A 127254-nucleotide genomic window follows, 5' to 3' on the forward strand; every position below is an offset into this window, starting at 1 on the left:
GCTTACAAAATTTCACGAGAATCAGCTGAGAAATGCGACCTGCAGAGAAGAACATCCGGACATATGAAAGCATTAATCGCACTTAAACTATTGTGAGCCATATTTCAAAATATTTATTAGTACGGTTTTTGCCCAAGCTGAAATGGAGACCTTCACAAACGCTTGGTCAATAACAAAATCTTATTAATCCTTGTCTATTGGATAACTATATTCTTATTTTAGCAAGTTATTAATTCGTGAAGAACAACTATAATCCATACTAATATTATAAATGCGAAAGTGTGGCTGTTTGTCTGTTACCTCTTCAAGCTTAAACCGCTGAGCCAATTTAGTTGAAATTTGGTATACAGATAGTTTGAGTCCCGGGGAAGGACTTAGGGTAGTTTTTATCCCAGAAATCATCCTTTAAGGGGGTGAAAAGGGGGGTGGAAGTTTGTATAGGAAATCAATGAAAAGCAGATTGGATAAAAAATTTGCTACCCAAATTACTAACTCCACGCAGACGAAGTTGCGGGCAAAAGCTAGTATGTATATAATCACAAACATATAAAAAATACAATCTACCAGAATTCTACATATCAGTCAAAATTGTTATAATCTTATTGAAGTGTATTACAGATAAGTATAATGTTACATATCTGTTATTGAAGTGATATCTGGCTTTTACAAATACTGCCAAAATCGGAAGAAAGCAAGATAAACATTATGTAAGTAAATTATCCTTCCAACATTTTTACCTATTCTACCTATTGATACCATACATAACCCCATGAGGGTTCAGTGTCCTAATACTAGTACAAATGACCTCCAATGAAATTTATAATAAATTATAATAATAATAATAAAATACGTTTATAATATTGTCTTCGGTTACCGCGATAGTTACTCACCGGGTGACCCGTTGACCACGAACGCTGTAAAGAGTTCGAAACGTCGGGATGTATTAAAAATTCAATATACGCGATATAATCCGTTTTCATAGTGTTATTTCAAAAATACGTTTATTTAAAAAGTTTGAACATAGGTACATAATAAAAGCACATGATAATGCTTACAAACTAATTGAAAAGGAAAGTGGCTCAGCTAATGTCTGTGCCAAAAAGGCTTCGGGGCACAGCAGCCCTAAAGACTTCCAGCATGGGACGCTGTTATTCTTCCACCAGTTTTTTTAACCTTGTCGACGCCATGTCATACACAAAAGCTGTCACTCGGACGCCACGTCACCGAAGTGTCAAAACTGAAATTTGCACATAGGCCTATGTTGCTCTGTGGTCTGTGACGGATTAATCGGTATTTGGCGTTCGAGCTGCGGTGCCGATATATTGGCGTCCAAAAGGTTAAATTACTTTGTAAATAACAAATTTTGACGATATCCATAAAATATCTATCTACAAACATTTTACGTGGCAGCTACCCCAATATAAAAATGAACTGTAATGCAATAGGGACCATCGTTCGAATCGAGAGGTCGGTATATTTAGTATTACTATTATATGTCTTTGAGTTTCATAGAATGTTTGTTATTAAAACTTTACATCTTTTCTACTCTAAATTTAATAACTCTGTTACGAATGAGGGACTAAGAGCACTAATTAAAGTGGAGGGCACTCATACAAACCAGGGCATCTGTATACCTTTCACTATCTTATCTCTATTGCTAACTCAATATTGAGACAACTTTATGTGTTTGCAATATAAGTACCAACATATGTAACCAATATATATGACTAGATAATTTGGGTTTATCTGTCTGTAATGTTAGGTACAATTCTACATACATATCGGATGATTAGCAATTAAATATATATATATATATATATATATATGTATATTGTATATATATTAAGAGGAAAGGGGACAAGAGGTACAGAAGATAACAAAACGCGTCTATTACGACATATATGACCGCTAGGTGGCGCAAGCGCGAACAGGCGTCCGTTCCGTAGCGGTGCGCGGCAACTACTATAGCTACGAGTAGACACCAAAATTGGTGTGGGCCGCATGTACTTGTAGCGACGCGACCAAATTGGTGAGTGAGCCACGCCTGATCAAACAAAAAACAATGACCCAGAGTAAAACTAATACGACTTGTTTACAAACAATTTGCTTACATATCTGTTTACTATTGACACTATTACGGTGATAACCTCATTTACCTATAATTTAGGACATTTGCGCATGTAATATAAAGCTTTTTCTTTATTATACGCCAAAATGACTGCTGGCCCTCTAGCATGACTTGCGTTCTCGCGCGCGACTCCATACTAGAAATAGCATTGTTTACATCATTGTAAAAATGAAGCTCCCCGTTTTTACCCTTTGGGCAAGGAACCCTAAAAAAAGAAACACATTTTTTGCCAGTTACTTATCAGTTTAATAGCTATTCAGTCAGTTACACGTAACCGATCATACCTACTAGATAAGCCTATCTCGAGTCGGTAAGGACAAGTTGCTGACTATGACGTCGCATTGGTACGTTATGATGTGAAATTTGATGTCACAGGCAGGGTTCGAAATTATCCAGATAATTATTGATAATTATCGTGATAATTTTCTGATAATTATCCGATAAATATCGGATAATTGTCCCAGGTATGGAATATGGATAGTGCTATACCTATTTATTTTCTTCGAATTCTTTGATAGTAAAAATAATGATTGGGGCGTTTTTAGCTATGTACTTACAAATAAAAACTGACCTAAATATTGATAAGTTTTTTTATTAACCATTGAAATATAAGATAATCATCATATAAGAATCTAATTATATTTCGTAAATTTTAGGTTATTATCAAATCGATAATTATCAGGCATAAAAATAACGATAATTATTGCGAAAATTATCAAGATAACTATTATTGATAATTATCCTTTCAAACCCTAGTCACAGGAGATTAAGTAGTTCATCGAGTAGAAGTTTGTGAGAGTTGCGTTAATGGGTGAATTTTTTCAATTTTATTTTTTAAGTTCGACTAAAGGTTCGACCATACCGCTGCTCTAAAAACGGTGACGCTACAAAATCGCAGTGACGTTCCGTAAGCGTATTTTATTTTTACGTGCCCTCCACACCGAACTTCTACTGCGAACTGCAAACTAAGCGAAAGCAAGGCGGCCAGTTTCTGCGGTTCAAAGATGTGTTGAAGCGGCATATGAAGAGAGCTCATGTAGACATAACATGGGAGACACTAGCTGGTACATGAACGTTCACAGTGAAAGCATATTGTGCAGACGCAGGTGAATTTGAATCCGGGCGACGAACAGGTGCACAGAACTCAACGCTAACGGCCCGGCCACGACATCGGGCGGCGGCGGCGGTGGCCATGGGTGGGAACGAAAGGTCCGATCGCTGTTTCTCGCTCCAACCTATGGCCGTCGCTCGCCGCTGCCGCCGCCGCGCGATGTTCGTGGCCGGGCCGTAAGCGTGACGAGCTAAAGGCTAGACCACCTGTGGCCATAACGTACAATTACATCGGAGGGGTGATGACCTGCTGCGAGTGTAGCCGCACATTCGCTGCAAAGATTGGCTACGTCAGTCACCTGAGAGCACACCAGCGACACTCAGCGGTAGAATGCAGTCGCTGTGGCCGAAAACGGCTAGGAGATGAGTAGGTACATAAACACATTACCACATTACGTGATCTTATAGATTGACTACGTCAGTCACCTGAGAACACACCAGCGACACTCAGCGGTAGAAAGCAGTCGCTGTGGCCGAAAACGGCTAGGAGATGAGTAGGTACATAAACACATTACCACATTACGTGATCTTAAGGTTATTGAGACGTGTTAAATAATTTGTCACGTTTTACACTGACACAGTGGATCTTTAACTAGGTGCCATACGTCATAGCGTCATGTTCTAGATTTTTATTACGTTTACAAACCTTTAATGGAACAATCGGTTGTTTTTATTATTTTAATGTGCGATTCATAACAAGTATGACAACTTATATTGACCGGGATATAGACCGTGATTACCTTTTGGATTGTTTTGTAAGTATGACTAATCAGCAGTTTGAAGAAAGCGGTCTGGCGGAACTAAAGGGGCCCACTCATTACCAGTCCGCCGGACGATATCGGCCTGTCAGTTGTTCGGAACTGTCCAATTTTTGTTCTAACTGACAAGCTGATATCGTCTGGCTGGCGGACTGGTAATGGGTGGGCCCCTTAAGAGTCTCCGGCAAGCTCGGCTGAATTTCACCTTCCCATACAAACGGAGTTCCGTTTTCATTTTAAAACTACGTTTTGGATTGTAATTAAACTTTGCACATACAATGACATGAGGTATATCTAGGTCTGAAATTAGTTTATATATCTCCAGTTTATCAACCAAACGGAATAGAGCAAAAACACGTTTTGTATGAAAAACGTAAATTCGCTGTATTTTTTTAACTATGGTATCTGAAGCTACATAAACTAATTTCAGACATAGATATACCTTATCCTATTGTAAGCACAAAGTTTCAGAGCAATCTCGTTTTAAAATGAGAGCGGAACTACGTTTGTATGGAGAACCGAGCTTGCCGGAGACCCTTAAGTATTGCATTTTGCCATTTAGTCGGTAGGTACTTGATATTAGTTATTACTCTTATTACTTATTAGGTACTTTTACTGTCTATATGTAACGTTACACAGCGTACCACCGCATTAGTATTGGAGATTCATCAATAGCATAAGCGAAGCCATAAGGTACCCTTACACGTGGAAAGTCACATATTATACCTACTCGATGTCTGACAGATACATTTATCTTTGACACAGTCATCTGGAAAGTTCATAAAATATCAAATTTTAAACTTTACCTCAATAAAATAAGGTATTTTTTTTTTATCTGCAACGTCCAACTTTTTTACAACATAATATTGTTTATTACATGATTAAAAGCACATTCAACCGACTAATCGTAACCTTGGATTCGTATCATCGTACATAATATTAAATGACAAATCTTGAACCTTATTTTTAAAGAAATAGGGTCTATCGATAGTCAGATATTATCTTAGATTATTGTTGTCAGTACGTTTGGGTAATTCCCTTTTTTGCAAGTTTGTACACATGTTGTTTAGATGTTTTTCGATGCCACGATAATTATGTAATCAGATTTTTTGTATAGACAAATCAAATCATAAGGCGGATGAATGAATGAATGAACTCCAAAACAACCAACTCAGACTACTCAGAGATAATTCCTAACAACAGATACACTGACACAACTCAGACACATCACATACCTATACAGTCGCCAATGTCGCCATCAGATATATCGGGGCGGCCAAGGTGCTCACAAATATCTAGTATTCGCTCCGATATATCTGATGGCGATTATATAAGACGGTTTGCGGTCAACATAGAGTTTATTTTGACTACACTTTAGTCTGCGCTAACTGAAAGAAAGATATGTAATTTGCGAACACACATAAACAATTACATACAAAAAATTAACGTTTTAAACTAAGTGTACAGCACAAAGGCTAACTTCAAGTAGCTCGGAGGCTGCAGAGCTTTATATATAAAAAACTCCGCTCTATACAGTTATAACTACCTTGTGACTGCGGAAGGACTCCCGAAGAGTCCGAAACATGTCGCCAAAAGCGACTAAAAATAATAGTGAGTGAAACCGTAGTGATCTAAATATTTTGAAATATGTCTCACGATAGTTTAATTTCGTGTGGAATTTCGCCAATTGTCACGGTAGTTTTCCTAGCCCGGCTGGGGCTTTACCCTGAGGAAAACTACGACACATAATTTTACTACTGATTAAGTACATGAAAGTAACACTGCTAGCAAATCATTGGGATACCGCCGTTTAGCCAAAATATTTTTCGCCAAATTTCACTTCCCAACAAACTTATGGCAACAGTTTCATTTCCCAAATGAAATTTTAGCAAGTTTTTTACTTCGCAACCATTTCATTTCCCAACCCCATAATGCGAAATGAAAATGACGTACTAGGTTGGGTTAGGTTAGGTTGGATTATGAAAATTTGCGAAATGAAATTTTGCCAAATGATAATTTTCGTAAAATAGTTTGGGAAGTAATACTTTTGGAAACGATTTTTGGCAATACATTAGTAAACCCAAATCATTCAGTCGAGCATTTCACACCTTGTCCTACAAAATTGTCAATCGGTAGAGCCTGGGTCGTGCTACAAATGGTTCCACGATAATTTACAAGCAGCCCTATCTTAGTTTGTTACTACCTATAATATATCAATTGCCACCACATACTTCTAGTATTACATGTGAAATTCACTAATTTAAATTTAACACCTAACCCTATCCTTTTAGGATGAAAAGAATTTTGTCCACCAACCTCCTGCCAAACTACCTGTAAATTACCTATACAGACATGTAACTTCCATTTACAAGTCCACGTGGTCACGACTTCAAGTTTCATATAGGTCCAACGAGCCCCAAGGCAGTATATGATTCAAGTACCTATAGAATCTATATTCAGCACCTAATAACTTTGGACGCGACGGCCACCTCAATCACATGGGGGGACTCCAAGTCAAGACGAAGTCGTATAATGGGATCCCTATTATTTCAATGTAGCGTAGTGCGTATATATATATTTTATACAGATTTGAACTCAGTACGATTCTACGTACCAAGTTACTGTATTACACTAGTATTTTGTGTGGGATAGATGCTTGAAAATTGATGAGGGAATTTTATTATACCACTCAAGATCCTCAGGAAACCTGACACCCACCTATCCAAAGTGGCCCTGACCTGGAAGATGCCCGGCAAGCGGAAACATGGTCGCCCTAAATCCACTTGGCGTCGTTCTGTGGAGCAAGAGCTGGGTGTATTGGGGATGGGGTGGGAGGAGGTTACCCAAGCTGCCCAAGACCGTAGTCAATGGAAAAACAAGATTCGAGCCCTACACCCCAGCAGGGGGTAACAGGAAAAGAAGAAGAAGAAGACTCAAGATCTTTTGAGTTTCCTGAGAATCTTAAACAATGAGGGCTAACGCGTATGAATTCGCCGCTAGGGGCGCTAGTGTAGATGGTGGTCTTTTCCATAGTTCGAAATGTCAAATGTCACTTGTCACTTCAATGACTGACAGCTGTTCTTTAGTCTTTTGGACCACCATCAACAGAGGCGCCAACTGGTGAGCAAAAAAACGATAGCCCTCATTTAAATGAAAACAACATGTAGCGCAAATACAGTGTGGAAAAAATACTTAATATTCGATTTTATCGATATTTTGTACGATAGGCGAGGGTAAGACCTAATGTTTCTTGGAGAAATTTTAACATTAACATGAACTGTATCGAATAAAATAGCGAGTGTTTATTTTTTGGAATTTTTAATCGGTTCGATTCCCGGGCGAGACAAGCGAATTTAAAAAATCTTTGAAATGAGTTTTGTTTCTGTTTAAAAATAAAAGAATGTTTCCTTTAGGTAAAATGAGCTGACTTAAGGTTTTAAGGCACTTTCCCTCCAGTGCCTATTAATGTTTTCCACACTGTATATCGTAAGTATTGAACAACCAATTTAGCTAGGACCCTAAATGGCTCAACAATGACAAAGCGTGACCGTAGATACAATAAATGTCTAATTGTCTACGCTAGAAATCATAATTATCCTCCGGCAGTAATAATTATAATTAACAGCATAAATTAAAGTTGTCATTGTAAAGACGCCATAAGATATATCGAAGTGGGTTGGGCGAAGGTTCTCGGAAATATTTACAAAGCGTCCATTCCATACAAACGTAGTTACGCTATCATTTTAAAACGACTAGCTAGACTGCTCTGAAACTTTGTACTCACAATAAGATAAGGTATATCTAGGTCTGTAATTAGTTTATGTAATAGCTTTAGATACCATAGTAAAAAAAATACGGCGAATTCAAGTTTTTCGTACAAAACTTGTTTTTGCTCTATTTCGTTTGTTTTAAGAACTGGAGCTATATAGACTAATTACAAACCTAGATACACCTCATGTCATTGTATATGCAAAGTTTCGTTACAATCCAACATGTAGTTTTAAAATGAGAACGGAACTCCGTTTGTATGGTAAGGTGAAATTCGGCCGAGCTTGCCGGGGACTCTTAAAGTGTAAATGTTTAGATAGTTTTGAGCACATTGTCAGCTCCAATATATCTAACGACTGTACTAGGAAGTATGCAGGCATTGACATTGGATTTATTATCAACATTATCATATGCCTAATCTATATAATCTTGTATTCTTATCCGTTTCGCTAAACTACCGTGTGATACCAGTCATGTGTTGTTTATCGTTTCACATTTCTCTATGATAAGGTTTATCAATTATCTGTATTACTTATACTTTTTTTATTTTAAATTTTAAAGTTGGAAATATGATAAGTGTATTTACAGATGTGCACGTTGCGAAAAGTTAACAAAAGCTTGAAAAAGTTATCAGATATTTTCACAAGATACAAAGGAAGTTCCAAGTTTTTGGAAACTTTCCAATTTACGTATATTAGATACTTGGTATATTAGATTTTTGGATGGATGGCTTGCGGATGGATTTATGCTTAATTCTTATAATATCCTTCTAACTCTCCTAAGCCTAAAAGCTCTAGCCATACAGAAGAAAAATCCAAAACGATTTTTTACTTTGGAGCAGCCTGTATGTGTCGACCTTTTTGACTATCTTTTTTATTTATGACACTAATAAGATTCTGACTTTTGACGCATATTTTCGAACAAATTGTCAAAAGCACTGCCAATGATTAATACAGTATGTTTTTTCTGTTGTCGATTATTAGAAATAACTTTTGTTAGAATTTTTTTTTTTATCGTTTGTACTTATTAAAAAAAAATAACGTTAGAGCATTTCTGAGAAGTAACCCTACGTGGGATTTCAGGGTTTGTCCAATGGCTAAGGTCACCTTGTATAAACGTACGTCTAAGTAGCAGTCAAATGCAAATTTTCTTAAGAAGAACTGTAGAAAGATAAGGAAATCGCATTGTGATTGAACGCATGCAATCGTCATTAAATACATCATAAATCTCAAGTCACCGCGAAGTAAAATGCATAACTGATTTTATGATAAGTAGGCAACTAGGCACATAAAACATATCTCCATACGCTTAATAAATCTGAGGTAAAACCGGAATTGACCATCGTGTAAGGAAGTGGGTCAGCATTGAGCGTAGGTAGTTGATTTCAGCGCGGTTTACACGAAGATAGTGAAAATAATGGTTTCCATGTGAATATGATAGAGGCAGATTGTTTCATTTAAGTACAGGAATTCACTGGCTCAGTGACCCAAAAATGATCTTGGCATCTGACACAAGAGAGCCCCACTCTGCCCTATTCTGCGGCACTTTACGCCAGTTGGGTATTCCGAGGGCGGACAGGTCTTTTAGGGCTTCGTTACACCAGCGGTATCTATATAGGACGCCCAGACGGACGTTTTCCGCCCGGGTGTCCCACATACGCTCTTCTCACAGCACGATCCTATCCCATCCTCTCTAGGTGACCAAGCCAGCGGAGTCGTGTGACTCGTAGTTCCACAAATAAATGCAGGGCTCCTAATACACGTACTTTCTCACAGGTTATTCGATCAGTGTAAACCCCGCCTAATATAAGGTTTTGTGTATGATGCTCGCAACCACACGTTGCATAATTATCCTTTTTTGCTCACTGTCCATGTCCAAGTGCAAGGTGAAGTTTACCAAGGTTCGTTTAAATAATTTTGCTAAGCGAGAAAGAAGTAAAAGGTATTATATATTGTTTTGTTTTCTGGGCTATAACCGCGAAAATCAGTTCGTAAATTGCGGGCTTCTTTCTCTGTCACTCTAATTACGCCTTTATTGGAGTAAAAGAGAAAGATCCCCGCAGTTTGCGAGTTTCGGTTTTCGCGGTAGGCCCTCATTCACCAACTCGTCATATACTTATGTTTTTTTCTAACAGCGTTTCTTATCGAAAACTATGAGCTACGAACAAAAACTTGTTTCAAATAGGAAAAAAACCAAACGCGAAATGCAGGTTCTGTCACAAGTCACGAAACAGAGGAAACAGCTATGCATTCTTTGTACCTGCGGACCACTCAAATCATATACTTAGGCGGCACGTATTGCAACCAGGTACAGAGCATTACGGCCGAAATAATCTGGAATTTCCTGGATTCAACGGGCTTAAATAACTTTATAGGGCTGTCACAATTGATCCCTGCTTGTTCGACGTGCTGGCACTCAAAAAGGCCCACAACACCACAATAATAAAAACAAAAAAAAAACCGCGGGGGCAGCGCGGACCCCTATTCCAGAGGGCCCTGTCATCTGGCCCTCGCCTCTGTGCTTGCCTTGACTGGCCGGCCAGAGTGGAGTCGCAAGAGCGGGGCCTATGCTCCAGGTTGGAAGTGTAAAATGTCATAACGCCGGCGGCCTGCTGAACGGATTACCGGGAACAATCATAAATAGAAGTAGGTAACTAATTAAAATTACTTTCTAACTGTAGTTCAGTAAAAAAACCTATCTAATTACGTTCACCGTTAAATAACACAGATAACCTTCGCGCAAAAAATACCTCGTCTAGATTTGTTGGGTTATTCCCACTAGTTACCACCTTACCACCAACCAAGTTGTTACCAGTTGTACACTGGGAAAAAAATACCAGTAGTTACCACCAACTCCGTTTGGTTCGGTTTTTTTCCCATTAGTTACCACTGCTCAAAAGGTGGGATTTTTTTTCCAGTAGTTACCACAAAAATTTTGTTAGAGTTCAATACTAATAATAACAGTATAAATAGTATTGTATAAATATATAGAGTACTTTAATAAATAATTAAAAGTCGAGTAGTGTTTCAGTAAACTGCCTTGAAACTATGTATAACGCCAAAATAACTTAATTTACAGCGGTGAAGGGTAGAATAAGTTTTCTGCCAAGTACCTCTTTTTAATAATAAAAAAAAGTGATTACAATAAAAACAGTTTTACCGGGACAAGTGCAATAACTAAATAAGTCAAGGAGAAATTAACGTTTGGATGAAATTTATCTTATTAATAGTAATTTTAAATAATTATACGAACGAACAAATAAATCAGTCATTTATCAAATCAAAAATTTGACAGTTCCGAACAACTGATGGGCCGATATCGTCCGGCGGACTGATAGTCAGTGGGCCCCTTAAGGCAGTTTACTGAAACGCTAATCTACATATCATTATTTATTAAATCACTGTATATTTATACTGTTTTCATTAATTTCGAACTTTAACAAAATGTTGGTGGTAACTACTGGGAAAAAAAATCCCACCTTTTACCACTGGTATAAAGGAAAAAAATGGAATGGATTGGGTTTTTTTCCCAGTAGTTACCATTGGTTATAACATATTATTGCAGGTGACTGTACCAATCTAAAGTTTATTCTAATTTGAACCTTAACTCGGATTGTTAAAAATGATATTTTATACGTATATATGTGGTCGATAATTCGTACTATGCCTGGAATAAGATTAATTATTCACTCTTTCGAAATTCACCTTATAAATGTCGTAATAGCAACTTTTATTACTGGTGTAGAAAATAACACTCGTGCAGTTTTCCTCAGTAGGTATTAGCTTGCGTTTTCCTCGAGGATATATATATATATCTGATCAAATGATTCAGTAATTATATTCGTTAGCGTGGTTGGACATGGGATTCGGACAAATTAATGCTTAATATTTTTGACAATGTATGCTTAATACTAATAAATGAATATGAATATTATACTAGTGCAAGGTTCCCAATCTTTTTCAGTGCGCGACGCACTTAAGTCGCTCTGTGAGCTGTAGACCTCGCGAGCATAACTTAAAACTGAATAAATGTATGGGTCCGCCATTTATAAAATTTCCAAAATTGAATCGACAAAAAAATCTTTTTAATTATCGAACCTGCTCACAAAATTTCACTAGAATCCGTTGAGAATGCGACCTGTAGAGAAGAGGACCGGAATGTCCGTGAGGTTGACCGCCCCAAATTGAGTGCCCGCATATGGCATATCTATATCGTTAGTTCATCGTTAGTTCACGTTAGTTCAGTATATTAAATCCGACTAAAACACGATAAGACCAATGATCTTTTATTAATAATAGACGCGTGACGTTCATAGTTGACAAAACTTAAATGCAGGCAATATTTAGTAGATGATTGTGACAATCTTGACACATTGGCGTCAGCCGTACGACTTAGTCCATATAGGTTCCGGAACCTATATTTGATGGCTCACGATCGAGCGCCAGGTGCCATATCTACCTCCCTTTACTGACATCCATGGATAAGATACGAAAGACATACATCCGACTAAGATAGGAAAGCATTTTTGCCCAAGCTTTCTCAATCTTAAGTTTTTCTTACATGTATGTATAATTATCTCGTTTGTGTATGAATAAAATATTTCTACGTGTATTTATTTTATTGTTACTGACAAAATCGGTCTGCCATCCTACGTATACTTAAGTCACGTGTGACTTGCTGCATTACTATCGCGAGCGAAGGAGCCGGCATAATGGGCAATTGTCGAGGGGAAGACGGTACACTCGGTACAGTGCTCATTGTATCATACGGTACGGCACGATTTCTGAGGCATTTCCTAGAGTGTTACTTGCTAACGCGTAAATTAAATAACACCACTGGTTGCCCAAGATATAGGCTATGCCTAGTTTGGTATCTAAAAGTATCGCTGTATGCAATTATGCATACAACCTCGACTTCGTGTATGTTCCCACTGTTAAACCCATTTTAATTATTCTTTTTTGTAAGGCGGGGGGCGGGGGACAACTGGGAATACAGCAAGTTTATCTGTGAGGGAAACTTCTCTAGGGAAGACTGCGCTTTGACCATTTCACTGTAAGATACGGCACGATTTCTGGCACTTGCTTATGAACGCTACTCTGAATTCGCCTAATTGGATAGCAATGCAATTTTATACCAGGGGAAGACGGCGCAGTGTATTGTACCGAACAAAACTGCACGATTTCGAACTGGTTAGATTGTCTTCTTTCCGTTTCTAGTCGCCATCTTCATTCATATTATTATATAGACGACACTGACAGACAATGCGCAGCCTAAGGGTTGGAAGATTTTACGACTCCTACGCGGACGAAGTCGCGGGTGGAGACTGTGCTATAATAATAAAATTCATGTACCCGACGACGAAAAGAAATCGTTGGATATGTCATTAAAAATTAACAATGTATGTATTGAGGAAGTGACTGAATTCAACTTGCTAGGAATAAAAATTGACTGCAGTTTGAACTGGAAATCCCACGTGCAAAACATAAAAACAAAATTGTCCCGTTTTATATACGCCCTAAGCATTTTGAAAGTAAATACAAACTTCGAGACTGCCTTGTCAGCATATTATGCGTACGCGAATTCTTGGCTTAGTTACGGTATAATACTCTGGGGTGCTAGTACGGACGCACACCAGCTCTTTGTTAGTCAAAAGGAATGTATACGTATCTTGACCAACACGCAAATACCTAACAGCTGCCGTCCGCATTTTGAACGACATAAAATTCTTACTTTACCAAGTATCTACATAATGGAAGCGGCAATGTTCGTTAGGAATCACCCGAAATTATTCCCATTGCAAAAAATCATATCAAACAGACTTAATCCTAATCAAAATAGAATCCAGTACTTCTTACCAATCTCGAAACTAGCTATGTACAGAAACGGTCCTTACTGTAGATGCGTCATCATAGCAAACAAACTACCCGAAATATTGAAACAGGAAAGTAATGACAAAATATTTAAAAATAAGTTAAAAATGCAGCTCACCGATAAGTCTTACTATTCAATTGACGAATTTTTAAATGATGACACTTTGTTGAAATGGAATCCGTTAAGTTAAATATAGTACATTGCATTGTATAACTTCTTAATTTAATTAATATTGTTTTGACATACCTTTGCTTTGCATGAACTATCTTAGCTTTAAATTACATTAATTATTTTGATTTTCGTTAGAATTGTAAGTACCTATCTGTTAGCATTTTGTGCCCTATCAGGGTGTCATGTACCAACTACCTGTAACTAACATCTTTTGTAATGCACATGACATGTAATGTTGAATAAATATAAATAAATAAATAGACTTCATAACGAATGCACAAGGAAACTCCAATCATTCAGAGACCAAGGCACAACAATTGTTGTGTGACAATGGACACAGTTCCCGCAGACTCACGGCCGCACGCTTCCGCGCGTAACCTGCTCCATATGGACTGATACACATTACACACAAGCATTGTATTCAGTACCTTGACTTAGGTATACCTGCACCTAACACGACATTTGACGTGTAATAATGTACACACAGTTCCCACGGCCGCACGCTTCCGCGCGTAACCTGCTCCATACACAAGCATTATATTCAGTACTTGGCGTAGGTATACCTGGACCTAACACGACATTTAACGTGTAACAATGGACACAGTCCCCGCGGACTCACGGCCGCACGCTTCCGCGCGTAACCTGCTCCATACACAAGCATTATATTCAGTACCTTGGCTTAGGTATACCTGCTAACACGACATTTAACGTGTAACAATGGACACAGTCCCCGCGGACTCACGGCCGCACGCTTCCGCGCGTAACCCGCTCCGTATGGAATGGACTGATACACAAGCATTATATTCAGTAGCTTGACTCATGCATTGGTGACAGTTCATTCCTCAGTTTTAACTGTGCGACGCAGGAAGTTTCTGGAGAATCGCACAGTTCAGGACTGCCAACCATCTAAGAGGGGGAAGATGGAAACGTTGTCGCGTAGGGCGGTGGCGGAAAGCAGCGACAGGGATTAATCAGAATTATATTCAAACGGGTGCATGCGGCAGACATGCCCAGCCCAGTCCCACTTAAGCTTAGCAAGTTTATCTGTGACAGGGTCGAGTGGAGGAAACGTGGGGATGCCTTTGCCCAGCAGTGGGATACTAAATTAGGCTAGTAAAAAAAAAAACAAACGGAAGCTCATGGACATGTGCATACTCCCAGTTTTAACCTAATACGGTGCACATATGTACTTGGTCTTTGGCTAAAGCTCAGTCCAATGAGGGCTAACGCGTATATATTCGCCGCTAGGGGCGCTAGTGTAGATGGTGGTCTTTTCCATAGTTCAAAATGTCAAATGTCACTTGTCACTTCAATGACTGACAGCTGTTCTATAGTCTTTTGGACCACCATCAACAGAGGTGCCAACTGGTGAGCAAAAAAACGATAGCCCTCATTCATTACGATAAGACATTGACCGTCGTTTAGCGAACTTTGCGAAAAATCACCTGATAACTCGTGAGTCGAGATTTGCGCACGCAATTATCAACTGATTAGTGCATGATGTCGATAAATGTAGTGATGGGAACTTTATCGAGAACCGGACCATGCACGAACAGTCAGTGTTAAGGATTGTGTAGGCTTTTGTGGGTTCCGCTACCTAAAGCTTGTCTGGTATGATCGCTTTTATTTGACCCACTTCCCATTATTCGATTAAGCTTAAATTTCTCATATAATGAACGTTTCTGAAAAAATGCCACTCATTAATTATGTATTTTTCGTAAATTTTGTATTATTTTAACTCGGAATCACAAGCTCTTTCGATCCTAATGGGATAAAAAATGTCCCATGGTTTTTTCCTATTTTGTTACAATTTCCCCATACCTATACTTTGTATGGTGGTAACAAAAATCAAAGTTTAAATAATGTATGGAAATTGTGGGACACTTTTTATCTCCTATAAGGATGAAAAGGGCTCGTAATCCTGACTAGAAATAACACAAAAGTGGCAAAAAAGGACACTTAAAAAAATGGCAAAAAAAGAAACGTATTTGCAATACATATTTGCATACAAGTTGGCTAACAATGCAATGTTATAGTACCATCGAGCTGGTCTGATGATGGACATAGAAGGTGGTTTTAAAGAGCATTAAAAAACAAATACTTTCATAAAATAATTCCATTGTTTTTTCGAGCTGTCTAAATAAAACCGGCTAAGTGCGAGTCGGACTCGCGTTCCAAGGGTACCGTACATTACACAATTTAAACAATGTATTATTTATGTGAAACGTGAGTGAAATGTCTTAAAAAACCCGTAGGGGTCGGATCAAAAAGTAAGTAATTAAGTCCGACTCACGCTTGAGTACACATTTCTAATAGGTTTTCCTGTAATCTATAGGTAAAGATCTATTTTGTGTATTTTTTTCAAAATTTTAGACCCAGTAGTTTCGGAGATAAAGGGGGGGGGAATGGTCATTTTTTGCCTATTTTCTTGAGTAACTTCTAAACTGTTTATCATAAAATAAATAAAAAAATATATTTGAGATTCTCACAATGAGCTCTTTCATTTGATATGTAACACGATATAGTTTGAAAAACTTTGTTTTTTAATTTTCTCATTTACCCCCCAAAAGTGGCCCCCATGTTTAAAATTCATTTGTTTACGTTACATGTCCGTCTTTGGGTCACAAACTTACATATGTATACCAAATTTCAACTTAATTGGTCTAGTAGTTTCGGAGAAAATAGGCTGTGACAGACGGACAGACATATAGACAGACGCACGAGTGATCCTATAAGGGTTCCGTTTTTTCCTTTTGAGGTACGGAACCCTAAAAACCTTTTACGTCTCGCTCTTTTCAAACATAGTGTAAGTAACTTTGCCTGATATTGTTTTTTCCGAATGATAAGCGTTAAAAAGTACAAATACATATATATGTAATATTTTCCTTTATCGATATTTTTTTCATTACGATTACTCGATATTTCTAATAAGTTCCCCTTCCCTAGTCATCTGCTCGTTACCGCCAATGGCCATCATCGGAAAATAGAGCTCATTATGATAGTGGTAATGATGATAATATTGATAATTAATGAAACTCAACAGAAAATGTGTTACCAAACCCGTATTATATCGTACATAAGTAGTAGTTGAAATAATGTACTGTAAAGATGTAAGTATATTCACTGCAAAATTTGACCAAAACATATATCTGAGTGGCTACCACCAGTTTGGCACTGACATAAACGCTATCGAGCACGTAACTTAACTTTCTATGCATCTCGCTCGTACTCGCATATTAGTGCGAGCGAGATATATAGAAAGTAAATTACGTAGACAGCCTAATTAGTATATGGGATCTCCTCTGGCCTGCGCTCCTGGATCACTGATTTCCTGAGGGACCGATCTATTCGAGTTGTCCTAGATGGATGCTCGTCTGATCTTTTGGCTATTAATGCCGGGGTACCTCAGGGTTCAGTCCTCTCCGCGACCCTCTTTCTGCTGCACATCAACGATCTGCTCAAGCCCGGTATCTTTGGGTACGCGGATGACAGCACGGTTACGGAGAGATACCTTGGTGACGCGAGATCAGTGAAGCTGACACCAAGATCCTCAGGGAGACCATGGTGGAGCGATTGAATCTGTCCTTGGATGCCGTGTCCGAATGGGGCGAGGCCAACTTGGTTGGATTCAACGCCACTAAAACACAGGCGTGTCTTTTCACCGCAAAACGGAGCCAGTTCACCTTGGCTCCCACTTTCCGAAATGTGTCCCTTTCCGTGACCAACACTTTAGAGCTTCTCGGTCTAAGTTTAAAATCAAACTTAAACTTCGGGTCGACTTGAGTCTGGCTAAAACTGCTGCCAAAAAACTTGGTGTCCTATTTAAGGTGAAGCGGTATTTCACGCTGAATCGGCTTCTCTCCCTATACCAAGCACAGGTACGCTCGTGCATGGAATACCGCTCCCACCTATGGGACGGTTCTGCCAAATATCAGCTGGCGGCCCTGGACTCAATAGAGCGCCGGGCTCATAGACTCCTTGGCGATGACCCATCTGTCAAGTCAAGGATACAGAGTTAGGTTATGGCATATTTTCAGGTTATAAAAAAGTATAATATCCTACTGTAAAAATATAATTAACAATAAACCAATGAGGTATTTAGTTGGAAGAATTTTCGAAAATCGAATTTTTTTAAAGTTTGATTAAACACGTCACGAGAGATTTTGGCATTTTGTGTTCATGTTAACCCATTCAGTTAATTAGGCCTGAATCAGCCGCGAATGCTGAAGATGCCGGTTCGAATCCGGCCTTAGTACCCGTCCCGTACCATGAGCCACTGTGTGTGTCTCGACACGTTGCCGCTCTACCTCTATGAAGCATTTTCGCTACATACGAGGAAACCCATGTTATCAACTACGACGTTGTGCTACGACCGTAGCTTAGGGGAGAATGTCAGGCCAATACAAACGTACACTGACACTAGAATGATATTTGAATCATGTTACTTAGTTATCGTGCGTCTCGCTCGTACTTGTACAATCGCGGACATTCATACATCATGCGTATTGGCGCGGGCGAGATGCACGATAACTAAATGACATGATTCAAATATCATTCTGATGTCAGTGTACGTTCGAATTGGCCTGTGTGTTAACTATTGAGGTATTGAGGCTGATTCGAACTATAATCTTGTTATGAAACGGTTAATATTCATTATGATCTCTCAGCTGTCAAAGCGGCAACTTCGTTTAGCGCAGAGTGCCGGAAGATGGGGTTTTCCGCACGGAGATCAGAAATAGTTATTTTCGATACAAGTGCGGAAAAGAGGAAATTCGAAACGAGTGGCGATAAATTAAAACACGACCGCAGGGAGTGTTTTAAATCGACACGAGTTGCGAATTACCTATTCGCACGTGTATCGAACAACGTTTTACAGTACATATGGCCCTTTAAACTTTCGACATATGCACGAAAAGTGCTATTTGACGCACTAGTGCGAGAAAGTAGCACCATATGTACTGTAAAAATAATTTACCTCATACATAAACATAACACGGGTTTTTTCGCGGACAATTGATAATAAAATCACACCAAATATGTTTATGACATAGCAAACAATAACACATAACAGATAACTATTATGTTGTTACGGTTATAACTGTCAGATAAAGGCTATTAAGACTATTCAATAATAATACATTCTACACTGTCATAGGTAAAAGGTAGTTTTCTATTGTTATAAGCAAGAGCCCGGAATTCTCGTAGCATTTCTCGCGATAAGACTGCATGTTGTTTACTTCTACTCGTAATCATATTTTATATTTAACATATTGTATTCTGTATTTATCGATATACATATTTAAAAAAAAATATTTCAGACATACATGGTCCATATTTTGTTAGTTGTTAATTAAAACTTATAACTACGGTTAACTTAAAAATAAACTTTAATAACTATCTTAGGTGCTAAAGATAAATGCAGAGAGGACCAGTGCCTTATCAGGCCACTGTCCCATCTGTCAGCCATGACGGTTCGGAGACTGTGGCGGCTGTCGCGCACCCTGCGGAGCGTCGCGGCGCAGCGCTTGCGCAGCGTCGCATGGAATCCGTCCACATGAGCGTCCGCGAAAATATGTATAATCGGAAGTCGATAAACGAGAAGTCCCTATGACAGCTCAAAAATGCTATTTCAAAAATTCCGGGCTCTGGTTATATGTTATAAATGATAAATGCTCATTTGATTTGACACAATATTGCTAATAATAAACAACCGACATATTTTATCTGCAAAAAAAAAATGAATTTGTAGATAAACTAGCGACCCGTCCCGGCTTCGCACGGTTCAGCCAATTTACACAAAACTTTAACAAATTATACACCTAAACCTTCCTTAAGAATCATTCTATTGATAGGTTAAAACCGCATGAAAATCCGTTCAGTAGTTTTTGACTTTATCGCGAACATACAGAGAGATACAGTACCGGCCAAAAATATATCACCTCCATGTTTTTACGGTAGAAATTTTTATGTTATAATTGTAAGTGATTTCCACCTCACTACTCTAGGTAATCTAGTATATACAAGTAGTCATTTATGCGAGCGATGAAAAAAAATTGGTCTCATGTAATGGTTTTTTCATAGAGGTTTTTTTTAAATGTATAGTTAACTTAGTTTTTTGTTCATGCTTTTTTAGTAATATGCCATGTCTCCTATTGTCATCATCATTTTCCTCGCGTTGTCCCGGCATTTTGCCTAGGCTCATGGGAGCCTGGGGTCCGCTTGGCAACCAATCCCAAGAATTGACGTGGCCACTAGTTTTTACGAAAGCGACTACCATCTGACCTTCCAACCCAGAGGAGAAACTAGGCCTTATTGGAAATAGTCGGTTTCCTCACGATGTTTTCCTTCACCGAAAAGCGACAGGTAAATATCAAAGATATTCCGTACATAAGTTTCGAAAGACTCATTGGTACGAAGCCGAGGTTTGAACCCGCGACCTACAGATTGCAAGTCGCACACCAGCGCTTTTACCAAGTCTCCTATTGTAATTCACAATATTTCATTGCAGTATTCATCATATATTTGTATAAAATGACTAGTAAAATATGCAATCTATATTGTTTAATCTATACATGTTCATACCAAAAAACACAAAGGTGATATACCTATTATTGACCGGTACGTAGACGCGGCGGGGGATTTTGCTTTATAAGGTGTACCTATTGAAGCATTTGAAGTGTGTATGATAAATTTCGTTTGGAAATATGTACGAGCACCCTCTCGTACATTACTCTATATTTATACATAATTGACCTTTTTAAATTGTAATTATATCTATCGTAAATTTAAGTTAAATCTAAGTCATGCTACAATATGATTAGTGATGATATGATGACTTGTACAGTGTTAATACAGCGCGTGTGACCAAACTGGTACTTTATGTGCTTATGTGGTCTATTATATGGTATAACAAATGTAAAGAAGACTTTCAGGCTGTCACAAATAAAAATTAAACATGTACGTTATTCTCGTGCCCTAATTGTTTTTAAAGACTTGAAAATAAACAACAGTTGTGCGCCGTGCGCGTAACTAAAAGTCGCTCAGGACTTGTAACCCCATGTTCACGCCCTTAGGACTTTGAATTCCCAATAACGCTTTCTGGAACGACATTTGAAGAATATTAAGATAGAGCGGCTTGGAGAGCACTGGTGAAGAGTGTCCACACTCGTCACGTCCCTCAGCCATGAGTATACGAGAAGGAAGAAGAAGTTCTGGGTTTAGTGTCGGTTTTATCTGTCTGTGTGTGTGTATATATATATGACAACAAAAAGGTACCACATTGGCGCTTTTCAATAAGGTTGATTTCAAATTGAAGCCATATGGACGCTCTGTACGAATTATCGACGATCCCAAACTCACAAGCGGTATTGAACCTTTAAGTCTAAGGAGAGACTTTGCCTCCTTGTGTGTGTTCTACCGCCTGTACAATGGGCTGTGCTCTGAAGAATTGTTTGACATGATGCCAACGGCCGCTTTCTATCACCGCACCGCTCGCCATCGGCAAGGCGTTCATCCTCACACCCTAGCACCTAAATGGTCGCGTACTGTGCGGTTTAAGAGGAGTTTCCTCCCGCGTACGCTTCGGCTGTGGAATGAGCTCCCTGCCGAGGTTTTCCCGAGGGGCTACAGTATGGGGTTCTTCAAAAAAGGAGTGTACAGGTTTTTAAAGGGTCGGCAACGCGCATGTAATATCTCTGGCCATAGGCTACGGTGACTGCTTACCATCAGGCGGGCCGTATGCTTGTTTGCCACCGTCGTGGTATAAAAAAAAAAAATAGCTCCTTATTGACAACCGACAATAAGTACCCTTTTGATTGAGAATGGTACATATTTAGATGTTAGATAACTACATTTAACCCTTATATAATATCTATTATAACATTTGTATACATCGAAATGCACAAATATTATACAAAGTCTACTAGACAGACTTATTATACAGAAACTTCTTGTAGACTTACGCTCCTTTTGGCTTGTATAAGAAATATTTAACCAAGATAACGACTGCTAATACTTCAAAAACGTCACAAGTATCAACAACAGAAGTAACATAACTTATACGGCACACACGTAAGACATTTTTACACCAGTTATAGGGTTCCATATTCTCTAAAGCGTAACTCCATTTTGTTTTATAACACTAATATCCAGTAGCGTAAATTCTAAAATTGCGTAACAATATCACAGTTGAGTTCATAAAGTTTGACCGTGTGTACGCAGCCTTATTTTCAGCTTCATGCGCAAGAGCAGATATTAGTGCAGTTTACCTGGACCGGCCGGCGGGTACTAACCACCGACTTAGTTCTTTTTATTCAACAATAAAAAAAACTGACTTAAGGATAATTGTAAAAATGTGATAATTTTAAGCTTTAAATTTAAGACTAATTAAGTTTGCTACACTTTTTCAATTTTTTAAAAAGTGAGTGTTGTGTAACTATGAGGTTTAAAAAGCAGACCCTGGTGTCGGAAGATACTTCAGAGGATGAGATCGGGCACAACTACTTAGGGACTTTGGTAAGTATTCAAAATACTAACCTTATTTATATGGGATCTTTGTGTTTCTAGTTGCTACACTCACGGACAAATTTAGAGGAACTAAAAAAAAAAGGTTTAATTACTAATTTTGAAATTACTTTAGGTGCTGGCCAGTAATTAAACCTTTTTTTTTGCGTTCCTCTAAATTTGTCCATGAGTATATTAAGGGAAAACAACCCTTAATATAGTACTCATTACAAATGCGCAATCTTGAATCTTGAGACGAAAAAAATCAAGAAATATTTTTCGGGGTTTAGGAAGACCCATGCAATTCAATAGTTACTTATGTTAATATCCAGGGAGGAAAATGAGGAATACGTTTGTATGAAAAGGCGATTTCGCGCGGGTCCTTCACTTTCGTCTTAAAGCTATATCTTCCAGACAACCTTTGTGTAGGTAGCAGGAGACTAAGAACTTAAAACAATGAACAGGTAAAGCTAAACAAAAACCTAAGTAATTTTTGAAAATAAGTACAGTTTAAAAATATGAATAACTCACCACTATTTTTATGCAGGTATTCGATGACGCAAAAATCATGCAAATATTTATGACAAATGAGAATAACATGACATTTAAGAGTATAACTCTTTCGGCCTTACAGTTGATCCCAAAACGCTCACAAGACAGATAACGTGCTTACATATAAAATATTTTCTATATATGTATATTCTACCGTGAGTGTTTAATTCTTTAAACACTCATGGAACAAATTTTGGTCCTACAAGGAAGTATTAAAATCAGACCTCCCTCTAAAAATTAAAAAGAAAGTAATGGACTCATGTCTTCTACCCTGCCTCACCTACGCAAGTTAAACGTGGGTATACAACAAAGAAACAAAAAATAAAATTCAAATTTGTCAACGAGCTAGGAGAGGAGGAGGATATCCTAAACATCAAACTAAGAGACAGAAAAAGAAACACCGATATTAGAAAAAAAAACGAATATTATAGACGCTCTACAATACGCTAAACGCCTAAAAAGGAAATGGGCAGGCCACATAGCCCGCTACACAGACAATAGGTGGACACTAAAAGCTACAACTTGGAAGGGCCCAGTAGGCAAAAGGGAAGCAGGAAGACCAAAAGAACGGTGGGCAGACGAAATATCGAAAGTGGCCAGTAAAAGCTGGATGGAGACAGCCAAAGACCGAAGTTGCTGGATAAAGTTGGAGGAGACCTTTACCCGAAAGGGGCCTTAAATAAAATAAAAAACAACTATTATCTTTAACAAACTTTAATAACAACTGTTTATGAAAGTATTATAAAAAAATATTTCTACCGTTTAACTGGGGCGTGTTCATACCAACCACCACATAAATTCTTACTTCGTTATTATGCTCAGCTACATACTGAAGGCTCTGCTGCATGAAACTGTTAAGTCCGCAGCAAGCTCGGCCGAATTTCACCTTCCCATAAAAACGGAGTTTCGTTCTCATTTTAAAACTACGTGTTGGATTGTAATGAAACTTTGCACATAAAATGACATGAGATATATCTATGCCTGTAATTAGTTTATATAGCTCCAGCTTATAGAACAAACGAAATAGAGCAAAGACAAGTTTTGTACGAAAAAACTTAAAATTCGCTGTATTTTTTTAACTATGGAATCTGAAGCTACATAAACTAATTACAGCCATAGATATACCTTATCCTAATGTAAGTACAAAATTTCAGAGCAAACTAGCTAGTCGTTTTATAATGAGAGCTTAACTACGTTTGTATGGAGAACCGAGCTTGCTGCATGGGACGCTAAAGGGGCCCACTGATTACCAGTCCGCCGGACGATATCGGCCTGTCAGTTAGAACAAAAATTTGACAGGCCGATATCGTCCGGCGGACTGGTAATCAGTGGGCCCCTTTAAGTAAGTAAAAATGCTATCTAAATGACACCTTTAACACATTCACTACAATTACTGCATGTGCGAGCGTGGCCGTTAACACGGGAAATACCGTATGCAGCGAAAAGCGTCTACAGAGAACCCGCCTAGCGGGTCGCTGGCAGTGAATTTGTTGAGAAAAAAATCAACATGCTACTTCTTCACCAATATATGTGCCATTCTCAATCAAAAGGGTACTTATTGTCGGTTGTCAATAAGGCGCTATTTCCATATAACATTAATTTGAAATCAACCTTATCGACAAGCGACAATACCTTTGGTTACCTTTGGGTACCTTTTGGTTGAAAACGTCACATATACCGCCTGAGATAAGAGGTAGAAATATAATATATGGAACGACTTAAGGGGCCCACTGATGATTACCAGTCTGCCAGACGGTATCGGCCTGTCAGTTGTTCGAAACTGTCAAATTTTTGTTCTAACTTCTAACTGACAGGCTAGTATTGTCCGGCGGACTGATAATCATTGAGCTCCTTTACAAGCCAATCCAAACTGACATCAGAATGATATCTGCAATAATCTGCATTCATGTCAATTAGTTATCGTGCGTCTCGCTCGCGCCATTACATGCACGGACAAGTACGAGCGAAATGAAAGATATCAGAATGACGTCATTTAGATATCATTCTGATATCTGTGTACGTTCGAATTGGCCTGTTAGGTCCCGGCCTGGACTAGGACCTAAATAGATAACCTAAAATATTTGCGAGGAACGTCGTTTCGATAACCCTTAACTAAATTAGGTTTTCGATTTCGATCCGCATCATATTAAGTCAGTAAGGGCACTAAGGGCCACTTGCACCATTCACTAACCCGGGGTTAACCGGTTAAACCTGGCGTTACCATGGTTACCAGTATGAGTACAATTTGACTTAGGGTTAACGGTTTAACGGGTTAACCCCGCGTTATTGGGATGGTGCAAGCGGCACTAAGGCATATCAGTGCACGGGTAAGCAATTCAAAGGGAAATCCAATTGTTGTTCAATCCTTAGCTTAGACGAACTCGATACAGTTTCTTGGCGGAAGTTTTTTAAAATTAAAACCCAGTAAGAGTTTTGAATGATTCACGGTTAGTTTCACTAGACTTATATTGACCGGGATATAGACCGTGATTACCTTTTGTATTATTTGTGAGCTCCCGATATTTCGACGCAGTTACATGCATCATGTTCACGGGTGACTGAAGATAGCGGGTGGGTGTCAAATAATACAAAAGGTAATCACGGTCTATATCCCGGTCAATATAAGTCTAGTAAAACCCAGTAATATATTACTTACTGTTTCCCGATGAAGGTTACAAGCGAACCAAGGTTCGTTGACTTTATCTGTTATTTCCAACAACAAACGTAGTTAAATAGCATTTAGATAACTTAGCCTTATTACAAAATAAACAAACAAAAATATCTGCAACAGCGTCATAAGTTGTATAACTGGGTGGATCAATTATTTCTTATTGTTACATATGAAAGTTCATCAAGAACGCAACGGCTACTTCAATTTTAACCCTTTGATCGCCTGTCCTGTCACGCTTTACCTGATTTCGACCAGGCTTGCACTGACTTAGCAGTAATAAGGACTTTTACTCATATTTGAGGGCTTCCGATCCTAGTAGGTAGTGACCCTGCCTAATACGTAGCCGGACGTCCCGGGATCGAATCCTGGTAAGTAATAGCATTTAGTTGTGTATTTGTTCATGAGTTATCGATGTTTTCTACGTATTTAAGTATTTTGTATATCTTTTATATATATTATAACGTCGTCTCGTAGGTACCCACAACATAAAGCCTTATTATACTTACTGTGGGGCTAGGTCGATTTTGTGTAAGATTGTCCCATCATATTTATTTATATTATACCTGACCTAGCACTTGACTTAAAAGCTTAAGAGTCGGTTGCACCAAACCGTCTGTCACCGCTAAAGCGTTCGCTAAATTTTATTGTATGGGAAATTTCATAGATCTCTGCTGCGTGACGTTGATCAGTCTGTTAATTGTGGCTGGTGCAACTCGCCCTAAGCGTGTTCGAACTGAGTCGAAAGTTCGCAAAGCGCTTGTAAGTAACACGCTAAACATATCAAATTCGAAACCAATGACGTGGTCTTTTACCTAAATTCGACGAATCATTGCCAATTAGAGGGTAGTTTGTAACAGTTAGAGTTCTTGATCATGCGCCTCGGTAATTTGATTAGCGGCCCTCGTGAGCTACGAACGCGAACGGAGGTAATTGGCCAAATGGGTGAGAAGTGTTTTAAATTCTTTAACAATAGTTTTACAATGCCATCATTTGTGCCATTTTCAACCAAAAGGGTACTTATTGTCGCTTGTCAGTAAGGCGCTATTTCCATATAGCTTCAATTAGAAATCAACCTTATCGACAACCGACAATGCGGTACCTTTTGATTGAAAACGTCACATTTTTTGGTTTTCAACAGCAATTCCACTTCACCAAATGGTGCTTTCAGAGATCAAATGCATGAGTAAATAAATCCCCAAATGAACATCGTGGAACATACCTATGTATACCTACAAAAAATAATTAAAAAACTAATATCTAAAGGCGCCCACTGATTACCAGTCCGCCAGACGATATCGGCCATTCAGTTGTTCGGAACTGCCAAATTTTTGTTCTAACTGACAGGCAAATGGTAAAGTGACAGATGGGGACAAACAAGGATCTCTGAAGTCGAACGGTTTATCCTAGTCGACAGTGATCCTGCCTACGAAACTGGTTCGAATCCCGGTAAGGGCGTTGTATCCCGGTAATTTTGTGACGAGCACGGATAATTGTTTAAAACAATGCTTACTGTCTGTCTGTCTGTTACCTCTTCACGCTTAAACCGCTGAATCGGTTTATTTTAAATTGGTATGCAGATAGTTTGAGGACTTAGGAAAGACATAGGATAGGTTTTATCAATCATCATCATTGTCCTTTTATGCAGACAAACCCGCAGGCTGAAGGTAATAGTTATTATAATAACACCATGCAGATCTCATTATTTTTACTTTTAATAAAAAAAAATGTGGTATTTTCTATAAAAAGGGATCTTATTGTCGATGGCACTTACGCCATTATTAACGATGCTCCGATACAAATACAATGCCGCGCGACGCTGTGTAAGCGCCATCGACAATAAGGTCCCTTTTCACAGAAAATGCCCTATTTTATACCAAATCAAAATTGTTACCTAAATATGTATATTCCACCCTATTTCCACGTAAATATTGACAATTAACAAACATAATGTGTCAATAAATTAATAAAAAATAAACAAGTCCTAAATCTAACCCCGATAACCCCGATTAACCTCGCAAGTCTTGTGACTCACATTAAACATTATTTACATACAAATTTACATACATACATACAAATTATCGCTACGTCAACCACCGACCAGTCATGTGACTGATAACAGTTGTTTACATAATAATAATATGTTTTATTCTAATTTACATTTATATTGGTGTCATCTGAAGCGCTGGTGGCCTAGCAGTAAAGGGGCCCACTTACTATCAGTTCGCCGGACGATATCAGCGTGTCAGTTACAACAAAAATTTGACAGTTTCTAACAACTGACAGGCTGATATCGTCCGGCGGACTGATAGTCAGTGGGCGCCTTAAGAGCGTGCGACTTTCAATCTGGAGGTCGCTGGTTCAAACCCCGGCTCGTACCGATGAGTTTTTCGGAACTTATGTACGAAATATCATTAAAAAAAAGAAGTCATTTATTGTCGCAGTAAAAAAAAAACAGTAGTAGGTACAGTCGCCATCAGATATATCGGAGCGACCAAAGTGATCACAAATATCTGAACACGCCTCTATTATCAAGGCGTTAGAGTGCGGGTTCAGATATTTTTGAGCACCTCGGCCGCTCCGATATATCTGATGACGACTGTACAAGCTTAAATTACAGCAGTATTTGATATTTACCATATTTTAAATCACATTTACAATCGGGTCTATCGCGAATTTATTTTTATTTATTTTGATATTTACCGGTCGCTTTTCGGTGAAGGAAAACGTGAGGAAACCGGACTAATCCTAACAAGGCCTAGTTCCCCCTCTGGATTGGAAGGTCAGATGGCAGTCGCTTTCGTAAAAAGTAGTGCCTACGTCAATTCTTAGGATAAGTTGTCAAGCGGACCCCAGGCTCTCATGAGCCGTGGCAAAATGTCGGGATAACGCGAGGAAGATAGATTGGTGTCCTCTGATTATGATTGGATATTATACTAATGCAACTAGAATTTTTGACAACTAAACTGTAGAACCTTATCATAGTGACAATTGCTCACATACTCGTTACTCGTTGAGTATCTTCAATCACTGTAATAGTGGAGTATTTTTAATAATTTGATAAATATTAATATAATTCAAATCTTGTAAGGTCTATGTAGAGTAGACCGTCTATAAAGGGGCCCACTGACTATCAGTCCGCCGGACGATATCGGCCTGCCAGTTGTTCGCAACTGTCAAACTTTTGTGCTAACTGACAGGCCGATATCGTCCGGCGGACTGATAGTCAGTGGGCCCCTTTAGGGTGAAGCTCTGTTGTTGCTTTAATTTTGCGTGTGTATACGTTACGGGTAATGTTAGAAGGTTGATTAAACCTAAGTTTACCCGGGTATAACTAGTATTACCCAAGCATTTTGGGTAAAGCCCGAAAATTCAATCAACTTTTATACCATAACCCAGCCAGTGAGGGTATAGAATGAGATGCAAACTCTTTCAATATTAGGAAATTAAATACTGGCCGGTAAAGCTAATCTATCTAGCTGATTGCTATGAAAAAAAACGAACTCTTTTGTTAAAAAAAAAATTACGGTCATTTCTTTGCAATGCTATTGAGTACGTTAGCTAAAATGGAGAAAATTGAACTGCGCGCCGTTATCAAATACTTGTTTGAAATTTTTTTCTACGGATCAAGTCTTTAGGGTCTAATGCTCCTCCGTATTCGACAGTCGCACGTTGGTGCGCCGAATTTTGACGTGAAAGAACATGTCACCAGGCTATATCTCACGAACCGTGGTTGCCGCTATAACAATAACAAATACTAAACACAGAATAAAATAATATTTAAATTTCCCATACAAGAAACGTGATTTTTTTGACGTTTTTTGCGTAATGGTACGGAACCCTTTGTGCGCGAGTCCGACTCGCACTTGGCCGGTTTTTTGTCGATTCAACCATACATTTATTCAGTTTTAAGCTATGCTCGACTAGTAACTTCTTTTAACCGCCTCAGTTAAACATTAGACCTTTGGTGTATCCGATTAAGCGCCACATGCACCATACCACTAACCCGGGGTTAACCGGTTAAACCGTTAACCCAATGTCAAATTTTACTGGTAACCATGGTAACTCCAGATTTAACCGGTTAACTTTAGTGGGATGGTGCAAGTGGCGCTAAGGCGGTCACGTCAGACGCTCAGTAGACGGCGCGTGCGCCGATGGCGTGTCAAGTTCATGCGTTTTCGCTAATGACAATGTCGGTAATGACACAATTGCCCTTCCGTCTTCGCAATGGCTCAAGTATGCATTAGCACATGCCCATTACACTTACACAATAATGCTTGTGCTTATCGGACGAGCGGAGCGAGGTCTTAATGTTGACTAGGGGTGCACTTTTCACGGCATATTTCATTTATCATTTATCATTTATTTATTGTATTGTCATGTACATAATAGGTGTTTCATAATAGTTATGGATTTATTAAGACTTTTACTGCCTTCCATCTGTCGAACTATTAAAACAGTTTTTCAGCGCATGTGTCCAAAATGTATTTTTTGTTAAGTTTTGATACTTACATCATTTAAGATAATTTTTGAGAATTTTGAGCCATCCTATACAGGATGGCTACAAAATAAGTGCATTCCCGTTGCCAGGGAGGTTATAGGATTATACTGAGCAACTTTTACTATGGGACCAACCCCGAAATCGCGAAAAAAAATTTGACTGTTTCATAATTTTTTTATGGGAGGGTATTTTTTTTTCGCGATTTAGTGGTTGGTCCCATAGTAAAAGTTGCTCAGTATAACCCCAAAACCTCCCTGGTATAACAGGAATGCACTTATTTTTTAGCCAGCCTGTATAACATTTAATCTAAAAAAAAAAAACTTCGTCTCATGTTGCTTTTACGTAATGATGGATATTGTATCCTTCAAGGTGGTAATATAATAACTGTAACTGGATCCTTAAGCAATTATGTAAAATAACAATAGTTCACACCTTAACAATGACTAGTCGTGGACAGAGAACACGACATGGGACGTAATTACTTACATACATACATACACACGTATACTCCATAAGAGCGGCATTGGAATTAAGGTCCCGTGACTCCCGTGGCTTCAGGTTTTCCTATCACTAAGCGTAAGCGTGAGCGAAATGGCTTTGCGTGCTTGGGCTCGCGGTTATCATGTATTTGTTTTTTTTTTTGAGTTTTAACAAAAAAAAAACGATCAAAGATAAAATTTTCATATTTTTAGATTTTTGTGCAAATTTGTTACTAACAAATTTTTAGGTTGCGTTTTAGACCTATGTTCGTGATTTTTTTCTATCAAGCGTAAGTCAAGAAATCAGGTTTCGCAATATTTCGCATTCATAAAATTACTACAGAATTCACTTCTTAGATACATGGCACTCCAAGAATAAGCGGGCATCTCGCTCGTTTCTTCCTAGAACGTGCAGAATGTGGAATGAGTTGCCTCCTGCGGTATCTCCTTTGCGCTACAACATGGGATTCTTCAAGAAGCAGATATTTAGGGTTTTCAAGGGTCCGCAACGCTTAAGTGGCTCCTGTGATGTTGCTTAGGCCCATGGGCGACGATGACCGCTTCCCATCAGGCGGCTTGTCTGCTCGTTAAATAAAAAGAAAGGTCTCAAAATTACTAAATAATCTTTTGCAACCGTATTGTGATCTAAAAGAGCGCTACAATTTTTCATAAACTCAGCTGCATGGCTGAACCTACTACTGCACCTTAATATTTCGATCTCGTTTTGACATCACTTACATCAGTTGCAGCCCGTCTCGCTTGCGCCAATTTATATATGGTAATTTTATAACTTATAAACCGGCAAAACATAGTGTTCAATTGTATATGTATATCTAAGACTCATTTCTACCTAATATGCTTTACAAATAATGCTTTTCAAAAAAAGTAAACGGAATGCAGCTTCGGATTGGGTACCCATCAGACCACGCATTATGCAGCGTTTACAAAAGAGACACATATAAATTGTGTTCAGACCAAGGGCCTGACACTCTTTGATAGAGAAAGATAGTCTTATTGCGATTCCTATAAGAGAAAAGCGAATATAGTGCCATGCTTTGTCCTTATCACCGACCGGGTGGCATCATAGGTAGGAGGCGATGGCGAAATACCGAAATTTATAAGAGTGAAAGAGAAAAAATCCTATGCTGCCCAAATTTTATATGAATATTCTTTCTTTTACCCCCGGTCGCTCGGTGGCGCGTCTATAACTACTTGTACATACTATGTCTATGGTTCAGACCGATATTCATAATTGGTCCCATTCGCCTCCTATATTGCGAGATCTAGATATACGATACTCTTATGGTGACTTTTGAACACCGCAGCAGCATAACTGTTGCTGCAGCTGCCAGCCGAATATCACCTTTAGGCAATCTATCTACTCATCGCGACAAATCGGTGCGAGAAACATGAACACAGACATCTTATTTTCTGCACAGAGTTTAGATAACTTCCGGTATTTACTCAGATAAAAATCGCATCAGTCATGAAGATACAATCTCGATGGGAATGTTATTTTTAGCATAGCCACCCGACAATAAAGTAAATAAATAAAAAAGAAGAAGAAATTAGCCGCTTCTTCCTTTTCTTTTAAATTAGGCCTTTAACATGATTTATGTAGCATCTGTATGCGAGGAACAACGTCTCTTGTGGCTGTATAAGCCAATGCGGGACCGGCATTTGCGATATTATTACTTCTGCATAAGTTCCGAAAAACTCATTGATATGAGCCCGCCGGGGTTTGACCCTCCGGATTGAAAGTCGCACTCTCTTATCGCTCGGCTCCCAGAGCTTTTACCAACGAGCGAAAAATGTCCCGTTCGCAAAATTCATAATGTTGTGCAAACTAGATGGCATTGCATGATAAGCTGATTCTGTCGGAAGGTGCGTGGGTCTATCCTGTAGGAAGCACGCGACGTAGACCTTGAATTTGAACCAGTTTTTTTGACCTCATCCCGATCTGCTGAAGGTTTCTAATTATGAGGATTACTTGAGTCATTGTCACTGTCATTTTCTCGCCTTTACTCGACTGCCGAAGTTAGATTAGGTGGAGGGTTATGTTACACCGTTTGACGGATTACGATATATAACAAGTCTAATGACAAAGGTTATTAGATTCGTCTCAGTTACAGGAGTGACATACAGAACACCGAAAGAAATGTTTGCATAAATATTTTGTTACTATTTACACAAAAAATTGAACTTGTGAACTATCATATCATTATATTAATCAATAATCATATTGTCATTGATTACGCAAGATTAATTTCATTCCTCTTAAGTAGGTATTTGCGGAATATCATTTGATATTTACCACTAGCTTTTCGGTGAAGGAAAACATCGTGAGGAAACCTGCATACATCCGCGAAGAAATTAAAAGGTGTATGTGAAGTCCCCAACCCGCATTGGGCCAGCGTGGGGACTATAGCCCAATCCCTCTCGCGCATGAGAGGAGGCCTGTGCCCAGCAGTGGGACGTTTATAGGCTGAATTATTATGATTATTATTTAGGTATGTAGTCAATCAATCAATATCTTTATTGCTTACTTTTACATAGGAGTATAACTTAGGTAAGTACATATACATAAAGCGGTATCGGTATGGTACATTGCTATACATATAGATATAGTTAGTTATATGGATGTGCAAGGTATAGCCAAAGCAAGCTACCCTCCGTACTAGTTTCCACTGTATTTCTGTATGTCACTGTATTAGTGGTGGTCACAGAGTGAACAAATTAAAATATCGTCCTCACAAGTCTACTTAAATGGGAATGTCCTTTTTAAAATCATTTATACCCCATTAACGGCATATAAATACCTGTAATCGAACACCAGTAACACTAAGTGGGCAAACACCGTCCAAACAATCCACGCAACTCGACACCTGCTAATGCCCACAATTGGCCAGGTTGGGCGTGGGCTGAGGAAGCCGGTGATTGGACAAATTTCCCATTTAGCTGCAATGGACACGGTATAAATGTAAGGAACGGGGGTAATGAGGTATGAGATATATTACGGATTAGGTAGGTAAGTGGTTAGGACGCGGTCTGAACAAATCAAGGCCGATACGTAGACAGGCCAATTCGAGACACTGACTTCGTTTTTTTAGCATTAGAAGAAGGCTAAACAATCTTGACTGTCTTTTTATTGATTTATTGCATAGACATAGTATAGTAGTTATAGACATTTCATTTCATTTCATTTATTTATTTGCGTCAAACACATAAAAATGCATGCAAATACAATTAAAAAAAAAAACAGATCACAACAATACATATTAGAAATAATAATACACACACACATCTTAAAATTAGACAGGTAAGTTTAAAGAATAAAACATTAATACATGAAACCGAGCGACCATCAGGGGTAAGAGAAAGACATATTCATGCATTGACAGGTTAATGTATGGCAGCATAATCCTTTTTCTCTTTCACTCTTATAAATTTCGGTATTTCGCCATCGCCTCCTACCTATGCTGCCATAACCCGACCATGAAAAAAAACCCGGTCGGTGATAAGGAAAAAGCATGGCACTATCTTCTATTTCCTCTTATAGGAATCGCAATAAGACTATCTTTCTCTATCAAAGAGTGTCAGGCCCTTGATTTATTGAAAAACACTTAAAAAATAAGCCACTACAAATATTATGCAAGGAAACTTTATTACCTAATAAAGACTAACTAAACTTTTAAGGGGCCCACTGACTATCAGTCCGCCGGACGATATCGGCCTGTCAGTTGGAACAAAAATTTGACAGTTCCGAACAACTGACAGGCCGATATCGTCCGGCGGACTGATAGGTAAGTATAAGTCCTGTTCTTATCACTATAGTAATCATAACGTAGTCACATAATATTAATGAAGATCAATTATAAGGTTATTGTCTATAAATAGAATGTGGCGTTACAAGCTGTGCGAGATGATCTCACGTGTGAACTTTATAATAACTAGCGACCCGCCCCGGCTTCGCACGGGTTACACAAAACCATAACAAATTATACACCTTAACCTTCCTCGAGAATCACTCTTTTGATAGGTGAAAACTGCATGGAAATCCGTTCAGTAGTTTTTAGGTTTCCGTACCCAGAAGGTAAAAAAACGGGACCCTATTACTAAGACTCCACTGTCCGTCTGTCTGTCACCAGGCTGTATCTCATGAACCGTGATAGTAAGACAGTTGAAAGTTTAATACTTTAATCTCTCGCGTTTTGAACACATATATAACTACACGAACGGGTCTACCGCAATTTAATTTCAACCCCCCAACCGGGGTAGACCCGTTCGTGTAATTAAATGTCACTTTAACTTATTTAAATTATTTTCTTCGCTGTACAGTTAAATAACAACTTTTTGAAACGATAATCGTTTTTATTCGTTTTATTTACTTTCCTAATCAGTTTTGGGTTATAAAATTACTAATATCATAGAGTAACTTATACTATTAGAGCGGTACTGTCATAGTAAATTTTGTAACCCCAGTAAATTCACTGCCATCTGTCGACACACTTTAAAACTAAAAATGAAGATTTATAAAAATACGATAAAATGTATTTAAATATGGATAAATGTTTTATTTTATTTGCATTAATTACTTTTATGATTTTGACCCATGTTCTTTCACTGATATGCGTTAAAATTGTGAAATAACAAACGAAACCGTCAACGCCATCTATACGACAGTAGGCCAAAGCTAGTAGCGCCCTCTGAACGAGAATGATATTTTCTTGATTTTCGAGGCACGTTTTTTCCTTTAAATAATATTAATAATTCAATTTGCCGATTTCGTTAAAAAAATGTGACGGTCACACCGGGGGGGTTGCCAGATGTGACAAAGGGGGAGGGGTCAAACCTAGAAATTCGTGTGACGTAATTAATGGATGAACCCTTATTTTAGCTATTTTTGTTGACCACTTAAGTATGGGATCACTTCGGTGTTGTAAATCGGTTTTATGTGTTTTTCTATTGTTTCCGGAATTGCCATGACCAGGCCATTACCTATGTAATTTATTGCACGACATGATATCTAGAGTTCAGGTAATAGTGTCATCGCGTTACGAGACGATAATGTTGGTTGTTACAGTCTAGAGTCTAGACTAATGATAATATTCCTGTTTAAGAGGCCGGTGTCGATTTTAGGCGCAAAAATGTAAAAGTGATAGATTTAGTCGGTGAAATTGTACACCTTTTGTTACCTAATTGAAATAACAAGTACTGGTTTCTATTAGCACGTCTTCTTATCTTGCCTTTTATCACAAATTTTTTTTTGAAAACAGACACTAAATTAGTGATGATTTTTTTTCTGATGGACGTTTAGATAAACGCGCGTAAAGCACTGATTTTGTCGCTCTTATTTGTAAATTTCGTAAAGTTTGGACTGCTAAACATGGTAAATTTGTATTACACATATTCTGTACTTGAGCTTTATCAGAATGCATTTTTGTTTTTTGTTCGAGGAAATGAAAGTTAATCGAATTCAATTTTCTCCAGAAATTACTTCAAAAAATGTTTAGTTATTAAGTTACAGATATAAGGTTAAGGTTATAGATTATAGATATAATGTTTATAGGTTAAGTAACTTTTTGATATTGTGTTTTCTGTATTCGCTGTTGTGGCAATAAATACATATTCATTCATTCATTCATTCAAAACAAGTGACAATTTCTCTGAAAATCGACCTGATTTCAACGTAATTTTGATACTTAAACAATCTACAACATTTGCTGATATATTCTTATACATCAATTTGTATAATTTACCACCATAATTTTTTGATGAATTTTAAAAACTTCCCCTTCTCTTCATATATTACCGGTGACGCACGCTCGCGACCTCATTATTAAAAGGCAAGATGAGAAGTCACGCTAATAGAAACCAATACTTGTTATTTAGATAATACGTAACCAAACGTGTATAATTTCAACGACTAAATCTATCAATTTTAAATTTTTGCTCCAAAATCGACACCGGCCTCATAAGTCATAAGGTCTAGATTATAATGCTTGTTGCATCCTGATGAAGATTGTTTTTGTTTAATTTAAGGTAAGGTTAATGCGGGTAAATCCGTCTGCGGGGATTTTTGTACACGAGCATTTTTTTTGCCGTAGGTAATAGAGCCCTTTTGGCTGCTGAAAGTACGGTTAGCAACAAAAGCTTGTATCATTTTTTTTTTTTTACTTTGGTATTCATCTTCAAAACAAATAAGTGCATTAGTGCAACAGAGCACATGATAGATCCACTCAGGCGCATATGCATTCGAAACACGTGGATCCTCGTGATTATACTTGCTTGTGGCATTGGATTCGATTATGGCCTATGTAGAAAAGGTCGCTGCCAATATCATACACAAGTGTTTAGAATAGAATTAGTAAAATTAATAGAATTACTTTTATAAAACATCAAAATTTTGCTTGTTACTTTAGATTAGAGTAAGCTGAAAAAATGTGACGTTTTCAACCAAATGGTACCACATTGTCGCTTGTCGATAAGGTTGATTTCTAGTTGAAGCTATATGGAAATAGCGCCTTACTGACAAGCGACAATAAGTTTATTTTGGTTGAAAATGGCACAAATGTATATTAGATGAGTAACTACTGTGACAATGCAATGTATGCCGTATAATATATGGATGGTATCCAGCTGGCCTGGATGGGAATATAACTGCCAAATGGCTCATTAAGAAGGCGTAAGTCTGGAAATTAGAAAAAATAATAATTTCGCGCCATATATACTGGATTAGTACTTAACTAAATCTACATAAATATTAAAGGGATCGTCAAATCAGCAGCTCGAAAGCCTACCTATAATATCTACCTATAATATCTACCTATAATACCTATAATAACAGGCAGCCATTTTGTCTCACTCAACTTTTCTTCACAATCTCATATAGATATTTTACGTATTTGGATAGCTGCCGTTTCTCAACCCACCAACGGAGCGGCAGCTGACGTCCACAAGGATTTACACATCGCATTTAACCACTTTACGAGCTATCGGGATGATATTGGGTAAAGAAATATGTTCCTGGCCCGCTGCCTATTATAAATATAAGAATATTTAACAAAATCGCCTCCGGACAAAAAATATGGTAGAGTTACTCCTCTTAAGGGGCCCACTGACTATCAGTTCGCCGGACGATATCGGCCTGTCAGTTGTTCGGAATTGTCAAATTTTTGTTCTAACTGACAGGCTGATATCATCCGGCGGACTGATAGTCAGTGGGCCCCTTTATATGTAAAATATACATATCTAGTTCGTATCGCTCTAATTAAGTCATCATTAACTTTGTAAAACATTATTATAAATAATTGTATTTAATGCATCGAACTAATCGTATACACGCGCGGAAACGATTATCGATTAATCGATGCAATGAATAAACATCTCACATCGATAATTGTAACCATTAGGTAATATGCGGTGTGCAATAAAATTGTATAGAGCTATTTGCCTGTCACCATTGCGACAAGATCGTTGCTGTTAGAGCCAACTACACGGGGACGATACGACAAAATTTTGACGACAAATTAAAAAAGAGTGTGCGTGTAATATTTACGCGCGATTGAAGTAAAACTTCTTTGACGTTTATCGCTGTGTTGGCACTTTGAGGTGTGTCCTATTGTGTGTGTGTCACTGAGCTTTACTTCCGTCAGAAAAAAAACTGAGTTACCCTTTAGTCGCGCCTAAAGAAGTTTTACTTCAAAAAATCCTTTTTACAGGAGCTGAGAACGCAGCGTTGTCAGCTCCTGTGATGCAATAAGCTATGTAATTGTTGTTTTCGATATAAATTGGATAGTAGTTGCGCTATCCAATTCCATACTTATTGTTTGTATATTTACTTTGCTTTTATCACTTCATAATTTTGCCTTGCCATAATTCTCCTCTTTATTATCCTATTATGGCATATCTTCAAAAATATGCATTATGCAAGTTTTCAATTAAATTCTTAAATAAAGAATAATTTGTTAGCATGAAGCATACGTTATAGTCGTACCGGCTATCGACTTGGAGGATATAACCAAACGGAGTCGCCTTGTCTGTAATTTTCTGTACAAAACAGTCTGCCGATTTTTGCGTGTGAGGGGCACGTCAAATGTATACGTAACGTAAAAATAACTATGTCAGATAAACGTCAGTATTAACAGCCATTAGCGCCTGTTAATGGCTACTCCGTTTGGTTATATCTTATATCCTCTAAGGTTATAGTCGTTCCGGCTATCGACATATTCATTTTATATTCAGACCTATTTCGCTCTTTGAAAGTTTGCTAACAGCAGCAATTTCTGTATTTTTTTTTTAAAGGTTCTAAACGCAAGTAAGAATTTATAATAATGTCTACTCTATACAAACAAGTTTACGATTCAAATTTTAACAATACAGAATGAGCAAAGTAATACCATGCAAAATAAAAATCCGCACATTAGGCAAAATAAATCCGCACATTAGGCAAAATAAATCGTCACTCAGAACGAGGAAGCGCTTAGCAATATCAACTCTATGTAAACATGTTTAAAGTTCAAATTTAATCGCAATATTGACAAAGTAAAGTGCTCGCACATTAGCTAGATGTATAATGATGGTCGTCTATTATAAGTGAGTAAATAACTCAGTATAATCGCTACTATTATGTCTTTATGGGCCCATAAGTTGTTATTTCGCTTATTTACGCTCGTTGCGTTGTTATGCATATTGTAAAGCATAAAACTTCTGAATCACTGGGCGTAAGTTCGAATCCGGCACTAGCCGACTTTCAACTCTTAAGTCTTATCAATGTCGTTAGATATTTTACAGTACCTATATCTCTGGTGCTAAAATACGACACCAGGTGCTATAATAAGCACATTACGTAACTACGTCTTAAATTTAAATTACCAGTTGCTCTTCGATTAAGGAAAACATCATGAAGAAATCTGTAAATAACGATTTGCGAATAAATGTAGATATAGGTGTGTGTTATTATTATATGTCTTTCCCATCACGGAACAATGGTGTTCCGGACCTTTGGGAGGCGTGCGCGGAGCCGAAGCCAACACGTAGATGCCCTTTTGACACATTAATGAAATGTTAGGAGTACACCGAGCGGATGCTGCCCTTGCCCGTGTCATGGGACGCACGCAGAGGTAGCAGCACAGTCAGTGCTCACTGCGTTTAAGAGTGTCATGCCTCAGGATATCCAGGATGCTATCAGGATGTCAAGACATGTCAGTATCTTTGGATTCTTTGGTCCTTTGTCAGGATTGCGGGGGGACGTTCGTTGTTGGCAACAACTTGTTGCGTGAGTTAATACTATAATTTTAATGGGTAGGTACAATTTTTTATGTATTTGACGGGACCAATTATATGCGTGATCCAGTGTGCACTTGCCTTTATAACGTAAAGTCCGCGTGACCACTTATTATTACATACATTATGTAATATGTAAATATTATGTGAATACTTCCCAAGGTCGTTAGGAATTATCAGCTGATATTGTTTTCAAAACGGTTTAGTTGCTTATTACTCTATAAATTCACCCTGTATACTATTAAATTGGAGACGTGAACAAATTATCTTCTATGACTCTCTAGAAATATATGACAAAATTTAATGCAATAAGAAATATTTTTTTTACAGTAAAAATAAATAAATAAATGTTTTGGAATTTACAACTCAATCTTTTTCAAATGATACCCGACATCACACATGCTCTACATATTAGTGAGTATAGACTTTTTCACAGATGATGTATTTCTGTTGCCAAATAAACACTAAAAACAGAATAAAATAAATACTTAAGTGAGGCTGCCATACAACAAACGTGATTTTTTTTTGCCGTTTTTTGCGTAATGGTACGGAACCCTTCGTGCGCGAGACCGACTCGCACTTGGCCGCTTTTTAATTAATAATAAAAGTGTCAATAACTTTTCCTTTTCCATTTTCTTTAGCTTTTTAAAACCTGCTTTTACTTTCTCTTCTTCATCATACTTTTTCTCGAATATTATCTGAATATGCAAAGAAATCCGAAGCAAGTAGTAACCTCAGTTGCGTGATGCAACTAGACTCATTAAAGAGTTAAAGACTGGCTCTTATTCAACATTCATCAACCATATCACCTCGGGTAAACTAGTATAGATGTGACCCCCCCCCCCAATACGTACTGCACAGTAAGGACGGCCTTCCACGAGACAGGAGGAGCAGACGAGATCAATAATAGCATTAGGTTGTAATTGTAATCAATGACTTAACTACAGTCACAAAAAACGTGCCTCTAAAATCAAGAAAATTTGATTCTCGAACAGATGGCGCCACCACGTTTTACCACCTTTGGCATATTCTCGAATAGATGGCGTTGACTGTTTCGTTTGTTATTTAACAATTTTAACGCGTATCAGTGAAAGAACATGGGTCAAAATCATAAAAAAATAATAAATGCAAATAAAATAAAATATTTATCCATATATGTATAAATACAAAAAATGAAAGATGATGTTATGAAAGTGAAGGAAGCGAAAGAGGTATGTCAGGATCGTAACAAGTGGAAATCCGTGGTCTCTGCCTACCCCTCCGGGAAATAGGCGTGATTATATGTTATGTTATGTTATGTTATGTATAAATACATTTTATGGTATTTTTATACTTCTTCATTTTTAGTTTTAATCGTGTGTCGATAGATGGCAGTGAATTTACTGTGGCTACAAAATTTACTATGACAGTACTCCTCTATCCTATCCTCTTTGGTTGTAATTTAGCGGAGCGGAGAAGACATGTGGATTAATAAATAAATAAAATTCAATAGAATCAATCGATAGATTGATTCCTCTAATTTCCGCTCTTCTCCGTCTACTCTCTTTTCTCCTACTTCCACTGAGGCGGAAACGAGTGGAAATGAGATTAATCAACCAATGTTGCTTATGTCCATGGGTGAAGATCCGACGACCGTTTCTTATTAGGCGGTCTGCTCGTTTGCTGACTTCTTCTTCTACCTAACGGTATCCCGGCCTTTGCCAGGGTTCACTTTCCTACTTGCCTTTCTCCACTTTGCGCGATCCTGGGCGTCCTCTCGTGTAAGCCTCTTTGCTCATATCTGCTTTCATGATATCGAGCCATTGCATTTTTGGTCTGCCGTGGGGTCGGGAGCCGTCAAGGGCTGGGCTCGTTTGCTGACTATCAAATAAAAATCAAGAAAATGCTGTATCGATACTGTACCTATTAGTGCTGGTACCTACACTTTGGATGGTAAATTACTTCGTCAGGACAGGGCCTTATTGCCAGTCTCTTTTCAATAAACCAATGAGGTGTAAAGGATCCTATACTTCATCATCAGCATATCGGCCAGAGGACGCCCACTGCTGGACATAGGCCTATCCTAACGTACTCGTATATATATATATCCTTGTCCCGTATCTGAAGTACCAAGTTATAGCGAGTCGATGCTTCTTCTGCTGTTTTGTGAATTAGTTGGCCTGAATAGTGGGCGGGGCTATTCTTAGCGGTGCATTCCCTAGGGCTTAATATAGGCTAATTAGAACTAGACTCCGGTCTAGACTGGTGGTGGGAGTATTAACCGGAATGAGGAAGTTTTGTGTGGAATAGGAACAAACTCATGTCTGGAATGAGGGTAGACAATGGCAGTGATTTGATTGATTGAACGTAGGTCTTTTTAATCAGATAGATATAAGGAACATCACAAAATGTCATACACAGCAATTAGGTTCTCGTCCTTCCTGATGATATTTTGATAACCTGTGTGATAAAATCATCTTTGGTCGTTGTTTAGGCAGGTACTTTAAAAACTAGTACATTTTGGTTGCTGAATGGTTGCAGACATTTCAGATTGAAATAAAAATCATATAAATGTATTTTCTTTCTTTCTTTCTTTCTTTCTTTCTTTCTTTCTTTCTTTCTTTTTCTAAATGTTTAAATCTAGCCTACATTAATATCAGTTATTCGGTGTAGTTGAGAGTTACAATTTTAACCTAACCTACTGGTAGCCGTTTGGGTACGAGGGTCAAGGTTTTAACTTTACTGGCATTTGTGTGGGCTGCAACCCTTAGGTTGCAGCTCTAAACTAATTCAACTATTCAACCTTTCAAAAGTGGTTAGAGTTGCACAGAGAGTTGAATTTTTAAACTAAACGAACCTACGTAAATGCCTTATCGATTTCGTCGAGCAACGAATCGCGGCGCAAGAGTTCCATGCTCTTTATTAAAACACTACAATTAAGACATGATTAAGACCAATGCAAATTGGTCATTTCTACATGATGTTATTATCCAGGGCCGTCTTAAACTATGCTGAGGCCCTTGGGCCCTCAAGAATTTGGGGCCCTTTTGGAATGTAAAGAAAGCGAATTAAACTAACAACCGACCCGACCCTGCCGACTCGGTTGCTCACTGTTACTGTCTCCCCTTCGCGTCCCCCTAAGGAGGGGGCCCTGGGCACGGGCCCCGTGTGCCCTTATAGTAAAGACGAGACCGAAGCTACTCAATTTCATCTCTTTTAGGTGTATTAGGCGTTTTAGTGACGCACGCAACCGCGTGACGTCCAAGGCTCAAAGATTAAGAGCTCATCTGTGTAAACGGTTAAATATCGCTTTATTTGAGGAAACCTGTCCATGGAGATAGAGGTAATCCTTGGTTGACCGAAGACAGCGCTTTATATCTAGTATGTAAATATTGAAATATATGGTTGAATTTTAGTATTGGGTCAGTGGCGGATTAGCCACGTGGCGAAAGTAGCAAATGCCACGGGTCCCGCGCGTTTGGGGGCCTCGCGCACCTACGCATTGGGGCCTTAAAAACGTAAGTTTCACTTTGTTCCATAGGCCCCATTATAAAATTTGCTACAGGCCCCGCGCTGGCTTAATCCGGCACTGTATTAGGTATACCTTAGTACGAGTATTTTGAAACGTAAATACTCAACGGGAATTTTAAGCGTAAGTTAATTATAGTATAGTGAAGGTTAGTACACTAGTGGGACTGTTAGCTGTAGATCTCTTGAACCCCAAATAAACAGATTATCTATTTATCTAACTACCATAGCTCCGCCGTTTTGAAACATTTCACTTACTAAATCGAATAAGCTTATTTCTTATTTTAACCAAATTTGATGAGAATTAGTTGAAAAATGCGTCCTAAAGACGGACAGATACTAATGCATTTTTTGCCCAATTTGAAACGGAGACCTTCCCTCTCGGTCATTAAAAGTTAAGTACAGCACTAAAAACAGTCTTACTTATGGATAATACTTTTATCTAAGGTGCCAAAGCTAGTTAGGTAAATGTGTATGTGTACCTATGTATACGTACCAATAGCAGTGTGTATCCGTAAACTCGATTCGCACCAGCTTGCCTATTCTGTGACATGTATAGTTTGTCAAAGGACTGTCTCATTTCAAACATAGACAGAGAAAATCATACTATCTTTGTCTTACATTAGTTGTAGCACCCAAAAGAAAAGGATAAGTATAGTTTTTTTTTGTTCTTATTTACTGATAATTTGTTTTGACTATATTACATTCTACAGACCTGAAATAAAATCTATTATTTACCTTAGTATATTCAGACTCTCTAACCGACTTATTTAGCACCTCACCGAATACCTTGACATTGATAACACGTCAACATACAATGCTCCCTTTGATCTTGTGTTTCAATATTTTTACTACACAGAGCCAGAGATGTGTAACGAACGTTTGTTATTGTCAATTATGTTGTTGCAAATTTTTGAATAGAGGTTATAATGAAGGAGACACGAATATTGAAGGTCCCGAAAATAATTCTGGTTTAACTGTTTTTTCGTACCGTACGAGAATATGAAAATGGTTTACACGCAATATCAATAACTCAATAAATAATTATAGGACTTTCCTACACAAATTGACCAAGCCCCACAGTTTATATTCCATACTGATATTATAAATACGAAAGTGTGTCTGTCTGTCTGTCTTTCTGCTGTCTGTTACCTCTTTACGCTTAAACCGCTGAACCGATTTAGTTGAAATTTGGCATAGAGATAGTTTGAGTCCCGAGGAAGGACAAAGGATAGTTTTTATTATGTCAGAAATCATCCTTTAAGAGGGTGAAACGGGCCCCATTGAGATAATTAATGAATTGCCTGTTAATTGATGTAAGAAATTAAGGATATGTAACATGTTATTACTGTATTTGCATGGCTTATGTCGATATTTGCAAATAAAGACGATTACTGATTACTGATAGGCTCAAATTGAATGATTGCCATTAGACTTTATCCAGCCGGGCTAGCACATGATTGTCGCGACAGTATGTCGCCGCGAGATAGACTACCCGTCCCTCTTTAATTAATACAGTTAGAAAATGACGGGTAGCCTATCTCGCGGCGACATACTGTCGCGAGTGTCGCGACAATCATGTGCTAAGGCGTACAGGCGCTACACTTACTATAGCTGCTGTCACTAATTCCACGCAGACGAAGTCGCTGGAAAAAGCTATTAGTAAATAAATAGGTTACGTAGATGTTAACGATTATATATACCTATGTCAGTTTGACACTGCTAAGGCAGTCGTGGAAAGGCTACAAAATCCTTCCGCAGAAGTATTTGGACGCATTTACCACTTTACTGGTGACATCGATCATAAGGCTACGCCATTTAAATGGAAAGATTAGTTAAAAGTATAATTATACGAGTATGTCGCAGACATAAGGTTAAAAAGACCGCAGTCCCAATTCAGCGCTTTTCTATAAAAAACCTAGGGCGGATTTTCAGTCTCTACTAAAAACCGCGCTGTGATGGTATTTACTTGTCTAGGGCTCTCCCTAAGGGTCTCCCCAGATATATCGACGCGTAATCGGCAAAAGCCGATAGGAAAAAGCGATATGTCTGCGCAATAAGAGCGAAAAAGTCGTCGTTCGGCTCGACTCGCATCGGCCGACGCCTGCCAGCTTTTTCGCTCTTATTGCGCAGACATAAAGGTTTTTCCTATCGGGTTTTGCCGATTCCGCGTCGATATATCTGGGGAGACCTACAGTGACGATTTGGTACGTTTCAAAGTTGTGGGTCCTCCGTAGACCTACTAAATAAATAAATAGAAAGTCCTATTTCTGTACAATTGTTTCTCATTGTTTGTTGTTCCAAGTAGTTTAAAGCGGATACTTTTTATGCATCAGCATTTTGATTGGATGGGCCGTTTTGCTAATTGGCAGACATGCTACAATCCTCTGATGGCATATATTGTATCTCAGACCTGAAGGTACTGCGAATGTATCGATATCTTCCTAAAGTATTCACTTTTTCTATAGTTTAGTGTGATATTTATAGATTAATTAGTGCCAATAAAATAATTATTAAAATCATATTTTTAGAACAAGTAATACGAAACATCTTTAGTTTTGGTTTTTGCGTTTGAAGTGAGAACTGTGTTGTGATTTTAGTATGTGTGATATTTTTAGTTAGAGAAGTGTTAGTGAATTTGTGTATCGGTATTTAAGGACTGCTTTAAGGATGACGCTTAAATATATTGCCTGTTTTATGGTAAGTATTTTTTCATCACACTCGCTCAGTAAATGTGGAATTAACTGTGGAATTTAAATGTTGAATTGACGCATTTTCTACATAAGAGGATGATCTACCTTATTAGCTATTGCTACACCCGCGCACCCTGTCAAGCAGCGAGGCAGTTTTCTTGCGCCAGGCGGCATCGAAGCCGTCAGTGTCTTGAAGGAATTAGGTCTGTGCGCACCTCCGAAAAAATGGATGACGCGCTGCAGAAACGCATGACTCTCAACAGTATCAGCATCCTAATCGCGTTATAATGCTTTATAAACGATCCAGATTTGCTGGATATTTTTTTAAAGCTGGAGTAATGGAGAAATCTAGCCGGCGCAAAGTAAACAGCAGATCCAAAGGCTTGGCCACGGCACTCGCCTTAAAAAAAATCGGCTTCTAAAGGTGTATCCAAATGTAAATTCAATACTGAGCTATGCTCTTGACAGCTATGGACTCACAACTAAGACCAATATCGATAAATTAGAAAATATGCAGATCAGATTTTTAAAATTACTTGTTAACCATAAAACTAAACTCAAATGTAAAGGTAACTACAGACTTCTATTCAAAATTTGCAACATCTTACCTGTCAGTTTAAAACATAAATACCTACTTGCGATCAATAACCATGGCCGGCGGGAGCTTAGCTCAGAGGATGCATTAACACCAGTTAATCACACTTACATCACAAAGGCTGTGACTTCAGGCAAACTATGCGTTCCTAGAATTAATAACTACTACGGGGATAGAACCCTTAGGAAAAGAATACCATATTTGCTTAATAGTTTGCCCGAAGCCATAAGATGTGAAAATAAGAAGTCTAAATTTAAATCTATGTTAAAAATACACTACCTCAATATTTTGTAGTAATTGCACTACTATAAAATTAAGTTAAGTACAAATGTAACTAGAGACTGATGACCCCACAGTCAAACTCATTATTGAGTTTTGCGGGGCTATGATTATTGTATGAATACTCTGTATTTTATTAAATAAATAATAATAATAATAATAAATCGTTTACCAGATCAAGTCACAGCTTTTAAAAATCAAAAATTATCCTAAAATGAGACAAGTCACCTGTTCCTCCGTTGCCTTATTGAAGTTGTTGACACAGCAATGTTTGGTTGCTATAAATAATTGCTTAGGCATTTTCCAATTATCTATGTTTACCCGGAGATAATCCGATAGCTATAGCAAACGGCAGATTCAAGGTTAGAGATTATTAAGATTCATCTTCAGTAGCAATTAGACTTTCTTACTCTTTACGTAGTAGCAGTTTAGGTTATATTATTCGAAAAAGTGTTAGTTTATTTTTATGGACGTTACAAGTGATTTTCATAGTACCAGAGATAGTAAAAACTAAACTACCCAATGAAAGAATAAGCGATAGCAAATAAAAATCAGAACGAGAAAAAGTGTGACAACAACAAAAGTGTTTAAACTGATAATCGACAAAATAACCTAATCGGCGAATTTACCATAAACATATTCAAGGACCCAGCCACAGTCCTAAAGAACCTACGGTTTCCTTACTTACAAAAGTATGCCAAGAAGATGAAGATAAAATAAACTACTACTAAAGTACTAAACAATAGGAAAATATACACAAAGTAACAAAACATAACAAAACCCTGAACGGAAACGATCATTTGAAAATTGGAGTACAATTTTCTTTATGGATTTGAGAACTCAAAAAGGCCTTAGCCTTAATTTACCTTAGCTTTAATCGAAAAGTGCAAGAAGAAGCGAATTACACCATCTTGCCTCTTTGGGTTGAGATTCTTGCAAAAACTAGAATGGAACAGGATGAAATGGTTGAAAGGGGGAATAGAGTACTGGTATGTGTTCGTTATATTTAGCCTGTTGTATATATATTGTGATCAAAACAATACATTTTATAGTGTATAAGTAAAACATTTTTTGATCACAATAGATCAGAGATGGTCGCAGTGATACATAGGCTCTGGAGCCTTACATAGCCCCTAGAAAGAAAAGAAGTAAAACGTGGGTAAAACACAACTGCATGAAAAGTCATTAAATCATGTAAAACACGAATCACACTTTTATGCTAAATCTCATATGGAGCATTTTCTATGAAGAGGGACCTTATTGTCGATGGCGCTTATTACGCCGCACAGCGTCGCACGGCATTGTATTTATATCGGAGCATCGTTTATAATGGTGTAAGGTCCCTTTTTATAAGAAACACCACATATTTGATATATTATAGATAGGTATTTATAGCGTCCGTATTTTGACCTGATTAAAATGATTGCTAATATAATAAACGTCTGTCATCAGACTATTTATAGTGTGTGCTGAGATCATAAACTCTTACAATGGGTATAAATTTTCGGGGCAGCTTTATTAAGCCTCATTAATATAATTATGTTAGAACTGTTAGGTTCATTGTAACATGTACTATATTAAAACAGCGATAGGATGTGAACCAGGAACCACAAAGCCTAAGTAACTCATATGATGTAAATTTTAACATTACTGGATGCGAGAGAAGAAGGACTGGGCAAGGTATAATAAAATCTTGTCAGGATAAGCCCTGACATTTTATTTGACCTTCGCCATGTTGCGTATTTTAAGTGGTACTAATTTCCTTAACTAGCAAGGAGACTCTTTTGACAACATTAGCCCTTACCACGACTGCCTTAGCAGTGTGAAACTGACATATTCGCTAAAGTTTGCGTAGCTTAGGTACTTTCTATACATCTCGCTGGCACTAATATGCGAGTACGAGCGAGATGCATAGAAAGTAAGTTACGCACACGCTAGCGAATATGTAATCGAATATTACCGACAACAAGGAAAAAAGATATCGCAATAATAAACGGTTTTAACACAAAAATGCCGAAAATGATTGTCAATCTCAGGGACAAATACATTATTATAAGGATTGTATGGTCTTTCAAAGATCTCTCGAACTAGAGCATTGCGTCTCGTTTTGATTACGGAATTAACGACATCATTAACAAAAATACCAACGTGACAAATAAAAGCAATATATCAATTTGGTAACTTGTGTACGAGTACCTAATTGAGACACAGCCCTCTAGTTTGATGCTAGCTTTCGGACTTTTTTTGGTCTCTTTAAATTTCCTGTCTTACTTAGTGATAAGGTTTAATTTAGTTTATCAAAGAAGTATCCATGATGCATTGTACAAGTAGCTCATAAATGTATATTTTCCAGATGTATGGCCGCTACCAACGCGACCTAAGTGAAGCGGCGCGCGAGGAAGCCCGCCGGCTGCGACGCCTGCGCAAGAGACGGCGGAAAGACGATAAACTGCGACAGAAGGAGTTAGAGGCGACGGGAAAAGGCCGGCCGAGGGGGAAGTTCGTCAAGGTGCTAGGTGAGTTAGATTCTAGACTGAAGAATAAAGTTGTATCGACTTAAGTGAAGCGGCGCGTGAAGAAACCCGCCGGCTGTGACGCCTGCGCAAGCGACAGAATCAGTTAGAGGCGACGGATAATGGCCGGCCGAAGGTGAAGTTCGTAAAGGTGCTAGGTGAGATCACTTCTCCATCATTGATAATTTTTTAAACGAGAGACGGAGCCTTTCTGCATACTCTTCAGGTAAAACTCCCGCAGGTGCCTTATGATAGCATATCTAGTACCTATACGTATGCAAATTAATAAGACCCCCTGTTGCTACCTTTATTTACATTGTAAATTTCTTTTCTTTATGGTGAAATTAAGAAAATTTACTTACTTACTGAGTGGGCGCTCGAGCGGGTTTTTTCAGCGGGGGTATAATTCTGTGCTAACGTGTATACGTTTGCAAGCGGCCTCTAAGCACGCTGCTCAAATCCCTTAGACGCCAACGCCACGCCACGCTGCACCCCCGTCTTACTTGCCGCAGGATGCGCGTCACGTAGTTCGCTTACTAAAAGAGATACTTCCTGGAAGCAAAGTTTTCCAAAATATACTTTTGTTTCAGGTTACATATGGCGGCACACGTTCGCCCGGTTAGGGGAAGATTGGGTATTCTTAGCAGCACTGGGTATCATCATGGCCGTTCTCAACTTCGCTATGGACAGAGGCATTGCCATCTGCAATAATGGTAAACTTAATACTCCAAGACACATTATTTTCATCGTGTTACCCTCTTATGTAAATAGATAGCGTTTATTCGTGGCAAAAAAAGAAGAAAACAACACGTAGGTAACACAACTTAACATAATATAAGCCACGAAATGGTCCCGACTCAGCATGGTGCTAGCCTAGCTGAGCTAGCGCTGGTCTTCCGTCGGGGCCATGATCTTGTGCAGCACGATGTCTAACGCAATATATAAAACAAATAATAAAATACACGTCATGATTATAACAATCAAGATGCAATGTGGGGCTTGAATCATAATAATTCCACTGGTGCTGGGCAGTGCGGGTTACGTCTTCTCACCTTATCCGTAATACAGCCATCTCTTGTTCCACAGGAAGGCGCTAGGTAAATTTAGCGCGGCCCTTCTCCCGTTTCCCAGACATTTTTCAGGTTAGGGTGTGTGTGTGGGTTCCTCAGGATATGCCCAATCCATTGTATGCCATTTCCGCGAGTGGATCACCTTATGCATTGATGTTTGTCCGGTAATTCTCCACAGGAGGGCGTTATAACACATTTCTTACTTTTCCGGACTTTAAAAATTAACAAGACAAGACTTTATACTAATGTTATTGATCGCGATTACCTTTTGTTACATGCTATCTTTGCTGTTCATAGGATACCAGGTATTTACAAGTCAATTATAGATAATTGTGAACTTGAATAAGTGAACACATATACCTATATATAGGTACATGTATTTGTTGCAAATCGAAATAGATTATTTGCAAACCGCACAATACTTGATTCTAAATTGCGTAAAAGCAATAAAATAGATTTATGCGAATGTTACGGTTTAATGTGACAATTGTCAGGGTGGCGCCACAGTTATATAAAGATATTTTATAAATATTTTACCCTTGTTCCAGATCACATACATTTTGCAGGAGACTAATAATCATTGATATATTTTTAGCTCGCATGTGGATGTACAACGACCTAGCTACGTCCACATTCAGCCAATACGTCGCCTGGGTATCTCTGCCAGTGTGTCTGATCCTCTTCGCGGCTGGATTTGTACACATAGTCGCGGCACAAAGTATAGGTAACATATGTAATAAAAAACAGTAAAGAATACTATCTAGCAGAAATTAAGCTTGATTTTTTCACAGGTTCCTAAAATATGGTGTAATTTTGCATTTATTGCAGGATCTGGTATACCTGAAATGAAAACGATACTCCGAGGAGTCCAACTAAAAGAGTACCTAACGTACCGAGCGCTCATATCCAAAGTCATTGGTCTCACTGCCACGCTTGGCTCCGGATTGCCTCTAGGAAAAGAGGTAATTATTAATGAATCAGAGAAGTAAGTGGTTCATTATCACCACCATTGTACTACAGGAAGATCAGGACCGATATTGGGCAATTCTTCAAGTTTCCGCTACCGAACCAAGTAGTATGATCCTCCCAGTTTTTCTAGAATGATGGGCATGTAGATCTTCATCTCTTTTTATTTATTTTAAACTTTATTGCACAAGAACAAGTACAAAAGGCGGACTTAATGCCTTGAGGCATTCTCTACCAGTCAACCACCAGTCAGTCTTTTTCTGTCTTTACTCTCCTTTTCAATGCCTTAACAGTTTTATAAACGCCAATTAGGGCTGCAGGGTGAGTTACTCAATGATTGGCATTTAAAATTCCCTCTTCCTTTAATCTATTGGCCCCTAAGTATTTTTTATAATATATTTAGGAAAGTCACCACTGTTGCCTTTAAATGCCTGCGTGGCATAAGTATAATCTCTACGTCCCACGCACTGCTAATTTAGTCTTCTCCAGGGTCCATCAGTCCACATCGCCTCAATGGTAGCCCAGCTGCTCTCCAAACTAGTGACGACCTTCCAAGGAATCTACACCAATGAGTCCCGCACTACAGAAATGTTGGCCGCCGCCTGCGCAGTGGGTGTGGCTTCCTGCTTCGCTGCTCCAGTTGGAGGTGACACAATACTTGCTAGTTACTTTCCTATCTCTATACTTTTGTGACCTCGATAACTCTAGAAAGTAAGACTCTCAGTGCTCTTTCTCATGTTTATTTTTCTTTCAGGCGTCCTATTTTCGATTGAAGTAACGACCACGTATTTTGCTGTGCGCAACTACTGGCGCGGATTCTTCGCTGCATGTTGCAGTGCCATTGTAAGTTGACATTATATGTATCCTATTCCTAATGGAAACTTAGTTGAGACTGAAGTGGCGATTATGCAGACAGAAGCGCAGATTAGATCACTGGAACTGAGTTTTTTCTCGTCAGGGGATTGGTTAAAAGGACTGATTCAGCTTATCTGAGACAAAAATGTAAGCAGCTATATATTCTCATGTGAAACTTACCTATCTTGCCTTTCATGGTAACTGAAACAGCCCTGTAGTGTATGTGTAGTATCCACATCCCCGATGACTGTAAAGCCAACTTTTCACTCACAGACTCAAGTCCTGAGGCGGAGGTTTGGCAATTCCGACTATGTAACTTACTTCAGCTTGTCACCAATAAGCATTAACCATAACGATACGAACGGTGCACGGACGGTTTCCGTTTCCGTGCACCGTGAGAGGAACAGGAAGTGACGATCCTAACTTTGACTACCTAATTTTTATTAATTTTAGGTATTTTTATTTTTAATTGTATTTTATTTTTGTATTTTTACACTGTACTTATTTTTACACTGTACATGTATTTAAATTGGGTGTTTACCTGTAAATAAAGAACTATTATTATTATTATTATTCTCTTTATTTATCTTTCATCTTAGGCTAGGTTTTTATAATATGGATATAAAAGTAAAATACAAAAACACTTATAAAACATTACAAAAAATATATAAACACATTATAAAAAACCTAACCTAGGGTACCGCCGGCAGCGGGGCAAGGCCCAAGCTGCCGGTGGTCAGGGCCGCAGAGAGAGGAACCGGCGGACTATCCGCGCCGTGTCCAAGATAACCGCCTTCTGCATCTGACCCTTGATCCAACCACCTAGCGAGAGTCTCTCAAGGTGTTGGTCGAGACTCTTCGCTATGAGACCGTTCGCTGAAACGACTATCGGGACAATGATCGTCGAATCAACATCCCACATGGCGGTTATCTCGTGAGCCAAGTCTAGGTACTTACTGGACTTGTCCTTCTCGGCTTTCACGAGATTCTCATCATGGGGGATGGTGATGTCGACGAGCACGGCCCGGCGCTGCGATCGATCTATTATCACAATGTCAGGCTTATTGGCTACAATAGTCCTGTCAGTGATGATAGATCGATCCCAATAGAGCGTGGCACGACCATTCTCGAGAACTGGCACAGGTAAATACTTGTAGTACGGTACTTCGCAGTCCACAAGGCCGTATAGAAGAGCAAGCTGCTGGTGAATAATCCTGGCTACGAGATTATGTCTGTGCAAGTACTCGCCGTTAGCAAGATGAGAACAACCGGAAATGATATGCCTGAGTGACTCTCCGGGACGGCGGCATGCCCGACAAATGTCGACCGTACCGTCCTTCAGGATATATTTCCGATAGTTGTTCGTCATCATAACTTCGTCCGCAATTGCACAGGCAAAACCCTCGGTTTCTCCGAAGAGGTCCCCGAATCGTAACCAGTTCACCGACGCGAGCAGGTCTACATCGGGTCCCGTGAGGGCCTTGTAGAACCGCCCGTGTAGCACCTTACTCTCCCATACCGCCTTGCGGCCCGCAGCACTTTGTACCACAGGTTTGTGCCAGTTCTCGTTTGCCAAGGAGAGCGGCATGAAGTGCCTGTCCACTGCCACCACATCACGATGCATCCCACACTCGTTGTTAAGGAAATAATTCCTGAGATTGCACACCTCGCGGTTGTGGAGATCTTTGGCGTTAAGGAAGCCTCGACCTCCACACTTCCGTGAGATGTACAATCTCATAACTGACGAGCGTGGGTGTAGCATACGGTGTGTGGTGAGTAGTAGACGGACCCTCCGATCCAGGGCGTCCAGCTCGGTCTGAGTCCACCTTAGTATGCCAAAGGAGTATATGAGTATGGGCATTACCCAGGCGTTGAAGGCGCGCACTTTATTGCCTCCTGACAAAAGACTGTTAAGGACTTTTGTGAGCCGACTGAAAAAGCGCTCCTTCACCGACCGTCTAATACCCTCGCCCTCAATACCCAACGACTGTGACATACCAAGGTATTTATAGGTTTCTGATTCAGAGATAGATCTGAAAGACATTGTCTCAGAAAGTTGTAAATTTGTTGAATTTACAACCTCCCCCAGCTGTACATGCATAACCGCACACTTATCGACACCAAACTCCATTCTGATGGCGGTACTGAAAACTTCTGTGGTTTTCAATAGCACCATCAAGTCTTGGTTATTTGGCGCAAATAGCTTGAGGTCATCCATGTACAGAAGGTGAGAAATGACTTCACCCTCTCTCCGAAGCTGGCAACCTAACCCTGAATCCTTCAGCAGGGTGCTGAGGGGATTCAGAGCTAGGCAGAACCACAGGGGACTCAGACTGTCACCCTGAAATATTCCTCGCTCGATCCTTATAAAGTCCTGCGGGCCAGGGCGGTCATCTCCACCTCCTGGTTGACGAAGGACTGTGATCCACTGCCTCATACACGCACTTAGGAAGGATATTAAAGCTGCATCAAGTTTATACAGCTCCAATACCCTTCTCAGCCATGAGTGAGGCACCGAATCATAGGCCTTCTTATAGTCAATCCAGGCGGCCGAGAGGCCCCCCCTGTTCCGCCGAACTTGCTGGCATATGGTCATGTCTATGAGGAGGAGCTCTTTAGTACCACGGGACCCAACCCTACATCCATTTTGAGCGGACGCCAAAATGTTGTTAGCGACAATGTGCGCGTTGATTTTTGCTCTCAAAATGGATGTAAGGAGCTTGTAGAGTGTAGGCAAGCACGTGATGGGTCTGTAGTTCTTCGCTTCCGTGGTACTACCGGACTTGTAGAGCAGGAAGGTCACACCAGTTGTTAGGGAAGGTGGGAGGGAACCGAGCTCTAGGGCTTGTTGGAACTGCGTTGCCAACCGTTCGTGCGAGCATCGAAACCATTTTAGCCAGAAGTTGTGCAATCCGTCCGGTCCAGGACTTTTCCAGTTCTGGGCCGTACGGATGGCACAACTTACATCGTCGGGGCTGATGGTAATAGCACCCATAGGTTCGATGTTCTCGCACTCACGTTCGACAACGTCTATCCAACGGCCCTCCGTGTGTTCAACAGGCACTGACCAGATGCTACGCCAGAAATCAGTCATGGCAGTAGCATCCGGCAACCGCATGTCGGACACACGAGGATCGGCTTCCTCCCACCTTCGGTATACCTTCCTTTGGTCACTTTGAAAGAGACGATTCTGCTGGAATCGATCCACACGCTCTCTGTAGCGGCGAATACGGTTTGCCCATGCATAGACTTTCTGCTTTAGAAAGTCGATGCGCTCTGTGACATTGGCCATGTAGTCGCGGGGCCTGACATCCGTCCCCGCGAACGCCTGGTTCACAAAGCGCATTACTCGGGGGCGATTGTTGCCCCCCCTAAAGCAGATCAACTTTGCAATGAGAGTCCTAAACGAGCTGATACGTCGCTCGATCCGCGCTTGCCATGCATGGACACCTCCGGCGGTCCTAGGTGCACGTTCAGCGTCCGGTAACTTGACTCGAGCAACACGGCACGCCGCGATGGCTCCGCAGTACATGATCGAGTGCGTATCTTCTAAATCTTTACTAGTCCGTAAATGTGGCTCTAGTAAAGCGTTTAGGGCTCCCACTAGCGCTAGATTGCGTCTATTCATAGGCAGACGTGGTAGTCGTGGCCTAGAGATGGTTGTGGCGCGATACTGCGTAATCGCCTCTTCCAAAGTCCTCCTCACTTGCTCATTAGCAGAAGTACTCACACTCGCACAGTCCCCATCGTCGGTATTAAAATCAACCCGCGGCGCCCCCGGTGCCAGGTCGGGTGCGGGCACCGGATCCGGCGATGTGGCGGGCAGATCTCGTACCGAGGTGGAGTCCGCGCGAGCAGAGAGAGCCTCCTGGCGAAGCTGATCAAGTGTCGCGTCATCCAACCGCTTTAACCGTTGAATGACACGCACCTGGTCCGATAGTCGCTGCTCCGATACGGTGATGGTAGGTTCAAGTGCCTGAAACAGAGGCAGCATCCTTGAACGATACGCGGACAGTCGGGTTCCCCCCTCTGTAACCCCATAGTAGGCGCGCATGACGTTCTCATTCATCGATTGAGTCCATCGCATGCGACGCACTACACCACCGGCAGCGGGAGCCGTGGGCGGGGCAGGATGTCCCGCAGGCCCCAAGCGTGCCGGCAGCGGTGGCCGCCCTCGTCGCGCAGGTGGTCGTGGCGGCGGCGGCGGCGGCGGCCCGCACTCGTCGCTCGACTCGCTGGTGTCGGGCGCGGTGGCGAATTCATCGCCCGACGACAATTGCGAGGAGACGGACGAGGCGGGCGAGGGTGGTGGACGTGCGTTGGTTGTGGTAGACGCTTGTGGACGCGTTTTACTCCGTGTGATCATTTTCTCTCTTTATCATTCGACCATTGTTTGTCGGCTAGTTTTGTACATATGTAGTTACATTTTTGCGGTCACGTATCCTTTGCGAGTGTCGCAAATGTGAAGAGGTAACTTTTCCACAAGAATGTACAAGGAAAATGTAGAAAAAGCCAGTAAAAACATATTTGATTAAAAAGAAAAGGAAAATTTTGTAAAAAACGCGTCTGACGTTGACAGCGTCATTTTTTTTTTTTTTTTTTTTTTTTTTTTAATATAATATAAAAATATAATATTTTTATTATTATTATTATTATAACATCTGTGTTCCTGCTGTTTAATTCAAAAACCTCTTCCAGATGTTCCGTCTCCTCTCCGTCTGGTCCGGAGCCTTGCCGACGGTCAAACCGCTGTTCCCTACTAACTTGCCCCAGGACTTCCCCTTCGACCCACAGGAGTTTGCCGTGTTCGTCCTTTTGGGGTGAGTTTTGCCTGGTTATATATCAGGTGAGGAGGAGGTGAGGAGGATGTTGTTCCCTTAGATTAGACGAATAAAAAACAGCTTAACACTTTAGACCCATGTTTGGGCAGCAAAAGACACTTGAAGATGATATTTTCCCCAACATCTACTGCGCTTTTTGCCTTGTTCTAAAGTACAATGTTTTATTGCAGAATCGTGTGTGGACTGTTGGCAGCGCTTTGGGTGTGGTTACATCGACAATATGTACTGTTCATGAGGAAAAAGCCTATCAGCAGCTTCCTACAAAAGAAGTGAGTTGAGTACTTCAACAAAGAAACTTAAATATCAATTGGTAGGCTCTATGCCTTTGCGAATGGACAGGTAACGGTCTACCAGGGTACATATTAATCTCTAGAGATAACAAGGATAAAATTGGTATTTATGCTCAATCTTTACACTTCACAATTTATTATTGAATTAAACACCTTGCGGAGAAAAGCAAATGCCTGACCAGTAGTAGTAGATTGTGTCATAACCTATCTATGAGGAAAGGGGTCCCTTTGTTTGACATAATTAAGTACATAACCAAGTACTTGTAATTTTAGTAATTTAAGTCTAGGTAAGTGAAAAGTATAAGTCTTTTCTCTTTTTTATACATTTATATGCTATTGTTATTAGTAGGTATACTATTGTTTTGATTATGTACAACTACTAGGTACTACAAGTTTGCACCATTTATCATTACTTTTTAATTTTTACTACATAATACTTTTTAATTGTACCTCGATATGTGAATTAGGAAACTATAGGTCTATAAAAAATCAATTTGTAGCTATTAGCTAAGTTGCTGATGTTTATTTTAAGACTGTTTGTTTCTCAATAAATAAAAATAATAATAATTATTATTATTATTGAAAGTCATAATGAAATGATTGTCATATTATCATTAGTCATAATTCTGAAACCGTTAACTTTTGAGGATTTTCCTCAGGTTATCCTATAGATAGGTTAGGTTAGATTTGTTCTATGGCAATCCTGAAAAGTTACGCGTTTCTGAGAAAACCAAATTATGACTAACGAAAATGTGGACAAACAATACATTATGACTTAAAACTACATATGTGCCATTCTCAATCAAAAGGGTACTTATTGTCGGTTGTCAATAAGGCGCTATTTCCATATAGCATTAATTTGAAATCAACCTTATCGACAAGCGACAATGTGGTACCTTTTGGTTGAAAACGTCACATATATGGGAAACAATAGAGACCCATGAGGAAATCATTTTCAATTTAATTTTTATTTTCATTATGCTAAGAAAATAGTATCCTAACTAGAACAGAAAAGTGGCACTGACTAGGAGGGATCCTAGCAGGGAAGGAAAGTGCCTCTTAGATCCCTCCTAGCAGGGAAGAACAGTGCCATTTTGATCCCTCTTAGCAGGGAAGAAAAAGCCCTTTTTCGAATAGGTGATGTGAAAACAACTTTTACCAATAAAATAAGGGTTTTTATACCAATGATTTATTTCTTCCAGCCGCTTTATCTACCCGGGATTCATGACTTTGGCCGTGATGTCGATTCTATTCCCGCCTGGTATTGGCAAGTACATGGCGGCTGATTTGGGCAACCAGGAGCAGGTGAGAATACTAAGAATATCAGGTAAAATCCCGAAGTCACAAATCTGTGATTTCATACGCCGATTTCTCTGAATTGCTTTGATTTTATTACACCTTAAAGCTGCGTTTCCACCAGAAATGTGTTTGTTATTTTTAAGAAGCTGTAGAATATTGTCCACTAGAGCTGCGCTGAGCTAGGATAGTTAAATGTAGTGATTTTATTGGTTCCTAACAAACACATCCCTCGTTACGCATCCTCGCACATATCTGGTGGAAACGCAGCCTGATTTCGTTATAGGTAAACATTTACCATAATTCCTAGATCTCAAAACGGAATAGTGTCAAAATGCCTGAATCCAAAATGCCACATTTCTTCCATATTCATTTTGTTTTCAAAATATTCTTAAATCACTAGTCCAAGACGCAATAGATCTTTTGGGACATGAAAAGGACAGGTGCAAAAGAAACATGTATATATCCCAATTCGAGTTTTGAATGATTCACGGTTAGTTTCACTAGACTTATATTGACCGGGATATAGACCAGCCACCCGTGAACATGATGCATGTAACTGCGTCGAAATATCGGGAGCTCAAAAATAATACAAAAGGTAATCACGGTCTATATCCCGGTCAAAATAAGTCTAATGTACCTATATACCTATATCCCACTTTGATCTTCAATGATAACTATCACCTATCACTATGGAGTTGGGCGGGACATGTTGCTAGGCAGAGTGATGGCAGGTGGACTAAAATGTTAGCGGAACGGTGGCCGCTTTCGAATGAAAGAAGCCCCTGGCGTCCGTTGGCTCGTGGACGACATCCGGAAGATTGCGGGTCACTCCTGGATGAGATTAGCTCAGGACCGGGACAAGTGGCGTACTGGAAGAGAGGCCTATGCTCAGCAGTGGGCGACAAAGGGCTCATATGATGATGATGAATAAGTAATTATTTTCCAGGTGTTATCCCTCTTCGCCAACTTCACCTGGTCGGACAACCTAACAGCGGAGCAGGCCTCAATGGTTGCCCACTGGGAAACCCCTGAAGTCAACCTCTACGGCTGTCTCTGGATCTACTTCCTGTCTATTGTAAGTGCTATTTATTTTTGACATTATAACACAAACATTTGGTTTGTAAATAGTCGGTAACGAGCATGTGACACCTCCGGTATCACTATATATACCATAATATACTATATATCCATACTAATATTATAAATGCGAAAGTGTGTCTGGCTGTCTGTCTGTCTGTTACCTCTTCACGCTTAAACCGCTGAACCGATTTACATGAAATTTGGTATAGATATAGTTTGAGTCCCGGGAAAGGACATAGGGTAGTTTTTATCCCAGAAGTCATCCTTTAAGGGGGTGAAAATGGGAAGTTTGTATGGGAAATCGATAAAAATCAGATTGGATAAAAATAAGCTACCCAAATTACTAACTCCACGCAGACGAAGTCGCGAGCAAAAGCTAGTAGTAGTCTGACAAACGACCGGCGTCGTCTGACCAATTTTGTTAGTAACAAATGTAACAATAGAATAAAGGACTATACTTACTCAATTACTCATCCCTCTTGGGATTGTTTGTTTTTGTTTGTCGCCTTCTGTTTTTGTTCCACTAACACTTAGTTTATAATCTTAATTGTAACTAACCATTATGGGCCAATGTTATCTTTTAAATAAATAAATTGAAATACCCTCCCCTATTCCCTTTGCCTATGCTTCACTGACTAAAAATACGATTACAAATCATAGAAAATATTAAATATAGTTTAAGTTACCTACACCATAATGTTTCTATGTTTCTGTGGTTTTTTTCCATCGCTGTACTATTTTAAATTGTGTCTTTTTTTAACGTATTTTTTCCAGTAACATTTACATTAATGAGCTTGCCGACGTTTTTCCGAGGAGCTTCAGCGAGGAGTTTAAGGTTTAACAGTAAAAAAAATCTATAAAAAGTAATCGACGAGGATGGGATTCGAACCCACGCGTGCAGAGCACATTGGATTAGCAGTCCAACGCCTTAACCACTCGGCCACCTCGTCACGTCACAACACTCCTAATTATGCCTTCTTTAGGCAATAAAACAGCTGTATAAAAAGTTTATAACAGTTTAAACATAAGGTTTATTTTATTACGTCATAATCATGTTGGCAAGTCCAACAGAACATACTTGTTATATAATGTATTAACTCCTTTTTACACTCTGTTATTTTACTTTTTCTGTTTCCATGTAAACGGATAACAAATAGAATCTATCCTTCACATTCACCTTACAGGTGCTTACATTGTGTGTGCTTTAAATACAATAAATTGTGACCATCAAGACGGGCTTTCCTTCCTCGCCTTACTGAACCAGCCATTCCACCTCACCGCTGAACAATCATGAACACGGATTTCTTCTTAATAAGTATAATCAAACGTTGGTAACGTGCGTTCAACTGCCGGCTAGTACTAATGAAAATGTACTAGTACTAATGAATTCTCGGAAATTATATATACAGGGTGTCTTTAGCCATTGGACACAGCCGAAATGTACATATGCATTAGGGTATTTAGAATCAGTATACATAGTATCATAACAACCGGTGTAGCGGTTACGAAGAAATTAACAAATTACGATTTCTTACTTCGGAGCAGCCTGTATGTGTTAATAGCTCCTGAGGTAACAAATAGTATGAAACCTTCTTCGACCTTATTGATTATCTTTTTTATTTATGACATGAATAAGATTCTAACTTTTGACAAATGTCATCATTGCCCTACATTTTCGAACAAATTGTCAAAAACACTGCCAATGATTAATACAGTATGTTTTTTTTTGTCATCGATCATTGGAATTAATTTTTGTTTTGAATTTTTTTTAATATTTAGTTCTAATTAAAAAAATATTAACGTTAGAGCATTCCTGAGAAGTACCCTACATATTTCAGGGTTTGTCCAAAGGCTAAGGTCACCCTATATATAATTAGAAGAAAACATCGTGAGGAAACCGGACTAATCCCAAAAGGGTCTAATATACCTTAATAGAATAGCAGCCGATTTAGTAAAAACTAGCGTCTACACGATCCTAGGCTCCCATTATATATCCACTCATATTTTATTTATTTTATTTTATTTATTTGGAGATCCAACAGCTGTGACATTAACATAAAAATTATAGTTGATACAGGAAGCCAATTATAGGAACTCACAGGTAGATGATACAAACTAATAGGTACTATACTAAGGTTGCGCACTATCGCAGCCACATATGTAAACAGAGCGTAACAAATGATAACTAATAAGGGAGTAACTAAAATACAAATTAACTTAGCAATGAAGACAAAAGGCAAGAAAAAAAAAACAAAAAAAGAGAGAGTAATAAAGTAACTAGTAATAAGCATTCAAGAAGGCGACAACACGCTCACTCCAAAGACTCAAAATATCTCTGCACTAGATTACGTCTCACGCTAGGAATTCTACAGTTGAATATATCTACATCAAATTCTTTAGACAACTCATTTAGGTTACGACTTGTTAACTTGGTTGCTTGTTAGGTATTTGAGGAAAATAAATAATTCGTTTAAATAAAATCTGAGTCTGAACGGCTCCAAATAATTATGTATTCAGTTGTGTAAACATAGTAAACTATAATACCTTGGCAATCATGCAATCAATTTATTAGACCATCTTGTTAATTATTAAATGGCTCAGTTGTTTAAAAGTGAGTCTAAATTAGCAAAATATGTGTTCTGGGTTCAAGACTGAAGGAGTTAATTCTTCGAATATCTTTACTAAAGGATACTCGAAGAATTTTTGACGGTAGTATCAAAATCTCATCACTACATAATATAAAACAAAGTCACTTCCTGCTGTCTGTCTGTATGTCTGTCCCTATGTATGCTTAGATCTTTAAAACTACGCAACGGATTTTGATGCGGTTTTTTTAATAGATAGAGTGATTCAAGAGGAAGGTTTATATATATAATTCATCAGCACTGCGCCCGTGCGAAGCCGGGGCGGGTCGCTAGTTATAGAAATAAGCCAGTTTTCTATACCAATGTGACACACCGTGCCTTTTTCATTTTATTTTATTCGTTTATTTAAGTAATTTGGTGTGACGCTAAATATGAGGAAAATGGAGCTATTACCACAAAATTAATGTTTATACAAGGAAAAATGGTGGGGATCCGTTTGAGGGCATATTCAGTAACGTGTTCTGATTAGGAAAAAAATAAGAAAAATTTTTTTGACGTAAAGTTTTTGGCCTTTGTACAGTCAAGGGCATAAATATATAATACATTCCCAAAGTTTCAAAAATATGTGACACCTTAGACTTTTGAGCCATTTGTCTGTATCGATATTTTTGCCTTCGACTGTACCTATGGTGGGTTGGCCGACTTGGACGACCTGCCTTTTTTCTCTTAAACGGACTCCCATTCACTATTTGTTACACCTTGTAGGTATAATGTACAGAATTTTCTCTGTCCTGTCTGTATAGATTAAGTTTTATTTTCTTTTCAGTACTTCCTAAGCATGGTGTCCTGTACACTGCCTGTTCCGGCCGGTATTTTCGTACCGGCGTTCAAAATGGGGGCCTCACTCGGGCGCCTGACTGGAGAACTCATGCATTACTTCTGTCCCCTTGGAGTGGCCTATGGGGGACATATACAGAAGATTCTGCCAGGTATCATTATACTTAGAATAAATTTAAAAGTGGAAAAATTACTGCCTTGGGTGAGACTTGAACTCACGGCCTCTGGATCGATACTCCAGCGCTCTGCCAACTGAGCCACCAAGACCTCATCCATAGTCAGCAAATCTTCCCACTATATGGGTCTAGGGGACCCTAGCGACATCTACCGTAAGAGTGTTACACTTCTTAAACGGCCACCGGAGTTCCAAGTCATATTGGAAATTCACCAGTTACGATGTGCTACCCATTCTAAATTAATTTTTAACAAGCAGAAACGTCTGCGATCGATGCTATTATGCTTAGAATAAATTTAATAGCATCGATCGCAGACGTTTCTGCTTGTTAAAAATTAATTTAGGTATCATTATAGTTTAGAAATGGGGCCTCACGGGGCCTACGTCAAAATGGAGCCTCACTCGGTCGCCTAACAGGGGAACTTATGCATTACTTTACTTCTGTCCCCTTGGAGTGACCTACGGGGGACATATATAGAAGATTCTGCCAGGTATCATTATAGTTCAGAAATGGGGCCTCACGGGGCCTACGTCAAAATGGAGCCTCACTCGGTCGCCTAACAGGGGAACTTATGCATTACTTTACTTCTGTCCCCTTGGAGTGACCTACGGGGGACATATACAGAAGATTCTGCCAGGTATCATTATAGTTCAGAAATGGGGCCTCACGGGGCCTACGTCAAAATGGAGCCTCACTCGGTCGCCTAACAGGAGAACTAATGCATTACTTTACTTCTGTCCCCTTGGAGTGACATATACAGAAGAACCTGCAACCTGCCATGTATCATTGTTTGTCATAGGTTCAAAATAACTAGCCTAACAGGAGAACTAATGCACTAATTTTGCCCTTTTGGAGTGGCCTACGGAGGACATAATCAGAATATTCTACCACGTATCATTATGGTTCCAAACTGGGGCCTCACAAGGCTCACGTTCAAAATAGGGGCCTCACTCGGTCGCCTTATGGGAGAACTCATGCATTAAATACTCTATCCTCTTACTTGTCGTGGACTACGAGGGATATGTACAGAAGATTTGGATTAATTATTTTTCACTAATCACGCTATCCCGCTTAATGTGTGTTTTTGACGTTGACGTTAGTATTTTAGTTTATTTAGTTTTAATAGAGCAATTATTTTCTGTAATATTGGTATTTGTTTGGCAGGCGGCTACGCTGTGGTCGGTGCAGCGGCGTTTACCGGCGCCGTCACACACACCGTGTCGACCATCGTCATCGTCAGCGAGATGACAGGACAGGTAAGAACTAAGAACTGCGGATTCCCTTGGTTTTAGAAGTAAATAACCTTAATTTTCAAATAAAACAGGATGACTAAGGTATAAAAATTACGACGTGCGTGCGACGTTTCGTAGACATTCTACGGCCGCAGTCATCTGCGCAGAGCGAGGTTAATTTTTTTTTCTTTCTCGGAGCATGAGTTTGACTTACACTTTTCAGGTTTTTTATGTTTATAAACCGAAGCCGAAGGCCGAGAATTTTTTTTTCTTGATCACGTTTTCGAGTAATACAAATCGATCGATCTTGGTAGGAACTTTGATACCTGGGTGCCTAGCCAAGATGTCAATCGTTCGCTACGTAGCGAACGATACGTTAATGTCTCTCTGTCGCACTAATATGGAAGAGTTATAGACACTAACGCTATAGTACAAACAAAGCGCTATTATTAATTGTTTTCAAGTAGTTAATAATATAATTGCGCAGGTGACCCACATCCTTCCAATAATGGCGGCCGTACTAGCAGCCAATGCGGTCGCAGCGCTCCTGCAGCCGTCCTGCTTTGACAGCATCATCCTGATCAAGAAACTGCCTTATCTTCCCGACCTACTGTCTTCAGCTAGCAGTAAGTACATAAACATAAATGCGCAGGTGACCCACAATACTCCCAATAATGGCGGCCGTGCTAGCAGCTAATGCGGTCGCAGCGCTCCTGCAGCCGTCCTGCTTTGACAGCATCATCCTGATCAAGAAACTGCCTTATCTTCCCGACCTACTGTCTTCAGCTAGCAGTAAGTACATGTACATAAATGCGCTGGTGACTTACAATACTCCCAATAATGGCGGCCGTGCTAGCAGCCAATGCGGTCGCAGCGCTCCTGCAGCCGTCCTGCTTTGACAGCATCATCCTGATCAAGAAACTGCCTTATCTTCCCGACCTACTGTCTTCAGCTAGCAGTAAGTACATGTACATAAATGCGCTGGTGACCCACAATACTCCCAATAATGGCGGCCGTTCTAGCAGCCAATGCCGTCGCAGCGCTCCTGCAGCCGTCCTGCTTTGACAGCATCATCCTGATCAAGAAACTGCCTTATCTCCTTGACTTATTATCTTCAGCTAAGTATAACAGGTACAGCTAAGTATAGCAGTGCGTGAGTATAACACATACTTTGAACAAAAGTCCTGACGTTTTAAAGTATATACGTTCTCATGCGAAAGAAACGCACAAAAAAATGCCGTGGCAGCGCTCCTACAGCATTATTCTGATCAAGAAACTGCCTTATCTCCCTGATCTACTATCCTCCGCTAGCCGCGAGTAGAAACACGTATGTATTTTTTTATACGACGACGGTGGCAAACAAGCGTGTGACCCGTCTGATGTTAAGCAGCCACCGCTTACAAGGATTCATCCTTTGGAGCACTGCAAACTTTACTCACCGGTCACCATCAGGAACACAACACTACATACCTACAAACTAAGTGGCAGTGCTATTTTCTAAAATCAATCCTATTGTAAATGAATATAGTTGGCAAAATTGGCAGTTGGTAAAATAGGTGTATGTGTAAAATAATAGTTACCTGCTATTGTATTGTACCCTCACAATAGTATTGTCTACCTTTTGAGTCTGAAATCCCGACCAAACAACCCGAAAGCAATTTAATACGCGGATAAAACGACAATCATCATATAAGAAATGCAATAGCTCGCATTTTTTTCGATTGTAGTAAGTAGTAAGATTTCTTTTTATTTATTACACAATAAAACTATGTACAATTCGCAAGCGTAATGCCTACATTGCCTACTAAAATTACAATACGTATGATTTATTAACTCATCGAAATTAGTCACGTTTTACTAGACAATTATTATTACGGAACAAGTGAACACAACTTAACAGTAACATCAGAACATCTGCTTATTCGTTTAAAAAAAACGTCACTAGGTTGTAACGCGTTATTTCGCCCGGGCCGCACATGACGAGGTGGCCGAGAGGTTAAGGCGTTGGACTGCTAATCCAATGTGCTCTGCACGCGTGGGTTCGAATCCCATCCTCGTCGGGTAATTTTTTTTGTTTAATTTTAATTTTTTGGTCTATTATTTTTATTTTTTAAATTTGTAGTTTTTTTTTTGTTTGGTTATTTTTTACGTTTTTTTTTCCCTGACAGGAATGTATGACATTTGCGTAGAAGATTTCATGGTGCGAGATGTCAAATACATATGGAATAGGATGACATTCCAGCAACTGAAAGATTTATTGAAAGAAAATAAGGTAAAAAATATTACTAGGTACTATTTTCTATGCTATTATTTGTTACTTACCCATATTTCGGAAAATAAACACGGATATACAAACAGCAGCAAAGTTACAAATAAATTGTGAGGTCACGAACATTATTAGGTCAATAAACTTTGTTATCATCGTCTTTGCAAGGTCAATAAACTCGTCTATTAATATTGACCCTGTTGTTTTTTGACCTTTTAATAGTCCTCTTATTATCAAATCAGATCAATTTTTCTTTATGAAACGTTACTATGGAGTCAATAAGAGTAACGAATGTAACGTCACTAGTCACTATACCTACATTGTGATAAATCCACTTCCTTACGTATACCTAATAATATCTAAGTATATATATGACTTTTGCTGATCATTGAAAGCCCAATAATTGAATGAAACAGTTTAAATTATAAATCTGTGTTTAGTGTGTGTAGAATGAATAATATTAGATATTTGTACTGTTTGCTTTTTACAGGCAATAAAAAGTTTCCCACTAGTGGATAGCCCCGCTTCTATGGTTCTTCTAGGCTCAATCCACCGCTGGGAACTAGTCAAGGTCATTGAACAGCAAGTCGGTAGAGAGAGACGGCTGCAGGTGGCAGCGTTATGGCATCGCGAGGCCGAGCTGAGAAGGAGAGAGACGGAACGACGAGCGAGACGACCGTCTCGATTCGAGGTAAGCCCAGAGTATAGTCGTTCGATTTGTAGCTGGCTTGTTAATATTTTTGTTTTTCTATTTTGTATGGTTTACCTTGTATTTGTTCGGCAGGTGACGCCGGCGCCCGACATGCTGGGGCTGCGGCCGCCCGGCATGACGAGGGGATCCTCGCTCACCACCAAAGATCAGGAGGGACTTATACCGGGTAAATAGATATTCACCAAAGACTAAAGAGGCTTTCTTTATTTTTTAACAGAAAGCTAAGTTATCCCCTATATAGAGTGCAAACTTAATTTCATGAAAAATTTTTAATTTAAAATTAATTTCATGAGAAATATTTAATAATATTAAAGTTCTACTTTGTTCGCATTGCTATTCGGAAAATGGATGTTTCACGCTTGAAAAACAAATTTCTATTTGAAACGGCTTCAAACACTTGAGCACACATTGTTGCCAGAATTTCGATTATGGTCATATATTGTCTCTTGTCAATGTAGGTGCAAACTCATAATGTCCCATACATACATCAAATGCCTCATCATTTCATTTCAGCGCCTGGTCAACTATTCCGACCGAAGTCTATCCTGAAGAAAACAAACTCATTCACACTAACCCGAGGACTCGGGTCGCCGCAGCCGCTCACGCCAACCACTCCGTCCGTCTACACCACCGTCACCGGCGCCGAAACGCGGTATGTACCTATATACAAAACGAACTCATTCACACTAACCCGAGGACTCGGGTCGCCACAGCCGCTCACGCCAACCACTCCGTCCGTTTACACCACCGTCACCGGCGCCGAAACGCGGTATGTACCTATATACAAAACGAACTCATTCACACTAACCCGAGGACTCGGGTCGCCACAGCCGCTCACGCCAACCACTCCGTCCGTTTACACCACCGTCACCGGCGCCGAACCGCGGTATGTACCTATATACAAAACGACCTCATTCACACTAACCCGAGGACTCGGGTCGCCGCAGCCGCTCCCGCCAACCACTCCGTCCGTCTACACCACCGTCACCGGCGCCGAAACGCGGTATTTATACAAAATGAACTCATTCACACTAACCCGAGGACTCGGGTCGCCGCAGCCGCTCACGCCAACCACTCCGTCCGTCTACACCACCGTTACCGGCGCCGAAACGCGGTATGTACCTATATACAAAACGAACTCATTCACACTAACCCGAGGACTCGGGTCGCCACAGCCGCTCACGCCAACCACTCCGTCCGTTTACACCACCGTCACCGGCGCCGAAACGCGGTATGTACCTATATACAAAACGAACTCATTCACACTAACCCGAGGACTCGGGTCGCCACAGCCGCTCACGCCAACCACTCCGTCCGTTTACACCACCGTCACCGGCGCCGAACCGCGGTATGTACCTATATACAAAACGACCTCATTCACACTAACCCGAGGACTCGGGTCGCCGCAGCCGCTCCCGCCAACCACTCCGTCCGTCTACACCACCGTCACCGGCGCCGAAACGCGGTATTTATACAAAATGAACTCATTCACACTAACCCGAGGACTCGGGTCGCCGCAGCCGCTCACGCCAACCACTCCGTCCGTCTACACCACCGTTACCGGCGCCGAAACGCGGTATGTACGTATATACAAAACGAACTCATTCACGGTGACCCGAGGACTCGGGTCGCCGCAGCCGCTCACGCCAACCACTCCGTCCGTCTACACCACCGTCACCGGCGCCGAAACGCGGTATGTACATGTACCTATATACAAAACGAAATATTGATATTAATTAAATATTAATTAAAAGTACGGAACCCTCGGTGCGCGAGTCCGACTCGCACTTGGCCGGTTTTTTTTGTGTATCGATGTATCTATTATGTTATAACATTTAAAATTTACAGTAGATTTACATTAAACATAGGAAATCTTTAAAAAGAAGAACTACACTTTTAGTATTTTTTTTTAAATTAAAGTAGTAGTATCCAGGTCCCATTTTACTTCATTGCGGAACGCCTCTCGCTCATAGTTTAATGGTACCCCACAGAATCCGCGCTGCATTTGAAGCTATCTTCAAACGATCTACGTTGCTGCAAGATGTAGAAGGTGGTTTAGAAAGTGGCCAGCTGTCTCCAGGGCTGGCCAGGAGCCCAAGCATTAACAAGAAAGTGCAGCTGGTACGTAATCATCAGAGGGCGGAATTGCTCTTTTTTTTTTTATTACAAAAAGGCAAGCACTTGACCGCAATCTCACCTGATGGTAAGTGCCGATGCAGTCTAGGATGGATCATGCTTACCTAAAAGATGTCTATTCACTCTTGATTTCAAAAGATCCAAGTTATAGTGGACTGGGAATATATTTGCAGGAAGTGAATTCCACTCCTTAGCCGTTCGCATGATAAAGCTGCTCATGGCAAAAATCAAACGTTAATAGAGTTAGAACGTTGAATTTTATCGACTTTTTCAGCTATCGATAAGTTCAGTCACCTGACTTTAACATTAACCTCTTTGATTAGCTAGTTGGCCATTTGACCTCTTTGATTAGATTAAAAGTAAATTGCATGGCAGTTAACTGTCATTTCTGCCACTAGTCTTTTTGCAACTAATTCACGTTTTACAAAAAATGGTAAATCCAAAAAGAAAAACAATTAACAAATGGAGAAAGAAATATCCTTGTCTTACTTACAACGAAAACAACTCAACAATATACTGCTCTAAATGTAAGGTTCACTTAAAGCACCTAAAAAAAATATTGCGTTGAATCTCACATAACGAGTAAAACACATTCACCTGAGTTTAAAGAGGTAAAGAACGATAATAGTTTTTATCTAGATTTGATAATATTTCTCGTTTGTTGCAACATTCCAACACATGGAAAAAAAATATAATCCACATTTCCGGAATTTTTTAAGGTGACTGAACTTATCGATAGCTGAAAAGTCGATAAAATTCAACGTTCCAACTCTATTAACGTTTGATTTTTGCCATGAGCAATTCCGCCCTCTGGTAATCATCATCAGTTCCACTTTGCTGCACGCCGAAGGTCCCAACGGTGACCAGCTATCCCCAGAAGAGTTGTAGAGTCTAACCTCCTAAGGCCCAAGATCCTACCTATAGTACTTCTTCAGTTTGATGAAATTTAAATCATATAATATTGGAACAGAGTCGCTTCTGCTTTGCCTCGTTCAATTTTCAAAATCAACTCTATTTCCTACACTATAGGTTCAAATTTCAGTGGCAAATTTTGGATTTTCCGTTTGTATGGCTGGGCCTTAGGAGGCTAAGGTATCATCATTCCGTGATTTTGACAGCTGGAGTAGGAGGAGAGGAAGCTGGTTTGCAAAACAACTTTTGACAACCAGAGTTAGTATAGATTCTGGAGCCGTAAAGTGCCATCTAGATCAGATCTCAAACTCGAAGCACGATATTTTTTCTTAGACTTTGAAACTCTTCTACCACAGATTTAATATATACGCTAGATGACGCAAATACCACGATTTGTATTGAAACCAAGCGTGTCGACTTTTTCATACAAAATTTACGCATAATATAATTTTAAAATTACTTATCTGTGATAGGAAATATGTTCTTGCCGTTGGGTGCTCGTAATTTTTGGGCCTTTGCAGTTAATTATCATGCAACGAAGCATTTTTTAAGTTTTCACGGACGTTCGGCTGCAACAACTGGCGGCATGGACTGTAAAGAGCGACGGTCAACCTCGACGCTTGGTCGGGGTTCGGACACGCGAAGCAGATGCATTTGCGTCTTCTATGGTATATTTATTTCTGTGTCTTCTACAATAACTCGGATGAAAAAGTGGTAGAACCCACTTTACTTAATGTATGTATGTATTTATGTATGTATAAACTCTTTATTGTACAAAACACAGAACACAAATATTGCACAGAAATAGGCAGTACAAAGGCGAACCCTTAAGGGATAACCCTTTAAGGGATTTCTTCCACGGATTTTATTTAAATGTATTTCGTTTCCTATATTAATTATTTGTCTGAATAATCGTGTCTTCTCAGCCCCGGGAACGAGTTTGCGACATGTCTCCCGAAGACCAGAAGGCGTGGGAACAATTAGAGATGGGCAAAGAAATCGATTTCGACCGCATGCTGCAAATTGCCCGCAAGAGAGATACGGTGAGTGGCTGGTCTTAAATATTCAGGCAACTGAACGTATTTTATAATTACTGGCACACCGATGAGTCTTCACTCGATCTGCTCCTTTTTTGGAATAGACGCTAAGTTATTCAGATAAGTCAAAAGTTTTTACACACTTTTATTTAGCTTCACATTATATATACACGGTGTTTCCTGTAACAGGAGCAATCAATTAAACTGGAGGCTGTAGGTACGCCTCAAACTGACCAACATTTGTTCAGCAACTTTTTAAAAATATGAAATTTTTACATTATATCTTTTTCATACTAATTAAATATTATTTTCAATGTACGCTGCCATGTGTGTGTTTGACGTTGCTTTTCACCCTTTAAACATAACATTGCAATACATTGCGTCTTAAAATAAACTTTAAAGTGTAATTAAAATCAAAACACAAGTTATTTTTAAAAGTTGCTGAACAAATGTTGGTTAGTTTGAAAAGTACAGCCTACAGCCTAATTTAATGCTCCTGTTACAGGAAACACCCGGTGTATAGTGCCTCAAATCTTGTAACTAAAATTTGAACCACTTTCCGGTATCTGAAACAGTTGAAATTTGGAGTACTATCGTAATTCCGGTGACAATACAATAATATGCTAACATCGAGGTGTTCTGATGATGCAGTCGGTAGGCAGTTCACAGTTCCTGTTGTATTCGGGATTAGGGATCTAAGTAAAACCACCGAGCTAGCTAGACCAAGACTGATTTATTTTTATTCTCAACCTACCACACATTCCTCAGCTACCCACATGTATCAATATAATGATATACCTATGTATATACAACATCTTCCCCCTTATGAACAAACATGCATATTTTCATAATAGGTAGCCAAACAAAATTAAACTAGAGCATTATCTTATTAAATACATTTAACAAGAACATATATGTATATAGGTATTTTTTTTTAATATCTAAACGTATGTATTTATTTAACTATCGTTACAACAATATTACTTTTGTCTTGCTATAAACTTTTACATATTACTTTTACACCTTATTTTATTGAGTTTGACAAAAAAAATAATATCATTTATCAACATTAACATGCAGCGATAATCGCACTAGGCCATTGTAAACCCTATTACATTGCATTAACGTTCATCACAAGCTTATTGACTGTAATGGGTCGTATACATACAATGCAATTTATGATATCCTTATTTACTAGTAGACATTTTTAACTTGATAAGTAAATACTTAAGTTAAAGACAATATTTTTAAATTACTTAGGTACCTAAGTGCTTTTTTTTTTTTAAATAAAAAAACAAAGATTCACCATTCACCGTCAATATTAAATTTATACTATACCTACCTAAGTATTATAACTAATAAAACCTATCCGGCGTGCGTACTCGCCGGCCTGAACGAGTGTAGCGGAAAGCGGAATCTTGATCAGCTGTGGCCTGGGGCCCACAGGAACTCTGTGGTCCTGGTGTTTGACCTCCGCCACACTCCTCCAAGTCATCATAGTATTTTGATATATTTGCCCCTGAATTAGTATTGTCAGAATTATCAGTAGGCGGCGCCGGCGCCGCTGGTATGATATGTTGCCTGTTGCGGCGGTATCGGCGGCCGTCCGGCGTGCGCACCCAGTAGGAGCGCGGCTCGGCGGCGGCGCGCTCCACCTGCGCGCGCAACCAGCACCCTCTGCCGTTTATCTGATACCAATCTTTGCGGTATTCCGTGACGTGCAAACATAGGTTTCAAAATACCTATCACTGTCGCGCTTCTCAAATCCACTATAGTAGCCACCTCCACGTACTTGGAGTAATAGTCTACCACGAGCAAATAATGTTTGTCCTTTACCTGAAAAATATCAGCTGCGAGCACCTGCCAAGGCCTATCGGGCGAGGCGTGCGGCGCGAGAGGCTCGCGCGGCGGGGAAGCACGCCGCTGCGCGCACGTCTCGCACTCGCGCACCGCGCGCTCCACGGCGGCCGCCATGCCCGGCCACCACATCACATCGCGCGCTCGTCTTTTGCACTTCTCGATGCCGAGATGACCTTCATGTACCTTCTTGATCATTTCAGCCCGTAAACCACTAGGGATAATCACCAAGTCGTTTCGAAACACTACGTCCTCCACGACATGGATCTCATCTCTTACCTCCCAGTAAGACTTAGCTTTTTCAGTTACAATGCTTTTGGTATGCGGCCATCCCTTTCTGTAATACTCCATTACTTCGCACAAACTCTGGTCAATTCTCGTTGCATCTCGTATTGCCTGCATTTTAGTGTTACTAAATGGTAGGTTACTCACCAGAGTATTTATGTGTAAATGTACCTCCTGTTGTACTCGCTGATCGCCCCTCTCGCCTAAATCCGTGGTCGCCCTTGACAACGTGTCAGCCACGTACATCAGTCGCCCCGGTACATAACAAATGTTTAAGCAATATATTTGCAGTTTTAATAACATACGTTGTAGTCTTATCGGTGTCTCGTTCAGCGGCTTTTTGAAAATAGCCTCCAATGGCTTATGATCCGTTTCTACCGTTACCTGAGAGTGCCCATAGATAAATTGGTGAAACTTACTGCAGCCAAACAGGATAGCGAGGAGCTCCTTCTCTATTTGAGCCCATCTACATTCGGTGGGAGTGAGCGTGCGCGCGGCGTAGGCCACGGGCCGCCCGCCCTGGAGCAGCACAGCGCCCAGCCCGCGAGAACTCGAGTCCACCGACACCGTCACCGGCTCGTTGGGCGAGTAGTACCTGAGTGTAGGCGCCTGTGCTAATTGCCGCTTAAGGTCCTTGAATGCTTTCGTGTGCACCTCATGCCAGTCGAAATTTAAATCTTTTTTTAATAGCTCCCTTAACGGCTCCACCTTATCTGCATAATTATGAATAAAACGAGACACATAATTTGTCATCCCCATGAAGCGTTCCAACCCTTTTTTGTCTTCCGGAATAGGCATATTATCTATACACTTTACCCTATCTGGATCAATCCGAATGCCATTTCTATCAAGTATGTGGCCCAAAAATTTTACAGTTTCCTGACCAAACACACACTTGTTCTTATTGAACTTGACCCCAAACTCGGCCGCTACACGCATTACCTCCCCTAACCGCTGATCATGTTCATCTCGCGTCTTTCCGTAAACTAATATATCGTCGATAAACACCTCCACACCCTGCCTTGCAAATAACTTATACATTATACTGTGAAAAACTTCCGACGCACAACTGACCCCGAACGGTAACCTGAGGAAGCGGAAGCGCCCAAACGGTGTCGCGAATGTGCAAAGTTTTGAGCTAGGTTCATCTAAAACACACATATAAAACCCTTTACTCGCATCTAACACCGAAAAATACATGGCCCCCGAGATATTAGCCGTTATTTCATCAAGAGTGGGGAGTTGGAAATGGCTTCGCTTAATCGCTTTATTTAAATGCTGCGGATCCAGACATAGCCGAATATTTCCATCCGCTTTTTCTACTATCACAATATTGGAGACCCAGTCAGTAGGCTCACTAACTGGCACTATTATATTTAACTGCTGAAGCCTTTGCAACTCCTCCTGTAATTTTGGCCGTAATTTAATTGGTATTTTCCGAGACCCTCTAACAACAGGCGGGACAGTTTCATCAATTGTTAACTTATGTAACCCCGGCAACTGCCCAATTCCCTCAAAAATGTGCTTATGCGACGCTATCATCTTACTAATGCAAGTGTCTTTAATTTCATAAATACGCTTTATCAACCTTAATTGTACGCAAGCATCTCGCGCTAACAAATTATCACACTCGGCGTCTAGCACATATACTTTTTCTCTAATTGTAGCATTATTAAAACTTAAATCCGCTTCAAAACAACCTGCCAATGGTAATATATGTTTACTAACCTCTTTCAATATTGTACTCGTCTTACATAATAATTGCTTATCAAATCCGGCAGCCACATAACTGTCTATCGAGATAACTGTCACATCCGCACCGCTGTCCAATTTAAACTGCACCCGCACTCCGTTTACGACTATCCACTCGTACCAGTCCTTTTTGTCAACGCTTCCGACTTCAATTCCCCTTATCATAAACTCCTCCTCTTCGCTCATTTCCTCCGTCGTTTGACACGATAACTCACGCATCGTATGACTCACAAATCCGGACGACCGACAACATCTCGCGAAATGCCCTCTCCTGTTACACCTAAAGCATATCACTTGCACCGCTGGACATCTGTTGTTGTCATGCATGTAGCTACAATTCCAACATCTCCTTGAGCTCCGGCCGGCACCGGCACCGGCACCGGCACCGGCAGCAGCGGGCGTCGGTCGGGGCCGGGCGGCCGGCGGCGGCGGGCCGGGCCGGGCGGCGGCCCGCGGCCGCGCCACGACGGGCTCGACGGCGGCGCTCGGCGCAGGCGGCTCCGCGCCGCACACGGCCCCGGCCTGCTCGCTCGCCACCTCGGCCGCCCTGCACCATGCTGCGGCGTCGCCTAACTCCAAGTCCGACTTTCTGAGCATCCTTTCCCTCAGCTGGCCATCTTTTATCCCCCGTATCATTTGAGTCAAAATCAAGCTATCCCTTAGATCCCCAAATTTACACGATTTACTTTTCACTTTCAATGTGGCCAAATATTTCTCAAACTTGTCACTTCCCTGAGAACACTCGAAAAACATATGTCTCTCAAAGTTAATGTTTTTTGTTGGGTTACACCTCGATTCGAACTTTCGGCACAACACATTAAAATCGTTCTTTTCGGCCTCTTCAAAGTCCAATTCTTCATATATTTCACGCCCACTTTTACCAATGATATGTAAGAATAACGCACACTTTTCCTTTCCCGATGCCCCATCGCGCCCCGAAGCTACCAAATACCAATCGAATGTCTTTTTCCAATCACGCCAATTGTCCGCCATATTGCCATTACCGCCTTCGCATAACGGCGCGGGCTGTTGTAAACTTGCATAGCCGCTATTCTGAGCGGCCAACCCTGCAACTTGATTTTCCTCCATCACTATAGGCACTAAAACGTCCGATTTACGATTTATATGCTGAGTTATTTACACCTGACACCATGTTGTATTCGGGATTAGGGATCTAAGTAAAACCACCGAGCTAGCTAGACCAAGACTGATTTATTTTTATTCTCAACCTACCACACATTCCTCAGCTACCCACATGTATCAATATAATGATATACCTATGTATATACAACAGTTCCTCGGTAGAAAAACACAAACACATCAATTTTAGGCTCATTAGAAAGGTCTCAAGAAGTACTCGATAGACATGCAAATGAGAAGAAGTACAGTCAGCAATAAAAGTGTGTCACAAATTTTTTTTTGACTGTTATTGTTTTCAATAGGAAGGGAAAAAAATACATTGTAAAAAATTCGTAACCTCTTGGGGTGCGAGTTCTAATCGAACTTCGCCAGTTTTTTCTTCTTTTTTTTATAAACAACGGTTTTTTTTTAAACACCTACACTTAACTGTCTAGTCCTTGTATCTTGTATCTTGTTTTGATGGTACTGATTTAATATAAACTCTTTACAGCAACTGGACGAAACTGACTATGAAGACGAAACCAGCCTGTACTACTGCCATATCGACCCCGCGCCCTTCCAACTGGTCGAGAGGACCTCATTACTCAAGGTACGTTATTTATACCACGGCTCAGTAATTTCAGTCAACTATGTTTAGCCAATTTTGAGTGATTGAGTAAAAGCAGATGCTGCACCAAGCTGATCTAGAATCCATTGAGTCAAATTGAAAACTAGTCCAGAACTGTAAAACAAACCTAAATGCACTGGCTAACTCAAACAATGTCATACTTAGATGGGTACCAGGGCACTCCGACATTAAAGGAAACCAAAGATAAGATATAACTCCGTAATAGATGGATACAGTCTAAGGAAAAAACGTGCCTCGAAAATCAAGAAAATTTTATTCTCGTTCAGAGGGCGCTACTAGTTTTGGCCTACCTATTTAACAATTTTAACGCATATCAGTGAAAGAACATGGGTCAAAATCATAAGAATAATTAATGCAAATAAAAAAAATCATTTATCTATATTTAAATACATTCTATCGTATTTTTATAAATCTTCATTTTTAGTTTTAAAGTGTGTCGACAGATGGCAGTGAATTTACTGGGGTTACAAAATTTACTATGACAGTACCGCTCTAGTATAAGTTACTTTATGAAGGAAACGAAGAAGCGGACGAACTTGCTAGAAAGGGCGCAGACACACCCCTGGTCGTCCCAGAACCGTTATGTAGAATTAAAAAAAACATTAAAATTATTTTATTTGCATAAAATATGGTGCAACAAGGTGATATTGGAAAGGTTTTCCCGTACAGTGACATATTTTGCTGGTTAAGCATGCAAATGTTATCTTAAAGCTATACGTAGGTGGTATTAATCTATTACATTGTTTATTATTTAATTACAAAACGGAATGCATATTCTCTGCTCAGCAACTTAGAAAGAACGAGAGCAATCGATTGGTGGAAGTTCGTCAAAGGACAACATAGAGTAACATACTAGAGCGGTACTGTCATAGTAAATTTTGTAACCCCAGTAAATTCACTGCCATCTGTCGACACAATTTAAAACTAAAAATAAATATTTTTTAAAAATACGATAAAATGTATTATGGATAAATGATTTTTTTATTTGCATTAATTATTTTTATGATTTTGACCCATGTTCTTTCATTGATATGCGTTAAAATTGTTAAATAACAAACGAAACCGTCAACGCCATCTATACGACAGTTGGCCAAAGCTAGTAGCGCCCTCTGAACGAGAATCAAATTTTCTTGATTTTCGAGGCACGTTTTTTCCTTAGACTGTATCCATCTATTACGGAGTTATATCTATCTTTGAAGGACAAGAACACTCGAAAGCTCTAATCAAAGGGTTCAACGGCAAAACTGCTAAGGAGCTTCTAGGGCTCAAAAGACACAAAGCCTGCGCGGTAACTAGAATATTGATTGGACACTGCAAGTTGAACAAACACATGTTTCAAATTGAAAAGGATGCGACATGCAGGTTCTGCCAGGAGTCAGAGGAGACTGCAATGCACATTCTCTGTTCCTGTAGAGCATTAATGTCAAAAAAAACTACTTAGAACGGCACGTGCAACCCTAAGTTTGCAATCCTATGAGGTACAGAGCATTACGGTCCAAAGAATCTGGAATTTCCTGGATACAACGGGCATTAGTAATGAACTTTAAAGGGCCGTCAGCCCGTCACAATAGATCACTGCTTGGTCGACGTGACACTCAAAGGCCCACAACGCCTCCAATAATAACAACAGCAGATGGTTAACGAAGGGTTGAAAGACAAGTGACCCATTGCAGTCAGGATATTGCGTTATTCAGTTCCAGGGTGAAATGGGTCCTTTCGTCCGAGTTAAACACACTACTTTCCATTTCGACTCGAAAGTAAATTTTCTCTGTTTCGTTTAATTTAATTTATGTGTGCTGTCTGTTAATTTGACCTGAACTTATTTGATCGTTTTTGTTTTGTTTTAATGTTTTATTTTATAGAATCTGTTTAATTCTGATTGTGTTGTATCTATTATCTCTACCGCATAAGCCTTTTGGCATCTTAGCTGTAAGATTGTGCATGTGACTAAAATAAAGAAATAAATGAATGTATTAAGTTATTAATTTTATAAACTTGTAATACATAATATTTTATTGAACATTTAAGGTTGGTCAAAAAGTGCTACTTTTCTCGCGAACTAGTGCTTTTTACTTTTCCATTGTTTTTAAATTTATTCTTGTTCCAATTCATGACTACTTATTGATGAGTGTTAATATAAGTTTCCTTTAAACGTCGTAATCAACATAAAAACCTACTGTTAATGTAAGAATACGAAAAATATACATATTTTATAATTTAATTACTTACCTCATCATCATTATAACACGTTTATTTTTTAATATTGAATATTGAAAAACCGTTCTTAATAAGTTGTCTGAATGGAACGGAATAGCTGCCGAAACGCCTGTCCTCAGCGCCTGTCAAAGAAGAGGCGGTTTTTCTTACTTTTACTACCTACTAAGAGGCGTTTTAAGTTTCCAAAGTTTTTATTCCTTACTTGTTGTTTTTATTATTTTTTCGCAACTGTATAAAAAAAAAAACGCCGTTCGATACACGTGCGGAAATGTCATTCTTCATGTCTTCTCTTCATTCTGTCATACTTTCCGCACTAGCATCGAAATGTACTATTTTGAATGTGATATTCCCTAGGTAATGCGATTTTCAATTTCAATCCACTTATTTAATTCATGAAAAGTGAACTTTAGGAAATGAAAATATTCATACATATAATGTAAACTTCCAAATATCCAATGATATATTCTTTGTATTTTTGGATTCTTGGAGGTATTTAAATGTTTAATACTTTCACATTTATTTTATAATGTGTGTAGAAGAGGAGAGCAAAGAGGGATTTAGAAAAGGAATTTCGATAGTTATGGAAAAGTAACACAAGCAGTTGACTTATTCGCACCAGGTTTAATAAAGTACTGACATAAAAACATGAATTACAGACATACGTCAAGGGTTTAAAAATAGAGTTCTAGAAAAAGAACTTAAAACTAAACATAGACAATAAATAAGTATCAAAAACTATACAAAAACAAATACAACCTCAACAATGTGTTTAGTGTAAATTAATTTATTGAAAATTTAAACAGGTTCATTCGCTGTTCTCCACGTTGGGAGTGAGCAGAGCTTACGTCACGGCTATCGGCAGGCTTATAGGTGTTGTCTCACTACAAGAGGTAAGTTCTTAAACTTTAGATTCTTCGTACCTGTTTCCTTCTTCATTTTTAGCGAATCAACATATATCCAAAGAATTGGCTTTGACACTCATACGAAACCGATATATTTACTGACCTTCTATCCTAGGAAATCTAGATCTTTGACTTCTTCTGAAGCTTTCGGCACATATCTGTGGCCCTAACGGCCCTAGTGAATAAGGGTACAAGTCTCGGGCAGCGTTGTTGTAAAAGGGCGTAAGTTGGCGTAAGGCGTAACACCTATGCCCTATACGCCTAAGATTTTTTAGTTTTGTATAAATATGTACTTAATTAAATGTATCTCCTCAGCTTCGTAAAGCCATCGAAGATGTTAACTCCGGCGTGCTGACCCTCGCGACCCGCCCCGCGCCCCCCGCGCCCCCACCCCCTCCCCCCGCCGCGCCCCGCGCCGGCTCCGAGCCCGCGCCCCCCAGCGACAGCGAGACGGCCAAACTCACACAAGACACCAAGTGAACGAGGTATTGGGAATAAAACGAGATGTTATACGAACATTCATGAGATAATAATATTTTCATCACACTCGCTCAGTAAATGTGAAATTGCACGCAGGCTTAGCGGAAACTATGGAAAAAGCGTTTTCCCTAGGGAGTTATGAAGTTTCTAGTATTATAATTAACAGTTATTTATACTTCACTCTTGTATCGCAAGTGTGATGAAAAGCATTATGTAACTCGGGGCGTAATAATATTGCAAACTCGAGTCTATAAATCGCTCCGGTAAGCCGTTATTTAACTTACGCCCCATGCTGCACAATGTACTATTGTCTTACAAGGGGGCAAAGTTGTTGTTTAATACCCGTAAAAAATCCAAAATTGAACCACGACCGTAGCGAGTGCTTCGAAAAGTGGAATCTTGAGTGGGTCTCAAAGGTACCTTATTGCGGTTGGCTATTATTAACGACGCTCCAATATTGATGCGTTGCTAACCGACGTAAGCGCCAACCACCATAAGGTACCTTCACCCGTGGAACGTCACAAATATCATAACGCCTCTTAATTTACAAATCCATTATATATTAGTGCAAATACTTGCCTAAAATAAACAAAACATTAAATAATATTAAGTATTTAAAAAATAGACGGTAAAATTATTACCGTAAAACCACTCAACTATACCACAGTACCAGTACCACAACTTTTTTTTTATTAGTCTACTGTAGTGTCCCACTGCTCGGCAAGACCTCCCTCGTTTTCTCCACTCGACCTGTCATTGGCATTTTCCCACCATTTTGAGTAGAATGCGTTCAAGTCGCCATCTTCTTTTCCACAACTATGGTCCACAGTCCACAAATTGAATATGTAAATAAGTTTTAAATAATTTTAAGATTTATACAGTTGTTTTTAGTCACTCATGCGACATGTTTCGGAGAGCCTATGTCTCCTTTCTCAAGCACTAAAAGTGCGAGCAGCCTTCACAACGGCCGTGTATCGCGTACTGACAGTACGTGACTAACAAGTGAGTAAACCGTAAAATTATTTAATGTTAGTATGTCTCACAACAGTTTAAATTCGATTATGTAATTAAGTATGTATAAATGCCAATGTACTTTTTCGATTTTTCTGAGTTTTTTCTTCCATTTTTGTGAATATGTTGCCATAGAAATACGACATTCGAATAATAGTCACATCTGAACGAAGATATTAGAATAGAATAGAATAGAAGAGAGGGAGAGTTTTTATTCGTACAGAGACAGACTATAGACATACATTAAAAGAACATGGTGAACATAAAGTGGCACGAAATGGCCCCATCTCAGCATGCTGCTGGCGACTTCAAGCGCTGATCTTCCGATGAGACCATCAAGTGAGAATCACGGAAGGTAACAGACAAGAAGAAAGCAACATAAAGGGATAAAACATAATATATTTGAGTTAATGTTGGACCATAGGATCTATTGAACTATATAGGTAGTTGGGTGGTATGTTACGTGGTACGAAACCCTGCTAATGTCATGCCGCGGTTTATAGTATGAATTTTATGAGATGATTTTTTCGCCTCCATGAAAAATGACCTGCCGTTTTCGCCACCCGCGGGGCTGATTGTTCTTCGAATAAGCTGTTAAATAAATTTGAAACTTAATAATATCACGATAGTTTTCATAGTTTTATTTCATAGTAGATAACTATCGCGGTAACCGAAGACAATATTAAGAATAAGAATAATTTTATTGACAATAGAAAACAATATTCTGAGACATATAAAATATATATTTATAATAAAACATTAGGTATCTACATCAAAATGGCTACGGCACACAGTTAACATAGTAACACATACACATACATATAGTGAGACATATTAATATCACGATAGTTGCTTTTTAACGACATGGTTGCTTTGGCATGCGCCGAATACGGCTCTGCACAAAAGAAACAAAAGGCTTTTGTTTAATAGATAGGGCCCGAGTCGAAAACAGTCATCTCATAAAATTGTACAAAGTTTGATGATCGATGATTGTCACATATTTGAAATGACGATGTTAGATATGACAACTGAGTTGTTAAATATTTTAACTTAAATAGGATATACTATACTCTGTAAATAGCTTGTAATATTTATTTTGTACTAGCAATTTTGTGGCTTATTGTGATTTCATTGTGCATTGTGTCTATTTTGTAGTTTTGATATAGGTATTTAGTATTTACAAAACTCGCAAAATGTTTTTTGGAGTTAATTGGAGTTTACTCCTTAAGTATCGATACTTTTTCATAAACAGCGTGGAAAAAATAATAGACCCTGGAGGGCAAGTACCTTAAAACCTTAAGTTAGCTCATTTTACTCAAATTTTATTTAAAAAAAAAACTGCATTCAAGGATTTTTTTTAATTCGCTTCCCTCGTCCGGAAATTAAACCGACTAAAGATTCAATAACTGCTAAATATGCGATTTTATGGATAAACTTAAGGTTTGAAGGCACTTTCCCTCCAGGTCCCATTAATTTTATCACATGAAAATCTATGGGGAGAAAAATCAAATGTTACGTTACGTTTCGTGCGTAACTTATTTTGCGCATCCCATAGCAAAGGCTGCGTGGAAACACTTTATTAATTTTATAATATAAGTAAGGAGTAAACTGCAGTCGTGCGTCGGAGCTGACACACACACATTTTTTTAGATCCCAAAACTTAAACTTTTTACTTGTCTTATTCAGTTTTTTTTTTTTAATAAAACCATTGCCATTTTTATTAAATTCCGCCAAAATATCTAAAATCCCCGTCACCAAAAATAAAAATTCTGACACCATGCATTAATTTTTGTCATATTTTTTACATTATTTTTCATAATTATAGATACAGAATGAAATAAATAATTAACCACCAGCCATACTCTGCGTAGTGTCTTTATAGGTGTTACTGAACAACTTTTATTATGGGACCAATGCCGAAATCGCGACAAAAAATTTGACCAGCCCATAGAAATCAGCAGCATCACATCAGCCGCAATGTATGAAACAGCCAAATTTCACTCTGTATTAAAATGCAAGATGTCAATCTAAACTATAGCTGAAACTGAGAACTGCCTTCAGTATTATAAGATTTAGGCATAATTTAACGCTTTATTACTGCTTGGACAGTTATCTTTAATCGACATAATCGTAGGGTAGGACGGGGACGTTTGAAACACTTTATGTTTAACCGCCTGTAACTATTTTATTTTTAGTAGGGTATGTGCCTTTATTACGAGTATTATATAATAATAGAGCCTTTTATTCCTTAAGTATACATGTAGTTACAATTCAAATTGCTTATATTTATTTTCTAATTTAAGGACCCCTTCTGGGTATAAGCCGTATACGAGTATTAAAGGTTGTTTATTTCGTTTTTAAATAAAATGTGTTTGAAAAGCCTATCGCCCATGGATACGTAATGATAGGGAATTAAAGAGAATGTGGAAAAGTGGTTTTACCCCATAAGTGTGTTAATTGAAACACCTACAATTTGTTATTTCTAATCTTTTTTAAATAACTATCACGGTATTCAATGAGATCAACAAAATTTCGCAATAAAATTAAGAAATTTGACTTGTTTCAATCATAACGTGTTTCAATTGCCCCCGTCCTACCCTACTATAATGTTTCGCTATGTAGTTTCGCTAGCAGAAGCAAATCTTTTAGTCAGAAAAATGATTTGTACAATACGTTGCACGTAAATTAATGATCTAGTCAATTTACACATTACACAAACTTTAAAAATGTATTCTTATAAGAAAAACAAATATATACAGTAAATAACAAAAAAATGGTAATGAATGTTTTAAAAAATTGTACACCGCTTATTTTTTCTTGAATAAGTATAATGTCCAGCAGTTAATTTTTATATGTTTATGACGAATAGTTTAGTTTATTTGTGACGTTTTCAATCAAAAGGTACCACATTGACGCTTACCATAAGGACAAGTACCACATTGTATCTTTATTCAAAAACCTGTCAGAGCGTCCTAATGGCAAGCGGCAATGTGGTACCTTTTGGTTGGAAACGTCACATTTTTTGATATTTTGAATGTGTTGAATGTAAAATGGTGCTTTTTGGAATTGACGTATACGAGTATACAGTTTAATTTATTTTAGTCATATTTATTTTGAACTATATATTTTTATGAATTTTAGATAGGTATATAAAAGACGTTTAATTTTGTTTGACAACTTTATACGTACAATTACTAGTTAAGTTGGATGTAATTGTGTCATTTTCAACCAAAAGGGTACTTATTGTCGGTTGTCCATAAGGCGCTATTTCCATATAGCTTCAATTCGAAATCAACCTAATCGACAAGCGACAATGTGGTACCTTTTGGTTGAAAACGTCACATATATTTATTCTATGTGTATTTGTGAAATTAATGAAATTATCCGTTATATACTATTTGATATGCTATGTATAGTGTGCTTCAGTTTCATAGGTTAATAAACAAGGTACCTGCGCCAAAGATGGCCCGGTTCTAAAACTTATAAAACTCATATTTTTATATTTTGCGTAATTTTGCGTCCATGTTCGCTAGTAACATAGACCAAACTGCAACTTCAATATAAAACATAAGAAAAAAAATAACGATTGGCCTTCTTTGGTGCAGGTACCTTAACTTTTTTTTTAATATACCTAGGTACCTACTTATGACAATTGAAGCATACTGTACTATTGTCGAAAAACAAGGCTTGTGATTTAAAATCATTCCAAAAAATTTATTTGCAGCATTTAAATGTGTAAGTTTAGTGAAACTAGACGTGTGGAATGAAGCTGAAAAAAAATCATTTTTAGGGTTCCGTACCCAAAGGGTAAAAACGGGACCCTATTACTAAGACTGTATCATTGAACCGTGATAGCTAGACAGTTGAAATTTTCACAGATGATGTATTTCTGTTGCCCCTATAGCAACAAATACTAAAAAGTACGGAACCCTCGGTGGGCGAGTCCGACTCACACTTGTCCTTTTTTTAGTGCCATCTTTCGGCCACACTAATAATATATCTGCGATTGCAGCTAATTGTCACAACCCTACATATTTTTTATTACCGCAGATATAGTTTTGGCAACGGCCGCTTAATTAATTGCTCCTGATTGTGATTTGATTTTTAAAAAAAATTAGGTGTTTAAAAATGTATGTTTCAAAAATTAATTTTTAATCATTTTGGTCAAGACACTACCCTGAAATTGTTGTTTTTGGCAATTTTTCCAAGTCATGTTTCGGTTAAAAGGTTAAACTATGTACAAAAATAGTATTAGAGTTAGACCAAAATAATTTTATATTAATTTAATATGCTATCATAATCATTGTACTTTTCTTTGTCTAACTTTACCTAAAAAAACTACACATAAGTATATCTGTCCATTATAAAGATGGTAATGTTTCGTAAATAATGGAATAGTCATTGGAAAATAATGTGATGTATTTGTGAACTTTTTGTGGCAAAATACCATTTTAAGCTAACATGGTCGTTTACGTAAAAACTAATGAAAAAATGAAAATGAAAAATTGTTTATTTCGTTTAAGAATTACTTATACAGGTAAGTGTTGGTGCCTCTTTTTAAGTAAGAAAATACCTGTGTTAAGAGGCCACTAATATGCCGAAATATCGGGTTATTACCTGTTATTGCGATAAAAGACATAAATATGCACATAACACCCCTTTTTATAGTAGTTATAATTTTTGGCAAGTCTATTTGTTTATGTAAAATGAACGTATCGAATGAACATATTTGGAGCAAATTCCTGGGGCATTTCAGCGGTGTCAGCATGGTTGCATTTCTATCACCTGTCACTATGCCTGTCACTTTCGCACTTATGCTTGTTAGAACGTGACAGGCATGGTGACAGGCGATAAAAATGCTACCGTGCTAAGCCCGCAGAAAAGTGTCGGGTACGTGACGTTATTTTTTAACACTTCAGATAAAATCATATTCTGCATATACGTCTGCGAGCGATACTTTAAATTTTATTTTAAAGGAAAAAATGGAAAAAGTTACACTACCGGCAGGATTTGAACCCGCAACCTCCGCAATCCGTGCGTTGCTCTTAACCAATTGAGCTATGGAAGCCTACCAGAACCTTGCAAATCTTTCCATTCCTTCCCTTATGTATACACGCCTTTGGGGTGGCGTAAAGCGACATCTACCGTAAGACGATTACATCTTTTTAACGACACCGGAGTCTCAAGTTGCATTGAGAATTCACCAGTAACAATGTGCTAACCCATACTATAATCAATTTTTTTTTAACATGCAGATACGTCTGCGAGCGATACTCTAAATTTTATATTAAAGGAAAAAAACCCGGCATTTGGCACGAGGTTTGATAATTTAGTTTTAAACTCATCGGTATATACCTATATAATATAATACAGATTTCTGCCGGGTATTAAGGTAGCTGCCATACGCGTCACGTCCCTGACATTGTAGAAATTCCTTTTGGAGTGCCCCCCCCCCTATTTTTACACTTGTTTCAATAAATATAAACCTTGGAAGTGTGATTGCCTTCTAAATACGCTTGCTTATATAATTATATCGCCCAAAGGGCTCTTCGTCAGTGTGATCTGTTGCTTTTTGAATAGACGATATTTTGTGATGTTATTATTGTTTTATTTTAAAAATCACAAAACTATAAAGTGTAATAAATTATGTGACCTGGATTATTTTAAATAAATAAAACCAATTAATATACTTCTATTTTTTTACTCTTAATTTTGAAATGTATCTTATATCTATAATACTTAGACACCGTATCAAAAACAGAAACAGAATTCTACAACGTTCAAATCTACTTAAGTACATTTTGTGTGTGAAATTAATCAGATCAGTGTCTTTATACTAAATCATTATTTACATAATGTTTCAAATGTACGATTGTCTAAAGCATTTTTGATATATTTTATCTTTACCTAAAACAATTTTTTTTTTCGATTAAGTTACAGTAAGGTAATGGATAACTTACATTTTTTTTACAAATGAATGAACTGTTGGATCGGTTTTTTCTGATACTTTGCTTGGTTTTTACCATCGACAAAATATATTAAAACTATAGGAACAATATTTACAATAAAATTAAACACTTAAGTAACAGTATTTGATAATTTATCATACTTACAGTTACAACATAACTTTTATTTTTAGTCATACATTTTAATATGTTTTTTTGGAAATGCAGCCTTCCATCTTTACATTGATGTGTAAAATAAAATTTCCGTAAATATATTTTTTTTGTTGTATTTTAATTATTTTAAAATAACTGCTACATTTTCCAAACAGCATATTAAAAATTTTCACATACACGCAGCTATGAAATCGTGCAAACCCATATAATAAAATATATAAATGCACTGGACCTAAATAACTATCTAAATCACAAAAAGCACTTGTATTTATGCTACAACTTTTTTTTAAGAAAAGAAAACATGCCGAACTATTAATAGACTGACCACGCTAACTTTGCACAAACTTGGCAGTAAGTTCTTACTGCCAGCTTACAGGGATATGTAAGCTCCATATTTAACGTTGCACTTGGCATGAAAACTTAGCGTGGTCCGACTATACGTCCAAATTATCTGCTTAAAGTGATTATTAGCTTGTCGTTAGTTGAGCAGCAAAAATTGGTAAAATATGAATGCCCATCATATTTTTACCTATTAATTTTATAGCTGTACGGTTTCTTAACTGCCTCGTCAAAAAATGTGCCATTTTAAACCAAAAGGGTACTTATTGTCGCTTGTCAGTAAGGCACTATTCCCATATAGCTTCAATTAGAAGTCAACTTTATCGACAACCGACAATGTGGTACCCTTTGGATGAAAACGTCACAAATGACCATTTAGTAACATGCATAATCATGACAAACATATCTTTAAAAACTTAAACTCTACCTAATAAAATTCTACAATTATATACTCTTGAACACCATATAAAATATGATAATTCACCTAAGTGGTACCTGCCACATCAGTACGGCCATACATCACACATTCACTATAACCTATGGATGGTATAGAAAGGATGCCAATCTCTTATGGCAGAATTGTTGCAAAAGTGACCGCTTTCAGCTTTAAATAATAGTTCCTAATCTCTCCGGTGGCGCTAGTTAGGCTCTGGGACATGAGTATAAAATGAACCATATAAGGCAACAAATAACCCGACCAAATTACGTAGGTTGTTTTTGGTAGTATTTCGGTGTATGGTGGCGCCGCCTAATTACTGTTTTTTGATGGACACTTTTCATACATAGAGATTTGGCTCCTTTATATAGTCTCCATGCTATAACCTGCATTCATCATTGTCAAATGTCATACCTATCACATTACGCTTAAGTAGTTTTCACACAAGCCTCACATAATTCTTGCGTTCATCTTCATTCGCATATATAATAACGCACTTAATATTTATACCAGGAATTCTTTCTCTAGCGCAAGCGGCGTGTTCTGGCAATTTTACGTACGTCCTATATTCCCTCCTTGTCGCTTGCATTCGAGAACATTTTCTAAAAGAGAGACTTCAAAAGTTTTTATCTGTTTATCTTACAACTACAAATTGAGCGAAGAAAACATACAAATAACATTACAATTAGAAAATCATATGCAACTGGGGCCCATTTCTCGAACGGTATTAGACTAATATTATTAGTCCACGAACTGTCAAGTCGTATGGGTTACCATGGCAACACACTAATAATATTAGTCTAATACCGTTTGAGAAATGGGCCCCTGGCCTTACAAACAGCAATTTTACCAGTGTGTGTACCATCTTATTTATTAATAACAAATCTGTTCAGTTAAAGATTTCATACTATTCAGAATTTCTGACTAATGAAATATAGACCACATATTAATTAAAAAAAAAAACATTTTATAGTTAATAGATGTAAAGACTTGAAAGGATTTGGGGCATTTTCTATGAAAAGGAACCTTATTGTCGATGCCGCACAGCGTCGCGCGGCATTGTATTTATATCGGAGCATAGTTAATAATGGCGTAAGCGCCATCGACAATAAGGTCCCTTTTTATAGAAAATACCACATTTATTCTCTAGAAAAGTTGGTGATTCTTAGAGACTTTAAATCGGACAGAATTTGGCCAAATGCGTCTAACCTTATCTTCTTGCTTTCCACATTTATACTTATATCAATTAACTTCGAGAAAGTCGATATTAGAACAAGTCTACCATCACATGCACCCACAAGTTTCGACCACCATGTTTGGCAGCGTTTTCTGCGTCACCGTGTTATTTGAGTCCATGTAAAGGAGCTGAAGAGAGCTGAAGGTGGTCGGTGCGCAGCATGGCTTGAACTCCGACTTGCCCACCGTGTAGAAATATTTCTGGAAATAAAAGTATTGTTAGTTTTGTTCAGGTTTTAACCTTTTCACCACGAATAGCGACATCTATTGTGAGAATTGGAAGACTAAACTGTAACATATCGTTTTAGCCTTAAAGCTACCTAAGTGTTATATTCGCGTTAGAATATGTGTAAAATGTTTTATAGATTCTAGGCATTCATTTACGACGACGCCAATTTACCAAAAGTATATTCAATAGTTAATTGGGTTGGTAGCGATCGATGGTGTATGCCTATGTTTTAGCTGTAGACTCTTGTGGCTTACTTAGGATGCTAAACTTATAACTCAACTTACTTAGGATAATTCAACTTACTCTAATAATATTATTGTGATAGCTGCCCGTTTGCGTGACGGCGGAGATGGGCGCGCAGTTGCCCTTGCAGAAGTATGCATGGTAGCCCGCTGGCTTGATTATCCAATCCGCCCAACCTGTAATCAATATTTTATATTTAATATTACAACCTATTTAGGTATACTAGACTTATATTGACTGGGATATTGTTGGTCTAGCTACTGGAGAGAAATAAGCGGACTGTATAACTTTTTATAAATATATTAAAAACTACAAATTGACCGTTACACAACTTAGCGCGGCGAGTACAGTATATCGCGAGCGGGACGGGCGCGGATGGACGACCGGTTCTGCTCCGAGCGTCCAGGGCTCATGATGATGCGCTGGTGCTATCGGCACCAGATATATTATGGACCGTGATTAACTTTTGTATTGTTTTCGAACTCCCGATATTTCCACGCGTTTTACATGCATCTTGTTCACGAATATCCCGGTCAACATAAGTCTAGTGAAACTAACCGTGAATCACTCAGAACTGCTATTTAGATATAGGTATAGGACCCGGAGGACTGGGACTCTTACTGGCGCCAGAGTCTATGATATCGGTGGCGCACGGAGTTGTGGTGGTCATCAACTCACCTATTGTTTTAAAGTCGACATAGAGCGGTTCTCTGCAGCAGTCTGTGGTGCCGGAGCCGCACTCCAGCGCGCGGTTTCTTCTTCTTTTCCCGGCATATTTCGTGTACAGCACGAGGAATGGACGTCGCTTCTCGTGGAAAGAGAGGGGCGAGCGGCGCAGCTGTGGACGTGAAATTGTATAGATAAAAAAAAAAACTTCATTTATTTTCAGGCAACTAATGCCCTATGTTAGTTTGTAAGGTATGTATCTATATATCTTACAAACTAACATAGGTACGTACAGTAAAGAAATCTTAAAATCTAAAAATCATTTTTGCGACGCATTTTTCTGTTGCGTCAGCTGTTCCGGTGCCGGATTGTGCAGATTCCCAAACCGCCGAAATATTACACCCTTCGGCCAAAATTCAGCGCTTGCGGTGGTTTCGGTATCAGATCTTCTTGCGGACATATTGCCGTGGCGGAAACATGCAGACGCGATACAGATAAACTACTATAAAAAACTATGTAACATCTGCTAACTACCATAATTCACGCAAATAAACGATATTACATATATAGATAGCGCCGTATTCGGTGTGGCAGCCCTCATGCCAGAAGCAATATCCGGCGTTGCAGTGTCACACTGGCTCTTGCGAGGCGCCTTGCGCGGCCTCCTCTCCTTCGATGCCTGTGTGCATCCTTCGGCGCGGGGTAGCTTCTCATCACGAGAAACATGTTCAAGCACCCTTGAAGGTTCTTTTCTCAGTTGCAGTAGCAGCGTAATCGCGATGCGCGGATGTATGAGTATGTTGCTATTCTGTCCAGTGTTGAGGTGTCTGCGCTCTAAGTCTAGCGACTTAGTAGATATGACAGAAATAGTATGGCCTCGTAAAAAAGTCAACTATGCTCACCTGACAAGTCCTGCAAGCTACATGAAGTGTGTGTAACCTCTCCCGTTCTTCTAACCACACCCTGACCGCCCACGCCAGCTCTACTCTGACCCAACCCTCCCCTGTGTCCGTCTCTTTGATGGCGATGGGTCTTGTCTTCTTGAACTGTTGCTGGCTGTCCCAATGGGCCGCTTCGGAGATGACAAACGTTTGGTTGTATTCGTCTAGAGGATCGGGCTCCTGGAAAGAAAGAAAAATTATATTATTAAAGGAAAAAATGGAAAAGTGACACTTCCGGCAGGATTTAGAGTATCGCTCGCAGACGTATCTGCATGTTAAAAAATTGAAGAAAAATTATGTTAAAAAGATATAAGATTTTTAATAGGTAGGACTTAATTTGGAGTTTTGAAATATCCTTTATGCACACGGGAACGGAAGGAAACATTAAGTATGCAAAACCTTACTTGCTAACTATATCTAAATGAAAGTACAATGTCAGCAAAGACTCCATTTAGACAAATAATTGCGGTAAAGCTTATGATTTCCGACTTAAGTACCTATTGTTTCTAAACGCAACCATACTTGTGACTTGACCGAATGGTTTTGGTTTGAAGTTTCTCTTCTTCCTCGATAACTCATCTTAACATCGCTCTGTGTGTATTTAATTGTTTTTAATGAAAATATATAGTTTTCCTTTACTAAAAAGTGTTTTTAGTCATCCACCAACACCTATTCAAAAGTAATTAAGGTACTTAGATGCTTAGATACTTAGATGAAGGGCTATAGTATTACGCGTGCAAAAGGGCTGAGACTCTGTGTTTTGGAGTAGAGTTATTTAAAATTCTATAGCACCCTTAAAGTAACTTTATTTTACACCATTTAACAAAGGTAACTGTTAGGTAACTTTTAATTTCCATCGAATTAAGCAAATATTTTTCCAGATTTCATTTTTGGTACCTACTACCAACGGTTCACTTTATCTTGGAAGTTATCTTAGGACTAATTTAAGTCCCTAAAGCAAGAAGCAAAATAACAAATTTCGTTACCTTGAAAAACCAGAGCTCGACGACTGTGACCTCCTCAGGCTCTAGGTCTGGGGGCAGCTCGAACTGCAGACACGTGAACGGGTACCGGCCCGACGTCAGGCACTCCCCTGAAACACAAATATATAAATATATTTCTTCTTCTTCTTAGCCCTTTTGAATCTTAAAGATATGCCTCCTTCAATTTTTGCCATTCAGATTCAGATGTTTTAGGCAAAAGGCAGTCATTTTACAAGTCAATAAATTACAAAACTCGTCACCCGTCGCTCACTCCGTCACTCGTCGTCGTTGTCATTCTGTTCTGTTCTGCGATCTTTATACCCAATTTGATCCAGCTGTTCTTTTGATTATCATACTAACGCATATTTGGTTTCCCTGCGTGGCGTTCTCCCCAAGGTCTCAACCAGCCTCAAATAAATATGTAGGTTTTATGGTTTTATAATTAAATGTTACAATTACAGTTTAATTCAGTATTATAAAACAAAGTCCCCCCCGCCGAGTATGTCGGTTTGTATGTTCACGATAAACTCAAAAACTACTTAACGGATTTTCATGCGGTGTTCACCTATCCATAGATTAATTCTAGAAGAGTTAGGTGTATAATTTGGTAAGGATTTGTGTAAATTGGCTGAAATATGACGATGTTTGCTTTCCGTGCGAAGCCTGGGCGGGTCGTTATGGTTAGGTTAACAAAGCTCCACAAAACTACATTTAGTTTGACTGTGGAGTGGAGTTAGTATTAACGAAAAAAAAAAGTAATTTAATTTGTTCTTAGAGGATCCATCCATAATTTGATAAGCTACTTAATTCTGTAACAAAGGTATGTTATGATATGTTTCGCCAATTTGGCCGTCACTGTTTATTAAACAATGAGGTGTTACGTTTCATTCGGCTCACTCCACATTTCGGGACCTATAAGCAACGACACCTTTTATGACTTTCTTTTATTTAAATATAGATAATACTTAAGTAAAATATTACTAATACCGTAAAATGCGGTGAGTGGGAGCAAAACTGACATTCAAACCTCGATAACATTTTATTTTTACATATGCAAACTGAATGGTGTAAGTATATAATAAGTGTTCCGGACGTTTGTATTTTAGTTTGAATTTTCTTTTTGGGTAGTTCCATTTCATAAATTTGACGATAAACCGGAAATCCCACCTCACCCCGTAGTCCCTCGTAATTGAGGTGAGATGGGTTTTCATACAAAGGTGATTTTGGAAGATTGTTGGATCGTTTTTTTTATTATGAGTATTACTATAGCTTCATTTTAAAATGGAATACATTATTTTGTAGCAGTAGCCTTAAAATCCCATCTCAACCCCTTTCATCCCTTCTCTCCCCATTCATAACTCAACTCTCCCCGCGAACCCTACTCACCCCGTTTTACGGTACTAGGCTTTTCTGTGTACTCTACAGCCAGTTCAAAATACAAGGACAATTACAACATCAATTAATCGTAAATGTTTATATTTTCATGCGGTTTGTTTATTTTTCATGATAATTATAATAACAGTTATGTAATTGTATATCCTGGTTATTGCAAGGCAAACACATATTTTTTACGCGTGTTACCTATTTTAAGAATACCTATGAACATAATATTTACGTGTGATAAGTGCTACGAGTAAATAACGGACATTTAGGTAATCGAGTAGAAATAGTATTATCAATAAGGAAAAGTTATGGTATTCGCAGATGCTAATCTTCATTCCCCTACCCCTCAACCCTAGACCCCTTAACTCCTAACCCTAACCCCCGATCCCTCAACTCCCAACCCCTCAGTCCCCGATCCATCAACTCACCACCCCCTCAACCCCCTAATCTCGTAAACCCTGACTCGTCAAACCCTAACCCCTCAACCCTCAACCCATGACCCCCCAACACCACCCTCTTTCCCACATCCTTCACCTCTCACACCTACCTCCCACCCCTCAGTCTCTTTAGTCGTTTTCAACAGTACCTACATCAAAAATCATTATACACCCAATTTACCCAATTATACGAGGGAAGTTCTACATTTCGTCCGTGGCCTCATCATCATGGCGTAGAATCATTAGTAGCCTTCCCACGAGTTTGATATTGATATATTCGCTGGCGTGTGCGTAATTTACTTTCTATGCATCTCGCCCATACGGCATATAGTGCGAGCGAGATCTCGATTTACTTTAGGTAACACCGAAATCACCATATTTAACAAGTTAATAAAGAGCCGATTTTTGTTCTAAATGGGGCAATGCCGAACGTTCGTAATTGACCGACTCAATTCGTTCGCCTAATATGTATATAATAAAACAAATAAAAATATATAAATTTTAGTTTATGTTTGGCCTGGCCGTATGTAATTCTCGTAATTGAATCCTCAACTACTAATTATTTATGCAAATAAATGTCGTGTTGGAACTATTAATAATAATAATATGTATATCTTTGACTTTATGTCATCTACTTGGCTTAGGCCCGTAGCTGGCATTAACTACCAGCTTATGCTGAGATATAAAAACCCCTGAAAATAATAATAATAATATTCTTTATTGTGCACAATGAAACATGATTAAATACAGCAAATTAACATAAAAAACTAAGCAGCAACAGGCGGTCTTATCGCTTAAAAGCGATCTCTTCCAGACAACCTTCAGGTAGTAGAAATTAGCGCAAGGAAGAAATATGTATAAGGGTAGCAAAAATAAATGGAGAACGAGTACAGGAAAAAAAAATATCAGCACAACTAAATATATAACAATATCAATACATGCATAAATGTAATATATACAATAAATATCGCTATTGGTACTGCCTATCGCCCGCCGTGGATGTCTGTTGACATATTTTTGGACTCATTGAGCGAATCTGTGAGCTCATTTGCAAACTATGACTTTACAATTTTACTAGGAGACTTTAATATTAACATGTTAAATGCAAATGATGGGAGCGTGCAAAAACTATCTAATTTTTTACGATGTTTTAACCTTAAACAGTATGTTGACCAGCCTACACATTTCACAGAACACAGTAGTACACTTTTAGATCTGATTTGCACCGATGCACAGGTATCTGACACTTGCGTCGACTATATACCGGACCTTAGTGCGCACGCATTTGTTACATGCAAAATCAACATTAAAATGGAAAAACCGGCTCCTAGATTTATTTCATATAGACCGCTTAAGGAAATTAATACAACTGATTTTGAGCGGGACCTGAACAATATTAAATGGGAAGATATTGCTTCTTTGCCTACTGTTAGCTCAATGGTGCAGTTGTTTAACTTTTACCTTATATCGCTATTTAACGCGCATGCTCCTCGCAAAACTACATATATTAAGCCACGGGATAGTCCTTGGATTACTCAAACAGTGAAGAAGATGATGAGTCCACGGAACGAAGCTCACAAAAAGTATAAGCGTACAGGATCGGAGGTGCATGGGCGGTATTATAAGGACCTCAAACTTCTAGTTGCAACTGCCTTATGTAATGAGAAGCGTGCGTATTTTTCTCAAAAAGTGAACTGTTATGCTAAAAATTCTAAAAAATTGTGGGAAAACCTAAAAAATGACATATTTAATGAACACGAGAAACAACTACCAAACCATTTCAATGACCCAAACATGATTAATCGACATTTTCTTAATTTACCAAATAATAACCCAGTTGAAATTAGTCACCTCACTTATTTTGAGTACAATAGGTTTAGTTCTTCACAGTTTACTTTAAAACCAGTTACTGAAAGCCAAGTCTTAAAGATAATTAGAAGCCTCAAGTCTAACGCTCAGGGAATCGACGGGATCACATTGGACATGCTAACTCTTACTTTGCCTCGTACCTTGGCAGCTATTACATTAATAATAAATACATCTATTTCTGCTCATGAGTTTCCCGATGCCTGGAAGGTTGCCGTGGTGCGTCCTATTCCGAAAATCTCTGTCCCTACTCAAATTAAAGATCTCAGACCCATAAGTATATTACCTTGTCTCTCTAAAGTCCTGGAAAAAATTGTTTGTCAGCAATTAACTGATTATTTAGAGAAAAATAATATATTACCAGTGTATCAGTCGGGTTTTCGTAAGAACAGAGGGACGGCAACAGCTCTGCTCGACGTTACTGATAATATTTTGGCAGCTCAGGACCGGGGACAAGGTACCATACTTACATTATTGGACTTCTCCAGAGCTTTTGATACCATCGATATTTCACTCTTGTTGTCAAAGCTGTCATATTACGGTTTCGAAACGGACACCTTGAAATGGTTTGCAAGTTACCTAAGCAATCGGAGCCAGCTAGTTGAACTTCAAGCCCCTAATGGTAAAGCAGTTGTGTCTGAAATACTTCCGGTATCTAGAGGTGTGCCGCAAGGCTCTATTTTAGGCCCAATATTATTTATATTATATAGCCGTGACATAACAAATACAATCAAACACTGTAACTACCATATTTACGCTGACGACTTACAGCTGTACGTTCCGTGTAGTTTGAGTAATATAGACTCAGGAATTAGCAAGTTAAACGGTGATCTCGAGCACATTGCTGGATGGTCACAAGCAAACGCACTTGCACTAAACCCTACAAAGTCTAAAGTCATGTTACTGGGTACAAAACAACAAATAGCAAAGCTTTCTGAAAGTCATTTCGAAGTGCACATAGGCGGTAATGTTCTTGAACGTGTTGAAGAGAGTAAGAACCTGGGGCTTCTTATGGACGGAGAATTAAGGTTTGAAAAACATGTGCTTAATGTGGTTCGAAATTGCTTTTATAGACTGAAACTTCTATATAAAATAAGATCCTTCCTTAGTGTTCAGCTTAGGGTGAGGTTATGCGATGCACTTGTTCTCTCACGATTTGATTATTGTGATACAGTTTACGGGCCGCGCCTCCTATCGCGTACTCAGAGATTAATACAAAGAGTGCAAAATGCCTGTGCACGGTATTGTTTTGATATCCCTCCACGCTCGCACGTAACGCCATATATAAATAAGAACTGCATTCTGAAGATGTCCACGCGTCAAAAGGTCCATTTAGCGTCGCTTATGTTTGGCATTGTGTACCACCAGATACCCTCGTACCTTTACGATAAGCTAACCTGGGCTCATAACTCCAGATCCTCGGAGGTCAGGTCATCTAGGTACCTGCAACTTGTCTGCCCTCGTCACCACTCAGCGGCCTTTCGTGGCTGTTTCCGGCACGCCGCTGCGAAGATCTGGAATGACCTGCCTCCACCAATCCGTTCGCTGAAGTCGTTAAGTGGCTTCAAATCGAAATGTCGTGCACACTTGTTACAAATTCAATTACAGACATCACAGTAACATATCAGTCACTCACTCGCACACTTATCACACACACTTTTACATTTCCGCGGCAATTTGATGATTTGTTTTAGTTTTAGTCTTTGTTTTAGTTTTAGTCTTAAGTTTAGTTCGTTCTGGTGTTGGGTTTTTCTGTAACTTTCGTTATAAATATATTTAAAAAAGGCGGTTATTAATATTTTGTTTGTCTTAATTTTCTGTTTAATAATGTTTGTATTTTTATGTCAATGTAAATTTTATTTGTGTGTCGTTGGCGTACGTGTCGCCATTATTATTTTTTAGATTAAGCCAGGTCCCCACAGAAAACCAGCGCCACGGTTTGCCGCGGCACTATGCTGAGTGGGGATCCTTTTTGGCGTCCAAATGTTTTTTTGTCTGCATGCTTTTCTTTTTTTTATGTACTATGTTGTGGCGTCAAATAAATGTATTTTCTTTCTTTCTTTCTTTCTTTCAAATATATATATATATATATATATTCATACATACATACATACATAAACATATCACACAATACAGATAGACAGACAGAATCTAATAATTAACGAGTTTGAGGAAGGGACAGATAGTGGATTATTACTTTATAAGTTACAATGTCTTTAATTTATGGGAAAATTACAGCGAAAGCAAGCAAATATTTGAATTATTTAGTTTTAACTAGAATCCTGTGTCACCCGTGTGCAGTGCACCTGTAACGCTCCGCTAGTCGCTCGGACCAAAGAAGATAAATTCACTGGCATCTATCGACACACTTTAAAACAAAAAATGAAGATTTATAAAAATACGATAAAATGTATTAAAAAATATGGATAAATGATTTTTTTTATTTGCGTTAATTATTTTTATGATTTTGACCCATGTTCTTTCACTGATATGCGTTAAAATTGTTAAATAACAAACGAAACCGTCAACGCCATCTATACGACAGTAGGCCAAAGCTAGTAGCGCCTTCTGAGCGAGAATCAAATTTTCTTGATTTTCGAGGCACGTTTTTTCCTTAGACTGTATCCACCTATTACGGAGTTATATCTTTCTTTGCTCGGACGCTTGGCAGTAGTGATGGTGTGATTTCTAAGATGACGATAAGTGAAATCATGTTACCTTTCTCTAACATAGTGAAACAGCTGCGATCGCGATTACCCAGCGTTCGTAATTACCCGGCCTTCCCCTAATATTATTTTACAATTTCGATTTACCAAGAAAACTCATTACATTTATCTACGCGTTTTACCTCTATGACTCGTCAGTCGCCACATAACGACATATATTGGACAGATATAGAGCTGACCCTAAGTTAATTGGACCAAGGAATCACCCCTGAGGCCGCTGATAACGAATACGTTGTATACATGATACACGTTACACATGACATGATCGATTGTATGGATTGCTTTTGCTTTTACGGAATTCTGCGCATTTCCACTTATCGCTCAAATTATCGCACATCATTAAAATATCATAATAATAACCGGTGTTGCCCATGAACCATCCTAGATGTCGCTTTTTATGAGGGATCTTGTGATGGCGAGTCACCGTCTGCCGGAAATAAATTTGCATACTGTTTTATTAGGCAGGCGTCCGGTTTTTTATCCCATAGCTTAGTACTTAGTCCATCGTTTTCACACAATAAACATTCATTTTATTTGTTTGTTTATTATTATTTAAGTTGACAATTGTACCTTAACAGCTATTAGAGCCACAGCGGCACACATTGGGAGACAGTAATACTTATACATTGGGTACAAAAGTATTTACATAACACTATTAATTATACTTATATAATACTACTTACAGGCATCTCTCGCTCTATCACTCTCTTACACTCAATCATCAGTCGTCCGATTGAACTCACAAACAAATCACACTCCGGGTGTGCCTCGAGATTCCATCAACTCTCAATAGTCCTTACACCCTGGCGGGTGCTGCCTCTGCGTGCGTCCCATGACATGGACAAGAGCAGCATCCACGCGGTGTACCCCTTACATTTCATTAAAGTGTCAAAAGGGTCTCTACGTGTCGACTTCGGCACCGTGCACACCTTCCAAAGGTCCGTAACACCATTGTTCCGTGATGGGAAAGACATACAATAATAATATACCTAGTTGCCTGAAAATTTAAAAAATTCATTCCATTGTTTTTTTCAAAACCACTGGTTACATGTAGGATGGCGGAGGAACCAAGAAATTAGACGTTTTGTTATGTTTGACGAAAAATGGTTTTGGGGGACTTAGTCAGTCGGTGGCTAGCAAGTATACATAAAGCAATGATAGATATAACTCCGTAATAGATGGATACAGTCTAAGGAAAAAACGTGCCTCGAAAATCAAGAAAATTAACGGTTTCGTTTGTTATTTAACAATTTTAACGCATATCAGTGAAAGAACATGGGTCAAAATCATAAAAATAATTAATGCAAATAAAAAGAATCATTTATCTATATTTAAATACATTCTATCGTATTTTTATAAATCTTAATTTTTAGTTTTAAAGTGTGTCGACAGATGGCAGTGAATTTACTGGGGTTACAAAATTTACTATGACAGTACCGCTCTAGTATCAGTTACTCTATGCATAAAGTATTCGGATAGGCACATTGAAAATGCGCGCCCGACTCCAGCCGGTCGGTGGGAATCGTACATTACTCTTTTATTTTTACCTGACTACAGGAATTTAATGGTTTTGTGTATCTGATGTGTCTGCGGTACTGAGAGGTGATGGACGAAAGTTGATTGTGCTCCGATTTTACCATTGTGTATAACTTACGTATACACTATACAATCATTTGAATTGTACAGTGATTTGGTTTCGACTGTAATGCTGTATATTATGTTTTCAATAAATAAATCTGAGCCGGTATAAATGAGGTCCCATTTATTCATGAAACTTAGTAAATGTCTTAAATATTGTCCCTTTCTGATAAACACTAATGTCAAAGTGACGGTTAACAAAGAATTATCAAGGGAGTGTCAGAATGGGGTTGGCAACTGTCAAAGGTTTGCAGAGATGGCGCCATCATAGCTTGTCCCTTTTTCTATGAGATTTGGCTTAAAGAGCTACATCCAGGGCATTAAAAAAATAAAAATTTGACACAAGTCTAGGGATTGACAGGGCAAGCTATGCTAGCGCCATCTGCTAATTATTTCGACCGGCCAACCCCATTGACAGGCGTTTATGAATAACACCATCTACCCGTTTTCATTTCCCTAGTGACATAGGTAGGTTTTGTCTTCGGTTACCGCTATAGTTACTCATGAAATAAAACTATGGAAACGGATTATAATTATATTATAAATTCACTAGGTATAGGTACGCGATATTTCCAGTTTTATTTCATAGGTTACATTGGTAACCGAATTGAGGTGGAGATTCTTTGCGCAACATCCGTAATCAGGCATTATTTTCAAACGTTTTCGTCATAGTTCCGTGGCAGTTAAATAATTCCGCCATCTTCTCGTCAGGTGTGAGCAAGTCTTCAGGCCAATTAACACAAAACTGATAACATTCCGAGCATCTGCATCTGGCCATCTGACATTACGGGTATCGCTGGGCAAAGTTTCATTCTACACACATCTATATATAACTATATGTAAGTCAATATAATACAGCGAGTTGGGAATAGTTAATAATTCAAGTACATAATATTCAGATAATTGGATTCTAATTCTAATTTTTTGGTAAAATTATTTTTGCTGATCTAGCAACGAAGCCACCTGAGCTTTTCAGATTGTGGCGAATATTCCCAAAATATTCTGCCTAGAATTGTTATTACTATAGATGGCAGTTAAATATTCCGTTTCGACTTCTTCAATAACATTTTCTGTAGGTAGGTATATATTAAACAAGATAATACCTACATATAAAGTCGGCCTAATGTCAGGGGCCCATTTCTCGAACTAAATTAGACTAATATTATTAGTCCACGAACTGTCAAATCGTATGGGTTGCCATGATAACACACTAATAATATTAGACTAATATCGTTCGAGAAATGGGCCCCAGGCGTACTTTTTTCACTCCACCATTCTAAGCTGAAAAGTTCACGATATTATAGTGCGACATAAAATAGTAGTAATTAAATAAAATGGAACTAAAAAAAATCCATACTAAATTGTTGCCATGTTTAAGCATTTTACGTCAAAAATGTGACAGTTACATAGGAAGTGGCGTCCTCAATAATTTTCTACAATTTCTTGTCGGACTAATAAAAAAAAAAAATAATGTCCTCCTCGCCGTGTCCGACGACGGCGACTCCAACTGTTTTTAATGGGGAACATGGAACGCTAATGTAATGTGGCTTGCGAAGCCAAACTTGGTTTTGAAGATGCGATTGCATTGTACGCAATGGAACTGGCCGGCTGAGTTGTAGGTGTAGGTATACGAAGGCTTCGGCCGCGGACTATTGTCGGACTATAGTTCTGCTATACCTACCAACTTTGTACTTTTTCCAGTTAGGACTATTTTCAAGGAAGGTAAGGTTTCAAGAGGTAAGGTAGTTTAAGCTTGCATCTCAATGTCACTTTTTGACAGTTTTTGTTAGAAAGGGACTTCCACTTGTATTACAAGCTACAAGCTTTTGAGAAACGGGCCCCTGAAATCGTATTAGTTACTCGTACCATGGCAACACACTAATAATATTAGTCTAATGACGTTTGAGAAATGGGCCCCAGCTTTATCTATTAACTAAGACATGAATGGGAATGGACATTTAATAGATTGTTATATCTAACGTGTGGCCGTAGCTATAAACAACTATAAACAAATGTTTATCTCCGAAGGCTGGGGTCGTGATGCTTCCTATATCTAAAGGGATCGGTTCTGGCATGTAACGTTGGCGTATGAACTAGAGTGGGTTTACTTCGCGCATTTATTATCGCGTTGGGGAGCGGGAGGGGGGGTTTAAAATGCATCTAAAAATATGCAAGGAAGTATAACGGGTTATTCTATTGTATTGTAGCCCATGCAATTTTTCGTAATTCGACGACCAGCACCTATTTTCATCGTCATCATCATCATCTGAGGCACTACAGCCGCGGGTGGGCCTTAGCCTGGTCAAGCAAATCTCTCCAGTCCGATCTATTTGTGGCTTTCCTATTTTGCGTGACGGAAACACCTACATAATGTTGGTTTTTGTTTAAACTTGAACTACTTATGCATGTTTTTTCTATTGTGATAGCAAAACTAACTCATAAATAGCAATATTCGTTAAGGTATACAGCCATACCAATTTAAAATAAACTTAGATATTTACAAACTTTTAGATCACTATGTAAACTATACTAACTATATATAATACTTATGTACCTATTTACACGCATTAATCTGAACATATAACCTGTTATCATAATTCCCACACTGTACAATCTAAATATTTATTTAGGAAATCACGCACCCATTTCATGAAAACAATAAACCAATTTTATATTATTTTGGTCCGAAGTTCATCTGCATTCCTTTACTTTATCAAGACATTTATTCAACACTGTCATCTCTCATGTTATAAAAACAAAAAGCACATAAGTCCGTAAGTTCTACGGCGTAAGGTTCATTATACGCATTGTTGATATATTATTAGATACAGAAGCTCGTTAAAAATTAATTGTTTCGTGATAAGGGAGTATAATATACGTATAGTTACTCTACTGTATGGAGGCGTTTGTAAGCTTATCTAGCTGTCACGTAAAATGTTATCTTTACCTCATGTATTGGGGCTACCAACGTTTTTGCTTACTTCAAATTTATACTAAAGTTCTTACGCAGCATATTACGTAGGCGAACAACACGCGAACGCGAAGCGAAACGATGCGGCGCGAGGTGAATCAATCTTTGATACCTATAGAAGTGTCCTACGTGGGCGATCTCATTGCGAACGCGAACGCCGTGGGGGCCGTGGGGCCGCCGCGCCGCTTCGCATTCGCGAGTTGTTCGCTTACGTAAGACGCAGCGTTAGGGAATGTACCTACCTACCGTTTTAGGGGGGGAGGAGGGTATTCAAAATAGGTACCACGCTCGGTCACAGGGTTGAAGTCTTAGGTATTCGTCACGTAGTCAATATATCCTCTAGGGCAGTCTATAGGGAATTCTCGCGCTTTTTCGAGCTTTATTCAAATTTCAAATATTGCGCGCAGAGTTTAGCGCTTGCAACTGACGGATGGTAACACTTACGCAATTTTTGTTTTTCTACTTTCTGTTTTAAAAAATATATTTATAGCCATATGTTTGAATTACTATGTGATATATCTATGTCTGGTACAGTCGAGTTCATTAATATGTATACACTTCTTCACCTTAATCTATTGAAATAAGGTAAAAACATTTATGAACTCGTCTGTATTAGTTTTTGTTAAAGAAAATGAACTGCTGCTGGTATAGTAGGTGCTTATATTTATTGTGTGATATTCGGAGGTCGGCGGGGGTGAGCTATTTGCCTTTGCCTTATAATATGACGTAAGGAATGTCAAATAATAAGGTAAATAGCTCACCCCCGCCGACCTGACTGATATTTGTTTTGTAGGTATATTATATTAATTCAACGTTATACCTTTTCACCTCAGCAGCTCGAACAAGCCTACTTTCGTACAATGTAGCTTTTTAATTTAGTGAAGGCCATGAACTTCATACTTTTATTACATTTTTTTTTATGGTACGGTACGGTACGGTCCGGTCCGGTCCGGTATCGTATCGTATCGTATCTTATCGTATCGTACATATTATAATACTTTTTTTCTGTTTATTCTGTGTAATTCGAAATACATTTTAACCTTTAATATGTTCTCACTACTGAGGTGAAAAATTATGTGTGCAACACGAGAGCAAAGTTATTTTACATCTCGTGTTTTTGAGTCCCTCGCTACGCTCAAGATTCTACCTTAGAATCTTTCGCTGTCTCGGGACTCAAAATAAACACTCGCAAGAAAAACCAACTTTCCTCTCTTGTTGCACAAATAACTATTTCATGCATGAGATGAAATTTAGTTTTCACCCGACTACGGCAAAGCAAAAGGAAGGTTATAATTTTGACGGGTATGCGTGTGGGTATGTAAATATGTGTCTCATCTGTTCCCTCATAACTTTTAAAGTAGGTAATACCAAAGATAGATATAACTCCGTAATAGAATAGATGGATACAGTCTAAGGAAAAAACGTGCCTCGAAAATCACGAAAATTGGATTCTCGATCAGATGGCGCCACTAGTTTTGGCCTACTCTCGTATAGAGGGCGTTGACGGTTTCGTTTGTTATTTATAATTTTAACGCATATCCGTTAAAGAACATGGGTCAAAATCATATAAAAATAATTAATGGAAATAAAAAAATCATTTATCCATATTTAAATACATTTTTACGTATTTTTATAAATCTTCATTTAGTTTTAAAGTATGTCGATAGATGGCAGTGAATTTACAGTGGTTATTAAATTTACTATGACAGTACCGCTCTATCTTATTATAGGTATATCCTATTTGGTAATACTCACTATAATTTGGCAAATGAGGTATTCAGTTTTCTCATGTAAAATATAGTCTAGGTAGCTAGAAAGACATACAATTTCACTCAACTTTTATTATTTATCTGATAAAAGACAAATAAAAGCGTGACAGAGTGGTCAGAAGTCCTTTAAATAAAATAATTTTGACCAGACTACCGCGAAAAACTAAAAATCGAGATTTCGTTATCTGCCTCTCTATCGCGCGATAGAGAGAAAATAATTAGTGCTACATGGAACTAAAGGCGAGACATATTGGCGACACCAGGGGGCCATTTCTGGAACGATATTAGACTAAAAATATTAGTCCACGAACTGTCAAATCGTATGGGTTACCATGGCAACACACTAGTAATATTAAACTAATATCGTTCGATAAATGGGCCCCAGTTGACTTGTCACAACCAAGTCGCAATAACAAATATTTCTCTATGAAAACGGATTATATCGCGTATATTGAATTTATAATACATCCCGACGTTTCGAACTCTTTACAGCGTTCGTGGTCAACGGGTGACTGAGGAAAAATTACAAAATGCAAAAATACCCACATACTAAAATAATGAACAATCATAGACTACAAACTTTAAGGCTGGTTGTACATGCAAAATCGGTTCATAAGGCTAGTTATACACTATAATTATTTTTCAAGTAAAGATATATATATATACGCGATAAAAAAAAAAAAAAAAAAAAAAAAAAAAAAAAAAAAAAAAAAAAAAAATCAATATACGCGATATAATCCGTTTTCATAGTTTTATTTCATGAGTAACTATCGCGGTAACCGAAGACAATATTAAATATTTCTCTGTTAAATTTACATATTTTTGTATCATGTAAAGAATGTGTCAAAAAAAGCATGGAATATCTATCATATGCAGGTACGCAAACATAATTTTATTTATAACATAAATAATATTTATAGTTATCTCGTTGGGTAGAGTTACGGGTAAACATGGACACTAACTAAGCTTGGAGGAGGTAAATAGGCGTGTATATATTATACACTGTATAAGCTATCAGTCACACGCACACTGGCGGGTAGTGTGCGGGGGCTACACACCCACCGCCAGCCACGCCCCGATATCAACGAGGCATACCTTTATCGTAGGTGCAATTATTTAGGGGCCTTAAGTCTTGCTAGTTAGTTAGTTTTAAGTGTAAGTCATATCGTTTGTAGATAAAATATTTTTTCTTGATTGGAAAAGTAGAAGGGACATCGGAGAAATGGAGAGCGCATTTTTTTTAGATAGGTATAGGAGACAAACGAGCAGACGAACCGCCTGATAGTAAGCGATTACTGTCGCCCATGGTCACCCGCAACTCCAGAAGGGTTGTAAGTGGGTTTCCGGCCTTTAAGATGAGAGTACGCTCTTTACCTGAAGGTGGTAACGGTCCAGAAATACCGCAGGCGACAGTTCATTCCACAGTTTAGCTGTGCGAGACAGCAAGTTTCTGGAGAAACGCACAGTTTACTTTCACATTTATAATATTAGTTATGGATAAATTGTATGAGGAAACGCATCTAATAATATACAGAACGGAACTAGCGTATCGGCAGAATTGGGGCGCAGTAATAAAAAACGGCCCGGCATCGTGACCCCGCTAATTACCTTATCGGGCAGCCCTGCGGTGCGTGTCTGGACCCGGCACGTGATTAGATAAAACATCATAAGAAGAAGATAGGTCTACAGGCGCCGAGAAAGAAATCACACAGGCGTCGAAGGTGAGGAGGCCGCGCAAGGCGCCTCGCAAGAGCCTGCCATACCGCACTGCGGAGCCGGATATGTGTTCTGGTCTGAGAGCTGCCACGCCGAATACGGCGCTAAATGTATCGCGCCTGCATGTTTCCACTACGGCAGAAGATGTAGTGGAATATGGCCGCAAGTAGACCCGTTACGAGCTGAAAGTGTGCTACGATCGCGCCATTACGTGTACAGCTCGTTTGTGATGCGCGTTTGTGACCTCGAAATCTCTGGAAGTTAAGCGCTAAATCTGGATTCAACAAGTATTTTCTCTAAGAACATGTAATATTTCCGCAAAGGTGTCGAAAACTTGTTATGTAGAATTTAATCGGCTTTAATATTTTAATAATTAAAAAATCGAAAAAAATCAAACGGTCGGCCATAAAAAATATTTTCAATAATGTTAATATCCAGAAGTAGAATAGGGTAGAGTGGCGCTCTCTTGTGTCAGAGGCCAAAATCCTTTTGGGTCACTGAGCCAGTGAAGTGTTGATATCCAGAGAGGAAAATGGGGAATACGTTTGTATGGAAAACCGGTTTCGAGGCGGTCGTCTCCTTTCGTCTTAAAAGTTCCTGCCGAATTTCATGATTATTGGATACAGAATACTCTAAATCTGACAGACTCATTTGTTCGTATATCCCTATTTCATTTCATTTTATTTATTCCTTGCTTAGTGTATTGAATGTAAGTACCCCGAAAAGTTACATCAGGCACTTTTTTCCCTTCAATATTTAAAGCGTGAGATAACATGAACCTTTCGCATGACACGGAAGCCGATAGTTTACATAAATGAAACATAATATTTATAAACGTAAACTACACGAAAAATAATATTGATATAAGCCCGTCATATGACTGGCACCTCGGGAGATGACCTATATATGATATGTGTCTTTTTTTACGTGGTTTCTTATCTTATTTTACGTTATGTTGTTTAAACAATACAATCACAACATAATTGATGTATACTAAGTACTATCTAAGATTAATTTATTTGTGTGTAAATTCAATTCAATTCAATTCAATTTTTCTTTATTTCAATTTAGGCATTAACATAATGCACCTATGAAAGTCAAAAAAGTACAGTTGTACAAAATTAAAATTAAACATTCATCCAAATAATCACAAATCACAACATACATTACAATTTACATACTTAGAAAATACAGAATTATTAATAAAATCAATTTCAATTACCTATTTAACAAATTAAACATTTCAATCAATACAAAAAATATATAACAGAATTATAAATAAAATCAATTTCAATTATTTGCCCTTAGACTACTTGGTTTGTCACTTAAGTTAATTTTCCATACATCCCGATCTGTGATATAGTCCTTAACTCTATAATATGCCCTTGCAATCAGTGCTCGTTTTACAACGGTTTTAAATTTTGCATCCGTGAGCTCACAAATTTCTAAAGGAATTTTGTTGTAGAACTTTGTACAATTTCCTACGAAGGTCTTTTTTGTTTTTACAAGTCTATAGAAAGAAACTTTCAGTTTACCCGAATTTCTGGTAACCTTTGGTTTATCAGCGTTTGTTGGAAAATTGTACAAATTTCTCCTTACATACATTATTACCTCAAAGATATACAGGGACGGCAGCGTTAAAATGTCAATTTTCTTAAAAAAATCTTTTAGTGACTCCCGCGCCCTTAAGTTATATATTGCCCTTATTGCTCGTTTTTGTAGTATAAATATTGTTTCTATATCGGCAGCAGAACCCCACAGTACAAGACCGTATGACATTAAACTATTAAAGTAGGCGAAGTAAACCATTCGTGCCGTCTCTACATTAGTTAACTGTCTCATTTTTCTGACTGCAAAAGCAGCTGAGCTCAACCTACTGGCTAGTGTAGTTACATGGGATCCCCACTGCAGTTTTGAGTCAAGTGTTATTCCTAAAAACACCGCTGTTTCTACAAAATCAACAGACTGACCATTAAATTTAATTTTAGAGACTAAATTTAGATTAGAACCATTAACTAAAGAGAATTTCAAACATTTGGTTTTTTTTGGATTCAGCATTAAATTATTTGCAGCAAACCAATCACACACTTCAGAGAGGGTGTCATTCGGCTCAGCTAACTCAGTGTCTTTTCTGTTCACCTTGAAAAGCAAAGAAGTGTCATCGGCAAACATGACAATGCCGGATTTTCGGCCTACCATATAGGGCAGGTCATTTCCTTTTCCATTTCCAAATCCTAAGAGAAACAATTATATATTTATTTATTGACGACCGGTCTGCCTGTGAAGCCGATGGTTCTGGGTACGAATCCCGGTAAGGGCATTAATTTGTGTGATAAACACAAATATTTGTTCCTAAGTCATGGATGTTTCCTATGTATGCAAGTGATTTTCGTTTTTTTTATTCAGCTCCTAACTTAACAATCATTTTTTTAAATAGATTCGATAATTTTTTGTTATTTTTTCAGTTCCCGGACCTCCCTCTTTTCGTACCTCTGATTTTAATAGGTTCTAATCTAATGAGCTTATTAGGTGTTTATTTACCAATATAGTGATTAGATAGATAGATGCGTAATTAGTCTTAATTGCTGTCATGTGCAGATAAACACAGAAATACTTATGAAATAATATAAGTGAGACTAGGATTTCATATGAAATAAACGGTACCTTATTACTTATCTATGTCGCAACAAATAAAGATACCTACTAATACAAAGCGTTTTCATCACATCAGGGGCCTATTTCTCGAACGATATTAGTCTAATATTATTAGTGTGTTGCCATGGTAACCCATACGATTTGACAGTTCGTAGACTAATAATATTAGTCTAATACCGTTCGAGAAATGGGCCCCTGAAGTTTATTCGACTCAAAAAAGTGACAGTAGTTTAGGTACCGTAAAATGGGGTGAGTAGGCGCAAAACTGACATTCAAACCTCGATAACAAAACTATCAAATTTTGAAAGACATACCATACTTAGGTAATGTGGTTTGCTGCATTTGCTATTATTGCTATTATCAGTTACACAAAATAATAGCATTCCTCTTGTAGAAGTCGGTTCTAAACTTAAATAACGTCAGTTCAGTTGTTTCTTTTTTTGGCAAAATGGCTTGCATCAAATTTATATTTCATATTTATTTGCAACCATGGTATTACAGATATTACAAAGTCTGGGTAGTTCCACATGGACCCGGACATGTGAGGGCATAGCAATATTACATGCATACTTAGGATCTAATCTTAAATCTATCTATATAATATAAAAGTAAGTCAATTTAGTAGTTTTATAAGTCGTAACTTATATACGCAGACGCAGATGAGAGCGGAACTACGTTTGTATGGGAAAGTGCAATTCGGACAAGCTTGCCGGGGACTCTTAAGTCTTAACGCGTTTCTTCATTAGCTACACACTTCAAATAGTGTCACGCACGTGAAATAACAAATCAGCTGATTACAATACTATTAACTAAATTAAGTATATCGCCAATCGTCTAACAAAACTGCTAAACTGTTGAAAAATCACCGATCCATAGTCCAATTAAAATCTCTTTAAAAGAAAAGAAAATATTGCCATCGAAGCATAATAAATTACTAATAAATGTTAATATCGGAGAAATGTGTTTGCAAGGTCCAAGGTTCAATACTTGGCTTGCGAATCTTGCGATAGGATTAAAAAGATTACACAAGATTACAGGTCATGATAACCTATGAGGTAATTTAACTTATGAAACGACAAATTCAAACTTGCTTAAAGTTAAATTTGTCAACTTTCAGGCCAATTCGATATCAGAATAACATCTAACTGATGTTGACTAGATAATTTTTCATATTTTTAGCTTTTGCAAAAATTGTTACAAATTTTTAATTGTGCGTTTTAGACGTTCGTATTTTTTTCTATCGAGCGAAACTTGTTTACTCACTCGAATCGATGAAGTGACTACAAAAAAGCCTGGAGATTGCAATTCATATTTTTGGCCACCGTATATTGGTCTAAAAAAGCGCTACGATTTTTCAAAAACCCCTGACTGAACGCTTTTGTTTTTCTGCGTACTTATATAACCTAACAGAGTAAAACAAATTCCCAGATACGCCGAGTTGAATAATCTCTGCAGCTGATAACGTGTTTATTTTCTTTCACTTAATCGTTTTATCATGTAACCTCTACCATTTTCCGTGAGAAAGCCAAGCTTACTACGTATATGCCGTGGTTTTGTGGGACCTTCCCTCAAACTATTAAGGACTATATTTGAATGACCTGAAATCGTGTTAAAGTGCACAGATCATTAAACACGCGTATAGAACATGATATATTATAATAATTGGGAACATTTTTACTTGGCGATAATAATTAGTTTTTGATTGTGTGTTTTGAGTGACTAAGTGATTAAGGAATAGGCGCCACTTTAAGTAAACATAATTAATATTATCTAAGTAAATATCAATTTTCTCACGATGATGTACCTAAATTAAGGTAGACATATGTAAGAAAGGCACGGTACATTTATTGACAGTTATTAAAAGTTATAAACTCAAGCTTTTTACACATGTGTTAATAGCACTTTAAGGTTGCTTATAGATGTCCAATGCAGAATAGGATATAGATTTTTTTAAAGTACATGCGGTGCTACTTTACCGCACATGTGCGATAATTACCACATTACAAAACTATTTTGAAAATTTAAACAGCCTTATGTACTGTAAATATACATACAAAAAAATACGGTTGGTTGTTTTATTTACGCCTATTGATTGTTTTGGACAAATACGATGAATGCATTGTTTTTTACCGTATTTCTACGATACTATTTATTTTTCACCTCAGCAGCTCGAACAAGCCTTCTTTCGTCACTCCCTGGAGTGAAGAAAGTGCAACTTTCCTCACTCCAGGGAGTGAAACAAAGTAGCTTTTTAATTTAGTGAAGGCCATGAACTGCCACTTCATGCTTTTTTTTTCTCTGTATTATTCTGTGTAATTCGAAATACATTTTAACCTTCTCACTACCGAGGTGGAAAATAATGTGTGCAACATGAAAGCAAAGTTATTTTACATCTCGTGTTTTTGGTCTTTCGCTTTCTCGGGACTCAAAATAAACACTCGCAAGAAAAACCAACTTTCCTCTCTTGTTGCACAAATAACTATAGTACGGCTCCGGGACTCTAGTCCCGGAAAAAAAACATCGCAAGGAAGTCTCCACTTAAATTTCGTTCTACCAAGTTTAGATATACTCTGCCTATTCGGATCACTGGATTTTACACGCGGATATGTCAAGCCGGACATATCCGCGTGTGACATGTACCTACGACACGATGGGGCGTATTATCTAGGTCTAATCTAATTTTTTTATTACCTCTGAACAAATGAACATTGATTGATATGAAAAGTACAAAGTACCAAAAACAACGGATACTTTCTCGTATATTTCTGCTTCCGTAAGACTGAGACCCGCTGGGTGAGACACTGTAAAGGATGGCTCACGCTAGACCGGGCCGTGCCCGGGCCGAGCCGTCCGACATGTAATTTTCTATGAGGGCTGATCGGTGATCACGTGGTGCTTTCCATAGAAAACGAAGCGCCGGAAGCTCCGGCCCGGCCCCGGCCCGGTCTACCGTGAGTCATCCTTAAAGAAGGCCTGCCAGGGATCTACACAGGCGCCTATTATCAGGACGGCGGAAAATCGTGCAGAATGGAGAGCCTTAGTGCACAAAATAAAATATTCCCATACAAAAAAAAAATTACAGCAGATTGCAGATTATATTATTAAAATTAAAGAATTTTTTTTAAGAACTGTGGGTCAAAAATTTTGTTTTGACCTCTAGTATGTGTGCCAAATGGCTAAACTGTACATTGATTTGCGGTTTTTTTTTTAAATTGCATCGTACGGATTCCACTAACATGTTACCTGTTAGCGCCATTTTCACCATCTCACTAACCCGGGGTTAACCAGTTAAACCGTTAACCCAGTGTCAATTTGTACTGGCAATTATGGTAACTCCAGGTTTAACTGGTTAACAACGGGTTAGTGGGATAGTGCAAGTGACCCTTGGTGGAGGTTTACTTGTCAAACTGTACTGGTAACCATGGTAACTCCAGGTTTAACCGGTTAACCCCGGGTTAGTGGGATAGCGCAAGTGGCCCTTGGTGAAGGTTTACTTTAAATCGGCATATATATCACAATATGAATCTAATCAACTTATGCGTCTTTGCGCTTATAAAGTGTTGTTATTTACTATGACATGACAACACAGAACACTGAGCTCCGATTAGAAATTATGTTTACGAGACGAATATAAATATGAAGTACTTTTAAGGTAATTGCGACCTTCGTACCTGTTTGTTTGAAAGGTTTTTCACCCGTATTTTTTTATTTACTTTCACCCTTATCAATGTTACGAGTACTATAGGGTTGTTGACACATGTTGAATCTTATAACTTAATGTACATAGTCGAATAGAAAGAAAATGAGCTATTTATCACAATAAATTGGAAACTTAATAAATATATTAGAATACTAAACAAATACATGACCTCAAAATTTCAAAATGTTAGTTTTTTAGGGTCCCTTATAGGATCACTCGTGTCACAGCCTATTTTCTCCGAAACTACTGAACTAATTAAGTTGAAATTTGGTATACATATGTAAGTTTGTAACCCAAAGATGGACATGTAACGTGAACAAATGAATTTTAAACAGGGGGGCCACTTTTGGGGGGTAAATGAGAAAATTAAAAAATAAAGTTTTACTAACTATATCGTATTACATATCAAATGAAAGCGCTCATTCTGAGAAACTCAAATGTATTTTTTTATAATTTTAGGATAACCAGTTTAGAAGTTATTCAAGAAAATAGACAAAAAATTACTATTCCCCCCCTTTATCTCCGAAACTACTGGGTCTAAAATTATGAAAAAATACACAAAATAGTTCTTTACCTATAGATCACAGGAAAACCTATTAGAAATATGCAGCCAAGCGTGAGTCGGACTTAATTACTTGACCCCTACGGGGTTTTTAGACATTTCACTCACGTTTTACATAAAAAATACATTGTTTAAATTGTGTAATGTAGGGAACCCTTGGAACGCGAGTCCGACTCGCACTTGACCGGTTTTTTTTTACATAATGGTACCATTCGACTCCTTACATTTTATTTAAAAACATATTATATAGCAGCGCCACTAGTTTTTAATATGGTTTAAGCCGGCGTATCGAGTGTCAGCAAACCAGCATAACTATTCATTTTTAGGGTTCCGTACCCAAAGGGTAAAAACAGGACCCTATTACTAAGACTCCACTGTCCGTCTGTCTGTCTGTCAACAACAACAACAACAAATACTAAATAGTACGGAACCCTCGGTGGGCGAGTACCCAGCTTTATCTCCGAAACTACTAGGTCTATTGAAAAAAATACAAAATAGTTCTTTACCTATAGATGACAGGAAAATCTATAATAGAAATGTGCAGTCAAGCGCTAGTCGGACTTAATTACTTAGTTTTTGATCCTGCCATTAAGATGGGCCAGCGTGTAGAGGAGGTAGTCGTGTCGGATGGCTTATGGCGCGGCGGGATAGCGATGGGATGGCCACGGTGTCGGTTTTTTTGTCCGCACGTCAAAGGTAGTGGGCAAAGGTGGTGGGTGCGTACGCTACGCATCTACACGCGGCCCATTCCATAGTGCGTGCTCTCAACCATCGCATGGCCATCTCGCTGGTCCAGCGCTGGGCCATCGTGTAGAGGAGCCATCAGCAAATATTAATCTTTTCTTAATACTAAAATCGCATAATCTGGGAGACGGGATACCTACCCGAGTTTGAAGTTAAGCGACTCTATTAGAATCGTATCGCAATTCTCTATGAGATGACATTTGCCTCCGCCATATTTAACGTTGAATTATATTTTTGTAGTGACCCTGCTTACGAAGCAGGAATTCTCCCCGAGGAAGATTCAGGGAGGTTCGTATCCCGGTAAGGGCATTTATTTGTTTGTTCATCACGGATCTGTCTCTAAGTGTGTCTTTATCTGTATAAGTATAAAAGTGACCCTCCTCGGTTTCGCACAGGTTAACAAATTATACTACATACACGTAGACTTTCATCAATAATCACTGTTGATAGATGAAAGCCGCATGAAAATCCGTTTAGAGGTTTTAGAGTTTATCGCGAACATACAGACATGACATTATTATTTAACCTTTATTGCACAGTCCATGAAAGTACAAATGGCGGCGTTAATGCCGTAAGGCATTCTCTACCACTCAACCATTGGGCCAAAGATCGTTCCAGAAACGAATTGCCTCGAGGGCGAAAGAGTTGGACATGAAACCAGTGCGGTAAAGAGGAATAGAGAGTTTAAGACTACGAGAGGTACGAAGGCCGCAGCCGGGACGAGGTGTTACAAATTGAAGTTTCGATATGTGTAAGATCCCCAAATTTCGCGCTCTTTATTTGACAAACCTTACCTTCAACAGGAAAAATGATCTTCTGCTCCGTTCGCCCATAGTAGTCATCAAACTCGGGCGGCTTATCCGTGCCCTGGCTGAGCGTCTGCCCCTGCGCCACCGGCATCGGCAGGCTGTTCACCGGCACAGCCACCGACGGCTTCTTGCTTAACCGCAACTTCTTCAAGATCTGTCTCTTCACAAACTCCAACCGCACATCTGTCAGGTCGACGTCGCTTGCGCAGTTCGCGCAGAACGCGTCTGACAGGTTCAACGCACTGAGAACACACACAAGCACGAGCACACGCATCGCGATGGTTGGCGCGCAGGCGTGCGGCGCGGAGGGCGGCGCGCGAGTGGCGGCCGAGCGACGCGCGCGCATATATACCCGGATGTTTGGGGGTCCAAGGCCGTGGTTAGGGGGTGATGAGGGCGTGAGCGGGACCTTGGGGCTTTTGTGTTAGAGATCTTTGGCACGGTGTAGAGGCTAAACGGTTTGAATGGTTTGATTGATTTTAAAGTGTAAGAGTTTATTGGTTGGACTTCAATCATGGCCATAAGATGTATTAACGGCCTGGCCACGACATTTCGCGACTGGCTTCGGCTAAGGCGAAAACCATAGGTGGGAACGAAAGGTCCGATCGCTGTGTCTCGCTCCAACCTATGGTTGTCGCCTTAGCCGAAGCCAGTAGACCAATGTCGTGAGCGCATTAGGTACAGTGAGGTTCGAAATTATGAATGGAATTCATTCATAATTTCTCCATGCAATTTCGAACCTCACTGTACACTGTAGCTTTTGCCCGCGACTTCGTCTGGGTGGAGTAAGTAATTTGGGTAGATTATTTTTTATTCAATCTGCTTTTTATCGATTCCCCATACAAACTTCCAGCCCCCCTTTTCACTCCCTTAAAGGATGTCTTCTGGGATAAAAACTACCCTATGTCCTTCTCCGGGTCTCAAACTATCTCTATACCAAATTTCAACTGAATCGGTTCAGCGGTTTAAGCGTGAAGAGGTTGTTGTTCTTGTTGTTGACAGACAGACAGACACACTCGCATTTATAATATTAGTATGGATTTAAGTAATCCTTCCTTTTCCTAAATTCTTTAAATTTTCTATGTTGGATACGGGGACCCTCTCGTACAGAGCGTTTTTGCAACTTTTGTGTTATTTCTACTCAGAATTACGAGCTCTTTCGATTTTAATTGGATAAAAAAATGTCCCAAGGTTTTTTTCCTATTGTGTTACCATTTCCTCACATACTTTGTATGGCGGTAACAAGAAGGAAAGTCTGAAAAAAGTATGAAAATTTTGGGACACTTTTTTTCTCCTATAAGGATGAAAAGGGTTCGTGATCATGACTAGAAATAAGTAAGTAAGTAAGTAAGTAAACACTTTATTAGACGAAAAAGAAAGGCATCAAGGTTACATCAGGTAAAAGTAGTACAAAGGCGAACTTATCCCTAAGAGGGATCTCTTCCAGTTAACCATAACACCAAAGTGGGCAAAAAAGGTCACATTAAAAAAATTGCAAAAAAAACCCCACCAGATCGTACCTATAGTGCTACAAATCGTACCTATAGTGCTACAGATCGTACCTATAGTGCTACAGATCGTACCTATAGTGCTACAGATCGTACCTATAGGGCTACAGATCGTACCTATAGTGCTACGTTGGCCATTAAGCGCGGTATCGCTGCAAGTGTAATGCGGGACATTTGAGACAGGTCAGTTATTAATATTTAGTGGATAAGGATGACGAAATCTGAGTGAAGATTTTAACATTGCCTTTATACCTGCCAAAATTATTACCTATTCATTTCTTGTAGAGATTCATATTCTTCATACCTAACCATTTTAAGTTAAGTATGTTATGTTCGGGGTCCCTTTGTTTGACATAATTATTGAAAGTCATAATGTAATGATTGTCATATTATCATTAGTCATAGTTTTTTTTTTTAAATATTGTACGGGATGGCCAGAAAATTCGTTGACAATAACTTTGTAATTTTAAGTAACGTTTGCGTTTATGTAGTACTTATCAAAACTAAAGGAGAACATTTAGAAGACAATGCGTTTTGTTTGACTTTATTTATTTTTTTACTACATTTTGTAAAAGTACACGTCTAAGTAATTAACAAAATAATAGTTATGTTATACAAGGGTGCAAAGTTGTATTTTACCCGCGAGTGTGGACTTGAAACACGAGCACGCGAAAGGATTCACCACCACCACCAGCGACCACGACCACCACCAGACCACCAGCGACCACCAGAGCAGCGACCAGCCACCACCACCACCAGCGACCACGAGCGAAGCGAGTGGTTCTAAAATAGAATCCTGAGCGTAGCTAGAGTTACACGAGAAGTAAAATACATTTGCACCCGTGTGTAACACAAAACTTTTCCCCTCGCTATAGCGAGGAAAGTGCAACATCCACAGGCGTTTAGATAATCTTCATCACTGGAATCACTCATTTTTTTACGATAATACGATACTATTATATCAGAAAACTCTGGAAGTTGTGTATTTTTACGTGTCGGAGTCGGTGCTCGGTGAGAAATTTTTTGTTGACAATGTTGACATTTCTGACGCTGCGTTTTGAAATTGCATCGACTCAACTTGTGCGTTCAGAATTACATTCAACATCATTAAAAAAAAACAAATGTTTCTTATGGAATTTAAGGTCATTAAATCATTAAATAAAGCTAAATCTGTTATTTTTTATTAAATTCTCATACCATTATTATGAGCGTTTTACGTTTTGTTATCTGTCAAAAGCTACTTAAACACGCTCCATCTAAGGTCAAATTACTTTTCCCACTAGTGGATAAAATGCGTTTTTCCCCGCTTGTTTTAAAGGATAAAAGACTGCTTTCCGAGCTAGTGAGTGGAAAAAATGTTAGTATAATTGTTGCCGTTGATAAACATCATTCCGATCCGGGATGTTACGGAGCTCCGGTTCCGTTAAGTCGGAACTTCCGTTTGGTATTCCGCATCCGCTTCCGTTATTTTTAGACCTACTCTTAACATCTCATCCACATCTCGCTCAGGCTTCGATTCTGGGTACGGTTCCGATTCCGTTTCTGGTTCCGATAAACTAAATTTAAAACATCTGGTTCCACTTTCGGTTCCGATAAAATCACATCCGTTACATTTACATCCCTGATTCCGATCATTCGACATTTTGATTTGAGCCCTTATTGCTAGAGCTACCTTGTATAATAATTACCAGGCGGCTAACAGGTGCCAAAGATTAACATGCACGTAATATGCACTCGTCAGTCATCCATTAATAATCTTTATCTCAAAATAAAATATTAATTAAAACTCTACTGATTAAGTAATATTCCACTGTAAGTTTATTTATAAATAATATCGATTTCCAATATACTACACATAGGTACTTACATCCATAAAGCTTGACATGTAGACAAGAAGGAATGTTAACAACCGAAACGTCCTGAAAAGGTAAGTCCGGCTGGAGGTATGTCTGCCACATAGACATATATAATATTACTTCGTAAAGATCGGACTTACGAGCACTACGAATTGGGCCGATGCATTGGAGTCAAAATCGCATTTATTTACACCAGCGTGCTCAGTCGTGTGGCGAATTGCCCAGTGGAAAGTATAAGCGTAGGGTAAACTCGCATTATTTGGTGACACGCCTAATTCGGTGATACAAGTTTTGAAGCATGACACCGTGGAAAGCTAGTGAATTAGGGCCTTTTAAATGGGCCTCACGGCAAAGCCGCCGAAGCCGTGAAGCCGTGAGGTCCCATTTAAAAGGCCCTAATTCACTAGCTATCCTCGGTGTCATGCTTCAAAACTTGTATCACCGAATTAGGCGTGTCACCAAATAATGCGAGTTAACCCTATGCATACAATTTCGACCGAACACATACGCCTTTCCACTTCGCAATTCATCACACCACTGAGCGCGCTGGTGTAACTAAATGCGATTTTGACTCCAATGTATCGACCCCATTCGTAGTGCTCGTAAGGCCTGTCTTTACGAAGTAATATATATGTCTATGGTCTGCCACGGCTATATTGGCAAGACGTCAGTTGCCAGCGGCCACTGCGCTCCATATAGGTAGGCACGGAGAAATGCAGTTGAATGCTATAGACAAGCTGAGGACAAGAACATTTTCATAATAATGTTCTCGGTGGTTTTTAATACTAAAGAAAAACTAGGCGTACAGCGAGCTGCAAAATTACATGGACAGATTATGAATGAAAGTGGCTATGTTGTTGGCTTATGTATCTTCTCTTTTCCCTTACATAAACTGTGTTTTTAGGGTTCTGTACCCAAAGGGTAAAAACGGGACCCTATTACTATGACTCCTCTGTCCGTCTGTCCGTCCGTCTGTCTGTCACCAGGCTGTATCTCATGAGCCGTGTTAGCTATACAGTTGAAATTTTCACCGACGATGTATTTCTATTGCCGCTATAACAACAAAAACTAAAAATGTACGGAACCCTCGGTGGGCGAGTCCGAACGCACAATATAACGCGAAACTCTGCATAAGGGGCGCCACTACCACAATCTAAGGATCTATCGCTAAACAAGAAAATCGAAATTTCTTTATCTAACATCTCTGTCTCACTTGCATATTCGACCGATATAGAGGCAGATAGCGAAATTTCGGAGTCGCGTTTCCCGGTAGGTCCTCTGTAAACCTCTGTAGACCTTGATGCGTCAATGTCATATTTTATGTACTACTTATTCTGTGAGTGCTTGTGGCTATTCCCCGTTTATTTTTTTCTAAACTCAAAAATAGTGGTAATTAACTTTTTATTCCAAAATGCTAGGGTATCTAATATATCTATTGCGGTAACATAATAATATGTAAACGACACTATAATTCAGTGCACTCAGATTTAATTTTGAAAAAAAAAGTTACCACCACTTTTGAGGTATATAACATTTCTAATCTGGAAAAAGGGGTATTATTCTGGTATCAGTGCCAATGGCCACGTGGACTTCGGCTTTATCAGAGACAATGGGTGATGGGATCCGGGGGCAAGGTCCACCCGTATCTGTGGTACTCGACACAGGGTTGTCACACAGGGATCGTCCGGTATAACTTAAAATCAAAATATCACGTAGCATTCGAAATATTTCTTTGATATTGTAGAATGGTATTTAGGTAAGGACAATGAGTTATCAGATGAAATGGAAAAATATACATAAATAACCGAGATACCGAAATTGAATACCGGTTAATTTGTATGAAAAATATACCGCTATTCGATCCCTGTTGTCACATAAGAGTAGGTACGGGTACTATACCGAATTAAGTACACGTAAAGATACGTACGTGTAGTAAAGGTTGTCTGGAAGAGATCGCTTTTTAGCGATAAGACCGCCTGTTGTTACCTGGTTCTATTTTTCTTTAAAAAATTCTTTGTAGTTTTACATGTAGTAAAATGTATCTCTCTGAGAGATTTACTTATCTGGCAGATGGTAGTGGTCATCGCTTGAGATCGAGTGCAAACCTGACTCTCGCTGTGCCATGTAACAAGACCCGGTCATATGCGAAGTCTTTCACAGTGCGCGCTGTACAGTTGTGGAACAAGTTGCCATTATCCCTTAGACAGTCCCAGTCGGTAGCATCACTCAAGGGTATTTAGTTGTGATAATATATATATATATGTATATATGTATATTTATAGGTATATATTTGTGTTTATATGGATATGTATTGTATATATATATATATATATATATATATATATATATACGTTTATTTTATATTCTAGATTACAGGTTTTAATTATTTACGTTTGTAATAATTGAACCATAATTTACTTTCTGTTCATAGTGTTCGTTTGTCTATCTTGATCTGTTTATTGTTTCATTCTCAATTGCTCAAAGGTTGACTGGAAGAGATCCCTTATAGGGATAAGTCCGCCTTTGTACATTGTATATATTTATGTTCTTTTATTGTGTTTGTAATCTGTCTTATGTACAATAAAGTGTTTACATACATACATACATGTATAATTTTGGTGCAATAAAGAACTTACTTAAGTACACGACCAGTAGGTTCAGCCAGCAGAGTTTTCAACAATCGTAGCGCTTAAATCACAATACGGTTGCTAAAAATTAAATTATCAATCTTGAGGCCTTTCTCTAGTAACTTTATCGATTCGGAACATGATTCCTTGACTTGCGTTCGATGGAAACAAATCACGAACATAGATTTAAACGAAGTTTTAAAATTTGCAACAGCTAAAAATATGACAGTTGCTTCTAAAAATGCGCAATTTTAGTTTTGATCGAACTAGTTGATTTTTTCTCGCTCTCGCTAACGCAGTGAGAGTGAGAGAAGAACCTGAACCTGCGGGGCCTTAATGTTATCGTCGAATACACGTACTTCGTTAAATAATAATCCTTGTGAAGATATAATGACTGAAAAATAACGCATGTCATAAAATTCAGCTGCGATGAATTTATATTGTGAAGAATAACGAATAGGAAGAAATAAGATTGTGAAAAATTAATGAGCGTGAAGAATAACGCATGTGATATGTGATAAAATTCAGCTGTGTGGAATTTATGTTGTGCAGAATCGCGAATAAGAAGAAACAAGTGCGAGTCGGACTCGCGCACGAAGGGTTCCGTACCATTACGGAAAAAAACAGCAAAAAAATCACGTTTGTTGTATGGGAGCCCCATTTAAATGTTCATATTATTCTGTTTTTAGTATTTGTTGTTATAGCGGCAACAGAAATACATCTGTGAAAATTTCAACTGTCTAGCTATCACGGTTCATGAGATACAGCCTGGTGACAGACAGACAGACGGACGAGTCTTAGTAATAGGGTCCCGTTTTTACCCTTTGGGTACGGAACCCTACAAAATAATGGCATAAACATCGAATAATCCAATAATCCGCATCGACATCTCAACGTGCCTATAATAAAATTAAACAAGCTGCGTCGTACCAACCCTACGGCTATAGTAAAATTATCTGCGTAACGCCATTCATATTTCATACCAAACACTTATCACGTTTCAAAAACATTGCTGTAATGATGGCTTCCTGTGTGTATTTTTTTTTCTTTATTGGGGAAAAAACAGATACAGGCCAGTGACAACACAGATAAGATTATAAAATGATAGATTTAGCATGCATCCTAACACAATTCCCACTAGGAGTTCAGGCATTAATTTTAAGACAACGTTGTAATCGGTACTTAAACAGATATCCCTACTAAAACTAAAACTACACAACTAAAATTAAACAATAACGATAATTACTCGTAACACAACTTAAGCAGCTAAACTTACATAAACACAAAAATAATTATTACACAAATTACAGTAAATAAATAGTACACAAGAAATGAAGCTACAATATGGATAATTAAAATTATAGGAGCAAGCTGAAGTTAGATCGCGTATTATTAAATATGTCAACCGATACTAGGCGTTTATTGTAATTATTACAAATTCTACGCAGCGGGGCTCGTGCCCCAGCATTTATAGACGATAGGGTTCAAGAAAATAAGCGTCGGTTGCTGGGTTTTTAGGGTTCCGTACTCAAAGGGTAAAAACGGAACCCTATTACTAAGACTCCACTGTCCGACTGTCTGTCTGTCACCAGGCTGTATCTCATAAACCGTAATAGCTAGACAGTTGAAATTTTCACAGATGATGTATTTCTGTTGCCGCTATAACAACAAATACTAAAAAGTACGGAACCCTCGGTGGGCGAGTTCGACTCGCATTCGGCCGGTTTTTTCTAATCAACTCATACGTAAAATTTGTGCATAGGATAATAATATTCTACGCCACACCTTACGCCGTCTGTGTATAATTCACGCCTTAGAAAGACAGCTAATGCGTAGGAACCTTATCATCCGAAATTTAATAAAAAATGACACACCAAAGATAAAAAGTCCACGATATGAATCATGTGGTGGCGCGCCCGCGTATCATTATGCAATTAGGAATCGCGTGCGTAGCGCGAATGACGAAATTGATAACTTTTTTCGCAAGAAACGCAATAGCAGATTTGAAGTACGAGTAGTAAAAAAGTACGAGAGACGAGAAAGTAGTACGAGAACTTAAAAAAATGTATAAACTTAATGAAATGTGGAAACTTCACAATTTGCACATCTGTACTGTGTCACTACGTCCGCAGATGTGATGTGTGTTTGTTTATCTAAAAATGCATAGTTTTAAATTATGGCTTGCTACGCCCGATCGATGCCCTGACCGTATCCGTATACACGCATATATAGTATAAAACAAAGTCGCTTTCCGCTGTCTTATGTCTGTGTATGCCCTTATGTATGCTTAAATCTTTAAAACTACGCAACGGATTTTGATGCGGTTTTTTATGATAGATAGAGTGATTCAAGAGGAAGGTTTATAAGTATAAATTTTAAAGGTTTTGTGTAAATAAGTTGAGCTACCCGTGCGAAGCCGGGGCGGGTCGCTAGTAATGTATAAAAATTAGCTGAGAATAGGCACAAAAAATGACATTCAAATTCATGACCACATATCTATAACATCATCCTTCTCAGGGTATCTCAACTCCAGACACAATTCTCAGCTATCCAAACAATACAGGCAGATATCAACCAAGTCAAATCAGATGTAACCGAGATGAAAAAGAGTTTAGATTCGAGACTGGATGAGATGGCGGGACGACTTGATGATATTGAATCTAGAGTGTCGGGTTTGGAGAAGTGTAAATCCGAGATTGATGAGATTAAAACTGTTGTGACTGGAGTAGTGTCGGATATGCGTAGGAACGAGCAGTGGGTCAGGCGTTCAAATATCCAAATTAATGGAGTACCTGAAACCAGCGGTGAAAATCTATATAAGATTTTAAATACTTTGTCAGGGTTGAGTGGTTATCCCCTAAATGTCGCGACTGACGTTGATTTCGTGACCCGCGTTGCCGTTAGGAACGACAGAGACAGGAAGACGCCAAAACCCATCATCGTCAAGTTACAAGCTCGGTATAAGAAAGACGATTTCATTTCATCTTTACGGAAATTAAAAAACTTGAAAGCATCCGACATGGGATTTCCCGATAACGATAATCGAATATATATAAACGACCATTTATCTGCTTACAATAAGTATTTGCTTAAGGAGGCTAAACAAAGGAAAAATCAAAAGGAATATAAGTGGTGTTGGGTTCAAAACTGCACGGTTATGGTCCGTAAGACTGATAACTCGCCTATTTTGTACATAAATTCCGAAGACGCTTTATACAAAATAACATAAGTGTTTACAACGTAAACAACCGTATTTTTTTGCTCATAGTTATTATTATACGAGTACAACTCTTTCATTGCAGAAACAATATGCTCTTCTTAATTATTACTATATATTGGACCTGCTCGAATATGCTCGGAATCATATCTATTGGAATAGTGATGTATCCTCATTTCGCTACAATTCAATTAAATCTTAATAAGGAATCTAAGACAATGTTTATGCATAAACAATTTAAAGCTATTATTATAAAAATTATTAGACACATGAATTATCCATCACACTTAATAATTAATGATATTTAGCTTTTATTATCAGAACGCCCGTGGGCTCCGTACTAAAACCAGAGAGTTTTTATCCAATGTGTTGAATTCAAACTATGATTTTATTTGTATCACGGAAACATGGTTGTTGCCCGGCATTTTTAATTCAGAACTTTTCGATTCACGATACAACGTATACAGAACTGATCGAGATTGCGAAAGAATGGGGGTAACGAGAGGCGGCGGCACGTTGATCGCAGTGCGCCGCGAGTTACCCGCAGATCAAGGAGCGCGGCCTGTCGTCGCCCTGCCGGACGCTGACATAACCTATCTTGATGTTCCCTACACTCAAAGTCCTTCGTCGAAAAAACTTAGATTGTTTACATGCTACTTTCCCCAAGGAAAAGATCAAGTAAACTCTCAGTTATTATTTTTTGAATATTTATCTAATTTAAATACGGATTTTCCCGATGACGATTTTTTAGTCATAGGTGACTTTAATATTGGAGATGCAGTTTGGGTCCACACTGATCAGCGTTCACAATCCCTTAACTTAAGTAATCCTAACATGAACTGCCTCACTACTCAGTTAGCGGCACTTTTGCACTTTTGTAACTGGCAACAGTATAATAATATACCTAATAAAAATGGTAGGCAGTTGGATTTAGTGCTTTGTAACCGTGACTGTGAAGTCAAAATCGTAGACCCATTAGTTCCGATTGACACTCATCACCCAGTCTTTTGCATAACGACTGATATAGGTTCGATTGAGCGTCATTTAAAACCTGCATTACGTACTGTTCGCCGTTATTATGCAGCCGATTATGATATCATAAATTCAAAATTAAACCAAATAAACTGGGAATTGTATTTAGACATTAATAACGTTGAAAATGCCGTAGATTGTTTTTATTCCATAGTTAATAAGATTATAGATGAATTCGTTCCCACAAAAACTCTTTCTAATAATAACTGTAAATATCCGATATGGTTCTCCCGTTCTCTCATTACTTTAATAAAGAATAAAAATAAAATACATAAAAAATGGAAAATTTATAAAAGAATATCTGACTATAATGCTTTCTCCAGTTTACGATACAAAATTAAGTCTATGGAACAATCGTGCTATAAGTTATTTTTATCTAGAGCTGAAGATAATATCAGATTTAATTCCAAACATTTTTGGTCATTCATAAAATCCAAAACTGATAGAAACGATACCGGGCTTCCTGACACTCTATTTTTAGATGATAGATCAGCAAATGATGGACACTCTACAGCTAATTTATTTAATGACTTTTTTCTATCCGTTTTTGAACCCATTGTAAATTTGTCGAGCTCAACTGATTCCGAAGAAAATAATCTGCCAATAAGCGTCATCAATAACGTTGACATCTCAGTGTCGTTAGTCGAGAAGCATCTGAAGACGTTAAACGAGTCAAAGGGTAGTGGGCCCGACGGTATTCATCCAGTATTTCTCAAGCGTTGCAGTGGCTCTTTAGCGTTACCGATAACTCTGTTGTTTAATAGTTCCTTGAAATCAGGAGTGTTACCCAAGATCTGGAAAAAATCGATTGTAGTTCCAATTTTTAAAAAGGGTGATAAACGAGACATAAAAAACTATCGTGGCATATCGAAACTATCAGTTATTCCTAAATTATTCGAA

At 38.6% G+C, this 127254-nt stretch overlaps 2 protein-coding genes and 3 non-coding genes across 5 annotated transcripts; 2 read left to right on the forward strand and 3 right to left on the reverse strand.

Annotated features, from left to right (window-relative positions):
* Positions 1 to 22235: 22235 nt before the first annotated feature.
* On the forward strand, positions 22236 to 87548 carry LOC134751450 (chloride channel protein 2). Its single transcript, XM_063686858.1, has 23 exons — positions 22236 to 22320; positions 49221 to 49383; positions 49971 to 50093; positions 51046 to 51174; positions 51279 to 51412; positions 51906 to 52062; positions 52171 to 52259; positions 56970 to 57091; positions 57283 to 57381; positions 58605 to 58707; positions 59648 to 59776; positions 63193 to 63355; positions 64544 to 64635; positions 65099 to 65237; positions 66780 to 66883; positions 67368 to 67568; positions 67662 to 67755; positions 68103 to 68241; positions 69581 to 69710; positions 71564 to 71680; positions 77199 to 77297; positions 80357 to 80443; positions 80771 to 87548. The coding sequence occupies exons 1-23, from the start codon at positions 22243 to 22245 to the stop codon at positions 80933 to 80935; spliced, it is 2856 nt and encodes a 951-aa protein (XP_063542928.1). The 5' UTR covers positions 22236 to 22242; the 3' UTR covers positions 80936 to 87548.
* On the reverse strand, positions 60650 to 60731 carry Trnas-gcu (transfer RNA serine (anticodon GCU)). Its single transcript has one exon. It is a non-coding gene; the product is annotated as a tRNA-Ser (tRNA).
* Positions 63398 to 63470, reverse strand: Trnad-auc (transfer RNA aspartic acid (anticodon AUC)). Its single transcript has one exon. It is a non-coding gene; the product is annotated as a tRNA-Asp (tRNA).
* Trnas-gcu (transfer RNA serine (anticodon GCU)) lies at positions 66590 to 66671 on the forward strand. The gene has a single exon. It is a non-coding gene; the product is annotated as a tRNA-Ser (tRNA).
* An 83-nt stretch (positions 87549 to 87631) lies between the features above and the next one.
* Positions 87632 to 116475, reverse strand: LOC134751427 (inhibin beta B chain). The gene is made up of 6 exons (XM_063686832.1): positions 116100 to 116475; positions 93142 to 93248; positions 92117 to 92335; positions 91227 to 91386; positions 90609 to 90724; positions 87632 to 90277 (listed from the first exon to the last, which is right to left on the reverse strand). Exons 1-6 carry the CDS (start codon positions 116458 to 116460, stop codon positions 90125 to 90127), a joined length of 1116 nt encoding a protein of 371 aa, XP_063542902.1. The 5' UTR covers positions 116461 to 116475; the 3' UTR covers positions 87632 to 90124.
* Between the last annotated feature and the right edge of the window lie 10779 nt (positions 116476 to 127254).

The sequence above is a fragment of the Cydia strobilella genome, chromosome 22 (genome assembly GCF_947568885.1).
Source record: "Cydia strobilella chromosome 22, ilCydStro3.1, whole genome shotgun sequence".
Lineage (NCBI taxonomy): Eukaryota > Metazoa > Arthropoda > Insecta > Lepidoptera > Tortricidae > Cydia > Cydia strobilella.

What these genes read in the sequence shown, in the direction of transcription:
- LOC134751427 (XM_063686832.1), bottom strand. Translation starts at nt 116,460, where the DNA reads ATGCGCGCGCGTCGCTCGGCCGCCACTCGCGCGCCGCCCTCCGCGCCG. An exon ending in TAGCTTGCAGGACTTGTCAG is followed by an intron (nt 91,387 to 92,116) that starts GTGAGCATAGTT and finishes TCACGTCCACAG; the next exon opens with CTGCGCCGCTCGCCCCTCTC. An exon ending in ATCACAATAATATTATTAGA is followed by an intron (nt 90,278 to 90,608) that starts GTAAGTTGAATT and finishes TTTTATTTCCAG; the next exon opens with AAATATTTCTACACGGTGGG.
- LOC134751450 (XM_063686858.1), top strand. Translation starts at nt 22,243, where the DNA reads ATGAGGTTTAAAAAGCAGACCCTGGTGTCGGAAGATACTTCAGAGGAT. An exon ending in CTTCGCTGCTCCAGTTGGAG is followed by an intron (nt 52,063 to 52,170) that starts GTGACACAATAC and finishes TTTTTCTTTCAG; the next exon opens with GCGTCCTATTTTCGATTGAA. An exon ending in AGCAGCTTCCTACAAAAGAA is followed by an intron (nt 57,382 to 58,604) that starts GTGAGTTGAGTA and finishes TATTTCTTCCAG; the next exon opens with CCGCTTTATCTACCCGGGAT.